At 34.1% G+C, this 143,224-nt stretch overlaps 13 protein-coding genes, 1 long non-coding RNA gene, 1 other non-coding gene and 1 pseudogene across 24 annotated transcripts; 8 read left to right on the top strand and 8 right to left on the bottom strand.

Annotated features, from left to right (window-relative positions):
* Positions 1 to 11,299: 11,299 nt before the first annotated feature.
* Positions 11,300 to 13,783, bottom strand: LOC110663947 (nucleoside diphosphate kinase B). Its single transcript, XM_021823451.2, has 4 exons — positions 13,519 to 13,783; positions 13,197 to 13,245; positions 12,195 to 12,426; positions 11,300 to 11,635 (listed from the first exon to the last, which is right to left on the bottom strand). The coding sequence occupies exons 1-4, from the start codon at positions 13,567 to 13,569 to the stop codon at positions 11,521 to 11,523; spliced, it is 447 nt and encodes a 148-aa protein (XP_021679143.1). The 5' UTR covers positions 13,570 to 13,783; the 3' UTR covers positions 11,300 to 11,520.
* Positions 13,784 to 19,970: 6,187 nt separating this feature from the next.
* LOC110663945 (probable WRKY transcription factor 12) lies at positions 19,971 to 23,437 on the top strand. Of its 2 annotated transcripts, none has more exons than XM_021823450.2 (4): positions 19,971 to 20,526; positions 20,671 to 20,744; positions 21,112 to 21,276; positions 23,169 to 23,437. In XM_021823450.2, exons 1-4 carry the CDS (start codon positions 20,311 to 20,313, stop codon positions 23,326 to 23,328), a joined length of 615 nt encoding a protein of 204 aa, XP_021679142.1. In that variant the 5' UTR covers positions 19,971 to 20,310; the 3' UTR covers positions 23,329 to 23,437. The 2 variants fall into 2 exon arrangements, with proteins under 2 accessions (XP_021679142.1, XP_021679141.1); XM_021823449.2 differs by having other exon boundaries at positions 23,166 to 23,437.
* A 3,411-nt stretch (positions 23,438 to 26,848) lies between these two features.
* Positions 26,849 to 31,644, top strand: LOC110663944 (pentatricopeptide repeat-containing protein At1g02150). 3 transcript variants are annotated; one of them, XR_009151051.1, is made up of 3 exons: positions 26,849 to 27,527; positions 28,045 to 29,358; positions 31,075 to 31,644. XR_009151051.1 is itself a non-coding variant. In XM_058152274.1 (2 exons), the coding sequence occupies exons 1-2, from the start codon at positions 27,165 to 27,167 to the stop codon at positions 29,269 to 29,271; spliced, it is 1,590 nt and encodes a 529-aa protein (XP_058008257.1). In that variant the 5' UTR covers positions 26,850 to 27,164; the 3' UTR covers positions 29,272 to 29,608. The 3 variants fall into 3 exon arrangements, 1 of the variants encoding a protein (XP_058008257.1); XR_009151050.1 differs by lacking the exon at positions 31,075 to 31,644 and adding an exon at positions 29,809 to 30,143; XM_058152274.1 differs by lacking the exon at positions 31,075 to 31,644 and having other exon boundaries at positions 26,850 to 27,527; positions 28,045 to 29,608.
* A 1,767-nt stretch (positions 31,645 to 33,411) lies between these two features.
* LOC110663943 (cyclin-U4-1) lies at positions 33,412 to 35,110 on the top strand. The gene is made up of 2 exons (XM_021823446.2): positions 33,412 to 34,013; positions 34,587 to 35,110. The coding sequence occupies exons 1-2, from the start codon at positions 33,679 to 33,681 to the stop codon at positions 34,855 to 34,857; spliced, it is 606 nt and encodes a 201-aa protein (XP_021679138.1). The 5' UTR covers positions 33,412 to 33,678; the 3' UTR covers positions 34,858 to 35,110.
* Positions 35,111 to 36,577: 1,467 nt separating this feature from the next.
* Positions 36,578 to 38,498, top strand: LOC110663941 (protein FIP2). The gene has a single exon (XM_021823444.2). The coding sequence runs from the start codon at positions 37,203 to 37,205 to the stop codon at positions 38,271 to 38,273; it is 1,071 nt and encodes a 356-aa protein (XP_021679136.1). The 5' UTR covers positions 36,578 to 37,202; the 3' UTR covers positions 38,274 to 38,498.
* Positions 38,499 to 40,574: 2,076 nt separating this feature from the next.
* On the top strand, positions 40,575 to 42,698 carry LOC131182897 (uncharacterized). The gene is made up of 2 exons (XR_009151049.1): positions 40,575 to 41,580; positions 42,134 to 42,698. It is a non-coding gene; the product is annotated as an uncharacterized LOC131182897 (long non-coding RNA).
* A 288-nt stretch (positions 42,699 to 42,986) lies between these two features.
* On the bottom strand, positions 42,987 to 47,134 carry LOC110663942 (uncharacterized). Its single transcript, XM_021823445.2, has 5 exons — positions 46,547 to 47,134; positions 45,941 to 46,039; positions 44,972 to 45,016; positions 43,787 to 43,924; positions 42,987 to 43,534 (listed from the first exon to the last, which is right to left on the bottom strand). The coding sequence occupies exons 1-5, from the start codon at positions 46,919 to 46,921 to the stop codon at positions 43,175 to 43,177; spliced, it is 1,017 nt and encodes a 338-aa protein (XP_021679137.2). The 5' UTR covers positions 46,922 to 47,134; the 3' UTR covers positions 42,987 to 43,174.
* A 738-nt stretch (positions 47,135 to 47,872) lies between these two features.
* Positions 47,873 to 55,847, bottom strand: LOC110663939 (uncharacterized). Of its 6 annotated transcripts, none has more exons than XM_058152272.1 (12): positions 55,353 to 55,847; positions 54,247 to 54,821; positions 54,072 to 54,161; positions 53,730 to 53,969; positions 53,012 to 53,233; positions 52,643 to 52,907; positions 52,250 to 52,569; positions 52,050 to 52,159; positions 51,860 to 51,960; positions 51,694 to 51,770; positions 51,513 to 51,606; positions 47,873 to 48,050 (listed from the first exon to the last, which is right to left on the bottom strand). In XM_058152272.1, the coding sequence occupies exons 1-11, from the start codon at positions 55,615 to 55,617 to the stop codon at positions 51,514 to 51,516; spliced, it is 2,358 nt and encodes a 785-aa protein (XP_058008255.1). In that variant the 5' UTR covers positions 55,618 to 55,847; the 3' UTR covers positions 47,873 to 48,050; position 51,513. The 6 variants fall into 6 exon arrangements, with proteins under 6 accessions (XP_058008255.1, XP_058008254.1, XP_058008252.1 ...); XM_058152271.1 differs by lacking the exon at positions 47,873 to 48,050 and adding an exon at positions 49,116 to 49,293; XM_058152269.1 differs by lacking the exon at positions 47,873 to 48,050 and adding an exon at positions 50,878 to 51,406.
* A 10,362-nt stretch (positions 55,848 to 66,209) lies between these two features.
* Positions 66,210 to 68,543, bottom strand: LOC110663938 (uncharacterized protein At1g28695). Its single transcript, XM_021823435.2, has 3 exons — positions 68,126 to 68,543; positions 67,656 to 68,045; positions 66,210 to 66,862 (listed from the first exon to the last, which is right to left on the bottom strand). Exons 1-3 carry the CDS (start codon positions 68,291 to 68,293, stop codon positions 66,335 to 66,337), a joined length of 1,086 nt encoding a protein of 361 aa, XP_021679127.2. The 5' UTR covers positions 68,294 to 68,543; the 3' UTR covers positions 66,210 to 66,334.
* Positions 68,544 to 75,861: 7,318 nt separating this feature from the next.
* Positions 75,862 to 80,455, bottom strand: LOC110663886 (rac-like GTP-binding protein ARAC9; annotated as a pseudogene).
* A 4,513-nt stretch (positions 80,456 to 84,968) lies between these two features.
* LOC110663885 (cytochrome P450 714C2) lies at positions 84,969 to 87,315 on the bottom strand. Its single transcript, XM_021823361.2, has 5 exons — positions 86,963 to 87,315; positions 86,415 to 86,641; positions 86,060 to 86,301; positions 85,584 to 85,962; positions 84,969 to 85,508 (listed from the first exon to the last, which is right to left on the bottom strand). The coding sequence occupies exons 1-5, from the start codon at positions 87,234 to 87,236 to the stop codon at positions 85,095 to 85,097; spliced, it is 1,536 nt and encodes a 511-aa protein (XP_021679053.2). The 5' UTR covers positions 87,237 to 87,315; the 3' UTR covers positions 84,969 to 85,094.
* A 228-nt stretch (positions 87,316 to 87,543) lies between these two features.
* Positions 87,544 to 90,982, top strand: LOC110663937 (putative casein kinase II subunit beta-4). Of its 2 annotated transcripts, none has more exons than XM_058152266.1 (5): positions 87,544 to 88,156; positions 88,786 to 89,004; positions 89,859 to 89,968; positions 90,059 to 90,269; positions 90,548 to 90,648. In XM_058152266.1, exons 1-4 carry the CDS (start codon positions 87,922 to 87,924, stop codon positions 90,236 to 90,238), a joined length of 744 nt encoding a protein of 247 aa, XP_058008249.1. In that variant the 5' UTR covers positions 87,544 to 87,921; the 3' UTR covers positions 90,239 to 90,269; positions 90,548 to 90,648. The 2 variants fall into 2 exon arrangements, with proteins under 2 accessions (XP_058008249.1, XP_021679126.1); XM_021823434.2 differs by having other exon boundaries at positions 87,546 to 88,156; positions 90,059 to 90,224; positions 90,548 to 90,982.
* Positions 90,983 to 93,426: 2,444 nt separating this feature from the next.
* Positions 93,427 to 97,446, top strand: LOC110663934 (uncharacterized). Its single transcript, XM_021823431.2, has 3 exons — positions 93,427 to 94,682; positions 96,082 to 96,343; positions 96,732 to 97,446. Exons 1-3 carry the CDS (start codon positions 93,643 to 93,645, stop codon positions 96,909 to 96,911), a joined length of 1,482 nt encoding a protein of 493 aa, XP_021679123.2. The 5' UTR covers positions 93,427 to 93,642; the 3' UTR covers positions 96,912 to 97,446.
* Positions 97,447 to 97,635: 189 nt separating this feature from the next.
* LOC110663936 (60S ribosomal protein L37a) lies at positions 97,636 to 99,519 on the bottom strand. Its single transcript, XM_021823433.2, has 5 exons — positions 99,391 to 99,519; positions 98,921 to 98,960; positions 98,192 to 98,280; positions 97,973 to 98,055; positions 97,636 to 97,838 (listed from the first exon to the last, which is right to left on the bottom strand). Exons 1-5 carry the CDS (start codon positions 99,502 to 99,504, stop codon positions 97,775 to 97,777), a joined length of 390 nt encoding a protein of 129 aa, XP_021679125.1. The 5' UTR covers positions 99,505 to 99,519; the 3' UTR covers positions 97,636 to 97,774.
* A 133-nt stretch (positions 99,520 to 99,652) lies between these two features.
* On the top strand, positions 99,653 to 102,985 carry LOC110663935 (metacaspase-1). Its single transcript, XM_021823432.2, has 5 exons — positions 99,653 to 100,183; positions 101,228 to 101,558; positions 102,077 to 102,197; positions 102,322 to 102,528; positions 102,741 to 102,985. Exons 1-5 carry the CDS (start codon positions 99,817 to 99,819, stop codon positions 102,798 to 102,800), a joined length of 1,086 nt encoding a protein of 361 aa, XP_021679124.2. The 5' UTR covers positions 99,653 to 99,816; the 3' UTR covers positions 102,801 to 102,985.
* Positions 102,986 to 130,133: 27,148 nt separating this feature from the next.
* Positions 130,134 to 130,240, bottom strand: LOC131183660 (small nucleolar RNA R71). The gene has a single exon (XR_009151699.1). It is a non-coding gene; the product is annotated as a small nucleolar RNA R71 (small nucleolar RNA).
* Positions 130,241 to 143,224: the final 12,984 nt, after the last annotated feature.

Genomic DNA, 143,224 nt, shown 5'->3' with positions numbered 1-143,224 from the left:
TAATAACCAATTAGTTGTAGTTTAAAATGTATATGCTTGGTGTTCCTTATCCATCTTTCCATATTGCATGTGTGGGCGTATATATGCTCTTGATTGGGTGTCATATAAAGTGCAATAGTTAGTAAAACGATCAATAACTGTCGGACAAGGCTTAACTTAGTGGTCAAAATATCACTCACGAATAATATCTCGGGTTGGAATCCCCCAACAAAAATATACATCTAACAAAAAAAAAAAAAAGACGCTATCAATAACTTAAAGACACTGCTGTTTCGTGGACCTAGTACATCTGTCCAAATTGCTTGGAAGAGCATAAATGTGCAACTCATTAAAGGTGTTGCATAAAGTACAAGATGTTTCCTACTAAGCTTTTGGACACCTTGTGAATGGCTCTCATGGGCAGTTCACCTGCTGCTGACATGATGTCATGGAGTGTGAACATTATATTATGTATCTGTGTTTCTTGTGTATGCAACAGTGCTTGGTTCGATTAAGATGAATCTTTATATTTTATCATATTTGTGCCGGTGCTTGCCTGAGTATATGCGTAGTACAATTTTGAATTCATTTTCTAGTCACTATTTATCTCTGATCTATAATAATTATAACCCCGTACAAAAATTTCATTTTGAAGTCGAGGGTTAATTTTATTCATAGTCTCTCAATTAAAGTAGTTATATTAGTATCGTCTATTAATTTTAATTTGTATCATAAAAATCTTAAAATTTTAATTTGAATATCACTAAAATCTCTATAACTTGCTATTACATATTCTCAAATTAATATATAGCTAATTTTCACTCTTCATTCTTCAACTTAAATAGATTTATCATAATTATCTCTTAATTTCATAGTCAGTTTAAAATTTTAAATTTTCATTTATTTAAAATTGAATCATAATTTTTATAAATAATTTAATATTTTTATAAATATTTACAATTAATTAATTATGCAATTTACCATATAAAAATATTTTATAATATTATTTTTTAATTTGATTTTAGGTTAATATTTAAAAGATTTATGTTTACTTTATCTTAATTTCCTTTGGTTTTTTTTAATGTAAGAAAAAATTAATAACATATAATTATGTTACTTTATTTTGAAAATATTTAAACCCTAATTAAGTTGAATAATTTTATTTTATTTATACAAGTTGATATTGTATATAGTTTTTGTGTTTATGAAACATCCTCAATTTTTTAAATAATTATTTTATGCAGGAATTGACTGGTTTAACAAGCCCAATAGGGGTATTGTGTAGTTGTTGTGTTATGGGTCTGAGATCTTTTAGATTGAAAAGAGTTAGTTAAGTTATTTTACAACTTAGGTAGGTCCTAGATAAAGGAAAAATTTTGTCAGATTTTCGGCATAAACGTAGGGTGTCTTAGGTTCTTTAGTTTTTTATTTTGAGTTAATATTGATAAATTACTTGAATATGATTGTTTAGGTGATCTGAGTCAACCTTCTTCATCTTCTCAGCCGCCTCAGTGATATTTGGATAATCTGTAAGTAGATATTGATTTTATTTATAATTTCAATATTATTATTATATATTCAAGGCATGCTCATGCATTCACTTATAAATAAATAAATAAATAAATAAATAAATATATATATATAAATAAATAAATAAATAAATATATAAATATATATATATATATATATATATATATATATATATATATATATATATATATATATATGTAGTTAAATATTAGGCACGCCCTTATGTTGTATATTTTATTGGTAAAATTATTGTGGATGTCGCCTTAAGGTAATTTGAAGCTCTGTGTGTGTGTGGTGTGGATATAGATATGGGTAGGACGGGTAGTCGTAGCTTGAGCTTGACTCGCTTGGACCCGATCCTTATATGTAGATAAGTTCGGATAAGTACTGCTTTGAGTTGATATCGCTGACCCCCACACTTGGATTATTAAGAGAAAATCCGGCTTGAATTGACCTCACTCGCAGGTATTAGAATTAAGAGAGCTGTATAGGGGATCGAGTTCCATATGTATATATGTTAATGTAACACACGGATGTGTGAGTGTTTCAAATTATCTTTTGTGCGAATATTATTTGAATTGTTTGAAATTATGTGTGTATGTTGCATTTCATACATAGGAATGCATTAGGTTTAGATAGTTATAAAAATTATTTTTAAAGTCAATATCTTACTTTATAAGTCGAACGCTCATTCCTATTCAACTATTTTTCCTCGGGTGACAAGTGAACTTGTTGAAAAAAACCTGCTTTCTTTTCTCGCAGGTTAAACCAGAAAAGTTCAGTTTACTTTTATTATCTTTTGTCAAATTTTATAACTCCGCATATACCAGTAGATGTGTTATTTTTTATATGAGGTTGTAATAATTTAATTTTCTAGAGTTGTAAACTTAATTATGAGAGATTACTTGGGTGTATGTCATATTTATTTCTATGGATGGAGGGAGCTGCGCTCCCAAATGTTTATTTATCCTTTTTGAGGATTGTGAGGGTGAGCTAAGCTACCCATAATATTGATATTATGTGTTACAGGTTGGGCGAGTTAGTACTCCCCGTTGGATAGTCTAAATTATAGTCGAACTCTGTCCATTTATTTTTTTAAAATTGGACTATTTTTATGGGCTTTATGTTTGGGATTGAAATTATTAGGCTTACTACGGGCTTCAGGGGCCTTATACTGACTCAAGTCCTAGTGCCGATTAGGCCTAGAAATCGGATTGTGATAAAGTTGTTATCAAAGCTTAGGCTCTAAATTCATGGGAAAGTGTACATCTAGAATTTTTAAGAAAAAAAAAGTGAGTATATTTTTATTATCTTTTGTGAAATTTTATAACTCCGCATGTACCAGTAGTGTATTATCCTTATTTGATATTGTATTAACTAAACTTTTGGAGTTGTAACATTATTTATGTGGAAATATTTAGATGCATGAGATATTCATTCCTTTGTATGAGGGAGCTAAGCTCCCATTTGATTATTTATCTGCTTTGAGGATTGTGAGAGTGAGCTGAGCTCCCCATATTGTTGTTTTATTGGTTTACAGGTCGGGTGAGTTAAGACTTCCCATTAGACAGTCCAATTTATGGTTGAATTTTGTCTATTTGATTTCTTGAAATTAGACTATATTTATGGGCTTTATGATTAGACTAGAAATATTTAGACTTACTACAGGCTTCAGGGGCCTTATGCTGACCAAAGTCTTAGTGTCGGTCTGGCTTAAAAAATGGGCTGTGACAAAGTTAGTATTAGATCTTAGGCTTTAGATTCAAAGGAAAGTGTACATCTAGGATTTAAAAAAAAAAAGGAGTCTTTTTAGGAAGTCACATGGGAAGTATAGGGTTCATATTCGTCCTTATTTTGTTATTCTTGCATCTAGTTTCTACCTTGTGTGCTTATGTGTGTTTATGATTGTACAGTTATTTGTAGTTTGTTATTTTGCTTTGTAGGCTAATATAATTAGATTTCAGGAAATATGCATAGAGGAAGGAGAACTGCCACGGCATAAGAGCCAAAAGTGCCGAATGACGTATCAGCACAGAATGAGGTGTTGACTCATAGAAAGCGTGGCAAAAGACCCAGACCTACTCAGGTGGAAGAGCAGCCACTGCTAGACAAGCAGCCATATATGGCCCAAGGTCTTGCCGATCTAATGGCAGCTACCCTTGCAGGACTGCAGAGGACCATAAATATGATGACCCAATATATGACACACCCTCCACAGCAGCCTCCAGTATAAAGGGTCGAGCCATGCAAATAGATAATAAATTTTAAGAAGTTAGTGCTCGGGGTATATGACAACACAGGGGATGCATACAAGTTTTTGGATTCTTGCAAATAGGCTGAGGTGGAGTTATAGTTGACAAAAAGAAGATTGATTGAATGTGTACAACATATTTTAGGGCTTGTGCTAAGACAATGGATGATTGAGTATGTGTTCCCTCGAATTGAAGGGCTATCTTGGGCACAGTTTTTAGAGCTGCTTATAAATAGATTTGTGCTAGAGAGCTTCAGGGATCAGAAACAGTGGGCTTTTAAAGCTTTAAAACAAAATAGGGGATCAGTAGATGAGTATGCAACCGAGTTTCTTGAACTTAGTAGATATGCTCCAACTGTTGTGGCCATAGAGAATATGAAGGTGAAGAGATTTCTGAAGGGGCTGGATAGAAGGCATGCAAACTTAACTATGCTGCCAGACCAGCCTTTTGATGTAATAGTAGAGAGGGCCCGACAAATAGAAATCAGTGACACAGGTGATGATGGAGATAGACCAAAGAAGAATAAAGCTGAAGGGTCATCTGGTACACCTTATATGAGTACAATGGGTGGAGGCAGCCAAAGTAACTACGATGGCAGAACCAGAGGCAATAAGAAAGGGGGCCTTAAACACAAATCTAGGAGGTTCAGAGCAGGGTATGGCTCTAGCAGTTGGCAAAGCTCGGGTCTGGTTCGGGATCCTTTTTTTACATCATGTACTCAATGTGGACGAGTACATTCAGGATCCTGCTAGGTGAGTATAGGAGAATGCTTCAGGTGTGGTCAGTCGGGTCACTTTGCTAGGAAATGCCCTATGTTCAAGGAGCATTAAATGGGGTCCTAGGGTTCTGTAGCCAATGTATCCCGCCAATTATTCCTTGGTAATTCTAGCATGGCGAGTAGCCAGTTTGGTGGCCAATAGGGTCGTGGACATGGGGGATGTAGTTTTGGAGGCAGATTTGGTGGAAGAAGCCAATTTTAGGATTCTGCATCATAGGGTAGAGGACAGGCTCGAGTTTTTACTTTGACACATTAGGATGCTCAAACTTCAAATGCAGTAGTAGCAGGTATTCTCATAGTCTGTTTTTTGAGGCACGTGTTTTAATAGACCCAGGTGCTACGCATTCGTTTGTTTTCCCTGTGTTTGTCTTGAGATTGGGTAGGAATCTTATGGCTTTAGAGCATCCTCTGTCTGTAGCCACTCCTCTTAGTGATGCTATAGATGTGGCTATGGTTTTTCCTGACAGTCCAGTGTTAGCAAAAAGAAAGATCCTCCCGGCAGATTTAGTTCCGTTACCGGTAATGGACTTTGATGTGATTTTGGGCATGGATTGATTGAATTCTACGTTGCCAACGGATAGAGGATTGAATTCTACATAAATATTGTGTCGGGTACAATCCCCATTTCTATGCCACCCTGCAGGATGGCACCAGCGGAGCTAAAAACATTGAAAGAATAGCTGCAAGAGCTTTTGGATAACGGTTTTATCTGGCCTAGTACATCACTTTGGGGTGCTTCTGTTTTATTTATAAGGAAGAAAGATGGGTCATTGAGGTTATGCATTGACTATAGACAACTGAACAAGGTAACAATTAAAAATAAATATTTGTTCTCTCGGATTGATGACCTATTTGATCAATTACAAAGAGCAAGATACTTCTCTAAAATAGATCTATGGTCAGGCTATCATTAGTTGAGGATAAGGAGTGAGGATGTGCCAAAAACAGTATTCAAAACTAGTTATGGTCATTATGAGTTCTTGGTGATGTCATTTAAACTCACTAATACACCAGCAGCCTTTATGGATCTAATGAATAGGGTGTTTAGACTATTCCTGGATCACTTTGTTATTGTTTTTATAGATGACATTTTGGTATATTCTCGGACTGAAGAAGAACATGTTTGGCATTTAAGGATGGTGTTACAGACCTTAAGGGAGCATCAGCTGTATGCTAAGTTTTCGAAGTGTGAGTTCTGATTGGAAAGCATTCCATTCTTGGGACATGTAGTCTCTAATAAAGGTATTCAAGTGGATCCCAAGAAGATTGAAGCAGTAATTGATTGGCTTAGGCCTACTACAGTCACCGAGGTGTGAAGTTTTCTAAGCTTAGCAGGTTATTACAAACGCTTTGTACAAAACTTCTCCAGAATAGCAGGTCCTTAGACAAGATTGACATGAAAGAATATCACATTTTTCTGGTCAGATGAGTGTGAGGAAAGCTTCCAGAAGCTTAAGGACTGTTTAACTACAATTCTTGTGTTGACTTTGCCTGTGAGTGGAGAAGGATATACGGTGTACTGCGATGGTTCTAGAGTTGGGTTGGGGTGTGTCTTAATATAACATGGTAAAGTGGTGACTTATGCTTCAAGGCAGTTAAAGGAGCACGAACAGAACTACCCCACTCATGATTTGAAAATGACGGCTGTAATCTTTGCATTAAAAATTTGGAGGCAATATCTATATTGTAAAATGTGTAAGATATACACTGACCATAAAAACTTAAAGTATATCTTTCAACAGAGGGGTTTAAATTTGAGGCAGAGGAGATGGATGGAGTTTCTAAAAGACTATGACTGCACTATTTAGTTTCACCCTAGTAAAGCAAATGTTGTGGCATATGCTTTGAGTAGGAAGTCTTCTGGTAGCTTGGCACATATAACAACAAAGAGAGACCATTGATATAGGAGTTGCATGAGCTAATGGATCAGGATTTGATTTTGGATATAACTACTTCGAGTGCACTTTTGTCATATTTCAGAGTACGGCTGGATTTGCGGGACAGAATTAGAGTTTTTCAGCATAGGGACCCATAATTAATACAGATTATGGAAACGGTACTGCAAGAAGAATTTTGAATTTGGGTTTAATAGAGACGATACCCTTATGCAAGGCTTCAGGGTATGTGTGCTAGATATGGACAACCTAATAAATAAAATTATGCAAGAGGCACACTATACACCTTACAGTGTTCACCCAAGATGTACAAAGATATACCATGATGTGAAGGATAGGTACTGGAGGAATGGTATGAAGGAAGACATAGCAGACTTTGTGTCTAAGTGCCTAACTTGTTAGAAAGTAAAGTTTGATCATCATAGGCCGTCAAAGAAGTTGTAGGGCATCCTCATCCCTGAGTGAAAGTGGGAAATGATCACCATAGACTTTTTGACTAAGTTGCCTCATACTACCCAAGGGTCTGATTCTATATGAGTGATTGTGCACTGTTTGACCAAGTCAGCTCACTTTTTGCCTGTACGGACAGTGTGCAAGGTTGTACATCCATGAGATTGTCAAATTGTATGGGATTTCTGCTTTAATAATATATGACAGAGCGCCCCCATTCACTTCTCAGTTCTGGAGGAAACTTTAGGAAGCACTTAGCACACAACTGAATTTTAGTACGACTTTCCACCCACAGATAGACGGACAATCTGAAAGGACAATTCAGATATTAAAGGATATACTTCGCATATATGTCATAGATTTTAGAGGTCAATGGGATGATCAACTACTATTAGTGGAGTTTACTTATAATAACAGCTATCATTCCAGTATTGGAATGACACCCTATGAGGCATTATATGACAGAAAGTGTAGGTCCCCTCTGTGTTGGACAGAAGTTGGAAAAGCGAGCGTACATGATTTAAATCTGATACAGTACACTTCAGAGATGGTTCCTTTGATCGATAAATGTTTAAAGACAACTTTCAGTAAGCAGAAGAGTTACACAGATCCAAGGAGGAAAGATGTAAAATTTACAGTGGGTGATTATGTATTCTTAAAGGTCTCTCCTATGAAAGGGGTTATGATATTTGGAAAGAAAGGTAAGTTGGCACCGCGTTACATAGTACCTTTTAAGATTACAGACAGAGTGGGAGCAGCTGCTTATTGGTTGGAGTTGCCATCAAACCTTTCTCACGTCCACCAAGTGTTCCATATTTCCATGCTTAGAAAATATGTTTTTGACCCTTCTCAAGTGCTGTAACCAAACACAGTGGAGTTAAATGAGAACTTGACTTTTGAGGAATAACCAGTGGCCAAAGTGGATTATCAGATGAGGCAACTTCAGTCAAAATAGATCTCTATGGTTAAAGCCCTGTGGAGAAGTCAATCTGTAAAGGAATGCGCCTAGAAGTCAGAGTCGGATATGCGCAACAAGTATCCATACTTGTTTAGTGCATAACTCAGTGTATTTGTTCTACCTTGTATAAAAATTCAAGGATGAATTTTCTTTACAGAGAGAAGAATGTAACATCCTGAATTTGTTAAATAATTATTTTATGCAGGAATCGACGAGTTTGGCAAGCCCAGGAGAGGCATTGTGTAGTTGTTGTATTGTGAACCTGAGACCTTTTGGATTGAGAAGTGTTAGTTGAGTTATTTTGCTGGTTGAATAGGTCCTACATAGAGGAAAAACTCTGCCAGATTTTTGGCATAAACGTAGGGTGTCTTAGGCTCTTTAGTTCTTTGTTTTGAGTTAATATTGATAAATTTCTTGAATCTGATTATTTAGGTGATCTGAGTCAACCTTCCTCATTTTCTCTACCGCCTCAGTGACATTTGAATAATTTGTGAGTAGATATTGATTTTATTTATAATTTTAATATTATTATTATATATGCGAGGCATGTTCATGCATTCACTTATAAATATATATATGTAGTTAAATGCAAGGCACACCCTTATGTTGCATATTTTATTGGTAAAATTGTTATGAATGTTGCCTTAATGTAATTTGGAGCTCTGTGTGTGTGTTGGCATGCTTGTGGTGTGGATATGGATATGGGTAGGATGGGTAGTTGCGATTGGACCTTGATTCGCTGGGACTCAATCCTTATATGTGGATTAGTCGGGGTGAGTACGACTTTGAGTTGATCTCGCTGACCCCTGCACTTAGATTATTAAGAAAAAGTCTGACTTGAGTTGACCTCGCTAACAAGTATTGAAATCAAGAGAGTTGTATAGGGGATCAGTTCCCATATGCATATATGTTTATGTGACACAGAGATGTGTAAGTGCTCCAAATTATCTTTTGTGCGAATATTATTGAATTGTTTGAAATTATGAGTGTATATTGCATTTCTTACACAAGAATGCATTAGGTTTAGATAGTTATAGAAATTATATTTAAAGTCAATATATTACTCAATTAGTCGAACGCTCACTTCTGTTCAACTATTTTTCCTCAGGTGATTGGTGGACTTGTTGAAAATAACCTATTTTCTTTTTCTCACAGGTTAAAAAAAAAAAAGTTCAATTTGCTTTTATTATCTTTTGTTAAATTTTATAACTCTGCATGTACCAGTAGTTTATTATCCTTATCTGGAGTTGTATTAACTAAACTTTTGGAGTTGTAACCTTATTTATGTGGAAATGTTTAGATGCATGAGATATTCATTCCTTTTGATGAGGGAGCTGAGCTCCCATTTGATTATTTATCTGCTTTGAGAATTGCGAGGGTGAGCTGAGCTCCCCATATTGTTGTTTTATTATTTACAGGTCGAGTGAGTTAAGACTCGCCGTTGGATAGTCCAATTTATTGTTGGACTCTGTTTGTTTGACTTCTTGAAATTGGACTATATTTATAGGTTTTATGGTTGGGCTAAAAATAGTTAGTTTTACTACGGATTTCGGGGGCCTTATGCTGATCCAAGTCCTAGTATTAGTCTAGTCCAGAAAATGGATCGTGACAGTTTATTTCTTAAATTGCTAAAATAATATATCTAATCTTAATTATTAATAAGTACATTATGTATTAAAATTATTTATATATTAAATTAAAGTTTAAATATTTTTTGAGATTAATTAAAATTGAGGGATATGTGTGGTATATATATAAAAGTTGAGAGACAAAATATTTAGACATAAGTTAATATGGAAATACGTAATAGGAAAAAGGGGATAAAATAACTATAATGGATGCGTCAGAGGGACATCAAGTGATTGATATTATACATCTAAGATAAAAAATTCTTGTTTCAGAAGGCAAATTTATCAAACTTAATCAACCATTAATGAGTAACGTTAATGTGGGTGGGTTTGGCTCAAACTTCCTTCTTGTATGTGTGCTCCTCTAGAAGCACGCACTAAAATAAGAGATAAAAATTTATTAATAGTATACTCGATCAAACGAGTGATTTTCTCACCTACTATGGATTTCATACTGCCTCCTATAAACTGAAAATCTATAACCTCAATTGTTTTAGGAATGCCGTTTAGTTGACGTATACCTGTTTGAACAGCTTCAATTAATTCTATCTTTCTTTAATAAGAATCAAATGGAAAAAGCTTTTATTAATATAGGAATTTTTGAACTCAAGAATTAAGAATAATAAGTTCTTCATTATTTAGAATAGAATAGAATAACTCCTTAGAATAACAAAACAGATTATATTTATCAAAAAGTGTAAAATTGCACTTCATTGTACATCTTGCTCAATTATAGATTTTCAATACGAAAATTTGTAAATGGTTATAAGAATTTTAATAATATTTAAATTATAATTCAATGATAATTCTGATATATTGAATGATCTTATTAATACAATTAACTAAATTGAGGGACCTGAGTGATATTGACCCTCAGTTTGCTTGACCTTTCAACGCAGAAGTCCTTCCAGGATGAAGGTGATCGGTCAGTTTGGGAATGCCCATTCGCTGGAGCTGGTGTCAACATCACGTTCATGCTCGTTCAGATGCTTGATCTCGAAACAGGTTATTTCTTGAAACACAGAAGCTCATTTATTTTACTCATATCCACAACTCTATTTGGGTTTACAAATGTCTATTCAAAATTTCTGTTCCTTCTGTTGCTGAATCTGTTCCATTGTAATTAATTATTCTTTTTCAAATTCTATCTTTGACTCTAATGATTGCGTTTGGATCCTTTAGAAGAGGGAAAACATGTGTTTTATTTACAAGGTCAAGACTGCAGTAACCTCACAAGATCTTGTAGATCATGCTGCAGGTAGGTTGGATTGTTTGCATATTGCCTATCGTAAGGCCCAGCTTTCCCGTTGCATGCCTTCTCTTTTTCCGGTCCGTTGTGCTGGATTATCTTAATTTTATGGCAACTGTGTTATTAGTTTGGCTTCACCAGTAGACATGGAATGGTATTTCTCATTGCTGATGTGTACCATGCCAAATCGAAATTTAGCTCAGGTATAACACAAATTTTGGCTAGACTAAATCGTTTCGGATTAATTAACCAATACTGAATTTCGGTGGAAAACAATTCCAGGGAAAAGTACATTGCAATTCAACTCTCCAATTTGGGGGAAATAGTTGAAAGACCATACTTCTTTAGATCCTCAAATTTCAAATAAACGATCAAAATTCTATTAAAGCATAAAATTTTCAGCAATCGCACGCTCCTCTTAATCCTAAAGCTCAAAAGGTTAATAATGATAAACCTCTTGTCTTCCAACTTCAATGCATGGCATGAATTATGAATATGCCCTGCTTTTCATTACCAATTATTTCAAATCATCAGTCAACCAACACATTCAACACTTAACACTGCTTCGAAAAAAAAAAAAAAAAAAAAGGAGAATAAGTTGGTTCAATTGACACCAAAAGTTGCTACTCTGAAAGACAAGCATAAATGCATAGAGATAATAAGTGTTTCTCAGATGATGCTCTAGCTTAGTTCTAAACACAGTACAAGTCAGAACTCAGCAAGTTCACAAATGACGAGCAAACATAAAAAATTAGACAGCTGAAATAACTAGGAGCAAACAAGAGCTCCAATGCTGAAGGTCTACTCGTAGATCCACGGGTGAAGGCTGCTTGACCAGCTAACAGGGCCTTCAGGGAACCAAAGTGCAATTTCCTTCCTTGCACTCTCAACCGAGTCACTTCCATGAATAACGTTTCTGCAGCGGATAATTAATTTCCCAAATCAGGTACACGTGCCAGTTCAAGAGAATAGAAGCAGCCGAAGGGAAAAATGTGAGTCTTTTAAAGGCCAAAAAGAAAGAATTTAAAGTCAAAAGACCTGCCACCTCAGCCATTACCTTTGAAATGGATTTCTAATAGATCAAACTGCCAGCATTTTGACAACGGCAAATTTCGTATTTGGAAAAGTAAAACATGCATTTAGCAAGTTTTACAATTGACTAAACAGAAAACAGTAAATTTATGGCATCCATACAAGGGTATCACAATTCACAAATTCCAAACGAGTAAAAACTGTAGACACCATCAAGACTTAGGACAACCTAACAGGATTCAACAATTAATGACAGACCAACCCTTGAAATCACCCCAAATAGATAACCTAACAACATAAAGTTGTTTGATTTATCCACAAATGTCCTAACCATAATTATCCATGAGTGACAACCACATGCCTTAAAAAAAAAAAAGTAACAAAGAAATCCACGAATCAGTTGGGTAGCAAATCAATTAACAGCAGACAAGAAAACAACTTGCCTTCCAATGTCAATTGCATAGTCACCACGGATGGTTCCAGGTGCAGAGTCAGCAGGGTTGGTAGCTCCAATAATCTTGCGGCCAGTGGTTACTACATTCTTACCCTCCCAAACCATAGCAACAACAGGGCCAGAGATAATGTACTCAACAAGTCCGTTGAAGAAAGGCTTTGCTGACAGGTCTGCATAGTGCCTCTCAGCAAACAAGCGCTCCACAGTGATTAGCTTCAAACCTAAATCGAACAGAAATAAAAAAAGGTTTTAGCTATTCCCAGTAGAAAGGGACAGGAGCAATGATTATACGGCATGATTTTTATTCTTAACATGTTTGAAAAGATGGTATGGTACAAAATGTTTTAATAACATTCTCTTTGGGTAGATAGTATTGTATGGCAAAATAAATATAAAGATTATTAAAATACTCTTTATATGGCTTTAAATGGTTTTAAAATATTTATTTAAATAAAATATTAATTTATAAATAATGTTGTTATTATAATAATAATAATTAAAGACACATTATTTTTTTAATTAATCACAAAATATGCCTTATAAATATATAACATTAAAGCTATATAATTAGAATTTTATATATTTTACATGGATAAAATGTGAAAACAAAAATTCTAAACCATATTTGGAAAACTATGGTAAAACACCCCAAACTAACATTTGTTAGGACCAATCTTCCTAAAAATGTAGAGCAACCATAACATATAACATGAAACCATCCCAAATCATATTCCAAACATAGTGTCAAAGTAAATTAAGGTTGACAAATTTTGCTTAAGTCAATAAATTGGATGGCCCCGCTAAAGGCAAAAGATGAACGCCAGGCCAGGAGGATTGCAAAGGAAAAATAGATGAGAATCTAGCATAACCAATTTAAAAATTTTAACAAAAAAACAATAATCAGAACAATAGCAACATTAGAGGAATATCACAGAACCAAAATCAGAGCTCTGAAGACAAATGAAACTAAATATAACAAAAAGTTAGTTACCCTTGAGAGAGAAACCCTTCTTCTCAAATCTGCCGATGATCTCACCAACCTGAAATGAACGCATGAAGATAAATCTTTCAGTATATTGACCTTCATGGTTCCAACCAGTATATTTTTGGCCTTGTATAATCCGACTAACCCATGTTTGATCTAGATATAAGATATATGAAGATTTCATTTATGAAATTGAAAACCCACTAAACCAAATTCAGCTTCAGTGAGTATGTATAAAGAAAATAAACATTAAAAATGGAAAGGCCACGAACTGAATCATAAGGAAATGAAAACGTAATCAGAAATAAAGAGAGGTGTAGAAACTTACAAGACCTCTCTGGACCCCATCAGGCTTGATCATTATGAAGGTTTGCTCCATTTCTTTTCTGGTACTTTTGGTTTTGACCGACACTCGAGAATGCGCACAGGTGAGCAACGAAGGAGAGAACGCAAGGCGTGAGAGAGAGAGAGAGAGTTTTATATGTACGAAGGAACCCTAATTGCAATAAGAATATTCGATTAGGTGTCGACGTTTTATTTGCTAATATTCTTTTTCTTTTTCATCCTTTGATTGCGTTATTCTGAGGCAGCCCTTTTCAAGACTCACCCAATAAAAAGCTCGTTTAAATTGGGCTCTACTTATTAACCATTGAATTGGGTTTGGGTGTTTGATGGATGGGTTTATGTTTTTCCAACTAAATAAATAAACTTCATTATGAATGGGCCTAGTGCTCCATGTCCATTGTCAATTACATCCAAATCCAATAGACAAGGAAGTGAAATTAGAAACGTAAAAACAAAAGAGAATGATTTGTTCAAGTCCCATTTTTAATTCTGTAATTGCAATTTACATGCCAACTCGATCAAATCTGATGGAATCACATTTACTATTTTAACAAAAATTAGGAACAATTATACATCGTATTCCTATCATATTACATTAACTAAAAAAGCCATAATCTTTTTGAATTGTGATTCCATATAGAATATTTTACGTGAAATAACGTTTCACTATTGATAATAGATTAATAAGTCAGCCTTTGAATAAACGACACGTGTAAGCATATAAAGTATTCGTACATATATAATTAGGAAAATTAGTAAATGTAATGCAAGAGAGCATACGACTAGGAAAGAAGTCGGAGGTCTCTTAGGAATCGACATACGAGCCCTCGAAACCACAATGGACCTACCCTAGGAGAATTTGGACTCTCTTTATGTCGAAGAAATATAAACCTACACAGCAATTCCTTAATTCTAGTTCACGTGTCACTAGTCATTTTGAACTTAAGACAGGTGTCAACCAACTCTCATTACAAAGCAGCCTTATAGTTCTATAACCATGGATGATCAAAAGTCCCGCCACGACAACCTCAACTCATATTACAGGAATTTATCAATGAATTGCATAATCAACGTGTCGATGAGATATGTGGACTTGGGACTTGATATCTTCCATCTTACCTACTTCACCATGAACCATTCGAGAAGGCAAGAATCAAAGGTTCAAAACTATATAATCCTGGATTCATGTTAATTTTTGACTTGTTTCAGCCCTAGAACTTTTTGTTGGAAGGTTGGTGCGCACACCTTCTCAGGGCATACCAGTCGGGTATGGAGTCTACTATGCCTATTTGACCGATTAATATATTTCCCTATTGGACTCCAAGTACCAAAACTATTATTTTAGTGGTTAAAATAATTCACTTGCTGAGACTTTACACGTGTCAGGCAACCCTTGGCTCCTAAAGCTATAAATACGGGTCATCTTCCAATGGATGGATTAAATTTTACCTAGTCCTCATTATATTCCAATAGAATCCTCCCTAAACAAAGCTACTCCAAAATAAGGAAATAGTAAAGTGATCATATTAAGTTAAAGTTTGCTTATTCATTTCCATTGACCCAAATCTTTAAGGCACTTGTCAACACCTCATATATCTATCATTTCTTGAGTTATCAACTATATAATTACTCCTCTACTATCATCTTTTTGGGAAACTCAATCATGAGAATATATATAGATTTTCATTTTTTTATTTTACTATATTAAAAAAATACATATATAAAAATGTTAAAAGTATATATTGCTCATTTATTTATATTTTCCCCAGCTGCTAAATCAAACTTTAATAAAAGTTTAATGAACTAAAAAGAACAAAAATTTTGACCTGAATTGCGAGACAAATGAACACAGGCAGTCCGCTAGAACTTGAAAGCTGAAAGAAGATATGCGTATATATATAATGTTTGGGAAATTAAGTTGGTGAGGATTGTGAAGTCTCAACTGTAGAAAACAATCCCCTTGAGCATCCAAATTGACAAAAGTATATAAGTAGAATTGGAGGTCTTATTGAGAAATAGTGGGATCCACCAAATATCTGATGCCTCACTCTACCATCATGAAATTTGGAAGATTATAGAAGTTGATTGGGAGGTCATGATTATTGCATGGAATTCAGCACATATACTGCCTTTTTCTCTCTTATTGCTTTAAATTATAATCTTTTTGGAGGAGAGATTATTCATTACACTTTTGAACTTCATTTTTAGAAATGATGAACATGTCGGGTCCGTGGCTAAGCTTTCTTTCTTTTTTTTTTTTTTTTTTCCTCTCTTGTTTGCCCAGTACTCGATGCATCTATGGTATGGTATGGGTCCTATACATTATCTCCTCACTTTCAAATCCTCGTTACTTCACTTCATGCATATGCATATACCTAAACACTTAATAATACACGAGTTAATTAATTCTTGATAACCCATTACGTCTTTACCCCAAGAACAAAAGAAACTAAACAGTGACTCTTGTGTCATCATGCCCCAAGGGGACACGCCCACTGACAGCTGAAGAATAAGGCCTTTCTCGTTCAGCCCTTCAAATTTCAGATCTTAATAGAATGCAAGAGAGGACAATTAGTCTCTTCTTTTTTTTTTCCCCTTAATGTCAGGGGAGCTTGTGCACAACTAGAAGACTGAACCTTAACGATGGAGGAATAGGGATTAAATAAAAAAAAAAAAAGAAAAGTAAAGAGAAATTATAGTAGTAGATAGCTATATGTTATAGGGAGGCACACAGCACGTGCCAACTCTTTGTATGTATGGGTATATATGTAGACCAGTCATATATATCTGATTGTTGAGCTGACATGTTTTGCAATTATTATTAGGTACATAAGCAGTCACTTAAATTTGTCACCCATATGCATTTCTTTAGTTTTGTACAATATATGCAAGATAATGATGTTCATTAGATAAGAATCACTAACTGATGAGGATTAATTAAGATGCTAATCCAATTATTTGCTGATGTTGAAGCCTCATCAAACCACATTATGGTAATGAATTCTGATAATCTTGAAATATTTAAGATGTCTTACTCTTAAGTTCTTGGAATTTACTTTATAGCCGGATTTGGGTTTGTTTGGAAACACCTGAAAAGAAAAAGAAGAATAACAACACTCTGATACCAATGTGAGAAAGTCCAAACATGAGCAGCACTCTGCTATACATGATTGTGTTGATTAGACTATAAATAGGAGTACAGATAGAGTTTGTTGTAGTGATTATCTACATATGCGATATGGTACTACAATAGTTATCCTTATCAAAGAGGACATCGAGGGATTGGAATTTTAATTAAGCTTGTGGGATTCAGTATTGTTGTGAAAATTCAGCCATTTCTTTTAGGTTGCATGTATGTACTAGTAGTACCACATTATCTTCACTTGAAAATTAGTGATAAAGCTCTCCAAAGGTCATTATGTAGAAGCGCTATTTGTGCTAATATTCTCGTAAATTTATCTTCATGTATGAGATCCTCACTTTTACATGATGATTCATATTTTTATTTTATTTTTCATTTCTTTTGATTGTTCAAAGAAATAGTTGAAATCTCAAACCTACTTATTATAATTATCTTTTGATTAACCTCAAGTGCACAACCTGGCCCGATTTATGTGAAGAGTGTTGTTGAAGTCCAATTAGTTCCCACTCCTTGGAAAAATTATCCATGGATGATCATATTTGGTTAGTTAAAATTCTTGTAAGCATATGTCCCCCCTTAAACAGACTTATAATGTACATATTTCACATTTTTATGCGCACTGAATACTATCCCTTTTCAGTTCATCTTATTAGTTTTCATTCATTTATCTTTTTTCAATCTTTTCATAAATACATCATGACTGGGTTAAAGTTCATGTAATATATATATATATATATATATATATATATATATATATATATATATTCTCTTTTGTCAGCTCAAAAGGTTCACAGGTATATAGCTAGCTTTCCTGAGATCTTCAGTTACTAATTTGCTAGTTATACTATATGGGAGATTGATCGAATTCAAAATTTTCGGCGGAAGTCTGTTGAGCTGAATGAGAAATCTTTTTGAAATTAGATGTCTTGTTTCATTTTTCAAATTAGCAGCCTATAAAGATTTGGTTCAACCGACCAAATAAAAGAAATCTTATCCCACAAATCAGAAAATGATGTCTTGAGAGGAAATTTAGTTTGTTAATTATGAAGTGTTATATCTCGTTTCTTCAAGAACAATGAGTTAAATTATAGTTTATCTCGTAGGGTCCTCTTCGCTGTGTATAAGTGAGCCAGATGTAGCACATTACGTAGAAGAAGGAGCTTCAAACTTTTTCATGAAGATTAGAATTAAGGATTATTCCTTTAGATATGGTAAGTAATTAATGTTAGAATAAAAGCATATCTTGTTGGGGGGTGTTTGTTGATGTTGCTGTTACTTGTTGGTATTGTGGGGGCAGTTGGGGGGGTATTTTCACAGAGAGAGACTGGGATGAAGTAACAGGTGAGAGTGAGTGGAGGAGGAGGGATGCTTGCTTATGATAGTTTTCAATACATCTCTCTTCTTTTGCAGGAAAGGGCATATATGAATGTATGGAATTCCATTTGGCAGGGTTTGAAAGGTCCTTTCTTTCTATCTTTCAACTTGTGTTGACATTTTGACATACAGATGGAAGTTTTAATGTACCCCACCACTTTTACTTGTTCATTTCCATTTCCTTCACATTTTACTAACTTCTTCTTTAGATTTATTTCAACAAATACCACCCCCATTATCACAACAACAACAAACATGATCAGTGAACCTTTTTACCCATTTTTAGTTTCTATATTTCAAATTATGGAATTGAAAATAACTCAATTTGATAAATTTAAAAAAAAAAAAAACCCTATTTTGGAAGATAATTAAAGATTATGCTATCTTCAATATCATACAATTATGACAATTAACGCCAGAGATTAATTTCCAACACATTGGAATCTCCACTGCACAAAGAACCAGGCCATGCCCACATAAAACCCTAATTCATTAAGGCTGCTATATATACTATTGCTATAAATATAAAGAGTTGATCTAGAATTTAATCAAGTTAAACTAGAGTTTTCTAATCTTCCAAGATGGACAAAACAGACGGTTAAACTGAAAGTTAAAAATTTCAAAAGTTAGTTTTGTTTCATGGAGTAGTGATCACAAATAATTGCAACTACTGCGAAACAAACGTCATGCTTATAATACACATGTGTTTAAGATTTGAAGAGATAAAAAAGAATAGTTTCTTAATTAATGATCCTAATCCAGGTATCGTAGACGTACAAGAAAAGTAGTCGATGAGAATGGATGGGTGTGTGTGTGTGTGCGTGTGTGTGTGTGTGGGGTTGGTCATCAATTTCGGTTAGACAACGAAGGAAAGCAATTTAAGCACATCACCAGCCATGCGTCTACTCTCCATATCCCAACGTCATGCTTCATTGGAATTTCATGTTTTGCGTGTTAAGGTGGCATTATAAAATTAATTAATGCTCCATGAAAAAAACATTTTGACGTTGGAAACTTAATTGACCAAATTAACCGCTGTAATAATTAATGCTAAATATTTTACAACACAATTATTCATTTTAATTTTTAATTTTTTATGCATAAAATAAATTATTAATTTCATAATTTTGGGCTTAAAAATATACTATTATATTCTATTTATAAATATATATATATATATAAATCCATCTTTAAGTCTTAATAATCCAACGTTTTTAATCCACTCTCTCTCATTAATTAAAGTTTCAATTAAATAAAGAGTCAACGTACACTTTTCCCACCAATATGCAAGAAAATGTGAAGGGGAAAAAAGTGAATTGTAGACCTAAATGTGTGCAAAACATGTTAGACCAATCAACAAAGAATAATGCCTTATTGCAATTTTTTTTTCTAGTAAGTTTTTTTTTTTTTTTCAATTCCGGAAGAACTCAAAAATTATTCTATGACGTGAGGTAAGTTTATCGAAGTCTTGATGGTATGTTAATGAGTTTTAAGTCAGTAATATTAAAATCACATTTATAAATATAAAATTTTGAATTTAAAGCATAATTAAAAATATAAATTTAATACTTGTGTCTTAAAAAAACTTGCGGATGGAAAAGGTAAATAATCCTTAGTAAATAGCATATAACATTGCCCTAAACGTCTCCCATGAAATTAAGGTAAGTTTTTTTCCAATTTTATGAACATGATCTATTATAATTTTTTAGTTAATTTTAATGAGTACATAATTAAAAAAGAAACTTTTTTCTAAAAGAAGTTAAAGAATGAATTAACAATTAAAATTGAATAGTTCATAAATCATGGGTAGACGAAATATATATAGAAGTTCAGAGGTAAGTTTTACTATTTATGCATTCAAGTCCTTTATCTTTAGCTTATATATATATATATATATATTAAAAAAGTCCTTTATTTCTAGTAGAGAACAAAATATTCCCTTAATTATTTGGGGCTACTTTGCACTAGTATGTATGTTAGCGTGTGGGAGAGAAAGAGAGAGAGAGAGAGCAGAGGAGTGGCTGTGGAAGTCTTATTTTCTTGAGGAAATACTGAGAAGATGAGAAGGAATAATTTTCTCGAAACATTCCATTCGACATTTACTTGTTGACCGGACTAGAGTCTGCAGCGTGTGCAACACAAGCGCAGTTCTTTCTACAGCGGCAGGACCAATTGCTTTGCTGCTGACGCATGCACCGAAGCCATTAAGAAGGAGAAGAAGGAGGAGCAGCAGCTGAAGAAGATCGAGCACTTGAAAGAATGGAAGGAGGAGAAAGAGAAGTTCCAAATTACGAGCTACAGGTCTCCTTCTCCACACCACAAGCAATCCATGAGATGGGTTTTGTACAATTTGAAGAAAACCATGTTTTGAGCTTTTTGGCTCCCTCGCATTCACACCACTCTTCTCATATTTCTCAACCTCTCACTACCACAACCACCAATACCCACATGGGATTTAGTAGTCACAACGACCAGGTTAGTTTAGATTCTTCAAAAAATTCTAATAAAACACAAATTAGGGTAGTTTTGTACACTAAGATTCTGTTACTTTTCCTGGTATTTGTTTATGGACTCCCTGGTCAATCTTTTGTATTTTATTCTTGTTATGGAAAAATTTAGGTGGGAACATTGGATCCAAAGGCTACTATTGAAGAGAACTACACTGTTAGTGCTAACGATGGCAACAATTCTTGGTATTCTTCTTCTCCTTTCTCTCTCTCTCTTTTTGTGGGGCTTCTCTCTCTCCCAGCTCCTCTTTCTCTCTCAAAACATGCACGGACACAGCAATATCCGAGAAAATATTCTTCAGGTATAAGTTCAACAGAGTTTAAGGAGATCTACCCACATGTGGAAGAGTGGCTTCTGCTCATACCCCGTGAATCCTTTCTCTTTCTGTTGCTGTGAGAGGAAGAAAGTGCTTCACTCATAAAAGTCTTGATATACATTGATACTCAGATCCACCAGTCCATCAACAGATCTATCTTTTTTATGTATCCAATCTCTGTTCACTTTTCAATTTTCCCTAATCTCCAAAGCCTGAGGATTTGAAATTTTTGATAGGTGGAGGAGCTCATCATCTTCAGAAAAAAGCAAGGTTAAAGTTAGGAGAAAACTTAGAGAACCAAGATTCTGTTTTCAAACTAGAAGTGATGTGGATGTGCTTGATGATGGTTACAAGTGGAGAAAATATGGCCAGAAAGTAGTCAAGAATAGTCTTCATCCAAGGTAAACATTTCATTTCGTTCCAGATATAAATAGTTATCGTTTCTGTGGGATGTAGTTTTGATCAGATTTCATGCCGTATTTTGATAATTTAGCCCTAATGATCTTCTTCGTTTAATAAAAAAAGTGGTTTCATATCAAAGTACGAGCTTACTGCAGCTCAACTCTATAATGACAATAAAATAATGACATTGATACTTCATAACAAAATCACAAACTCTTCGAAGCAATGATGCATAATAATGTCATTCAAAACTATCAGCAAGTGGAAGAGAATATTAAAGTACAGTGTGTCAGCCATTTTCAGGTTTATATATATAACTGTCACAAGGAACAGTTATATATATATATATATATATATATATATATATATCCCTTTAAAAAATAAGCAAGTTTGAAGTTTCTCTTAGAAAATTAATTTTCTTTTGCACTTATGCACCCATGCTCACTTTTGTTCTTAAACCCTCTATAATTTCATAGAATTAATTTAATTACATGACATATTCACACACAAATTATCATTCAACTATCTGGAACTACTAGCCATTTCCATAACTTAGATTTCTTAAAAGAACTGAAAATCTACGTTTAGGAAACTTATTCTAAAATATCTCGGAACACTTTTCTTAAGTTATGTTCATGTTTTAATTAATTATAAGAGGCTCTAGCTCTAGAAGTATAATACCCTTATTCCATACGGAAGATAAAGATTCATGCATTCTATATGTACTACAATTTGAGTGGTCTACAACTCCTACTTTGGAGTAGTCCACATGTACCATACAAATCATATTTGTTTTTATTTTTTATAAGGAAAATTTTTATTAATTAGGAAATTTAGGAAAAACTTAGTATGGGAACATCCGACTAATCCAAGCCAATAGGCCAACTTTAGTATACCAAAACTAGGACATATCATGTTAAGTGAAAAAACTTGAAAAAGACAAAACAAATAATCCAAGAGCAAAATTAAGAACAAGCCAAAAGGGTCTAAAAAAATTGATGCAAATAGATCACAAACCTGAATAAAGCTAAATGAAATACAACTGAACATAGTTGACCTACAACCTGAACAAAATGAAATGAAAACAGCTGCATAAATACTTAAAAATCTCATGAAAGATAGGACCATTATCAGCAAGACAGATGCGCATCAAATACTAAAGAGGGATAGATGCACATCAAATACAAAAGAAGGGGATACAAATCATATTTATTTAAATGTTGCTTCTGCATCTCAATTGCTGTATTGAATGTTGTTAATTAGCTAATTTAATTAAGCTATACTAGACTACATATATGGTAGCTTACAAGAGGAGTTAAAGGTCTGCTGATATAAAGAGAGAATTTGAAGTTAATTTGAATAATTTTTCATTGGTTTTATAAATAAATCAGGGCTGCTAGAGTCAAAGAGGCAAAATGTTAAATATATAATTGTGTATGTTCACAGAGAAAGCTTCGAGCAATTAATTTTGCACTTGAGTACAACTGCTTTCAGGGTGAATCATATAATGAATACTGAAAGAAAGTTTGATAGTGTATATACCTTGATATTAATTATGGATCCAAAGATTGATAAGAGTTTTGATAAGGTCTATCATGTTAGTTTGTTGTTGTAGTAACCTATCCTGATCTCTTGTAACCACGTGATATAAGTATAGTCCTACTGTAATGCAACACCAATGTTCAGGTTGGCTTGATCACGTACTTGCATACTGCATATTGAGCAGTTTTAGAAAGACTTAGATTTAGCTATTAATTCTCTGTAGGCAGAATACATCATATTGTTCAGCTATCATTCTAGACACCCTTTTTCTTTTTCATTACGAATATTCATAAATTTCCTAGAAAATAACATTGAAAAGCTCATTTTTTGGAGTGATGATTGGCAGAAGTTACTATCGGTGTACCCACAATAACTGTCGAGTGAAAAAGAGAGTGGAACGATTATCTGAGGATTGTCGAATGGTGATAACAACCTATGAAGGTAGACACAACCACTCTCCATGTGATGACTCAAATTCATCTGAACATGAATGCTTTACCTCTTTCTAGCTAATAGTTGAATTATTAGACTAGAAAAAACAATGTTGTAATTAGCATAATTAATGTATCAGCTTGGGACAATATTTGTCTTAATGAGTTTAGTAGCTTCTTTTTTTTCTTCTCTTTTTTTTTTTTTCCTCTTCATCTTAATTTAGGGAAAAATCAGTTGGGAAAAGCCAAAATGCTAAGTATCATAATATATACATATATTTAAATTAAGTTATAAAAAAAAAATCTGTTTCTTGTTTGTTTGTGACAAAAAAATGAATTCATCATCTTACAAATCATGCATGAGAAATTTGTGTTCTCTAATTTTAATGTCAAATGGAACCTAAAATATTGTTTGATTCAATTTTATAATAAAATTCATTTCATTTGTAAATAAATTTTATAATAAAATTTATTTATAATTGAATTTCTTTATTTAATATATTTTATATTAAATATAAAATTTATTTCAAATGAAATGAATTTTATGTTTAAAATAAATAAAATAAAATAAAATGATATATATAGTAAAAAGATAATTTTATCACTTAAAATATATATAAATTTAAATTTAAAATTTAATTATAAATTTTATTAATTTCGATAAAATTTAATTTAATTATAATAAATTTTATAAAATTAATTATTAAAAATTTAAAATAAATTTTTATTTAAATTAAATATTAAAATTTTAAACTTATAAATAAATCTCACAAAATTTTATAAAATTTATTTATACTTAATATTATCTTAATAAATATTCATATTAAAAAAAATCACACACATAACAGTATTAGGGACAAGTGCAGCCATAGATTTTATTTTTTCTCGTTTAATTAGGCTCAGATCTGAATGACGGCAGCAAGTACCTGTCCTTTTGGCCTCCTCACTTACCATCGCTGGATAAGAGGAATAGGTAATGACAGGAATAAGAGAGAAAACCGATTATGGTTTCTGGTTTTTGTTGTTTTGGGAATTTTGGAGGCGTTGTACTCTTTCATACATTGCCAGTTTTTTCCACGAATGAATAATTAATAAGATAGATAAAGCGGTCATACCAATACTATATCAAAATATTACATGAAATAATAAAATAATAAAAATAAATAAATATAAAATTAAAAAAAATAATTAGCAGAATAAATTAAATTACATGCGAGACCAAGTGCGAATAATTAGTCATGCTGAAGAGCCAAGGCTATATGTATATTCTAAATTATATATCAAACAAAATCAGAAAAGAGAGGATTCTACAATTTCTAAAAATAAAAATATGAAAAGCCTATTTAGAGTAAAGAAATTCTATAAAATTTTATGAAATTCATTTTTAAATTTAAAATTTTGTGTTTAAAAGTATATATATATATATATAAATATATATCAATTTTCTGGTTTGAATTTTACAGAATTAAATATAATTATCACAACTTCTATCAAAATGGGTGAAATTTTTAAATAAATTCTACAAAATTTACTACAAAAATTTTATGACAAAACTACCCACCCATACTTTCATCTTTTATGTATCTTCCTTCACAAAACTCATTTTTTTCACTCTCTGTAAGGAAGAGAGTTAGCAATGGCCCAAAATAAAATGAAGCAGTATGCAGATGCTAATAGGACTGAGAGGCAATTTGATATTGGGGATTTGGTGTACTTAAAACTCCAGCCTTATCTATAAGGCTTGGAGGCATGTGAAATTTTTTGGGCCTTTCAAATTGTTAAAAAAGATTGGTTCAGTAGCTTATCAGCTTCGGTTACCTGCTGATTCCTAGTTTCCATGTTACCCTTGTCTCCAGATTTTATTATTGAGGACAAGAGTGTGCTTGCATAATAAGGCTGAGCAATCGATTCAAATCGAACTGAATGAATCGAATTATTATATTTTAAAAATCAAATCAAATCAAAATGAATGAAAAATCAAATTGAATTAAATTTTGATTAATTTTTTAATTTATACTTGATTTTTAAGTTATTTAATATGATTTTGATCTTAATTTGAACCTAATAATTATTAATCAATAAAATTAAATAATTTATATATATATAATTACATATAATTCATAAATTTCTTATAAAAATAAATTAATTTAAAAATCAATAAAAGTAATTTGGTTCGATTCAATTCAACTAATTTTTTTTCTTCAAAATTAAATAGAATTAAAATAATCGAAATTTTTAAAATATAAAATTAAATCAAATCAAATTATCTTAAAAATGAAATAAAATTATTAAATCAATGTGATTTGATTCTATTTATTTAATTCAAATTAAATAGTGCTCACTTCTAAAGCGTAATGTTAGGAAGGGAGTTAAGTGAGTAAGTGTGCTGTGCAGATGCTAAGTTGACAATAACCGGCAGGAACAGTTAATAAATCGCCAATCAATGTAAATCTTGTACTGAGAAAGTAGAGTCATGTATTGAGGGGGTAAATACTTTGTATAGCTGAAGAATATATTTTATGCAATTAATAAAATAAATATCATCTTCTTCTTAATTCTTTCTCTCTTTTTTCTCTCTGTCTCGAATCTTCTCTGCTATTCTTCTCTCTTCCTCTTCTCTTCACTATTCTATTCTCCTCCTCCTCTTCTGTTCAAATTCTTCTTTCATATTGTGAGTCAGGTCTTATGTATGTCAGAAGGCCGACACTCTTATTTTCATATCATCGTTCTTTGCGCTCACAAAACTCTTTTTTTTTTTTTTTTAAAAAAAAAAACTCTCATTTTCATATCATTGTTCTCTCCCCTCACAAACCCATTTTTTCACCATCATCTATCATTTTCATATTATTTTCATATCACCATTCATATTTTGTCGTTCTAAATTACTTAATTTATATAGTGATAGTTATTATTTTAAGGGTAATAATAATATATAAAATATTGGCATATTATGTATTTTAATAAAAAAAAATTACAAATACAAAATTATTATGTCGAGTAAAATAAATATGATTATAAATTTATTATTTGTTTTATAAAATTAATATGCTAATGATATTTTAGAAAATAAATATAAATGAATATTAAATTCTGCATACATTTCAAACATGATCTTATAAAATGTAATTCAAATATATGTTTTAAATTTAAGCATATATATATACCAATCATAAAAAATTAATTTACAATTATTTACAAGTGAGTTCTATATTATATCTGCAAATGAATTCTACAACTTAAAATTTCAACATGCAAGTAGAATATGCTGCATATTGAAGCGTTGCTAGTAATAATGGTAAGCAAAAAGTTCAGTACCCTCCGGGATGGACAGAAGAAATCTAAATGACAAATTTGAAGGCGGCCTCGGTATCATTTTATAATCCTCACAGGCCTTGGCCCAAATATTTTCTCCAGCACAAATTCATTCGTACACTTGTTTAAAGCATGTATATCATTTTATACAATTAATTTTTTTAAGATTTTTTTTAATTATTTTTATTTATTAGAGTTGGGCTCATTTAGCCACTTATATAAACCAATAAATAAAATAAAAATTACAAATATGTTGCAAACATGAGTTTTATGTAACTCTCTGGTTTGTGAATTTTGAGCCCGGAGTGTTCCTAACTCTGTTTTTTTACCAATGATATCTGCTTTTTCGGTTTTTTAAAAAAAAAAAAAAAAAAAAAAAAGAAGAGTTTCATGTCATCTGCAACACAACAGCCTGTCGCTGTTCATAAGTTTCAAACATAAATACTTCGCAACCAGCCGTTCACCGTAGCCTGGTAAGATGTGTAATAAGGGCTCAGAACCATGTATCTTGTTGTAATTTAAAGGGCTTTATCTTCAAAACCCAAAAGAAGTCTTCGAATCAAAAACACTGTTGCTCTCTCTCCCGAAACCCTAAGGCAACCATGCTTCTCCAACCATCTCTACACCTCCAAAACGCGTCAATTTCGTCAACTATCTCCTACTCGCGACCCATCCCATGGAAAAATCCCCATTGTGACCTTCGCCAAACTCTAAATTACCTCAAATTCCCAATCACATGCTCAATATCGCAAGTCCACAGCTACGGAACTTTGGATTATGAGAGAAGACCCATGATCAAATGGAACTCTATCTACAGGAGAATCTCTTTGATGGAAAAACCTGAATTGGGCGCTGGGACCCTTTTGAATCAGATGGAAAAAGACGGCAAGAAGCTCACTAAATGGGAACTTTGTAGGGTTGTCAAGGAATTGAGGAAGTTCAAGCGGCACAAACAAGCACTGGAGGTAAAATAGAAAATTTCTAGTTTGGGTGTTCATTTTGAGGCATAATCTAGTTGGCGAAAAAAGCTAGTTCGATTTCTTGTTAGGATACTAAATTAAAGCTGGTTTATTTTATCCGTGGGTCTGCAACTATCTTTATTCGTTATTTCAAGTCAGCTATTGCACGACAATTTGGATTCGGTTTTATTTCCTCTTACTGAATTGCCAGTTGCTTGCGTGCCTAGTTGGGTATGGTAATTTTTTCTCTGGAGGCAAAACAAGATATTGTCCAGTGTTTTTTCTTTTTTTGACCATTTTCTAGTGCATGAATTTTTTTTTATTGTTGCTTTGCTCTAACGAAATTTTTATGCATTCTACTTAATTTAGGACAATGTTGATTTCAAAACTAAAAGTGATTTGGGTTTTAATGTGTGTGCTTTGCTTCACGGTTAAATGCTCTGGTTCTTCATTCTTCTTTTTAATTTTGTTGGAGTTAGGTTTTAATTAATATCCAATGCCAAAAAAAATTCACTTCTTGTAGGTTTATGATTGGATGAACAATAGAGAAGAGAGGTTTAGGTTATCTGCCAGTGATGCTGCAATTCAATTAGACCTTATTGCCAAAGTGCGTGGAGTTTCTGCTGCTGAAGATTTCTTTTTGAGAGTTCCAGAAACTGTAAAGGACAGGAGGATATATGGGGCTTTGCTGAATGCCTATGTGAGAGCTAGAATGAGGGAAAAGGCAGAATCCATGATTGACAACATAAGAAATAAAAGTTTTGCCACACATGCACTTCCATTCAATGTGATGATGACTCTATACATGAACCTCAAGGAATATGATAAAGTTGACATGATGATTTCAGAAATGATGGAGAAAAACATTAGACTTGATATATATTCCTATAATATCTGGTTATCATCACGTGGATCCCAAGGATCTGTTGAAAGGATGGAACAGGTATTTGAGCAAATGAAACTGGATAAAACCATTAATCCCAACTGGACAACATTTAGCACAATGGCCACAATGTACATAAAGATGGGGCAGTTAGAAAAAGCTGAAGATTGCCTAAGGAGGGTTGAGAGCAGAATCACAGGTCGGGATCGGATACCTTATCACTATCTCTTAAGCCTGTATGGTAATGTTGGCAATAAAGAAGAGCTTTATCGTGTGTGGAACATTTACAAATCAAATTTTCCCAATATTCCGAATTTGGGATATCATGCTATTATCTCATCTTTGGTTAGAATGGGTGACATTGAAGGTGCAGAAAAGATTTACGAGGAATGGCTACCAACTAGGACATCCTATGACCCTAGAATAGGAAATCTCCTCATGGGTTGGTATGTTAAAGAGGGAAATTTGGACAAGGCTGAAAGTATCTTTGACCATATGGCAGAAGCGGGAGGAAAGCCAAATTCTAGTACATGGGAGATTCTTGCAGATGGGCATGTAAGAGAGAAGAGAATTTCTGAGGTTTTGTCTTGCTTTAAGGAAGCTTTTCTTGCTGAAGGATCAAAGAGATGGAAGCCGAAGCCTGTAATTGTATCTTCCTTCTTTAAGCTGTGTGAGGAAGAAGCTGACATGTCAAGCAAAGGAGTGTTGGAGGGTTGGTTGAGGCAGTCAGGATATCTTGAAGATGAAAATTATGCATCACTTGTTGGACTGTCTAGTGAACTGTCGAATGAGAAAGATAGCACAGGCAATATAAATGACAATGAGGAGAATGAAATACTTCTCAACCAGTTTCAGGGCAGTCTCTGATATATTTATCACTTGCTTTTGTGTATGGGAGATTGTTGTTTGGACCTCATTTGCTGGGCAGAGTGTATCTGAGCTCAAATTTTCAAGGTAACTTTACTATCTTTTCATGGCAATCGTCAACTGGTCAAATTTTATGCTCATGCTAATGGCAACCAGGAATTTGGAGTCTTTGGTGTAGCCATGCTGCATAGAAGCATGTCGATATGCCCTCAGAGAAATTTATCCCAGCAATTTAAGTGACTGCAACTCATAAACTTCTCTTATAAATTTTGTATCATTCTTTTCCTTTTTTCAACATACATTTCTAGCTTTAAATTGAATTATTGAGTTCTCTCTCTCTGATTATAAGCACAAACTTCATATTAGAGAGGCAAAGTTGGATGCAGCTGATCCTTCTAATATATGCTAGTTGTTGCTTGATGACTATGCCTCCCTGTGTTATTTTCACTACTCAGACAAGAATATGGAGAATTTAAACCCCAACTGTCCAAGACTAATTTTCCATCTTCAAAACTAACATCCAAATATTTCTTTCAGGCAGGCATGTACATATGGTGAAAAATGGGTAGTATAAAAAGGATAACTGAGGGCGGAGGTCATGATCTTCATACTTGCAGTTTCTTTCCTAGTGGGCTGAGGTGAATAAATCCATTTTCATGGGCACTTAATGCCTAATACGGCGAAAAGAGAAACTCGAAACTTCTGTCATATAATATAATAATATAATTCTGTTTTCTTGCCTAATTAGCTATTTGCGGTAAAAGGGCCAGAAATTATCCTAATCTCTGTTTAGTCCTGTTTGATTTAACAGTTGTATAAAATATTAGTTGATTGGTAAATAATAATTAATTTATATTATTTATTTGATAAAATTATATTTAGTTATGAAATGGTTAATAAGAATATTTATTAAATAATTTATTTTATATTTAAAATAAATATAAAATTATAAATTTATTATATTATATTATTTATTTTATTATTAAATTAAATATTTAATTATTAAATTAATATATTATATTATTTATTTTATTATTAAAATAAAAAAATAATTAAATTTTTTTTAAAAATAATTAAATAATTTAAAAAATATAAATAAAATATTAAAATAATTATTATTATTGATAAAAAAATTTTATAATTAATTTTAAATTTTTAGATATAAATAAATATTTTATATTATTAATAAAAAATATTTTAATAAAATTAAAATACATTAATTAAAATATTAAAATTATAAATTAAAAATATAAAAATATTAATAATATTAATTTTTAAATTAAATAAAAAAAATAATATTATTAAAATAAAAAATAAAATAAAATCAATTATTAACCGATGAAAAATAATTTTATAATTAAAATTGATATAAATTTCAATTGATGGTATCATATTAGCTACTTATGAGTATTTATCAACTATCAAACTACCAACTACATTAAACAATGAACCAAAAACTCTCTTAATTGGCTAGATAATGGAAGAGGGACAAGAATATAATAATAATAATAATAATAATAATAATAATCAATATGCTAATTTGTTAGTTAAACTGATGAGCAACTTAGTTGCTCTTCAATAGGAAGATTACAGTAACTTATCTCTCTAGCCTTTTAGAGAGAGAAATTTCTCTCTTTGTTTTCTGTTGCTTGAGGCTTTTGGCTTTTTAGATTTGCCGAGTTCACGGCTTTCTTCTGCCTCATCTAGGAAGGGGACGGTCTCCTTACTAGCCCGGAGTGTGTGTTTTCCCTCACTACCTTCGGATTGGGTGTAAATATTGGTTTTGTGACTTGTTGTGTGCAGAACTTGGAGAGTGCATGCGAGGGATATTGATGGTGATCCAGGTTGTGGGCGACTGAAAGGTGAAATCGATGGTTGGGATGGGTAAATGTTGGCTCAGAGGGAGGTTGTTGAACGAAACTGGTGATAAACATCTTGAGGGTCCTAATCCTAGCTAGATATGCCGATGGCCGACTCTAAGGCTAAAGAAGATTGAGAAACCATTAAAACTTTGTCCATCACAGCCTTCTATTGGCCTCCTTGTTTTACTCGCTAGTTGTCGAGAGGTCTTGACAATGACTGCATGTGCATCAACGGTCCACACTACAGCCATGAAGGGTGGAAGATAGTGGCGTGCAGATACAGGAGGCGGCACTCCTTCCTGCACCCCTTTTGGGGTTTCTGTTGGTGGGGGCTCATCTTTTGGGGCTATGAGGCTTGGGCTTTTCCGTTGGGTTGGAGAGTTGTAGTTTGGGCTGGGTTTGCTCTTGTTGCTAGACTTCTTGTTGTTCTCTTCTGTTTAGGAGGCCTAAGCCTTTACTTTAGGTTGTGGCTTAAGAGGCCCATATTATAATAGTTTTACACCTTAATGAATTATCAATCTACGTTTCGATAAAAAAAAAATAATAAAAAAAAAAAGTCCTTTGAGAACTTGACAAATTAAACAGTCAGTCTGAGAAATTTTTAAATAGGTTGGGTGTAATATGTTATTTTTTATATTAAGTTAATAAAATTATTTTATAATAAATTAATTATAAATAAACATGTGACTTAATTTTTATATAATTATAAATAACAATTTGGTACATAGTAAACTGAATTTATTTAAGAGATTCTTTAAATTCTTTCTTTATCCATTTCAAGTATTCAGCAATTCAGCAGTCATGGTACAATTAATAGTTTACACTTTCCTATCCAATCCTTTTTCCTTTCCAAAAACTGTCCAGTTGGGCACTTGCCAATCGCCATGTATCCTATCCCATCTGCAACTATATCTGGCCTTGCCATAATCAACCTCACCTTACTCATCAAACCAACCAACAGACATGGTGATTTGGCAAGAATCCATTGGTAGGCATGCAAAAATCTTACATATTCCTTGTTTGGGAAGACTGCTTACACTTTAATACTTGAATTCTATACCATGAGAGGTCATAATCAATTGCTCATTTAATTTTGAAGAGGGACAGGTCTTAAGGTTATCCCTTTTTATTGCTAGGGTAAAGTAATATTAGAATTTTTGGTGGTAGCATTAGCAAATTATGTGGGTATCATTACCGTAGGCTGGTACTCACATGGAGAAGCACATGGGCGAGGGGAATGCAAAAGATAACGATTTAGAGATTTCCATCCCAAAATACAACTTGACAAACAAAGACTCATCACAAGACATGCTTTACTCTTGTTCCACTCCAACCAAAACATGGTTCCAGCTTTGTCCTTTTCGTTTTTCTTTCACAACCACTCCAGTCCTATTGAATTAAAACTGATAAAATCTTCAACATTTATTTTTGTTGATTATGTATAGAGTAGAAAATGTACAGACAAGGAGAAGCACTTGGAGGGTCCAACTGGAATCAAATGTCCGCTGGAAAGTTTCATCTTTATTTCTTTTCTTTTCTTTTCCTTGAGGACGTTTTCCAGAAATATGCAACCCTAGCACAAGTACGCAGCAGCCTTGACTTCCAAAACAAAGCAAGCACTTCAAGTGATGTTCATGAGTATCTGCCTCATCTTCTTTAAGCTTAAAGTTGCGCCATTGGAGAGATATTGGCTGTTCTAAGCTGGTTGAATTAAACATACATTAGGCTTAATCATTACAACAGAATCCTTTTTTTCATATAAATCATATTAACTTCAAATTTTTTGTTTCAAATGTGGGGGCAACTCTATATCCAAAATTCAATAATGTAATTGATAAGAACAAAGAAAATCTAACCAAAATTTTTGACATGTGTTCAATGATTTCTTACGAAATCCGATGCGAAGATTTTGTTTGCTCTAGAACTTGTAAACAAGTTGAGATGCTTTAAATCCTAATCAATATTGATCAAGCACATGACAACTTGAGATGGGCTAATATTGCAGAAAAAGATGGTAGTCAAAAATGGTTTAAAATATTTGTCAGCTGGGGGCAGAAGCACCATAAGCTAATCCTATGGACCAACAAAACAAATCCATGTTATGTTTTGTCACCTGAATGTGAAGAATCAAGACACATGCAATATCTCACAAAACATGGGACCCGAGAACTAGAATCACAAATTTTTCCACATGTAGTCACATGATGGGTGCGCAATACCCATCACCATTGCCACAGCAGATCACTAGAAAGACACCCAAAAAAAAAAACACTAACTCACATTGAAGTTCGAACCACCTTCTGTTCCCTCTTCCTCAGGTTAAGTTTGAAATTAAAGAATCATTAGCCGAACTCAAATCCAAAATCCCTTCTCCAAACCCTCTAATGAGGACATGCAGGTCATAATTTAAAATAGCTGAGGGTATTTTGTTCTATAAAAATACCTACCCATCAACGACCATCTTGCCTGTTTCTATAAACGCATGGTATAACCGAAATTTGCTCTAAAGTTAATTTTGCACAACAAAAAAGAAAAAAAGTCATCAATGGCAGAGCTAGAGAGCCCAAACGTGATGCCAAAGCTCATCACATTTCTCTCTTCTCTGCTTCAAAGGGTAGCTGAATCCAACGATCTCAACTGCCAATTTCAGCCCCAGAAATATTCAGTCTTTCATGGACTCACTAGACCTCCTATTTCGATTCAAAGTTATCTAGAGAGGATCTTCAAGTATGCGAATTGTAGCCCATCTTGCTTCGTCGTTGCATACGTTTATCTCGATAGGTTTGCTCAAAGGCAACCCTCTTTGCCTCTCAATTCTTTCAATGTTCATCGTTTGCTTATAACAAGCGTCATGGTTGCCGCCAAGTTCATGGATGACAAGTAAGTAGTTTAATGCCTAGTTTGTTCAGCGATTATGGGAATGAATTTCACAATCCTGCATCTTTTTATCTTGGGAATTTGAAATTCTTGAATTCGCGCTATATATATGTCTGTGCTAGGAAACTTGTGATTCTTTGAACCTGATATCCTGGATTTGCACATTTCTTTTGGTTTGTTCCACAAGGTCCGATTTTGCATTGGCTTATATTTACTCAATTGGAATAAAAAAATGACCTTCCTCTGTTTCTTATTACATGCATCTTCTGTGTCTTTGTACTATCTTCAATTGGGAGGAAAGAAATCTGAATCTCAGATTTGCACCAGATGAAAGACTTGTTCTTGTGAAGTTCTGCTAGAGGCACTTTTAATTCTATTAGAATTATATTAAAACTTGTACCCTCTTCAAGTAGCCATGTGAAACCTTTCCTTTTAAGCTAGCCAGTTGTAGATGGATGACATTTCAGTTTCACCAAATTTATGAAAAGGCCTCATAAGGATAAGGTTGGCTCGGTGGGGAATTAGCTAGTGGTGAGAGATTAGTAAATTCATCTTTGATAATGATTATTTTTTCAGGTATTACAACAATGCTTACTATGCAAAAGTTGGAGGAATCAGCACAATAGAGATGAACTATCTTGAAGTGGATTTTCTATTTGGATTGGGATTCCACCTAAATGTGACCCCTGACACCTTCCACACATTCTGTTCCTACCTCCAAAGGGAGATGATACTTCAACCTCCAAGCTTAGCTGAATCTTCGCTGAAGTTAGGGAGATCTCTAAAGCTCCACTTGTGTTTCAATGAGGATGAGACATCCCATCAAAAGCAGCAACTCGCTGCTTAACCCTTTTCATTGTAAACACTAAATGTAGTTAGTTATAGAGATGGCGACTCTCCTCAAGTCTCCTTTTTCATTTTCTTGTGTTGGGATAGGCAGGGGCTCTGAATTTTTTTTTTTTTTTTTCCTAATTCTCTTGTGTGGCTTTTGGATTATTCAAATGATTTGGTAATGTACAGATGACAGTCTGGCTACCAAAATGTCTCTCTCCTACTCCTATGTCATCAGCCTATAAATTTGGGTTGACACAGTTATTGCAGCTTTTGGGTTCTCTTCTTTTTTTTTGGTTGCCACTGAAATAAGGGACTTTGCAATGGCAAAATGTGGGGTAAGGGCAGTGGACAAAAGAATAATGTACAGAGAATTAGTACCCTTTTGTTTATGCCAAGAAATGACAATTTCTTCTAATTTGACAGTTGTAATGATTCTTTGAAAGAGGACATAGGACATGTGCAATCACAAATAGACAACTCTGTCAATGTGACCCTTTATATTAATAATTATATATTAACGTCATTATGGTAAATTTTATTTTTTCTAATTATATAAATGTGAAATTTATTTTTTATAATTTATAAAAAAAAATTTATATTCATATGAGTATGAGAAGAATTAAGATTTAATGCATTATATGTATCTAACTATTTTTCCATGGTTAATCCATATAAATAAATGTTTTATATATAAAATAAACAAATGATAATTTATTAAAAATATAGCACATATATTTATTAAAAAAATAATTATTCTAAAAAAAAAAAAAAACTGAAATGTTATAATTTTATAAATATTTTTTGTAAAATTATTTATATGAAATCACAACGTCAAAATATAATTGATCATTCTCTGAATTATTATATATTTTTGAACAATAAGTTGTGAGTTGCGGGCTGTTTTGTTACCTCACCTAAAGAAAAGGGCAAAGGCATCGCGCGGACCATTTTGTTTTTTTGTTCCTTCTTAGTTTACATTTTCATGATTTTGTTACCCAATTCTTCTAATTAGTTATTGATTATTTTCTTCTTTCTTTTTCTTAATTAATGATGAGAGTGGTGACTGATAAACTGTGTATGGCGTGCAATCGGTGAAAATTAATCTACAACAAGTAATTTTATTTGTTATTGATCTGAAATGCTGCTGGTTTTATTTTTCTTATCTTCTTTTTTTTTTTTTTTTTTTTTTTTTTTAAATTCTAATGCTATTCATTTGTTAATCAGTATTGATCACTGAAACAGACTACAGGGAGGGTGGAAAGAGGTTGCATAATTAACAAGCCAATACATATTAAAATTTACATCTCCACAAACAATTCAATCTTCAATCAGAATAGCTTTAAACTTGACATAGCCGTTTGCGTGTCTATTCAGAATAGCTTTAACAGCAGTCTGTTCCCATGCGTCTTATGTCTAAGTTAAAAATAAATAATAACTTGACTCCACCACCAGGAGGCCCAGCAGTTACCATCGTTAGGGTTAAACCTCACAAGTAATGCTCCAGTGAACTGGATGGGCCGAAAATGAACTAACATAGCACATATAAGACCATTTAGAGATTGGGAATTTCTAATCTTCCTGAAATTGAAACAACATAAATTCCTGCTCCCAACAACTGGGGCTGGCCCAACATATAAAAGCACAGAAAGGGTCCATTTTAATGTCTAAGCCCAAATGAAAAGTTTGGCCGCTTCACATATATAATCAAAACCCCTTAAAGTAACTCTCAATCGTAACGCAAACTTCTCCTGCTCCCGTTGCCTTCTCAGTCAAAAACTCCAAATACAACGACCAGTACCACCATACTCAAAAAAAAAAAAAAAAAAAAAAAAGGAATACGTGCCAAAGCAGGCAAGTGAAAGCAGAGCCACCCTATGCGTAGGCGGGGGTGGTGGCGTTGTCGGTGGCTTATCTAAAAGCTACACTACACACAATAGGATGGAATGGATGACATCATCATCTTATTACCCAATAGCCATTGATGGCTAAAGTCAGAAAGTGGACCGTTTTTGTCCCAAGGGCAGGGCAGGGTGAGGGTGTGCGCAGCCCATTCTGTGGCGCACGTTAGCCCTCCCCCACCCCACATCTAAGCGGTGGCCTCATCCTTCTAGATCTCAAAATCAGCCGCACGCCCCTCCCACCCCCCCACCCACCCCACCCTTTTACATCCCCAATCAAATTCAATATGTCACCAAACCCCACTTTCCCCACCACTTCCTCAGCCCTAACCCTTTCTTATCTTTTCTCCACCACCAATATCCCTCCTTCGCTAACGCTCTCCGCTTCTCTTTTTTCTCCACCCATATTTCCTTTCTATTTCAACTTTCACCATCGCTGCCCTTAACCTACGCCCTACCCATGTCCGCCCCTACAGCTGAATCTCCGTCCCCCCTAGATTCTACCCTTCCATCCAATCCACTACCAGCGCTCCCTGCGCCACCGCAGCCTTCCACCAATCCACGCCGTCTCCCACCGCCATGTTGGTCCCACGACGAGACGGTCGCCCTGATCGATGCCTACTGCGACAAGTGGTACACGCTCCGTCGTGGTAACCTCAAGGCCAATCACTGGCAAGAAGTCGCTGAAGCCGTTGCTCGCCGATGCCCAGCTGCGTCCCCGCCGAAGACCGCCGTGCAGTGCCGCCATAAGATGGAGAAGCTCCGCAAGCGTTATCGCACCGAGATCCAGAGGGCACGATCCATGCCCGTTTCGAGATTCTCTTCTTCTTGGGTACATTTTAAGCGTATGGATGCCATGGAAAAAGGCCCACAGGCTAAAGTGGATTATAACTCGGAGAGCGATGGGGATGATAATGAGGACGAAAACGAGGATGATGATGAAAATCAAGGTTTCTATATGGAGAATCACAGGAATGTTAGTACTATTATGAATACGAGGAGCATTCATAAGCTGTATCGTAATGGAATTGGAGGAAATACTGGCAGCAATGTGAGTGGGAGCGGTTCTGGCGCTAGTGTTGCTGGTGGTTTTAGAATTAGAATACCCACCGGAGTTAGTATAGCGCAACCAGGACCCAAGTTTTATCCTAAAGTTGATCACAAGTATGGCCTAAACCCTAATTTGAGTTCTAATTCTAGTCCTAAACCTAATTTTGGAGCTGGGTCCGTGTCTGCATCTGGGTTGGGGAGCAGTAAAGTTTTGAGGGGGTCCGATGAAACGGGAAAGAAGAGGGAGAGGGAACCAATGGAGGAGATGGTGACAGCGATCAAGGTGCTTGGAGATGGGTTTGTGAAGATGGAGCAGATGAAAATGGAGATGGCTAGAGAGATCGAGACCATGAGGATGGAAATGGAGATGAAGCGTACTGAGATGATTCTAGAGTCACAGCAGCGGATTGTTGAGGCCTTTGCCAAGGCCTTCTCAGAGAAGAAGAAGAAGCCCAAGAGAATACCTTCACCGGAGTCTTAGTATTTGGTTGATCCTGCAGACTTGGCTGCTGGTGCTGGAGTGATTCTTTTGGAAAGGCGGCCTGCATTAGCCACTTGTGATTAATGAGTAATTAGGAAGCTATGAAAATTGATTAGTTGTAGCCTAAATTTTGGAAGAATGTAGCTTTATTTTGTTACAAGCGTGTGTAAAGGGGTTAACTTTATGCTTTGTAATTTAAGGCAACATGATTGAAGTTGTTCTGAATCTCCTTCCTTGTGTCTTTGCTTGAGCAATGCTTGGATTTCAGCTACTGTGGTTGGTTCTTTATTGTTTGGATGCACTGGTACACTGCAATATAGGATTACAAAATACTTTTGAATGATTATAAGTTTGCTTTTTTAACATCAAATACTTGATTTGAGATCAGGCCGTGTATGATAAGGTTTTTACTAACATCGACTTTCTTGCTAGCTCAATGTGTGCTGATATACAAAACTGTTTTGGTAAGTGAGCTTGTTGCAAATACTGACTTACTATTCATTAATTTTATTTTGGTTGGTGAGCTTGTTGTAAATATGGATTTCTACCGTTCAGTGCTGTTTTATTATGAAAAAAAAAGTACTTTTGATTAGAATTTATGTTATCTTGATATGTTTCAACTTGCGAACTGAACATAACTGCGTTCTGATTTGCTGGATGGTATTTATGTACCGTATACATTTTATTCTTGGTAAAGTTGTTGTTAATTTATGTGCAACATGCCATTTCTTTAAGCATTTGGTTGTTTTCATACAGCATTGATCTTTCTAAATGGTCAAGAAGTACTAGGATAGCAAGGCTGTTCTATGGACTGAGCATGCCTTATAATAGGCAAAATTTTTAGTTTGTATAATTGGAGAAAAACTTTTCTTGGCATTCATTAATTTAATGACACATATTTGTATACCATGAGTTCTTTTCTGAGTGTCTGGAGTCTGGATTGAGGGCTTATTTTGCATCCTGTTGATTGGGTTAATTATGTTTATTTTAGCTTACTCATATTGCCCTTTATTATGCCTGGGTTGCACTGGCACATTTTGCCTGGGTTAGTTGTCATGCATTTTAATTTTTAGGCTTGTCTTGTACTATTATAATCTTTTTTTTTTTTTTTTATTCACTTCTCATTGCATTAATATGGTTCTGCAGAAAGATTGTTAGATCTTTAATTGATTTTCTCTAAAGGTCTTATAGGAAGCTTGCATTCCTTTGTTTGGAATTTTGAGGCACTTGTGCATGAGGATTGAGTGTGTGGCATGTCCTTATTGCTATGCTTCTACTTGTGTGTGGAATTATGAAAAATTAAGCCAATATTAAAATATATAAATTCTTTTTCTTGTTTCCATGTTAAATAACAGAGCATTTAGGAACTTTGTTTTCATGAGCAGAAGGGCTTATTTTGTTACAGCTGAGGCTGTGGCAGATCAGTGGCATGGCTTGGTCATGATCTCTCTTATGTGTGTGCTCAAAGAAGAGAGAGTTATGCTCGCCCATCGTTTCTTGTGACTCAGCCCCAATACTGTAGGACAGTGAATCTGACTTCGAGATTCTTTTTCCCTGGAACTGTTATTTCTATAACTTATAATTCCTCCTATATCTATAATATACTGGTGTATCGCTCTTTTTTCCTGGTTGGAATTTCTTGTCTCATTGGTGCCACACTAGAATTATTAAAGGTACACACTTCTATCTACCCTGGAATTATTAAAGGTACACCCTTCTATCAATAAATTATCCTTTGCCTGTATCATTTTTTCTGAAGTTGTGATTTGCAATTTGTGTCAATTTAATTATTGTTTCTATTTCTTATGTGGGTTGTTGGGAGGAAGGAATAATTGCAGATTCTTTCTTCTAAAGTTGTGATTTATAAATTATGTAAATTCAATTGTTGTTTCTATTTCTTCTGTGTATTATCAGGAAGTGTGCTTGCAGAAGTTACAAAGTCATATAGATGTTGCCTATGATAGTTCAATCCCTAAGCATCAGGTGCAATTTCTGCTGAAGTTCTGATTTAACTTTATGAATGTGGTGCCAAATAGTGTCCATACACTCAATAAATTGATTGTTTGCTAGATTTTAAACGTATATAAGTGACATAACTTGTACTTATAATTAGATCACATTTGTGACGTTGAAGGCTTTCTGTTCTTACTGTGATGTACTATTGCTGCACTTTCTCTAGGAAGCTTTGAGGTCTCTGTGGAATGCTGCCTTTCCTGAATAAGAACTTTTTGGTGTGATATCTGAGCAGTGGAAGGAAATGGGCTGGCAAGGAAAGGATCCATCAACAGATTTTAGGTAAATCAGTGAGACCTTTTTTAGTTCCATGGTTGCTTCTATTTTTTGCCTTCTATTACTGTTGTATTAGATTTATGATATTGGATTATCTTGCAGGGTTGGTGGTTTTATATCGTTAGAGAACTTGATCTTTGCTAGAAATTTTCCACAGTATACTGTTTTCACACGTTTCACTAGCTCACACTCTCTTAGTCCCACTCAGTCTTCTTCATGATATTTTAAATTTTAATCCATTCTTTTACTTCCTTTGGAAGAAGATGCTTAAGTGAATATGGCTTTAAATAATCTAATGATTTTTAGTTGAATTAGTAGCTAGTATAATAACCATCCAGTTGAAATAGGCTAGTTTAAAATGTATGTGCATTGTGTTCCTTGGCCATCTTTCCAAATTGCATGTGTGGGCATATATACTTTCTTGATTGAATGTCTTATAAAGTACAATTGTTAGTAAAACGATCAATAACTTAAAGACACTGTTGTTTTGTGCTCCTGGGACATCTGTCCAAAGTGCTTGTAAGAGCATAAATGTGCAACTCATTAAAGGTGTTGCATAAAGCACTAGATGTTTCCTACAAAGCTTTTGGTCATCATGTGAATGGCTCTAATGGGTAGTTCTGCTGCTGCTGACAAGATGGCTTGGAGTATGAACATTATATTGTGTATCTGTGTTTCTTATGCATGCAACATTGCTTGGTTCTGTTAGGGTACATCATTACATTTCATCACATTTGTATTTCTGCTTGTGCTTGTGCTTGTGCTTGCCTGAGTATACGCGTGATACAATTTTGCATTCATGTATGAGTCACTATTTCCCTCTGAACTGTAATAGTTATAATCCCATGCAAAAATTTCATTTTGAAGTCGAATAAATTTTCAGTTTACCTTTCAATGCAGAAGTCCTTCCAAGATCTTCAAAAGCAAGAAGGTGATCGGTCAGTATGGGAATACCTATTTGCTGTAGTTGGTGTCAACATCACATTCATGCTCAGTCAGATGCTTGATCTTAAAGCAGGTTATTTCTTGAAACAACAGAAGCTCATTTGTTTTATTTATACGCACAACACAACACTATCTGGAGGTCACAAATGTCTGTTCAAAATTACTGTTCCCTCTGTTGCTAAATCTGTTCCATTGTAATTAATTATTCTTTTTCAAATTCCATCTTTGACTCTAATGATTGCATTTTGGATCCTTTAGAAGAGGGAAAACTCTGAAAACATATGGATATTCTATGGAAATTGTTTGCATGTGTTTTTGATATCATATTCTGCTTTCTAGAGTTTCAAATGACGCCTTCTAATTTTCCCGGTGGGCTGATACTTTTTTTTTACTGGCTTGCTTAGTGTTTATGTGGCTTAAGTTTTGATGTGTTGTCATATTACATTTTTTTTCGGAAAATTAATTTTTCATGCTCAAAACTCGATTGCATTCTCATTAATTTATGTTGCTGCCATTGGGTAAGTAGCCTAGTAGTTGAGTGTCTACTTTGTAGTGCTATAATGCATGCTTATGGAATATTTAATTGTTGGATTTTCATTTTGGTTCCAAACTACTATATGATGAAGCCCGCAAACCCCCAAAAGGATCACCAGCAGATCTGTGAAGTTCCAAAGCATCATCGTAGAAAAAACCCACAGCTACCGCCTGTGCATAGGCTCAAGTGGGGGAAATTAAAAGGCTGAGGCAATGAAAGTTTCCCTTTGAACGAACTCAGGCTTGCTAACACTAGTTGGACTGGATCAAAGAATACTTTTAGAGAGCTTGCTGTTCAACTGGCATTTGGGTGTTATATATAATGGTTCACCTGCCATGACTGCTTGCCCCAACCCACATCAGTACATAAACTGAGATGTCCTGATTTGCCTCAACATTCAGGAGCATCACATCTTGGAGTTTCTGATAAATCAATTATTGTCAAGAATCCTATGTGTCTAATGCCTAGTAAAGCTGGTTAATTGAAGCAATAGATTTTCAATTTTTGTAGTTCCTTTATTACAGTAGTTGGGTTTTTTTTTCCATTGATAATTTCATGTACACATTCATATGTTTGACAGTAATTACAGAAATTTCTTACTGCGCTGTTTGCCGATTATGCAACACAAATGGGAGTCTCCCAAACTTAGTTTGCTATGTTGCTAGGCTACTTAAAAGCTTGAACATGGACAAGCGCCTATAAACATTCAGTTGTTGAAACATGAGGCAGCTTATGATCCTAGTAAAATGGGGAGGCAACACCAACGTAAGTCAGCAAACACAACTTATCAATGAGCACTCCATACCCATTACCTAAGCATCAAGACCTCTGAGTCACAGATGGAGTAAAAGCATCATCCTTCTAATTCTTGATTTAGCTCTAAAATGAATACAACAGGAAAAAATGAAGGGTTGCCTGTCAGTAGATGGATACACCTCAACAAGTGAACACAGATTCCATGCCCATTAAGATTGATTCTTTTTTTCTTTTGTCTGATTGTCTATCTACAAATTTTAAACGGTATTACATAGATCCCAAGTCCAGTCATCCCAAGTACATAAAATCTAATCCAAAAGAAAGGAAGTGAGGGTGTTGGGGAGAAGATATAGAGCATGACAATAAGCATCTTAAACTACGATTCACTGGAACTTCTGTCCAGGTTTCCAGGATTTCTAATTTTTCGGAAATGTATTTGAACAGGCTTTTCCAGGACAGCAACATTAATGTTACTCCACACCTCTGGTTTGGTTGGAAGATTTGCAATTTTCTCTACGATTTCCATATCCTCAGGAAGAACAAAGCCAAATACAGTGTATGCCTTTCGCCATTCGTTGTGGTTAGCCAAGCTGATAAAGAATTCTGGACCAGAACCAACCCATGCAATTGAGCCTCTTCTTATGATAGGGCATGCCTCTGTTGGAATATCCTTGAATATCGTCCCGTGGGCTTCAAGTGTTCCTTGAATAAGTGCAAATGGAGGGCCAAATGGGGCCTACACAGCTCATGAGATGCTCTTGAATCAGAACACCAAAGACCTCCAAAATCTCAAATGCATGCAGCTATTTATTAAATTGAAATATGTATGGCACAGCATTTAAAGCTATTTGCTTCAAGATATCTCATTTTCCAATTGTACAAATCCACAATAGAAGTATAATCAAAAGAATAGAAACTAAACATATAAATTTCATAACTTGGCAAGCAACTGTAGCCTACTCAATTCTTGATAATCTAAACAACTCACCTGTTTGATATGATTTCCTTCTAAATCCCAAAACCTTCCACGACTTTCAGCACGATAAAAATGGCAACCCGCACAATGATGTAATGTCAATAACTCAAGAATATACGAAACAGAATGTGGGGCACAATCTGGTAAAAGCTGCAGAAATTGAATATCACAAAAAGCTAGGTCAGAGCTAATCCTTTCAAAGGACAAAAGGAGGGATGAGGATGCCATTTGGCTAGGCTGTAAACCTTAAATAGCTTTTGAACCTATCCTTTTCTATAATTCTCCACTGGGTTACTGAGATGACAATAAAAATCAAAGAGCACTTGGAACAAAAATTATGATCAAGCGCTGGCATTCATTTTACTCTTTAGGCTAAAATGATAAGTAAATCTGAGCTTTTTAAGTTCAGCAATCAGTCTTTTGCTGGCTAGGAAATAGATAAGTTTATAGATCAACAACATTTCACATGTCATATCAATATACAATTAATATACTCCTTGTATCTTCCCCTCCCCTCAAACCCCCTCTTTCTCACCTTCCCTTTTCATTTAACAACCACACAAGACATACACAAGCAGCACAAGCAGGTGAATATAAAGGTATTTGCAATTCCTATGCCTTAGCATCACAGTGGTAAAGGAACTTGCAGCATTAATATGAAGTCTGATTAAACGTCAAAAGACATTAATACGCTTATCAATCTTACTGAAACAAGCACAAAGCCGAATATTATTTTCATAGCTGGTTCTACTGATAACAAAATATTAAATCCAAAGAGAGAATCTCAGTCAGCTACCTTTAATGCCGAACTCTTCTCTTCCAACTAACAGCAATATGATAGCACTGGACATATTTAGGAAGGACAAGAGGTTGCTAGGGTGGACTTACAATGATCATGACAATGACAAAGACAATTACATTATTATTATGATAAATACATACAAATGTTGTTCTTTTAGCCCATAACGACCTCTTTTAGTATGTTGTGTCCTTGTTGATTCAAGTTCAAAAATAATGATGAAAGCCATTTTGCAACATAAAAAAGCCAATACACAAGCCACGTTGGGGTCTGATCAGCTTATGAGCAACAAATAGCAAAAATGACCAGAGGGAGAAAAAAATGTCTGAACCATTCAAGTAGTATGGATGATTACCAAAGGAAAAGTTATGGCTCAACAATGTCACTTAACCACTTACTTTCAAATGAAGCATCCCATATTCTGTTTCCAGTCCAATGATACCCTAATACAAAAAGGGAGAAATGAGATAGGACTAACAAATAGCAACTTAAGGTAGTTGTCTATGTGCATGATCAACATGATAAATATATCATATTGCATTCTCATTTCTAGAAGCTTAAAACTAGCTTAAAAGATATCTCTATTTCCTTTGTATCTTTTTAATAAAGAAAGAACAAAATAGCTGATTCAGGACTTCCTAAAACTACGAGTCAAATAAGACAGATACCATTCCTTCAAATAATCAGTCAAACCACATGATGAATAGCTATTATAAAGATGAATGAATTTCAGATAAAATGAATCAAATATGGCCATAACTCAGAAAACTGCCAAGCATGATAATCAATTCTCTTAATAAAAAGAGAAGCAATTATTACATATTAGTTAAAACAAATAACACGATTAAGCATAAAAACAAAGATGACCAGGTGCTATGTCATAGTGACTTTTTAAACACTTTCCCATAGTCCACAGCCAGACTTCAGCAATCAGGCAAGTTCCAAATTGGTTTCAGAAAAAAAAAAGTTTATGGCCTTTTTTCAACAGCATTTCAGAAAGAAGAAAACTAAAATGTTCTTCATAAGTGCTCAAATTAGGCATAATTATGTTAATAATTTGCAGCATAAGACAGGTTGACACAGTATTCCAAATGCGTTCATTATGTGAAACATGCAAGTTCGTCAACATTATCAAAACCTTCAACGATCATAACTAACTTTAGAACACAATATTTTCAGAGGAAATGCCATTCAAGTTCAGCAGTCATGTCAGTGAATTTTCCATGCCTCTGGTTCCTATTTGTTCCTGAGAATGCCTATATGTTTTTGAAAACTGTGAAAATAAACATACATTACACTATGTGCCATCATATTCAATTAGAAGGGAGTGTTGAAACAGTCATTAGATGTTCATTGAAGATACACACCTCTCCTTTCCCAAAAACTAGTCCAGAAGTCCACATAACCTGGTCACCAGAGTCTCTCCGATCAGGCTCCAAGGAATCCTTCTGTTTCTTCAGCCAACACTTCAATTAAAAGGACGAAAACAGAGCATAGGATCAGGAAAAACTCACATGTTTTAAAAGCAAAATTCACTTAACAGTAAGAGTTGTTAATTCTGACCATAACTTTCTGCTGTTTGAAATATCTAAAAATTGCCTTCAAAACTTTTTCTTTTAAATGCTGACAAACAAAGATAAATGCCAACCAAACATAGCAGTATCTGATGCTATAGTTAACAAAACATAGTTTCATCATTTTTCTCAACCAACAATCGAATCATATAAATGAATTTTATCTTAATACCACGAGATTAAAGTACACCAAAATTTAAAGACAATCCAAGTCTGCAGCTCAATTTTCAATAAATCCAGTAGTTGGTGTCACAAGCTGACTTGGCTACTGATTGCATTAATCCAGCTAACTATTTCTCGCATCTAATTTATTAAAAAATGAAAAAGCAAAGACAAACCAAAAACCAAGATGAACAAAAATGTCAGATTTAATCAATGCTGAAGAAAGAGAGATCATACCTCGCCGAATTTAGACCCACAAGCCTTTTTATCCCCACAAAACACCCAAGAATCACACAAACAAGGTCCATCCTCACCACCACACATATTCTTACAAGCCATACAACAATGTTTCGAAGAATTCACCCTGAAATCAGAGCCCCACTTCACGGCATCACCCCACAACTCCAAATGCTCAATCCCTCTGCAACACTCGCCATCTTCTCGTTGTCCACTCTCCACAAATTTATTGGCTCCTAAATCCAGAGATGCTGTTCTGGGTCTGAAAACTATAGAGAAGCAGATATAGACCATGCAGCAGGAAATTGTACTCATCAAGAAGAGGATGACAAGTGCATAACGACCGAGTTCCGAATCGGTTTTTCTGCGGCCCATTGAAGTTATGCGAAGCCAGAAAAGTTTTTGCTTGATTCAGCGTCTCGTTGATTAATAGGGAATAGGAGAGAATCAAAATAGAGGTCTCTGTTTCCGTTTAGCTTGATGCAGGGTGCTACGGAGCATACTGGAGAGGGGCATGTTAATCTTACTTCAATTGTTTAGCGAAAAACCTATATAATTTTGGTCCGAAACAAAATTCTCTAATATCATTTTTTTTATTTATATCTTTAAAAAAAATTTCAAGAAAATCTTCTTAGAATGAAATTATAAAAATTATTAATTTATAAAATCTGGATAGATAATATTTTTTATAAAGATATATTATTTATCCATAATGTACGGCTTTTATGATTGTTAAATATATATTGTTAAATATATATGACAAACTAATTTTATATATATATATATATATATATATATATATATAAAATTAGTTTAACAATATATATATATATAACTAATTTTATATATATATATATATATATATATATATATATATATATATATATATAATTTATTTCATATATCAATATTTTTATAATTTAATAAAATTATTAAAATTTAAAAAATAAAAAAACTAATTTTTCTTATTTTTTGTAAATAATTTTTTTATTGAAAAATATATTTTTTTCTAAAAATATAAAAAATATTTCCCACCAACCAATAAAACCTAAATTTTATACAATTTAATATATTTTTTTAGAAAAACTAAAACTATATTTTCATAAAATCATTTTAGAAAATTTATTTGAAAAAAAATTTTCTTATATGTTATTGATTTTTTTTTTTTTAAGTTGATGTTTATTATTAGCTCAAATAGAACGAAAAGGGCATCTCCCAGGGACAATAAGAGAGAGAAACAAATATACACGACTGTTAGAAGCTAGTTCAGTTATACCACTCAGCCGAAGAACAAAAAGATCAAGGCCAATAGACCAAAATATCGAGTTATTCATAAAAATCATTTAGTTTTATTTTAATTTTTTATACAAAAGGATCATAATCCATGATGATGATGAACAGAAACAGAATCGGCAACACAAGCCATTAGCTTCCACACAACACAAACGACAAATTGGCTGTCGCCGCATGACACGAATGATACAATTTTGCGGGCCACTTGAAGCTGCGATTAATCATTCCAATAAACAGGTAAAAATCTGTTTGGTTTAACTGTTGAATATAATTGATAGCTGTTAGATAGCTGTTACTGTTAACTGATAGCTGTTTTATGTTAAGTGTTTGATAAAATTATATATAGTTGTTGCTGTTGATATGTAAAATAACTAATAAGAGTATATATCATATAATTTATTTTATTATTTAAATAAATATAAAATTATAAATTTATTACACTATATTAAATATATAATTATTAAATTAATATATTATATTATTTAAATAAATATATAATTATTAATTTTTTATATTATATCATTTATTTTATTATTAAAATAAAAAAATAATTATTTTTTAAGATAATTAAATAATTTTAAAAATATAAATAAAATAATAAAATAATTATTATTATTAATAAAAAAATTTATAATTAATTTTAAATTTTTAGATATAAATAAATATTTTATATTTTATGTTATTAATAAAAAATATTTTATCAAAATTAAAATACGTTAATTAAAATGTTAAAATTTAAAATGAAAAAATAAAAATATTAATAATATTAATTTTCTAATTAAATAAAAAAAAATAATATGATCAAAATAAATAATAAAACCAAATCATTATCGGTGATGAAAAACATTCTAAAAATAAAGTGCGTCTATTGCGGTGATGGGTATCATATCAGTTGCCCATCAGCTATCAGCTCTATTTTTTTGAGCTTGCCAAACACTATAGTTTACCTGTTTGGGTGTCTATCAGCTATCAGCTGCACCCAACAGGTAAACCAAACACTCTCTAAAAGAACCCACCTCAAGTCATCAGCAGCTAACATTCTGAAACATCTAATAGAACCAGAAAAATCTTCCCGCTTTGAATTTGGAACAAATATTAATTAGATAAAACAGTCGATACCAATTGTTCGAAAAGAAACTGTTCCGCCTGAAAAGAATACAATTCCAAAAACCCTGCTACAATTTATGCCACCAGTAATATATATATATATATATATATATATGGAGACATTGTCAACTTTTACATTTTTTTGCATTCGCATAAACCATCAAGTTACTTAACACAAGCAGAAAAACGATTTTACATTTATTCAAGACAAAATAAAATAAAATAAAAAAGACAACATTTACAACATGAACTGTACACCAATGCTATTTCTCATTACAAATTCTTAACAATGGCCAATCATTAGAATTTCCACAAATTTTCACCAAGAGAACGATTGATGAGGGTACCTGCTAAAGAAATTTTCCGAGTAAAAAGCCTAAAAGCATCTAGGATCCAAAGGGAATAATAATAATAATTGCAAAGGAAAAACTTGTAGGAGCTCAAACCCTGTGAATTGAGACCAAATGATAGCAGTGCCATCATTCCTTCTCAAAATACAAACATCTACAATTAATCACAGGTAGTCAGAAATCATATCACCAAGTGTAGCTGCAAAAAATAACACCCTATCTGAATAAGTGTTATTATGATATGAGTGAAAAGATACAAAAACCTTCATTAGGTGATTTTCTTAAAACCTGGTAGTGGCAGAGTTGAGAATGGCTACAGCATGACAGTAGCCATCACAACTGATTCCAAAGCCCTAAAACCATGTAATAACCCTCAAATTAAGAAATTCATAAAACCAGCAAAGAGAAAAAAAAAAAAAAAATCATATGGTAAATGGTTTACTACATTGAATAAAGTCCTTGCATAGCATCCTTAGCCCAACAGGAAATCAATTTTTCCTTCAGCCATTGAGACTATATCTTGCACTCAGTGCTGAACCACCAGCCATATGCAAGCAAGGAAACCACAACAGAAAGTTTGCAGTCAAATTCTTGTTAACAGAAATACTTATGCTTGAAGTTCTCAATAGTGGCAGCCTGTTATAAACAAGCCTTCCTTCTTGATATCACAAACTTATTAAATTCACTTAGCTCGAATGCAATCTCAAAGATGGTATGCACTCACGATTGTTCAGAATCTCCAGTCAGTCATAATGCAACTCAACCAGTTAGGTAACCAATATTCCCTAGCAGAATACTCCAACCTTTTTCGACCATGATTACACTGTCCAACATAGCAATCAGAATATCAACTGATACCAAAGAATATTACAACTATTGCAGTACCTTTTCCTAGCTTCTGTAAAAGATCCACATAAAAATGCTTGCGTCAAGCCTTCACTACCCCACAAAAAGCATCAAGCATTTGATGAATCAACCAACAAAAAAGCGGATTGTATATAGCAGTTCGTACAACATATGAATGTAATAACAGCCAAACTAAAGATAACTATGTCCACTAACAGCATTATCAAAATAAAAGGGACATGTCTTTTAGCTAAACAAGCACTATGGTTTTACAGCTAGTGAGAAATAAAGCTTTATCATTTAAACTCCATGTAACATATTCCAACTTACAGAAGGCAGAAGCTACAACTATATGCAAGAACACAAAAGTCAATATTTCCTATCGAAGTTATCAACCCATTCCACTTAAATGCAGCACGTCTAGTAAAAAAGAACATTATCAGCATTGTGTTCCCAAATGTATTATCACACAATGGTGCATTGAAATGACTGCACGCTTCACAATCCATGGACATCATTGGCTTCCAATATAAGCACACCCATAAGTTCCAGTAAGCTCTCCATAATGGATCCGCAAATCACAATTCAAATAAACTGCAGTGACATAATGCATGCATGATGTGGACAATAACTCCCTGTGAACTTCAATAGCTTGCTCAAAAACTCCTTTCACATCATAAAAGGTTGTGGCACTCAAAGAGTACATGCTCCAACCACAATTAAAAATACCCTCCAAGTCAGAAGCATATCTAGTGAATTTAGCACAATAAATATCCAAAAAATTCCTTACAATACACAAATGCCCAGTATGTCAATAAGCATGCTGTCCATCAAAACAGATGATGCAGCATGACTTCCCAAGTCCATAGTTGAAGAACTTAAAGATGGAGAACAAAAGATCAAAGTCATACATATACTAAGCAATTCTTATTTTCATCACTAAAGGAGTGAAATTTTCCTTCCATCATTAGAGCTTAGGACTAATAAATATCCAATCTGGAGATCTAAAAAAAGATTTGAACCAAAGGTGCCCTTTCTTTACTACAGAAGCTCAAACATTTTCCACAACATATAGAGGCTACTACCCTTGAGAACACGCTGCCTCCAAAAATCCAAGCATCACGATGCATTAGCTTCAAATAGCCCACATCCTAAAGCAGCCTTTTTGTCATGTCAAATCTGTTCCATAGACAAATTAATTTGTGACCACGGGTTCCTTTTTTGTCCAATCCCACCTCTTAGGAATCAAAAGAGATGCCAAAATCTTCAGAAAATCATTATCACCAATAAAATAGGCAAGACCCAAATGTTATGCATTTCCTTGAGCACATTATGAAAGGAAATGATATAAATTTAACAGTTTTACTTACATTAATAGTATGATCCTGAACCACCAGAACCCATGTAACTGCTGCCACCCAAGCCACGACTAGAGTACATTGATGAATATGACCTACCACCAACCTACCATTGAAGTCCAGAATCAGTAAATAAGATGCCAAAATATTAATTGCTAGCATTATCACTGCACAGAAATGGTAAAGAGCATACATCACTGCCACGCGACATATAATCACCATCATAGTTTGAGGGGTACATTCCACCACCGTCACTGCCACCAAAAGAACCTGCAAAACCACAACATTGAAGAAGAGTGGTTTACGACCACAACTTCTAAGGTTCATTTGCATCAATTTATCAGAAACTCACTACACACCTCCATAACCCATACCCTGACGACTGCTATATAGGCCATGTGAATCCTGACTGGAAATAGAATTTCTGCTGCCCCCATATCCTGCAATGGATCTACCAATTCTACCAACCACAACAAGAAAATACGAGTTGCGACAGCAATCAGGCAAATTTAACTTTGAAAATTACAATACAAAAAGATTATAACATACCTATCACCATATGCATCCCCATATTGAGAAGAACTAGGACCAAGTTCATAGTCCAATCTAGCCCTTGAATGGCGAGCACCAGTATCAGCATAACGTGGTGTAGCATCATCCTTAATTTGTAAACATCAATGCCAACAATAGTTTAGCCATTCCTCAGATTTGCTCAAATGCAATACACATCAACTAGCAACAGAACTGACCATTGATGAATAAGGACGTTTTGACCCAGAAATTGATTCATAATCACGGGCTCGTCCTTCATGGTAGTTTGGAGGGTGCCTCTCCAGCCTTTGACCATAGCTATCATCTACATATGCTCTCCTTGCCGAAGTACGAGATGTGCCCCTAGGAAGATCCGAATAGCCAGAGCCACGTGAGGAGTAGTCATCTCTATAGGAGGATGGCCGTCTCTCTAGCACAGCCCTAGAACCATAATCTACAGGAGCTCTGCTCCTTGGAGGAGGAAGTTCATCACGCCAACCATATTCCCTCTTTAAGCTACTTTTCGGGTAAGATGGAGCTGTCTTAAAAAGACATGATGAGTAAACATTCACATAGTCAACAAGTTTATAGAATGTGGGATTGATACAAACCAGGCGCTCTTCTATCGTAGGACCTGGGAGGAGGTGGCAAGGGCCTGCCTCTTGCTGGCATTGACATCACAGGTGGACGTCTGTCTCTCAATCCTACAGGCCTCTTTACACTGGCTGGTGCAGCACGACTTCCGATTCTTCTTGTTGGACGAACCCATGGACCTCTAGCAACTCTACCCCCATACCAAGCTCGGAAATCTGCACGACTTGCATGCTTTCCTTTTCCTCTCTGAAGTGGTCTTGATAACCGGGCCCTAACTTTAGCCTGAAGTGAAAAACCATCATTACAGAAAACAATTGCAACTGAGAACAAAAATAACTGCATAAGCAGCACAGACACACCCCATAAGCTGTAAATAGCACACCGACCTTGTTGTCTCCTTCACCCAACTCCGCATTATTAATGCTTTTAGCACAAGTCACTGCAGCATCATGAGAATTAAATGTGATAAAACCAAAGTCCTTTCTCTTGGCAGATGGCATATTCCGGGCAAGCTCAATCTTTTCAATCTCCCCATATTTCTTTAGAAGCTCTCTAACAAGATCCTCATCCCATGAAGCAGGCAGACCATCAATAAATACAGTCCTCACCTGAACTTATACAATAAAGTGAGTGAAATCATTCTAAAACATACACAAATTTATATACACTAGCAACTAGCAAATTTAAGAGTACGATAAAATTATAAAAACAAGCATACACAAAACCTTCGGATCTTCCTAGAGGAACATATAATGAAAGGAATACAATATATACAACAGGGAAAGAGAAAAGAAGAGGGAAAAAAACTTGAGAGCTAAATACAACAAAATGTTACATTAGGATGTATAGACAAAACCCAATTACATTTAAGAGAACTCTAATCCACCTTTATGAGACAGCATATGTAACATTAGGTATGAACCCAATTCACATTTTCTAATACTACCTTACTAAAGTATTAACCAATAGAAATCAGGCTTCCCACCCATGCTCTCGCTATCAGCTAGATGCTTAGTGCCATAAATGGTGAAATACAAAGTGATACACTAATCCAACCAGAGTTGAAATCTGAAGTTAATGCAGAATGGTTGATTAAATGATTACCTGTGCCATGATTTCATCACCAGGGTCAATGAATGAATCTGCAAACGAAATCTTTGCAGGCCTATCAACCCCAAATAAAACATCTCTCTTCTGAAGACGCTTAAAAGCATCCATGGCATCTGAACGAGATGAAAATTCCAAAAAGGCAAACCCACGATTCATTCCCTTGTTGTTACTATCCTCTACCAGTGTCAAATCCTCAACATCCTCAACTCCATAATGTTTTAACTTCTCTTTCAACTGGAACCACAGCAATGACCATAATATCAGGAATATTTCAGCTCCAATAATCAGCAGTGGAGAAAACTTTACACTTAACAGTTCATGATCCAATATACTTACAGCTTCTTTCGTCCATGTCTTGCAAATGTTACCCAAGAAAAGAGTGTCACTGTCTTGACTTGGTGTAACACCACATTTTTTCCCATTAATCTGGAATTGCAGTCATGAAAATAACATATTTAAGATGTGAAGTAAATTTACTTGATATTCCAAAAATGACATGATCGAAAATTACCACCGGATTTTTGAGCTCTGTAATGGCTCTTTTTGCTTGTTCCACAGTTGCAAAACGCAAGAATGCAAATCCCTTGTTTTTCTTGGTCTGGGGATTCATCATCAACCTGACTTCAGTAACCTCACCAACTCGGCTGAACACTTTCAGAAGATCATCCTCTTTAGCATCCTTGTCTAAACCTCCAACAAATACTTCGAACTCCTTACGCTTGCGTCTCTCCTTAAAAACCTCATGGTGATCCTCTTCCTCAGCATCAACCATCTCAGTATGATCTGCCTCTTCACCAGTATGCTCATCATCCTCTTCACCCTCCAGTTCTTCAGCAACGTCTTCCAATTCCTCCTCCACCAGATCACCCTCTTCTTCTTCACCTACACAACCCTCATGTTCTTCCTCCACTTCATCTCCAACCTCTACCTCCACCTCCACCTCCTGAATTTCCTCTTCTTCAATTTCTTTATCATCATAGTCCACCCCACCGTATTCTTCAGGTTCATATTCAGGTTCATTATCATCAAGCTCCAACCGCTCATCTTTTTCATACTCATCTACAGATTCCTTCACATCTTCCCCTTCTGCCATGAAAAAAGGGTAGGTGATCCAGACCAGTCAAGAAATACTTGAATTCTCCATTAGACTCTATAAAACTTGCAATGTGTTTCAGCCATTAGTTATATAGTCAGAAGTCCTGATCCTTCTAGGGATAAATATAATCAAAATAAATCAATATCTCCCTTATGTTTAGACCTTCTTTATGTAACCAAAACATCTTTACTTTGTGTCACGCATACCATTAAGTGTAATTTGAGCCCCATAGCTTGATTAAAACAGTATAGAGTTAAAATTTGAAGCAATTATCTAAATATTCATAAGACGAACCCCATCATACCATTACCTAAAAAGCTAATAGCTAAAAAAGTAGGAAATAGATGAACAAATACTATAACAAGGGTAGCAACATATCAATAATTGCGAAAGTTTTCTAGGAAATCAGCAATTGTGATGGATGATGCAATATCTCATTCATTTCAATGAACAGGGACACAAAGAAGTGTCAATCCCATAAGATCTGAATCAAATTCGACAATTTAAACATGAATACTTACTTTTCAAAGAAGCCGAGCCGTTGGCATCGAATTTGGCTCCAATTTCATCTTCGACACCTGACCTTTCTTCTATAATTGGCTTGTTCTCAACAAGATGCTTCTCCACATAAGGCTTTTCATCAACGGCCAGCCTTTCCTCCGTCTTTGGCGTCACTTCAGCAGCTTCCGGTTGCTGATTCTGTCCCTTGGCTACCCCTCTCGAGGCTCTCACAGCCCTCTTCGACCCCGCTTCCGCAGCACCTCTCTTCACCATCCGTGGAGGCATTGTTTCAGATAAATAGTAGATAAAATCGTGAAAACAGTACGAATTGCTTGTTAAAAACCCTAATTTATACCCTCAAATCGTATAAACAACCCTAATTAATAACCAGCAGAAACGGTGAGAGAAAGCATAATCTAAACCCTAAATTAACCTCACAACAGAAACCCTATATTCCGGAACGAAAACGCAAAGAATAAAAAACCCTGGGAAAATCTACCGGACGAAGACTCGAAGCCTTGTGTCTCTATTTATAGGTCGCTTAAGATTGCTTTGGTAAGATTGTCGTATGGGCCGCGAAGATTTTTTTTTTTAATTAATTGATAAATACAAAAATATTTATATTTAAAATATATTTAATTTTATTTGTAACAATATAAAATATTCCACCAACATTTTATAAAATCATTTAATCAATTTAATTGAATATAATTTTATTTTTTTGCTATATTACTCATTAGTTATGTATAAATACTTTAATTTAACATAAATTAATATTATTAATATAATATTTATTATTTATTTATTATAAAATATTGAATAAAATATAATTTGATAATAAAAAATATTTAATTTTGTATTATAATTATATAAGAAGATAATAATAATAATAATAATAATTATTATTATTATTATTATTATTATTATTATTGGTTAAAGGCCAAACATTATTCTTATTCTTATGTTAATAGATTTGATACATAAAAATAATATATATACACATTATTTTTAAACATTTTTTATTATTTAAAAATAAATAAAATATATCATAAATTAGTCATAACTTCAAAGCAAAGCAAACTTAATCATTTTTTATTTATAATTAAATTTACACATTAACAGACTAACTCTAAATAGATATCTAAATATATATTATGAAAAGAAATATATAAGTATTATATATATATATATATATATATATATATATATATATATTTCAAAGTAGTAATAATAATTATAATACAATATTAAAATTAAGAATAATAACATCGATTAAAATCTCACTATTCAAAGTAATAATTTTAGAAAAAAAATTAAAAAATATATTATTAAAATATATCCACAATTTATTATTATTATTATACTTTCATTGTAATAAACTTAAAGTTTGATATTACATTAATATAATATTATCTGTAAAATAACATTCACTTTTCCATTCATATGCCATGTACCATGGCTTACTCTCCATATTATTAGTGATTGTTCTTTGTCCTTTTGGGGATCCATTATCTGACGTAGGTTTCATTCAAAAATTATAATTTTTAATAATCTGACACATTAAAAATAAACTCCTAAGGTAATTGATAAAATTAAAGAGCTTTTAAATTTACTTTACTATCAAATTCTGATTATTCACTCAATTATAAAATAAAATATCTCAAAATTGATTTAATAAATATAATAATAATTATTGAGAATTTTATAATTAAAATCATTCAAAGCAAACTAAAATAATAATAATAATAAAATAATAAAAAATAATTAAATTAAATTCATATACAAATAATTAAGTGGTTTAAAATTAAAATAAATAAATATAATTTTGAATATTTCACAAATAAAATAAATCTTTAAATAAAAATTATTTGAAGGGGACTTTAGTGATCATTCTAATTTTTCTGTGGTTTAAAATTTTTCTGTGGTTTTAGATTCAAGATCTCTGTTTGCGCTGAGCTTCGTTGGCCATTCCCTGCCCTTGTGGGTGGGGGATGGCCCTGTTGAGGCAGTGGGTGTAGAATAGGCTTTGAGGCGTGATGAATCACTATCTTTAAGGTATTAATTGCCCCCACTAGATTGCTGCAAGGTTATGGCAATATACCTCCAGGATACAACAAAGCCTGAAATCTGTGACAAACTGAACTCAAGATTTCCCTTAAGAACTCTTTATATGAACTGAATTTAGAGAGACTAGAAGAAAAGAAGAAGAAGTAGAAGTAATATATTTCTGGATTGAAAAAACTCATCCATATTTATAATGAATAAAAAGTCATGGCACCTTTACTAGATATACACATCTGTCTATCTCCAATAGATACAACTGTTTATGTAATAGACATGTCTGTTTATTAAAAGATACCTATACAAATAGTTGTGACTATTTGTATAGAATAGACATGTCTGTTTATTAACAGATACCTATACAAACAGTTGTGACTGTTTGTATAGAATTGATATGTCTGTCTATTAACAGACACATCTATTTGTTAAGTGCCATAATAGAATAATATATATTGAATTATATATATATAATTCTATACATATTTCACTCTTGCCATTCCTTCACTTTCTTATATTTTAACAATATAGAAATTCTCTCTCTATACTATCTAACATACAAGCTATTTATAACAATCCCCCACTTAGCTTGTATTGTTAGATCCCATTGTTTCATGCATAATGAAAAGTATCTTTCGATTTAAACTTTTCCTTAGTGTAAGTATTTCAAAGTTCTAAAGAAATCATGGTGGCCTTAGCTTAAACCTAAATTCCTATTAAATAGAACCGGAAATACTACACACACGAATCAATTAGTTCAACTTAAAAAGTTCACCAAAATTTTAGCACGAATATGGCCTTGTGCTACCTCCTGTTTTCATGAACATTTACAAAAGTTATTCTCACTTTTGTTGAAGCAGCACCACTTCTTATGTTCATATATGTGAAGTTTCCTTTGTAATAATTTTAAACTTCATTAAGAGTATAAACACTCATCCTCATTCCATTAACTTAGTACATTAAGTACTTTAATTACACTATTTACTAATGACTTGTTGTTACCCTTATTGTTGAGGCAGTGGGTGTAGAATAGGCTTTGAGGCGTGATGAATCACTATCTTTAAGGTATTAATTGCCCCCACTAGATTGCTGCAAGGTTATGGCAATATACCTCCAGGATACAACAAAGCCTGAAATCTGCAGACAGCAACTCCTGAAGATTTCCCTTAAGAACTCTTTATATGAACTGAATTTAGAGAGACTAGAAGAAAAGAAGAAGAAGTAGAAGTAATATATTTCTGGATTGAAAAAACTCATCCATATTTATAATGAATAAAAAGTCATGGCACCTTTACTAGATATACACATCTGTCTATCTCCAATAGATACAACTGTTTATGTAATAGACATGTCTGTTTATTAAAAGATACCTATACAAATAGTTGTGACTATTTGTATAGAATAGACATGTCTGTTTATTAACAGATACCTATACAAACAGTTGTGAGTTTTTGTTTATAATTGATATTTCTGTCTATTAACAGACACATCTATTTGTTAAGTGCCATAATAGAATAATATATATTGAATTATATATATATAATTCTATACATATTTCACTCTTGCCATTCCTTCACTTTCTTATATTTTAACAATATAGAAATTCTTTCTCTCTATACTATCTAACATACAAGCTATTTATAACAATCCCCCACTTAGCTTGTATTGTTAGATCCCATTGTTTCATGCATAATGAAAAGTATCTTTCGATTTAAACTTTTCCTTAGTGTAAGTATTTCAAAGTTCTAAAGAAATCATGGTGGCCTTAGCTTAAACCTAAATTCCTATTAAATAGAACTGGAAATACTACACACACGAATCAATTAGTTCGACTTAAAAAGTTCACCAAAATTTTAGCACGAATATAGCCTTGTGCTACCTCACATTTCATGAACATTTACAAAAGTTATTCTCACTTTTGTTGAAGCGGCACCACTTCCTATGTTCATATAGGTGAAGTTTCCTTTGTAATAATTTTAAACTTCATTAAGAGTATAAACACTCATCCTCATTCCATTAACTTAGTACATTAAGTACTTTAATTACACTATTTACTAATGACTTGTTGTTACCCTTTAAACTTTATTTAGTAATAATACTATAAAGTAGGGTTCCCATCATTAGTAAATTTAATGGAATATTCTAAATCCTAATCAGCACATGTGCTTATGATCATAACTCTCGAGAGCCCTTTTATTAAAGGATTTGCTAGATTATTATAGGATTTAACATAACCATGGTAATAACACCATTAGAGACTAATTGTCTTACATTTTCATGTCTTAAGCTTATATATATATACTTTCAATTGTATATTTTACTATAAGCTTTAACCATCATGATTTGACTATCACAATATAAAGAAATAGATAGCACAGGTTGTGGCCACAGCTTAATATCCGATAACAAGTTTCTCAGCCATTCTACTTCTTTACCTACATTCGCCAAAGTTATAAATTCGGGTTCTACAGTAGAATAAGTTATACAAGTTTGTTTCTTTGATGCCCAAGAAACAAAACCTCCACCTAAAGTGGACACCCAACCAAAAGTTGACTTATTATCCTTAGTAATACATATCCAATTGGTATTTATAACACTTTAGGATCTCCAACCATATTTGTTTCACTAGTCAACCATATAATCACATGTTTATAACATGAACTGCATAAATAATTTACAGTCTAGGTTTGTACCTTATTTGCAGAAATAAATTGCTCCATAACTTGTTTAAAATGAGAGTATCCAACAATAAAGAACCAAGCTAAACTTGCACACACACACAAATGCATACTCATTTGTTCTTTTGTCACTTCTTACAAATGACTTGTAAGGCTCTTATTTTTACTACTCAAAATGTACCAACCTTTTGGCCAATTAGTTCATCTCTTCATGCATGTAACTATTTAGAAGAATTGCATCTTTTCATTTAGTTACATCTTTTGGCCAAGGGACATAACTCTTTGCATAGATACAATTCTTTATATGGTTTTTATACAATTGAAAACTTATCCCTGAATAATCTATATTTTATAATTCTTTTTAAATATCCAAAAACCCTTGAAATTTCTTTTCAATATTCCACACTAGGATTATTAGTATATCTTGACAATTTCTACATTGCAAAAGCAATATCAGGAGTAGTGCAATGCATAACATACATTAAGCTACCAATAGCACTAGCACACTCAATTTGAATAATTATTCTACCAAAATTTCCAGTCAATTTGTAATAAACATCATATGGAGTATTTACTTCCCTCAATATAATGAAATTGAAAAATAGTAAAACACACACTATGTTATATTTGGGTAGTTTTAGGCAGATCCCTCAAGGATAATAACCAAAATATAAATCTAGACAGCAATTTTAAAATTCTCCCAAGAATAAATTAAAGAATAATAATGTTAATTGTTGGTAAAATGAAGAGAAGAGACAAAAAAGAAAAGTTAATAGATTTTTGTTCCAAACTACTATTTATAAAGCATTTGCATCTCTTCAAACATATACAATAGTTCACTTTGTATCTATTAGAATAATTGCATCTGTTCACTTACACCTTTTAGAATAAAATATAATCGTTTGCTTTGTATCTCTTAGAACAATTACATCTGTTCACTTATACCTTTTATAATGGATACAACCGTTCACTTTGTATCTCTTAGAACAATTACATATGTTCACTTATGCCTTTTTGAACATATACAACCGTTCATTTATACCTCTTAGAATAGATACAACTATTTATTTATACCTCTTAGAACAGATACAACCATTCACTTTGTATCTCTTAGCATAATTATATTTATTCACTTATACCTCTTAGAACATATACAACTGTTCACTTATACCTCTTAGAACAGATACAACTGTTCACTTATACATCTTAGAATAGATACAACTATTCACCTATACCTCTTAGAACAGATACAACCATTCATTTATACCTCTTAGAACAGATACAACCATTCACTTTGTATCTCTTAGAACAATTATATTTGTTCATTTACACCTTTTAAAATAGATATAGCTATCGGTAATGAATAGTTCATTTTGATGCCTTTTAATGAACATACATAACTCTTTCAAAACGAGATAAATTTTATTATCACTAATATTTTTAACAATATCCCTACCTAGTTAGTGATAAACACAATTAATATGAATTAGGATTTATGCATATAAAAGTGTTTTTCGACTTATGCACATAAATCTTATTACCTTTTTTTTGTATTATATTCGAATTCTAACGAATTCCATATTTCCTTTGGAGATTTGACAGAGGTAAACAAATCTTATAACCTATCTGATGAGTTATTGAGAATATGACCTCTGCATGGCAATTCATCTTCTTTTCCTGATCTGCTTTCACCTTCTCAGTGAACATAATTTGCTCCTTAAAATGATCAAGTTTCACGAACCCTTGATTCATCACGGAAACAGCCTTAAATTCCATTGCAATTAATACCTTAAAATTGTTGAGGCAGTGGGTGTAGAATAGGCTTTGAGGCGTGATGAATCACTATCTTTAAGGTATTAATTGCCCCCACTAGATTGCTGCAAGGTTATGGCAATATACCTCCAGGATACAACAAAGCCTGAAATCTGCAGACAGCAACTCCTGAAGATTTCCCTTAAGAACTCTTTATATGAACTGAATTTAGAGAGACTAGAAGAAAAGAAGAAGAAGTAGAAGTAATATATTTCATAATGAGAAATTTATCCGTACCTTTTTTTTCTGAGTTGTATTTGAACTCTAGTGATTTCCAGATTTCCATTGGAGACTTGACAGAAGTAAATAGATCATGACACACAAATGCATACTCATTTGTTCTTTTGTCACTTCTTACAAATGACTTGTAAGGCTCTTATTTTTACTACTCAAAATGTACCAACCTTTTGGCCAATTAGTTCATCTCTTCATGCATGTAACTATTTAGAAGAATTGCATCTTTTCATTTAGTTACATCTTTTGGCCAAGGGACATAACTCTTTGCATAGATACAATTCTTTATATGGTTTTTATACAATTGAAAACTTATCACAGAATAATCTATAGTTTATAATTCTTTTTTTAAATATCCAAAAACCCTTGAAATTTCTTTTCAATATTCCACACTAGGATTATTAGTATATCTTGACAATTTCTACATTGCAAAAGCAATATCAGGAGTAGTGCAATGCATAACATACATTAAGCTACCAATAGCACTAGCACACTCAATTTGAATAATTATTCTACCAAAATTTCCAGTCAATTTGTAATAAACATCATATGGAGTATTTACTTCCCTCAATATAATGAAATTGAAAAAGAGTAAAACCCCCACTATGTTATAGCTGGGTAGTTTTAGGCAGATCCCTCAAGGATAATAACCAAAATATAAATCTAGACAGCAATTTTAAAATTCTCCCAAGAATAAATTAAAGAATAATAATGTTAATTGTTGGTAAAATGAAGAGAAGAGACAAAAAAGAAAAGTTAATAGATTTTTGTTCCAAACTACTATTTATAAAGCATTTGCATCTCTTCAAACATATACAATAGTTCACTTTGTATCTATTAGAATAATTGCATCTGTTCACTTACACCTTTTAGAATAAAATATAATCGTTTGCTTTGTATCTCTTAGAACAATTACATCTGTTCACTTATACCTTTTATAACAGATACAACCGTTCACTTTGTATCTCTTAGAACAATTACATATGTTCACTTATGCCTTTTTGAACATATACAACCGTTCATTTATACCTCTTAGAATAGATACAACTATTTATTTATACCTCTTAGAACAGATACAACCATTCACTTTGTATCTCTTAGCATAATTATATTTATTCACTTATACCTCTTAGAACATATACAACTGTTCACTTATACCTCTTAGAACAGATACAACTGTTCACTTATACATCTTAGAATAGATACAACTATTCACCTATACCTCTTAGAACAGATACAACCATTCATTTATACCTCTTAGAACAGATACAACCATTCACTTTGTATCTCTTAGAATAATTATATTTGTTCATTTACACCTTTTAAAATAGATATAGCTATCGGTAATGAATAGTTCATTTTGATGCCTTTTAATGAACATACATAACTCTTTCAAAACGAGATAAATTTTATTATCACTAATATTTTTAACAATATCCCTACCTAGTTAGTGATAAACACAATTAATATGAATTAGGATTTATGCATATAAAAGTGTTTTTCGACTTATGCACATAAATCTTATTACCTTCTTTAACACATTCACCATGATCTTTTAGCATCATAATATAACCTTATATTTCTTCTAATTATAAGTATGTCATTAACATAAAGACAAATTATTACATAAAAAACTTTTCATATGTAAGTGATTTAGGAACTATCACTTTCAAATCCTTAAACTTTGAAATAAAGATATGCAACTCATGGACTTATCCATAACAGGCATATTATCAAGTATTTAGAATTCAAAATATTTCATAATGAGAAATTTATCCGTACCTTTTTTTTGTATTATATTCGAATTCTAACGAATTCCATATTTCCTTTGGAGATTTGACAGAGGTAAACAAATCTTATAACCTATCTGATGAGTTATTGAGAATATGACCTCTGCATGGCAATTCATCTTCTTTTCCTGATCTGCTTTCACCTTCTCAGTGAACATAATTTGCTCCTTAAAATGATCAAGTTTCACGAACCCTTGATTCATCACGGAAACAGCCTTAAATTCCATTGCAATTAATACCTTAAAATTGTTGAGGCAGTGGGTGTAGAATAGGCTTTGAGGCGTGATGAATCACTATCTTTAAGGTATTAATTGCCCCCACTAGATTGCTGCAAGGTTATGGCAATATACCTCCAAGATACAACAAAGCCTGAAATCTGCAGACAGCAACTCCTGAAGATTTCCCTTAAGAACTCTTTATATGAACTGAATTTAGAGAGACTAGAAGAAAAGAAGAAGAAGTAGAAGTAATATATTTCTGGATTGAAAAAACTCATCCATATTTATAATGAATAAAAAGTCATGGCACCTTTACTAGATATACACATCTGTCTATCTCCAATAGATACAACTGTTTATGTAATAGACATGTCTGTTTATTAAAAGATACCTATACAAATAGTTGTGACTATTTGTATAGAATAGACATGTCTGTTTATTAACAGATACCTATACAAACAGTTGTGACTGTTTGTATAGAATTGATATGTCTGTCTATTAACAGACACATCTATTTGTTAAGTGCCATAATAGAATAATATATATTGAATTATATATATATAATTCTATACATATTTCACTCTTGCCATTCCTTCACTTTCTTATATTTTAACAATATAGAAATTCTTTCTCTCTATACTATCTAACATACAAGCTATTTATAACAGGCCCCCCTTTCCTTGCCCAGACGTGAGTTATCCCCCTCTCTATCTCTGGGCGGATTTTGTGGATAAATAAAATATTGGTTTTTATTAGTAGATTGAGGGCTTTCATGTGAGGGATATATTGTTGATATGCCTTTTCATATATATGGTTGCATGCAGGTTTATAGTGCTGTGATTGAGGTACGACTGGATGAGTTTTCTGCTAGAACCTCTTCAGGCCTCATCATTGTTTCTTGTCCACCAAATGGTAGAGCTCGTCCTTGTGCATCCCTTTGTCCTTCATTCTTTCTCAGCGTCGCTGCATCAAGGTTTAGGATCCATGTCCAACTTCCTTTGAGTGACCCGATTCCCTTAGGTATCTTTCTTATGGGTTGTGGACTGTATTATTTTATTTTATTTTTTTTTTTAAATCTTTGCCTAGTTATATATGGGCTTACCATTTATGGGTCTAAAATTGTTCAACTTTTTTTAAATCAATGAATTATATCTTCCGATAAAGAAAATTAACTAATCATGATGATATCTCTCAGTCAAAGCATGTCTATAAACGTAAAAAATTAAAATTAATTAATAAAAAAAATTACTTAATTCAATATATTAAATTTTAAATCATCTGAGATAAAAAAAAAGTCATAAATAATTGTGATTATAATCAAATAAGTTAATTTCTATTTTCTTTTATTATTTTTTATTTCTTACCAAAACTATTGATAATTTATTTTCTTGGTAACAATTGATAAATTTAATTATAAAAAAAATAATTTAGTGTAATTATGTGTCTCTATGTATTATGTGTTTATAATTTATAACACTGTCTAATTTAATTTTTATTTCTTATTTCTTTTTTAATTAGGTAATTAATATTCATTGGATACAAAAGATAATAATAAGAAAATATTAAATTATTATAATAAATTTACTTTAAGAAAATTAGAAATTATAAAATTTATAATTTTTATAAGCATGAAACTTTTTCATTAACTAAAACGATTTTTGATTTTATTTTATTTTATTTTATTTTAAATAAAATAATTATATAAATATCATTACTTTCAATGGATTTTTAATTAATCTATAAATCTATATGATATTCGTTTTTCTATGATTGACTAGTGGTAGAACGAGCCGGCCCGTTAAATTTTCACTTATGGATCATAGTTAAATAACTCTCTTTATACTTATTATGCAATGAAGATTACTGAATCAATAATTAAATAAAAAAATTATTTTTAATAATTTCACTTGACTAGCCAATATTTTCCCTAGTAATATATACTATTTAATTTAGCAAATTATATATATATATATATATATATATATATATATATATATATATATATATATGTAATCAGGATGTAAATATTCACACCTCTTACATTCGAATCCATGTAGAAAACTATACCATGTACCATACCCTTCTAATTATTATGAACAAAACGGATCTATTTTGCCTCTTTTATTTGTTATTTTTTCTATGATAATAAGCACCAAAAAAATTAAATCGTATTTTAAAATGAATAAGATGTACATATATTATGTATATTGAACTACGCTGAAGTCTTGTTCCAGGAATTCCAACATCCAAAGTGCCCTGACCACCGGAAAGGCACGGTGGTTCCATTGGTGTGGGCACGACGAGCATTGGCTGCCTTGAAACTGATCCAATCACGAAGCACAGACCTTAGATCAAGCAGCTTGGCACTTATACTCCTGCAACAATTGGCATGGACAGTGGTGACTGCCCTAATATCTTTGCTATCCGTGCAAAACCCACTAAAGTGGTCAGTGTCTAAGAACCTTGGATTAAGGTCCAACCGCCTAAAGGTACCCTCCAGCATTAGGTCCAAGAGAACATCTTGCTCTTTTTTCCCTGTGGAATTGTCTTTCCTGGAATACCAGGCCTCAAATAGTGATATGGTCTTGTTGTTTGATCTCACATAGTAGAATCCTGTGTTAATTGAATTCTTTTCGGATAGTGCGTCACCATTGAACCAATCAGTACTAATTTGGAGATCTAGACTTTCATTCTCGCTTAGCCTTGGAAATGGGTTCCTCAGCCACATCACATCAGCATCCTGTCAGAAAATTGACATCAGCTGAGAGCAGAATATTCAACTGATATGATTGCGGCATTGTTCATCTTAATTAGCAAGCTATCGCTATGAGGCTATGACAAGTATTCATGTGTATGATCAAGTTTTGAATATTGGCGGCATGACTTTGAACGTTGCCCAATTAGGACAAGGAATTACTTGAATCTGCTTATGATGATTTTCTAACCAAGACTTGTATACATGGAATTTTATTTACCAAAATTTAATTTGGTTGAAGCAAAAGATTGACTAAACAAACGTGCTAAAACCAACGAGAGTACAGATCGGGGCGGATCAAAAGAAAAAAAATGCATCAAATTATTGACCCAATAGTACGCAACTGAAACAATTATACACGTTATTGGAAAAATGAAATACGGTATCATTTCCTATTCCATATCGGAGGCGTGCTGGTGTCGGCTACATCTACAAGTGATACGAATGAATAAAAAAAAGAAAAAAAAAGAAAAAAAAAAACCAAGCAGTGGCGGTGGAGTAGTTGGTTGGTATTCCAGCTACCAGCAAGCGCCAAGCAGTGGCGGTGGAGCGGTGGATTACCAATATTCTTGGGTCATTGATATGGTTCAGAACCCGTGAACTTTTCTTGCATTTGACAATTACGGAACCTCACTTTGTAAAGATTGGCGCCCCAAATTTCTATTTACATGCCGACATTAAAATGTGACCCTATGGTTTTCAGTTGATAGTTGCGAAGCTAGTCAAGTAATAAACTAGCAAATCAATGGCCTAAAAGTAATTAACAAAATAAATGTACCGTGAAAATGAAGCTGTAGCCATGCTTGAGAACGTCTAAGAGTAGGTGGGTCCTTCTCCACATCATCTTGATGAAATCTTGAGACATGAAAAGCTTTTCTCCGGCGAAATCGACCCCCTCCGTTTCCATCTTGTAACATTTTAGGCGTTTGAAGATGCACCGATCATATGCGGTTTGATCAACGGCCACAAGAAGAAGATGGTCAAGCAGTGGCCTGGTGTCCTCTCCTAACCAAAAGCTATCGAGAAAAAGGTCCAGCATTGTGGTTTCAAATTTGACGTTTGGTTCTACATAGGCCTTGTTGAGAACAACGATAATGAGGGTTTTGTTGGGCATCGAAGCTTTGTGCAAGGCCAATTCCAGTTCATCTAGGGGGAATTTCATTACATGCTGTGACAAAAGGCGTGTATAATACATCAAAGAACATATCTATATACAAAGGTGAAGAAATAAATGGTAAATATACTTACAGATTGTGATGAATGAGCGGCACCATGGCAGGAGTTATGATGATAAGCGAGGAGCAGAGGATTATTTGATGAAGAGGAAGACCACACGAAGAGATAGAGAAGGCCAGCGAAGAGGAGGGAGAAGAGTGCAAGATTTGGGAGAGAGTTCTTGAGGGAATCCAAGTGCATGGTGGGATTTTTGGGAATGTGTTTTTAGGATCAGGAATTATAAAAATGAGTTTTGGACTTTTTTGGTCTAATTTTATGGCGGGGGATTGAGAGAGAGAGATGGGGGAGAAAGTCTGGGGGGTTAGGTTGGGAGATTGGTTGTGCAGAGCACCTGAGTTATGGGGTTTTCATTGAATGCCTTGGTGTTAAGTACATCCCATAATATACAGAATTAATGGTCTTTTACTTTCTGCCGGCTATGTTTGGAAACTTTACTGAGAGCAAAGAAAATAAAGGGGGAAAAGTACTCAATCCAACTCAACTAAATCTCTATCTCAAAAGTTTGGGGTTGGCTATAGATTCACTTTTTTCACTCTAAATGATTTTAGGTTAAATCCTCAGAAATGTATAATGCTTCTAGGTCATATTGTACTACACTCATCTAAGTTAATTTAAGTCTACCCCTTTTTTTTTTCTATCATCTAACCTAATGTGTTATACTTGTCTAACTGGAGTCTCCGTATATCTACGTTTCACATGACCAAACCACCTCAATCTCACTTCTCTCAACTTATCTTCAATTGGCACCACTCCTATCTTTTCTCTAATACTTTCATTACGAACTTTATCTAGTCTAGTATAGCCACTCATCCACCTTAACATTCTCATATCTGCAACTCTTATCTTAGACGCATACGACTCTTTCAGTGTCCAACACTCACTACCATATAACATAGCCGGTTGTATGGTTGTACGATAAAATTTTCCTTTCAACTTATTGGGAATCTTGTGATCACACAAAATTCCGGTGGCACGCCTCCACTTTAACCATCCGGCTTTAATCCTATGGCTAACATCCTCCTCACAAAAATATCATCTACTTGAAGGACTGAGCCTAGATATTTAAAGTGATTACTTTGGGACAGTACCACTCCATTCAAACTAACTTCTTCCCTATCACCAGTTTGGCCTTCACTGAACTTGCAATGCATATATATTTTGTCTTCGTTCTACTTAACTTAAAACCATTTGACTCTAGAATACTTCTCCAAAGCTCTAGCTTTTTATTGACTCATTCTCGTGTCTCATCTATCAGAACAATATCATCCGCAAACATCATGCACCAAGGAATACTCTCTTATATATGTTTCGTCGATTCATCTAAAACTAATGTAAAAGGGTAAGGGCTTATGGCTGATCCTTGGTGTAATCTAATTAAGATCGAAAAATCTCTTGTGTGCCCTCGCACTGTGCGCACAATAGTAGTTGCTCCTTCATACATATCTTTCAACACTTGTATGTATCTAATAGATATCCTCTTTTGTTCTAACACATTCCATAAGACATCTCTTTGAACACTATTATAAGCATTCTCCAAATCAATAAAAATCATGTGTAGATCTTTCTTCACATCTCTTTATTTCTCCATCAAGCTTCTAATGAGAAAGATCGCTTCCATAATTGAATGACCGGGCATGAAACCAAATTCATTGAGGGAGATAGAATTATCATGACGTAGTCGATACCTTACAACTCTCTCCTACAACTTCATAGTATGGCTCATGAGTTTAATTCCCATATAGTTTGAACAACTCTGTATGTCTCTCTTATTTTTAAAAATAGGTACTAAAATACTCATCCTCCATTCATTAGGCATTTTCTTTGAGTTTAGAATCTTATTAAATAATTTAGTTAACCATGTTACTCCCATATCTCTCAAATACTTCTACACTTCAATTGGTATTTCATCGGGTCCACAGGCTTTACCCACTTTCATTCTCTTAAATGCTTCATTTACTTCTAAAGATCTAATCTTTTTAGTATAATTTACATTCTTTTCTATTGTTCTATAGTCTATATTCACGCTATTACTATTTTGACTATTATTAAATAGATCATTAAAATAATTTCTCTATCTTTCTTTAATGTCTTCATCTTTCACCAACACTTTTCCTTCTTTATCCTTAATGCACCTAACTTGATTGAGATCTTGACATTTTCTTTCTCTCCTCCTTGCTAATCTATAAATATCTTTCTCCCCTTCTTTAGTTCCAAGTTTCTCGTATAACTTTTCAAAGGCATGTGCTCTTGCTTGACTAACTGCCTTCTTTGCCTCTTTCTTTGCTATTTTGTACTGTTCGTATGCCTCATTATTATCATATTTCGGTAATTTCTTGTACCATTCTCTGTTTCTCTTCACTGCCTTTTGTACTTCCTCATTTCACCACCATCCCTCTTTTGAGGGTGGTCCATGTCCTTTAGACTCTCCAAGTACTTTTCTAGCTACTTCTCTAATCTTTGATGCCATTTGTATCCACATATCATTGGCCTCCATATCCAGCTTCCATACTTCGGACTCGAGAAGCTCATTTTTGAACTTCACTTGCTTTACTCCTTTGAACTCCCACCACTTTGTTTGAGCTACACTATTTCTTCTGACCTTACTTGAATTGTTCCTAAACTTGACATCCAAGACCACCAACCGATGTTGACTTGTTAAAGCGTCCTAGAATGACCTTGCAATCCTTGCATAGAGCTCTATTTGTCTTCCTGATTAAGAGGAAGTCGATTTGGCTTCTATGTTGCCCACTTTTGAAAGTCACTAAATGTGACTCTTTTTTTATAAAGTAGGTATTTGCTAGTATTAGGTCATATGCTATAGCAAAATTCATGATGCTTTTTCCCTCCTCATTTCAACTGCCAAAACCAAAACCTCCATGGACATTCTCATAGCCTTGTATATCACTTCCTACATGTCCATTCAAATATTCACCTATGAAAACATTATCTTTATTCAGTATGCTTTGTATTAAATTATCCATATCTTCTCAAAACTTTTGTTTACTCTCACTATCTAGTCCTATTGTTGGTGCATAAGCACTAACTACATTTATTGTTTTTCCTTCTAGTACTAGCTTTACTAGTATAATTCTATCTCATACTCTTTTCACAGCTATTACTGCATCTTTCAATGTCCTCTTTATGATTATGCCCACTCCGTTCTTGTTTCTCTTCTTTCCGGTAAATCACAGTTTGTACCCTAAATTACCCACTTCCTTACTTTTTTCTCCTACCCATTTAGTCTCCTAAATGCAAGCAATATTCACCATTCTCCTTTCCAAGGTATCCACAAAGCTCCATTAATTTTCTTATAAATGATCCAACATTCCAAGTATCAACCCTGATCCTCCTCCTATCATGTTTCTTCCTAATTAGTCTCCTTCTATGATATCTTTATTGTTTTCTATGTCTATATTGTGTTCTGTTTCACTATTTGTTATACTTTCTGTCCTATGGACTAACTTCTTTATCCACACCCGTCCATGATATGGGAACCCTTGCTCACTTAACACCACACCTGGGCGCCGGCATGGCGCATCGCATTCGGTGAACGCCCTACACCCTTGCATATTTCTCACTACACCCGGGCTCTGATGTAGCGCGTTGTAAGTTGAGGACGCCCCAACGTTTATATCATTTAAATCCATATCATAAGGTGTGACGAAATTTTTACGCTGGTTGCCACCTACCACAACCCTTCTCCTTTATCCGGGTTTGGGACCGGCTAAACGCAAACTACTTAGGGGGGAAAATAAAGAAATAAAATAAAAATAATGTGAAAGTTATTTTTCTCTCCTTATTTGGATATTAGAGAGGAGAATAAGGAGGGAAAATAACTTTTTAAATAGTAAAATATTCATTTTATTCTTTTTTATTTGAAATTAAAATAAATAATTATGGAGATAAAAAGATAATTTTATTTATTTTCTTCCCACTTTTTCTATAAAATGTAGAGAAAATAAATAGTAACACTCATTTATTATTTTTCACCCTTATTTTCCATTTTTCTCAATTTTCCTTCATTTCCAAACAAAATAAAAGGAAAAATATTTTTATCTTTCTTCATAATTTTCATTCCTCCCTTATTTTCCTCAAATCCAAACATAGATTTAAAGTCAAGTTTAGCTATAAGACTAAGTTATTAATAATTTTAATATATAAACAATTTTAATTTATATTTTTTAATTTTAAAATATTAAAATTACATAATATCTTATTTTTATATTAAATATTTTATTTTTTATTAATTAAATATTATTTCATACTTTTTATTAATTTTTTTCTCTCAAAATTTTTAATGAGTATTTCATAATAAAAATGATAAAAATATAGTAATATAATAGGAACATTGTTTAAAGATATAATTATTTTTTATATTTTTTATTTTATTAGTTAAATATTATTTCATATTTTTATTAATTTTTTATCTCTTAAATTTGTAATGAAGATTTCATAATAAAAATTATAAAAATATAATAATATAATAAAAAATATTACTTAAAAATATAAAATTATTTGAAATTTGTTTAATCATGTGATTATCTTTATCATTTTAAATATTAAAATTTTGTTATATAATTAAAAGAAAGATAAAAATAAAATTAAATAAATAAATACCACGTAACATTACTATAAACAATGTCACGTGGCAATGCCATGAAAATATTTTCGTACTTTATATATATATACACACACACACTTAGCACTCATAGAAACTGAATTTATACAAAATAAGAGACTGCACTGAATAATGAGAGATTATTGAGTATACCCGCTATATCTATACTCTCATTATGAAAACATGGGTCTCACCTCCCTATAATTAAGTAAAAATTATTTCATTATGTTTAAGGAAACACTATTTTTTAGTACTTTGGATGTATCTAATAATTAGCTCTAAATAATTTGCATGTGTTATGTTATTCTTAATATAATTATCTTTAATTTATTAATTATTAACTCATTTGGGCGACAACCATGCATTCTAATAAAGATTTATTTTCATCAAATTCATAAGTTCATTGGCATTGAAATTACCTTTAAACCCCTGTGGTTTTAAAATAAAATTTTAGAGTATGAATCAAATTAATAAAAGAATTATTGTCACGTGAGATATACATTCATGAAAATATTATCTATTTTTTTCACCTTTTAAAGACTATGATTATATGCTTCACCTTGATGAGTTTTTAAGTAATTAATTTCGACTAAAATTTAAATTTGAAAACTCATAACTCTATATACGATTAAATATTAATATGTCTTATCTTTTAATATGGCCATTTAAATTACCAAATCAACATCTTATTATCTCCCAACAGGCCAAAATTAAATGAGAAAGAAAATGACAATAAAAAAAAAAAGGTACTTCACCAAAAAAGCTAAAGAAACTAAAAAATTATTAGCTCCAAGGCTCTAATTAATTAATTTTAATGATAATAAAATTAACCTAACAAGTTTATAAAATAGATTTCAAATTTCAAGTGATGAGAAAATGATTAAGAATAATAGAAAAACCAAAAAAAAAAAAGTTTAATACATATTCTTGAAAAAAATTTCCGAATTGTTCTTTATTGGTATATATAACTTCTCTATATATCTTCTTTAATATATATTTGTGATTGTAATTATGAGTTGAAAGATACCCAAAACCGTCAAACCACTTATAACAAAGCTTGTGAGCTGGGCGCTTTGTGAAAGTGAATATTTGAGGAGTTATGGCGCTTAATATTTTCTTCCTTTAATTTTCAAGTCTTAGCACTTTATTTTAATTAAATTAGATTTGATTTATAAAATAAAAATCTAAAGTAATTCAATTCACCCTTTCTTTTACTCTTTAATAATAATAATAATAATAATAATATAAAATATAATTTTTAATATTTAAGTTGGCTGTGATTAATATAATTAGTGAAAAAATAAAATAAAATAAAATAAAACAATGGGAAGAAAAAATGTGCTAAACTAACCCGTTGTTTAATAAAACAATAGTTATATGTCTCAATCAAATGTCACAATCTAGCCATAAATATGTCAAGACCACCAACCGTGAAGACTTTGCGCAACATGAGGATCGGTTAGGCCATCCACCCAGTTGGCATATCCAATTAGAAAAAAAAAAAAGTTTAAATTCATCCTATAAATTTAATTATTAATTTTTTTATAAAAATTAAAATTAACTTAATTATTTATATGACTTGAATTTAGCTATTTTTCCCCTTTTTCTAATATAAAAAATAGATTAGATTATCTCAATTTTATCATATTAAATTTTAATTTAGATATTGAGTTTAAAAAATATATGTATTTTTATAGGATAAATTACTATTTAGACTATTGATTATATTAAAATTAATTATTTAATTCTTATACTTAAAAAAATACATAATTTAATCATTCATGTTTAATTTTATTAGTTATTTGATTCATCTATCAATTTTGTTAATTTAATCATTAATCGAAGGATAAAAAGTTAATTAATAAGGGATAAAAGTGTTAATAATATAAAAGTTTAGAGATAAAAATATTTATGATGGTAAAAACTCATTGACTGAAGTATTTATTACTGACAATAAAAATTAAAAAGAAAAGAGATGAATAGATAAAAGTATGTGATAGGTAATGATTAATATATTTTTAAAATATAAAAAAAATAAATTATTAATTTTATTATAATACATAATAATTTATATATATATATATATATATATATATATATATATATATATATATATATTGACACAAAAAGAATATTTTAGATCCGCAAATGTATCCACCCTACATTCTACCCGGATTGGATCTTTTTCTTAGAGATTTTGTATGCCAGCTTACCGTGTGCTTTCTACCTCTTATCTTTTTTGTAGAAACTTGGCTTGCCATGTGCTCCATTTATCTCCTTCATTTTTTATATGCTGATAATACTCTCAGGCCAACAATCTGTAACAAGTATCCTTGTGCATGACCAAGTTTTGAATATTCGTGGCATGACTTTAAATAAAGGGGTTGCGTTTTTACTAATAGTTTAAATTTTTAGCATGATTATAAACACTCAATCCTCTAATTAATATCAGAATCAAGATCATAGATTCGAGTACAAAGAGTTGGAGTTGTATTTTTACTAACAGCTTAAATTTTTAATATATGGTAATAAATGTTCAATCCTACAAACTTATTTTTGTTTATAATACTTAATTTTTAAAAAAATTATTATGTGTATTCAGAGTATTAAGTTTTAATATTTTTTATATTCATATAAATATAATTTTTTTTTTATAAGTCATGGAAAATAAACTTTTTTTTTTTTCTGCAAGTGAGAGAGCACATACTTAGATATAGTAGATTTTACCTTAATTTTCTAATTATATAATTTTATTTAGCAATATTTAATTTGGTTCAATCTCTACCCAGCCACAAATTGACCAACCATAGGGTAGCACAACTTCCGTATATATTTTTAATTTTTGAATTTAACCCTCAATCTTTATATTTCTTTGTATTATAATAATGAACTCATTTGATATACAAAATTGCCAACAGCTTATCAGGATAAAAATTTTTATTTCATCGATCTTTATATTCCATCATCCAAAGCAGGAAGCAGGACAGGACAGGACATAGAAAGAACTCTGTTCCAGTATTACAACACCATCACATTAACAATCTCCCACCAGTTATGTGTATATATTTAATTATTTATATATGAACGAAATGGATGAAGCTTCTTAACTGTGTTTAGGTAAATACTTCAATCTTTCCTTTTTCATTTCTTACGATTCCAAAGATACAGTACAGAGAAACAACACATGCTCCCATTAAATAGGATGTAAGACTTGTATCAGTCTATTAACGGATAATGCAACAAAATGTAAATAAAAAGGCAGCACATACACCACCAAAAGAAGAAAAGAAATTTGTAGCAGCATTTGAAGGAAACTAGTTAAAGAATACGGCAAACCCTCTGTTTTCTCTTTTGTTTCTTGGTCTTTGTAGGCAGGAGAACTACCTTTATAGCAGCATCAAAGACAGCCTTCACATTCTGCATTTTCAGTTGAAAAGTTCTTCAACTAGGCGGCATATGTTGAACCAAACACAAATTATATGATGCAACTCTAGTCTATGTGAGAAGCATATTCCAGCTAAAACTTCTGACATTGTAGAGCACTCCCACACATCTAATGGAAAATAAGATTGCGAACAGTGTCTATTTGTTATGGGTTCATAGGTCACGCTTATGTAGTGTGGGATATTGGGCAAAGATGAGATGGATTGCATATAAACTGTTATAACAAACATGCAAATCTAAGGCATACACACAAATCGCACAAATACAGTAGTATTGAAAAGAGAAGAAGAATAACACAACAGTATAACGTGGATTCCGTAAGGTCTACGTATACAAGCAAAACAAGAGAAAAAAGTTTCACTGTAATGAAAAGAGCAAGATATAATCAATCAGAACTCTCAAGAATATCTCACAACTCTACCGCAAAATTAGAATATTGGGCTTCGAGTCCGGGCTTATTGGCCCGTGCCTTCAGCTACCACGATCTCACTTTTTATACTAATCGGGTCGCAGCGCGAAACTTTTGGGTCGGGTCACAATTCGCGTCCATGAAAAACATATCTCAAATTTCAAAGCCACAAAAATAACATAAACCTATCAAGATGAGACCAGTTGGGAGAGACTGAACATGAGGGCAACTTAGGGAGGTGGACTAAATGGCATTGGAGGCTCAATGATTTAGTGTCTTTGAAATTCTATTAATGTGAGGAAAACTAAGTGTCAAGGTGAATGGCATATGAGCCATAGGACAGTAGTAAGAGTTTTGAGTACTAATGGAATTATCTCAAATTGCATGCTGAGTTGTTTGCCAACATAGGCATTAGTTGACAATTCTTTGAGCTTCAGGTTCTTTTAGATGGACTATCATATAACTAAAGGATATTGAATCAAGATGCATGGGGGCCATAAACAGATCCACTACTGACAAGGTCCAAGCATATGGTATGTTTGACAACAACTTTTAGAGAGTAACTTCCAATTTAAGTTTCTCATGAAGACTTCAGATTTAAGTTTCTCATGAAGACTACAGCTCAGGATTTCAAGGTTTTCACTTGAGTTCATTCTTGAGAAAAATTTTCATCATATGGCATGACAGGTATTTTACTAGAAAAGTGTTTTCACATTAGACACAGAAGGCAAGTTACAAGAGAGCTACATATTTATTGAGAAAAGCCAGTATATGGCTAGAGAGGCGCATATGACGTGCACCCTCAGCACATGACTTTATGAAAATATATACAGATGTGAAACAAACCTGGTGGGTCTTAGAGCTGCATTCTACATGTGCCAGTGCTCCTATTTGTTTCTTTAATTCTGTACCCTGGTAAAGAAAGAATTTAATGTTTCAAGAGTCCATGAATAAAACAAGCAATCATATAATTTTTTTATTAGTTGTTTTTTATAGACAGAGAAATTCCCACTAGCTGTTTTGCTAAACAATTTATACAACGCTCTGCATGCCTGCCAAAAGGAGAACATTGATAGTACGAAAGCCTACATGCTCTGTAGAAATGGTGCATGCCCCAGGATAATCTAAGTGAAATTGTTGATCTTCCCTCAGATCTGCCATTTAAAGAAATATATATACTCGCTATGGTAAAAATGACAGCTATGATAACCAGACCAAACTCGTCATTCTATAAGCAATTATGTTTACACCACAGCAAATGTGCATACACTTGAGAGCAATAAATGCACAGAAAATGACCAAATGGTATGCAACCCATTAAGAAAAGATGCACATGCAGCATTCCTTGCACTATGGAATTCCAAGAAATAAAAGGATGTGAAGCATTGAAGACAAAAAATGTAAAGAGGAAGAAGGAGAAGAAGTCCGCAAGGGGCATGAACAGATTCTTATCATACATTTCCCATGCTTGTGTCCTTAGAAGCACATTCATATGAATGAATTCTGCAAGTACACACAATGGAATCGAATGAAAGATGTGCATAAAATATATATATATATTGGCCTTTTAGATCCCCTTATAAAGCTATAAAAACTAGAAAAGCAATAAAGTTTCATTCTTTGCCATGCCATAAAAAAAAAATCCCCAAATAAATGCCAAGTAAAGTGGGTTCCTGGAAATATGGGTTCCTGGAAATATTCATTCATAGAAGCAACAAATAAACAGGGGAAAGAATGCATCACCTAGTTTAGTTCCCACAAGAATAATGGGGACTGATGGGGCATAATTTCTGAGCTCTGGGACCCACTTCTCCAACAAAAAAGGGGCCAAAATGAAAAGAAGCACAGTGAAGAGAAGAATCAGAATAGAATGGTATAAACACACTGTTTAACACTATAAATGAAAGAGGAACTTGTAATGGGAATGTAAGCAGAGCAAAAAAAAAAAAAAGGAAACAGAAAAGAAGAAGAGAAAATTGAATATGGAAGAAGCTTACTTTTTTGGATACATTCTCATAGTAAGGCCTACTCATGAGAGAAAAGGCAAGAATGAAAACATCTATAACTCAGAGGCCTTGGCCTATTGTAATCCTCCTGACCTGCATCAATAATGCTAAAACTTATGCTATTTAATTGAATTACTTAAATGAGACACTTTCAAGCCATCACAAACAATTACTCAACATTAAATTGAAAGGTCACCATTGATTGCACGTGTTAATGTCCTTTTCTTACAATTAATCTTCAAGAGAATAAGAAAAAGTTCAACAGGGTGTGTTGAACAGTCAGATAAAAACTAAGGCATCAAGGTAATCATCAATACATATAAAACCAAGTTAACATGTTTCGTGGCTATAAGTAAAAGTAATTGTTAGTTACATGTGAATCATTAAGGATTTCAAGCTAGCGATAATCTCTCTTTTGATCTGGAAAATGCATATACACCATCATATGCTTCAGAAATAACATTGGGTCTTCCCATTTTAAATTGGGGAAAACAGGGCAAATTATAAAATACACCCATGGCCAATGCATATGCACCCTTACCCATATAAAAACAGTTTTTCCTTGAATTATAGAGAATTGAACCTACATCATTGTGAGTAAGGATGCACATACTAGGTGCACTTAATAATTTCCCAAAAAACAGAGTGCAAAGGGAATGTACAAATAGTCAAATATATAGTTAGTATCAAGTTAATTCTCTGCGAGAGCTTCTCAAGGAACTGGGGTTCCAAAGGGAATTGTATCAAAGGATAGACATTTCCTGTGTTAAAAAAATAAAGAAGACAGAACATTTTCCAAAGGCTAAAGATATTTCACCATATTTTGCGCTAAACAGACAAAACATTAGGAAACAAAAGCAGTCAAAAAGTGAAACTTTTGCTCCCAATTGGACGCATGAAACAAAATTGGTAAATACATTGTCAGATCAATCACATCAGTGAAAGAAGATTTGTGTTATATCTCAACTAATTTGATAGCCATGGAAATTAACAATTTTATAGAAAAATTTAGAGCACCAACAAACTATGAGAAAGAGAGAAAGTACCAGCAGTATCCTACCCAGATTCACATTTTTCCCATCAACCATAACATTGGTACTAAAGTTATCAAAAACAGTGGGAACATTATCTTGGAAAGAGAAGAAGAATATCCCAGAAGGCAAAGACGGATTAGAAACCAAAATGCAGATAAAAGAAGAGAAAAGCAATGAGAACAGGAAAAGGGTAAATGAAGGCTAAATTTCAATAACTATGATTGTAACACTATAATTTTTAAACTTTAAAACGTAATATAAAACTTTCTAAATTTTTAAATTTGACATAGTAAACTCCCTCTTACTTTTAATTACTGATTTTTCAGTTGAAAACTAATGTGAATAACTTACAGATGGCTCTTAGTCACTATTTTTCTCTCTTTTCTTATTCAAATTATAAAATTATTCTCTCTGCACCTAAAAAATCATTTTATTTACAGTGAAAAAAAAATTCAATTTACACATAACTTAAGAGAGAAAAGAGAAATATTAATTAAGCTCTACGCTAGAACTGTTCAGGTCAGCGTCTAATTGAAAAACCGACAATTAGAGGTTAGAGGTATTTTACTGTGCAAAATTTGAAAGTTGAAGTAGTTTTATATTACATTTTTAAGTTGAGGGACTATAATGTTATACTATATAAGTTTAGGGACGATTATCAAAATTTATCCGGTAAATGAATAACAAGCGAAAAGAAAGAAAAATCAGAGTTACTGTAGGAAAGGTGTTACTAGTGTAAGAGATAAGAAGGCAAGTCTTTCCAACAGCTCCATCTCCAATCGTCACACATTTGATAAACTTGGTTGCTGTAGCTGCTGCTGTAGCAATCATTGCTAAGAGATTTTTTTTTTTTTTATCCTTTTCTGTCCCTCTTATAATATAGTAGCTACATTACAACAAAAGGTAAGGGAGAGAGAGATGGAGGAGGCTTAAGAAAAAAAGCAGCAAAATTTTCTATGACCCTTTTTGTGGGGAGGAGAAAATGATTTTGGAATCACTTTAATTTGCGTTGTTGGAGAGGCAAAAAGGAAAGAAAATAAAAAGGCAAGCTGACCCATGGGAATTAGAATTGACTTTCAAATGTTAAAACTTTTTCTACAACGCGCTAGAAGGACAGCACTGGAGCTGCTTAAAGGCCTTAGTTTTAACTCGGAGTGGACGGTGTGCAGCACGTGCGTTGGAAACAACAGAACCGTAATAATGCGATATATTTCCTTTGCCAAAAGTGAATCACCTTAAAACACTCGCTTGAGAAGCCAAAATTCACTTTATCGCAAGTATTTAACTCAAATATTTGATATTCACTAAATTTATCTATATATCTTTGTGATTCTGTAATCATTTTTGAAGGGATTCAGAGTCTGTAAAATATTAGCTAACTTTTGGGTAAAATATTGTAGATGCTTATTTTGTGATTTATTATGAGTATATACATTGAGGCTGTGAGAAACCCGATGATGAAAATATTATATGACTGTAAGATATAATTGGATGCATGGAACAGAATTATTAATTCCGTGGCATGATTTTGAAAAAAAAATAATATGTTTTTTTTAGGAAATTAATTTAATTTAAATAAAATTTTGTTTTGTTTAAATTTAATATGGATAGTTCTTAAATGGACTTAATTGAGTTTAATTAGGCCTCATGGGTTTAAGAAAGTCTAGTTAGTAATTTTAAATAGAACCTATTTAATTTATTTTTTGAAAATTAAAATAAGAAAATATCTTTTTCTCTATCCCTCTCTCTCTCCCCTTTTGGCCCTACTCTCTTACTCACTCTCTATTGGCGCCACCCCCTTTTCCTCCCTTTCTATTGGTTGGAACACTTCACCCATATCGCAGTCTCACCTAAATTCTTCAATCCCAGTTGTTTAAGTTATCTGAACCTTATCATACTAGGACTTCAAACCCTACCATACCTCTTCCTTACTTTCTATTGGTGCCTTCCCCTTCCCCTTTCTTCCTATTGGTTGAAATACTTCATCCATATCTCAGTCTCACCCAAATTTTACAATTCTAATTGTTTAAGTTATCTAAACTTTGTCACCCTAGGACTCCAAACCCTATCACACCTCTCTCCCAAAATCCTATAAATACCCCACTGACAAAAAAAAAAAAGAAAAAAAAAGTGGAGGAGAAGACAAAAAAAAAATAAAAAAAGGAAAAAAAAACTAAAGAGAGAAATAGCCAAAATTATTTTAGTTATTCTTTCTTTCTAGCGATATTTCTTAAATGTTAGTTCTTTTATTTTCTTTTTAAGATCTAAGCCATGTAATATTTAATTCTATGTTCCTTAATTTTAAATTATTTTATATGTTCATATAGATCATGTAATCATATTTAATTTGATGGGATTTACAACTCTGCACATGTTCAGTTTTTTGTCTCTCATATTTTTATTATTTTTCGTTATTTTCTGAATCTGTAAAAAATTTGTAAAAATTATATTCATATTCTAAATGAAATTCTATAAATTTTAGGCATAAAAATCACTAAAAAAGTTTTAATATTTTACAAGTTATGACTGTTTGAAGTTAGCATTCCTGTAAAATTTGATTTGCAGGATACCCAACTTGTGGAGCTCATATCTCCCTTGTTTCTTAATATTTTTGTGTAAATATGGTGTCTAAAATTAAGTTTGGAACCTTGTGAATATTTTCCAATTAGTTTTGCATTCATATCTGTTATGGTTGGTGAGTTATGAATTTTACAAAAAAGTAGTGTGATTCTGTTACTGGAAAAAGTTACGATTTGTGTAGACCATTCAGCTAGGGTTTTATTTGATTTATAAATTTTATGATGTTGTATGATGTTTTGGCTATCTTCTATAATTTTTTCATGATTTTTAGGCTTGTCTAATTATTTTTCAAAAATCAAATTTCTTGCTACTGTCAATTTGCCAGAATTTAGAAATTGTATATTTATACATATTTTTGTATTTTCTTGGGTTTTAATTGATATTTGATCTGTTTTTCTGTGTTCATTTAATTCAAGAAGTGTTATGAAGTGTTTGGATCATGTTAGAAGACTTAGACCATTAGGTAGTTGTAACTAATTAGGAATCTTAACCTTTTAGGAGACTAGAGTTAGAATCCAATGTAAATTGTTATTAATATTTTCTTTATTTCTTTTATTTTCTTTAGTTTCTTTATTTTTTATTACAAATAAAATTGGTAAGTGGTCCTAAGGTAAGTACCAAAGAAGGCATTTTCGTGGAGCTTATGTTGTGCTAAACGGGAGTAAGCCAGAGATATCATTGTCATACTAGAAGAGAATACCCTTTTTTAAAGGTAGCTTGCCTCAATGGCAGCTGCATTTACCAACAAGTAAGTAGTCCTAAACTCCTCGAATAACCATTGACATGAAATTATAGTAATAATAGAATTTGTATTTGATAAATTAAAATTAATTTTGTTTTTAATTTAACTGATTTTTATATGTAATTAATTTAAATAAATACTTTGTAAATTAAAATTAATCTTGTTTATAAATTAAACTAATATTGGCATGTAAAATAAATTTAATTTAATACTTAGTAATTATAAAATAAATTTGAATGTTATAAATCTTTATTAGGCTGTGATTGTTTGGGCCTTATGTGATATTAGAATAAATTACACATGTACATAATTAATTTAGTTCAATTATCCTTAAGGTAACTTGGTGAAAATTAATTAATTAGGTTAAATAGAATTGTAGGGTTATTTAAAATTGAATTTGTTTGTAAATTATATTATCAATAATAAATTAATTTTAGTCATCTGGTAAATATCATTTAAATAATTAGCAACCCCATAGATAGGAATTACTTGTGCATAAAAATTGTGTGTAAACAATAACCCTTTTGTGAATTACTTGCGTGTGTAGGATTAGAATTGCATTTTTTAGGATAAAGTTTAATAAAGGAATAATAAACAAGACTTTTAGAAACATTAGTAGAAGACTGACACTCGAATTAATGAGGTTAGACCAGGCGTAAGGGGTGCCTAACACCTTTCCCTTACGTGCCCACTATCCCGAACCTAGACATTGGGCTATAATAATGACGGTTGTGGAAACTCTGTAAGGAGTAAGTTGCCATCCATGACCCTCGCAAGAAATACTTAATATGTCCTGGTTATTACCCGGGTGGCGACTCCTGTCTATCTATGCCTTCGTGACATAAATCTTTAGTACCGTGGTAGTGTTATGGGAAGACAGTACTTAATGTTATCTAAGTAGGTAGTACTTAAGTGAGATCATTGTGACTCCACCATCTTTCCTGGGGCATTAACCGGTGTATTTTATATAATTCTAATGAATGATATTTCGCCTCACGCCCCCCTCCTACACGTATAGAGTTAATATGATTGTGATTTTTTGCTTGCTATACAATATTAGCTTGTTTTTATTCAACTCACGTACCCTCCCAAAGCCATTGAAGGCACCTCCTTCATTTGCTCGACCTGCAACTGTAACTGCACATCTGCAAAAAATTATTCTGGTCATGTCTCTTCTTACTCGATCGTGTGATGTTGATTTTGCCAGTTGCCAATTCCCATTACCCAAAAACTCTGGTATATTTAACAAAGTACACCGTTTCAACTTTCAACGCATAATTTACATGAAAATATAAACGCCCCGTTGCTTAACAGTTTGTGTTTGCCTGATTAGTTCGACTGTTGGAAAGGAGTACATCTTTTTGGTATTTCGTAATTTATCTTGTGATGAAGCATTCTACGTTTTATATACTGAATGCAGTTTGTCTGCTAAATATGTTGCTGGCAGGTTATTTTTGCTGAAAATTTAGTAAAAGATAATGCCTCATAAAATTATTCCCAAGTTTGTACATTTAAGCCTTGGTAACTTGAGCAAGTTCTTTTTTTCCTTCTAAAATGTTATTGAGCTTCACATTGTTTTCAAGGAAGTGAGTGGTAACTGAATTCTATCTGTTTTCTCGCATCAATTCCACCTCTTATAGCTACAGTGGAAGCCTGCCTGTGATTTACTAGTGAAATTTAAGTCCTGTATTGAGAATTAGAATGAATTATAAAATCTCAGAAAACATTGGCTAGGAACATCCTATTGTCTTTCCCTCTCACAGTGAGTACCACTCCATAACTCATGTCCCAGCTAAGCCCCTAGTGGAGGACCATATGACAATCCCATCTAATAATTTTATAATTGAGCATAAGTTATAAAAGATGAATGGCGCACGTGGGTGATTCATACAACAACTTGTGAATTTCGTGGACATCTTTTAGCCATCCCTGCCCCCTTTTGACATTTGCCTAAATCTGTCTACATAAGTGGGTCATTCCCTATTTGTCGAAGAAACGAGGTCCTTTCACCAAGTACGAGTCTTTTGTCAAGAAGCACTTATTGCTTCGAATTCAATATACTTTCACGGCCAAATTTAGCAGAAACCATTTTAATAGGGAAAAAAAGTCTAGTTATGTTTATTAAACTTTATGACATTAACCGCTAGCTCATGAAATTCTCCTAACATAGAGATTAACTCCATTTTCAGGTTGCACCACCAACCTAAATGCTGGGGAGTGAATGTATGCTGGTGAGAGAGAGAGGCCAAACTTTGATAGGATGAGCGACAAAATCACCTTCAGCTCAGCTTTGGCGAAGTGTTGGCCTGCACAGGTTCGAGCACCAATTCCGAATGGCATGTAAGCCTGTGCATTCTTGCTAGTTGCAAATCTTTCAGGATTGAACTGGTCAGCATCAGGCCCCCATATATCAGGATTCCGATGTAAAATTGCAACAGGTATTTGAATGTCCATTCCTTTTGGAACCATGATGTTCTTCAACTTGATATCTTCTAATGCCTCTCTTATCACAAACATGGAAGGTGGGTATAGGCGCAATGTCTCTTGGATCACCATTGTAAGCTGCCAATTTAATTCACATTTGTCAGGATTGGAAGTCTAAATCAGACTTGCACATTATTTTCTTGCAATACTTACTATTTTCATGCTTCGAAGCATTTGAGCATCTGGAATCTTATCTTTACAAATTTCCAGCACTTCTGCACGAGCACGAGCCTGCCAATCTGGATGAGCAGCCAACAACATTAAAGTCCATGAGGCTGTAATGGCAGTGGTTTCATGACCAGCAAAATATATAGCCTTGCAATTATCCACTATGAACTTGTCAACTGACACATTAGGTGGAAGGCCCCCCGCAGGCTCATGATCACCATAACTTTTTGCACCTTCAAGTATCATTTGCAGAAGGTCCTTCTCATGGTTGGCAGTAGCCCTTTCCATCACAACTCTCAGTATCATTGAGTTGATTTCTTTCTCCAATTTCCATATATCTCTATTACTTTTGGTGGGCAAGTATCTATTTTTAATAGCCAGAAATTAGTGACTCTCTCCCATCATTGCTTAATTGTTGGTTGCTGCATTAAAATAGATATATATGATGGATAAAATCATACCTGGACCCAGGAATCCCAACAGATCCCTTGGACATGACATTTTGAAGAGTTCTAAGATTCAAGAATATTTCTTCCCCTTTAGCATAATTGCTTCCAAAACAAGCTCTTGAGATTATATCTGCCGATAATTTTCTCATATCAGGGTCAACATCTATCTCTGCAATGCCTCCATCACTCTCAATCCTACTCTCCCAAGATCTTAGAATTGACGTTGTGGAGTCTACCATTAGGCCCAGCATGCTCTACAAGACAATAATTTTGATTTAAATGGCTGTAATTTCAATTTAATACATTTAAGTGGAATATGATTATCTGTAAGATTTGAATTATTATATGAACTCCATATAACATATACCTTAACCCTGTCAATGTAGAATTCGGGAGCAATTATTTTCCTCTGATGAGCCCATAATGGTCCACTGCTTGACATAATGCTTTGACCCAGTAAAGGTCCACGATCTTTAGCCAAATAAGAAGGCTTCCCCAGGTTAAAAGATGTATAGAGGCTTATTTCCTTCACCATATCTGTATCTACTGTGCACAATAGCTGTATGTTTCCAGTTGAATACATGAACGTTGGTCCTGCACAAATTAAAAACTTTGGAGGCTCCAAAATAGCAGCGGGAATAGCACTGTAGCATTACTCCAGAGGGTACAAAAAAATGTTTTATTGATTATTGATAAATATTTTATTGCATTTTCAATGATCTACCATTTTACAGTCGATTATAAATGTTTTTTCAAACAAAATCCAATAATAAAATACCAACTAAACCAAATCCAATTAATTGTCAGAACTATCAGTGCACAGAAATTATCAGAGGAAGAAAAACCCTTTCTTCCCCCTTTCTCCTAAACATATATAAACTAAATAAGAAACACAGAGAGAGAGAGAGAGAGTACCATATTGGTGTATCCATTGCTGCAAGTGTGGGGTGATAGTGGAAGGCCAGTCATGAGAAATGAAATGATCGATTTTCTTTGAACTAGTTTGGAGTTGGATCCTTTTGATTTGTGTAATGTTTCCCATTAGAAAAGAAGGAGAAGGCCCTCTGATCCCTTGCTTTTCAAGCATTGATTTAAGCCTTCGAGGTCTCGCATACAAAACTCCATACATGTACACAAATAACCCCACAATCAGTAATACAATCATTTGAACCATTCCACCGCCTTCCATTTTCTCTACCTTTCTTCTTCTTCTTCTTCTTCTCTGAGCTTTTGACTTTAGGAGATGGAGTGTCGACTGATATTTTTAAGTTTTGCAGTTTGGACATAAATCTCGTTTCCTTTCTTATAATAATGTTATAATGATAAGATAAAAATATTATTTTCTTAATTAGTTTTGGATTTGTCCACTTTTTCCATGATACCATTAATATTCTGTTAGAGAAACGATTCGGCCTAGTGCCTTATTTAAGTATGGGCTGGGGCCCTGTATGAATGAAGCCCAACTAAAAACGTACAAATTATTTCCTGAGAAAAAAAAAAAAAAGAAGAAGATGAAAAGAGGAAGAGGATGACAAGAAAATAAGAGAGAAAGGGAGAACATTGAGGAGCTCATGCGTGTGAATCTCTCCTTTCTACCGCGAAGAAAACCCTAGTTTTCACCGTCTCCCTCCTTAAACCCTTCCCTTTCATTCAATCCACTTTCTTTATCATATTCATCTTCTGCACCGCATCTGAGTTTTCTCTCTCTCGATCTCTCTTCATTCTTCCACTCCACCCAATACCCTAATTTCCTCATACCTAGGGTTTTCTTTGCATTTCTTATTTTATAATTATCTGTGTCACCATGTTGGCTCTCAAAGAGTGAAAAATTTTCCAAAAAAATTGGTGTTTTCAAATTGAGAGGGAACGGAATTATGTATAAAGAACGAGGAGGTGTTGGTGGTGTTTCATCGAAATCGGAGATCGATCGAAAGCGCATAAACGACGCGCTGGACAAACACCTAGAAAAGTCATCCCCTTCCACTTCGCGTGCCTTGAACAGCAAGGACAAAGAGAGATTGTCCGTACCATCCATTTCCACCGGTAAATCTCAGCTCGATCATCGGGATTCTCGCCCCGCTTCTCTCCCCAAGAGCAAGTGTTCTGATGGTTAGTTTTACTCTATTTGGTTCTGGTTTTCTTGAGTGATTGTTGAATCTTCTGTTTGTGTTTGAGTTTATAGGATTTTTTTTATTTGTTTTGTTTTTTTGGGAAATGATGAATTTTTTTTTATTGTTCTCTTCTCTAAATTGACAATATTACTTTTGGGCATTTTAGAATTTCGTTTTTGAAACTTGCGTTTGTTGGCTTTATCTGCATTTTTGTGGAGGTAAATACTACTCAACTGAGCCTTTATCCCATTTATCCCAAAAGTCTGGGGTCGGCTATATGGATATGGATTCGCATTTTTGTGGAGTTAAATATGTCATTGGTTTTAAATGTATTTAATTTGGTTAATTTATGTCGACCGTGCTCTAAGACCAACCATGTTTGGTAATTTGTACACGTTTACTCTTTATGTATACTTTTACTTCTTGATGAATTTGCAGTGTTTGATTAAGATGATGTACAATGACTAAGTTACTTGTGTGAGTTGATATTTCTTACTTATCATGCGTGGTCCTTGTCCCAACTTCAAATTGGAAATGGCTTTCAGTAAGAATGATTAATGGTTTTGTGGTTTTTGAAGTTCATATACATTTAGCTGATCACTTTGCCTTTATTTGAATGAACTGTAGAGGAATCAGAGACTGACAGTGAAGAATCAGATGTTAGTGGTTCTGATGGAGATGACACATCTTGGATCTCGTGGTTCTGCAATTTGCGAGGAAATGAATTTTTTTGTGAAGTTGATGATGAGTACATCCAGGATGATTTTAATCTTTGTGGTTTAAGCAGTCAAGTTCCATATTATGATTATGCACTTGATCTGATTTTGGATGTCGAATCCTCTCATGGTAATAATTACTTTTTGTAATAACTGGGACATTTATTTTAAAACTTATGGTTGGATCATTGTTTCTTCCATTATTCAATCTGTTAAGTGTGCATTTAGAATTAAATTGTTTGACTAATGTGCTCTACTGCACGATAAGCTTTTAAAATTATTTGTTAGTTTTTTTAGACCTAGAACATATGTTAGCATGTACTGACACAGTGCGTGCCTCAATAATCTACTACCTTGAAATACAAATGCTGAGCTGGTCCTTTTTCCATTCTCGGTGAAAACTCATTTTGCTCACTACTTCTCTATTAACACAGAAAATATTTTCTATCTTGGCTTTACTGATAAAGGCAATGCGGTGAAGTTGAAAATATCACATATTATATGGATGATTTTTTGTTTTTCTGCCTACCAGCTGACATATATTATGTTAGAAATTTGTTCTTTTTTGCATGGGTTGGTTTGTTTAATCATTGAAATAAGCAATGGAAATATTAAGCATTCTTAATGCTTAGAGTTAATGTTACAGACATTACTTAATCAAAGTTGAGTTTCTGTTTCTTCATTCCTTCTCTGCTTTTGCTATTTTCTGTCTCTGGTAAGTTATATGTGTGGTGCATGTATTTGTGAATATTTCATGGAATTTGTATTTGAAATTTTATTAGTGTCCTTTATTTTATTTTTTCCTAAAATGAAAAGGTTAAAAAAGTCAGGGTGTTAAACCTGAAATTTTGGGCCTATATTTATTTTCTGGATCTTATTTGCATTCATAAAATTATCTGATTGAACAAGATGTGTTGGAGTTTTCAAATTCTTCATACAATTTTTCTGTGTGTTAAGTTTCTTCATGGGTTTACCAATTTTTAGGCGATATGTTTACTGAAGAGCAGAATGAGTTGGTGGAATCTGCAGCGGAGATGCTGTATGGTCTAATTCATGTGCGATATATACTTACTAGCAAGGGAATGTCAGCAATGGTAAAATAATATATTAGGTTATTTCTCTCTATTCTTTTTCTTTTTTTTTCATTGTTGTTTTATTTTAATTATTTGCCAAAATTTATACAGTTAGAGAAGTATAAAAATTATGATTTTGGGAGATGCCCAAGAGTTTATTGCTGTGGACAGCCATGCCTTCCAGTTGGCCAGTCAGACATTCCTCGTTCAAGCACAGTTAAAATCTACTGTCCTAAATGTGAAGATATATATTACCCTCGATCCAAGTACCAAGGCAGTATCCTTGTATAATGCGCTATGAGGTTTTAGCAGCATGAGTATAGTATCTGCTTATTGCATTCTCCTTTCATAGATTTTACTTAATCTGAGCATTCTTTTATCTTACTGATGTCAAGTTCACATTTTTTAATCATATCGAAGTTTGACAGTGGAGTTGTCATTTTTGTGAGCTGCATGTCATTTCATTTTTATGGAGATGCATTCATTGGTTATTTTACATCGGTCACTGTGAAATTAAATCATGTCTTTGCCATTTAGACAACTTTGTGTCTTTCCTGTTGCCTGTAACTTCCATATCAAAATTTCTTTGACATTACATAGACATTGACGGAGCTTATTTCGGAACCACATTTCCTCATCTATTCCTGATGACCTATGGGCACCTGAAGCCACAAAAGGCAACACAGAGCTATGTACCCAGAGTTTTTGGCTTCAAGATGCACAAACCTTGAGATGGAGTTTGAGCTGCACATAATTCAGTCAAGGTGTCCCCATTGGTGCTGGTCCACGGTCCTTGTTGTTTTTTTTTTTTTTGGTCCAAGTATTATCAACTTAACAAACAAGGTACAGGTGCAGCAATTCTGAAGAGATTAGAAATGATTTGATTTGATGGAAATGTTTAAAATGCGATATGGGTCAGTAGTTGACCCATCTTACATTTTATTTGTGAATTTAACAGAGCGTTTGTAAGCTTATATATTGTTTTTCTGGGTTGAGAATTGTTACTAGGTAATTTTCACTGTAGTTGTTGCGTTATCTTCCTCCCCTTTCATGTGATGGATGCAGGTGATGTGGTGAGACAATAGCTCTTTATCTCCATCCTTTTGACTCACCGTGCAAGGGTGGCTTGAATGAAGGTTAAATCATACTGGTGGTACCTTAAACTTTAATTTATAGAAATTTATAGTACCAAACTTCTTGATTTTTAAGTAATATAAAATCTTTTGTAACCTTTAAGTGGTCATACATTATTTATATTAATGTGTCATTTATTTAATTTAAAAAGTTATATTTTTATGGTTTAGTAGTTTTGAATAAATAGGTTCTAAAATGTGAATGTATGTAATTTGGATTATAAAATAATTAAAATTTTTTTTTTAATGTGGTATTCTCACCTAGAGATTATGAGGATAAAAATGTGATTTGAGTGTGGAGTCCGAAACATTTATGGTTTGGAGCTATGCAGCTGACTGCTGAGGGGTGAGAAGATGGTGCTAACTCCTTTTTACTCTTGAAAGGCTTTCTTTGGGCCGGACTGTCTGGAACATTCCTATCCTTTTAGCTAGCGCCATTACCCATCGTTGTTTTGGGTCTTGATGATATATAATTGAAATTTCAAACTGGACAAAATAAAATTTGTTCATGAAAACGTGATAAAAACTGAGCTAAGCTCTATCAGACGTTGGGGCTGTACTTGACTGTATTCATCCCTTTATTTGTTTTGACAAAAAAGCAACGCGATGATTTTTTTTTTTTTTTTAATTTTCATTAAATTTCAAATTTAATGTTTTCTAATTTTAAAATAAATTTATTATCATTAAATTAAATTTATTAATGATATCTTAATTCTAGATTATATATATTTCATTCAATTTTTTTTTTGCCTATTTTTATTTAAAATTTTTATTCTAAAAAGTAAAGGAATTTGCATTTTGTCAATGCAACACGCAATCTGGATTTTGTGAATTTAATTACTCAATATCAGAGACTTTTGGAAACGTTTTGTGGCAAGTAGTGACGAACCATTGTCATAGAGAGGTGAACTGAGTTTCTGATAGACTCGCAAATGTAGCAGTAGCTCCTGATTTGGTGAAGCATTTTCTTCATTATCATCAGATGTAGGGTGTGGCTTGGCCTTGAAAAAAAAAAAAAAAAGTTTGAAGGAATCGCATGGGGTATGGGGTTGGGACTCAATAATGCTACATTGCAAAACACATAAAAGGTATTTAAATCAGATAGCCATTGAAATGTCACTTGAACCTTGAATTGTAGGAAAACTGGAGTGGCGCTAATTTGTTCTCTATTTATTAACCAGTTTAAATTGTCAAAGCATGTGATGCCACGTGTGCTTGAAGAGATACATCTACGTGGAGAAATGGTCTGTTTTTACTACGACTCCTTCTTTCGACGGATTCCTTTGTCGTCTCGTCGTTGTCCTTGCCGCCGATGGAAATCAAAGAAATAGAGGATGGATGTGCCCTTGCTCTTTAAATCATAACTACAATGTTTATTACGTGATTTAGTGATTCTCATTCATTTCTATGATGATATTCAGAAAATTTCAATGCAAACTAAATATCCATTGCTTATAAGTCGGAACCAACCACATAATTAATTCTCATAATAATCAATTCTGCTTTTATTGAATTAATATTTTATGCTAAAAATTTAATATTTTTTTTTATTTAAAAAATAACAGAAAATTACTATTTAATAATTAGATTGTCTGGAAATAGACTTTTTAACAGACAACTCTCTGTCTAATTGGAACTTGTCTTAACCTATATTTATATCATTCTAAATTCTTCCCATGAAATGCCAGCCTTGAAAATCATATCATTTATAAATAATTGCTAATATTATTAATTTAGATTATAGTTTATTTTATATAATTTATAAAAACATAGTATTAATTTAAATGAGAAATATGAAAATTTAAAATAATAAAAAATAATATTTATATTGTTTTTATAAAATATTTCTTTGGTGCATAATGTATTAAGTTTTAACTTGTCAACTAAGTTTGTAATAATTATAATCTAATCAAAGAAGAGAATATTTCTATGATTTTATTATTATTATTATTATTATTATTTTCTCTCATAAATATATATATAAATTTTTTTTTCTATATTTACTAGAATGATATTTTATTGAATATTCAATCATGGAACAAATCTAGTAGTTTTTTGAGGAAATTATTATTATTATTATTATTCATGTGGCTGGTCTTTTTAGACTTTATTGTAAGTATTATTTTTTTTAATTTAATTTTACTAAAAATTTTATTTTTTTTTGGTAAAAAAAAATCCATTAAAGAATGGCATTGGAGAAAATTGAAGACAAATCGGAGGGCATTTGGAGAAAATGAAAGTAATTATTTAATTTTAATTTTATTTTAGCAAGAAAAAAAAATATTATTTGCCAAAAAAAAAAAAAAAAGGGTTTTGTTTCTGCTGTGAGAGTCAGAGGTTTGAAATAAATCGATGCTCCTAAAAACCATAAACTCCACAAAAACACCGCTCTTTAAAAGGGCAGGGAGGCAGAGGCAGAGCCAGCCCTTGCAAATCGCTCTCTACAACTACGTAACATAACACAAAATCTCATTTCCCATTCTTCCCCAAAACACAACATTAAACAGAAAAAGCAAGATTTGGGATTATTGAAATTTGAATTCTGAAATTCCCCCATATGTAATGCATCAGAAGAAATCAGAAGTCCAAATCGGAAAAGAAAGCACCGGCGTCTCTTCCGATTTCAACCCAACCCCTCCTCTTCTCTTACCTTCTTCATCTGATCACAACAATACCCTCACAACCATCGCCCCTCAATTTCTAATTCAATCTCCAGCCATTCAATTCAATAATGACCCTATTACCCCTTCTGCTTCTTCTTCCTCAACCCCTTATAAGAGGCCCCTTCTGACTCATCACCATCCTCATCGCTCTTCTTCTATATCTAAATCCCCTACAATCTACCATTTCTCCGCCACCCAACAAAGTCACCCTCTTTTTTCTATTTCCGTTGCCGCTAAATCCGCTGCCTTTCGATTACTCCGCCGTTTCAACCACCTTCGCCGTCTCCGCGTCCATCTTCGCTTAATTCTCCTCTTATCTCTCCCATTTTTCTACTTCTTGGTCTCCCATCCCAGTCACTCTTTCCTCCTTGACTTCCTATCCGCCTTCGCTTTCTCCGCTGCTTTATTATTCTCTCTAAATCTCGCTCTCCCTCGCCTCCCTTCAATTCGATTGTTTTTGGCGCGTTCCTTCCCAATCAAGCTCAAATCCGCTTCTAACATATCTAGACCGCCTTTACCTGTGTTTTGGTCAATTGGGTCGAGGCCTAATTCGGAGAAAAGAGTGAATTCGGGGTGTTGGGTCCAGGTTTATAGCAACGGAGACGTATACGAGGGCGAGTTTCATAAGGGTAAGTGTTCCGGGAGTGGGGTCTATTATTATTACATGAGTGGGAGATACGAGGGGGATTGGGTTGATGGAAAATATGATGGTTATGGAGTGGAGACTTGGGCTAGAGGGAGCCGGTATAGAGGGCAGTATAGGCAGGGACTTAGGCATGGTTTTGGGGTGTATAGATTTTACACAGGGGATGTTTATGCAGGGGAATGGTCTAATGGCCAGAGCCATGGGTGCGGAGTCCATACTTGTGAAGACGGAAGTCGATATGTTGGGGAATTCAAGTGGGGTGTCAAGCATGGGCTTGGCCACTACCATTTCAGGTAATTTGGCAATTTGATTCTTGTATATATGTTATTTGTTTATTTTGAGGAGTTACATATTCCTGATTTTGTTGGTCTGATATTTTCCTTTCGGTAATTGAAACTAAATTTATCTTGTGGATGTTGTTTTTTAACTTGTGATATCATTCCATTCCGTAGTTTCCAAGTTACGGATTTTGTGCAACTTATCAGCTGTTAGTTTGCGTGGAGATGTTAGGGCATTGAAGTCTCTAAGAAATGTTTCATGAAAACTTATGTTAGCTGAGGTTTTACCCTAGGATGATTTATATCCAAATGGAGCAAGAGCAAGCTAGTTAATAATTAGTTAGCAAGTTATAAGCAGCCTTAAATAATTCCTTGTAATTCAGAAACTAAAAATTTATTGGATTTGAAACAGGGAGAGGGAAATGTTGCGAAATGCTTGATAAAGCTAATCATCTTTAAGCATGTCTTCATAATGCAAAATGTTTGATAAAGCCCAAATACAAATTATTGTTTTCAGGCTATTTTAAGAATTTTTATGTGCTTTTGTGTGGAATGTCTTTCATTCAGTTAGGCTTCAGAGTGAGTGTAGCAAGACTTTCACAGAATGGTTCCTTATTCCTTCTGGCGATAAGTAGATAAAAGAAACACCTTGAATGGTCTAATTATATGTACTCATCTATTTTTTCTCTGATGAATGATCCAAATCTATTTTCGGAATGGGACTTGTGTACCAGTGTATATTTAAGCTCAGGTTTGAACTTGCTCAACCGTAAAATTGGTACTAAAATGTTTTATTTGCTATTCTAACATTTTCTAGTCATTAAGTTCCTCTAGTTGAAAGTAATTGCTAGTTTGGTTCTTAGAAGTGAGAGTACAAAGCTTATCTAACTTTTAAGCCTGGTTGGTAGATATTTCCTGATTTCACAGTTTACCATTTAGTCTACTATCATATATTATAGTTGTCTTGCAGCTTGTGTTCTGCTTACCACATCTTATCCACTTAATACCATGGAGTCTGTTGCAGGTTTAACAAACTTTGTCAGACTCAACTTTAGTTGCTTCCTTGCATTTGTATTAGAGGGTTGTTAGGGGCTTGTTGTGTTTATATCACTTTTGGGTTTCATCAGTCTATTGCATGGGGGAATCTTTCATTGAAGAAACTATGTCTCAATGCCTTGAGTTGAAATCCTAGAAAATTAGGTCTGAACATTTTATGCTATAGTTTTTGATACGTTGGATTATATTCCAAGGATTTTTAAACTAAATTTCCCTTTTTAATTGCAATAATTTTTCTTGGCAATTACTTGGTAGCTCATTTTGTCAACTAGTTGCAGCTTTGGATATCTATATATTTCCTACAATGATTATTATTTTTTTTTTTATTTACTTGCTTATCTAACTGAATACTATTTAGAAATGGCGACACATATGCTGGAGAATATTTTGCGGATAAGATGCATGGCTTTGGTGTCTATCGTTTTGCAAATGGGCATCGGTATGAGGGAGCCTGGCACGAAGGTAGAAGGCAGGGCCTTGGAATGTACACATTCAGAAATGAAGAGACTCAATCTGGTCACTGGCGAAATGGAATTCTTGATGTCCCAAGTACACAAAACACCACCTATCCTGTATCTCCCGTTGCTGTTTATCATTCTAAAGTACTCAATGCAGTGCAGGTAGTTGGATTTTCTTACTTACTGTGTAACACCTCTTCTATGTTTCGTTTTTATTTGATGCCTCCTTCAGTCTGTTCTATACTGCTTAACAATCATTGCAATAGATAGTATTTTTTTTCTCCTTTCCTCCCATCTCCATGGAAATTCAAATTCAATGTGGCAAGACAGTCTTCTGCCTCGCATTTCTCATATTTTGGATAAATAAGCGAATATTTTTATTTGGGAGATCTTTATTTGTTATGTGACCTAAAGAACTTGACAAGCATTTGTTTGTTGAAGGCGAGAAATTGACAAAACTGAACAGTGTGTGTGTGTGTGTGTGGGGGTGTTATTGTTCTTGAATGTTTGAAGAATAAGAAACATCTGATTTTTCTTGTCTTGTTATCAGGAAGCACGACGAGCTGTGGAAAGGGCTTATGATGTGGCTAAGGTCGATGAAAGGGTGAATAAGGCTGCAGCAGCAGCTAACAGGGCAGCCAATGCAGCTAGAGTGGCAGCAGTTAAGGCTGTGCAGAAACAAATGCATCACAATAATAACAATGACAACATTCCAATCCCAGTTGGGTGACATGCATTGCAGATACTTGATACAGAGAAAATGATGGCATTTAAGAGTACAATGGCTTTTGTGATTTTCCTTTTCAATAGCTTCGTACTTTGCACAGCATCTTCTCTTCAGCCTATTTCTCATAACTGAAAAATGCCAACATGGAATCCATGCTAGTGCGGAAGAAGAAGCTTTGGAGTAGATAGGTTAGTTTAGTCCGCTATGATGTCATGTATACATGGATAATGCTGCCAGCCAAGAGTAAGAAGCGAATATGGGAGAACAATGTCTATTTAAGATTTCTCCTTTTTCCCGCTCATTTTTATTATTATTTTTTTAACTTGTAGGCTTTTGTAAGATGGGGTAAGAGGTAATGTTAATATATGCTGGTCCTAGGGTTAAACCTTAGCCCAGCAGGGTGGTTGGATGTGAACTGATCAACATCCTTAATGAGATATAATCATGTTCCATGTGGGACAAATTGGCCTGTGATACAGTTGTAACATGTGATCAAAGCAATGCGCTTATATGAATTTCATGCCTGTTACTGTTGGGATAGTCCTGAGCTCTCTTTAATAACTAGCGATTGATGATACCTACATGAATTTGTAACCGAAGCAGTGAAACTTTTTGATAATCTATAACCATTGGATACATAAAACATTTACATCGGTCGTATTGATGCTGGCCCAAAGAAACATCTGATAATTGATAACCCATGACAACAATCGTAATAATTGGAGGATCCATAATAATTAATTCGATACAAGATGTCCATAACAGGTAAACAAAAAATAAAATTGATAAATCCATTTAGGCCATTTTCAACCAAAATTACATTAACATCCATATCCCAAAACAATCATAAGATAACGTTGACATAATCAACTCTCAGTCTGCTCTCTAAGACGGCGGATGGTGCTTCTAACAGTCACGGCACTTGCAGTACTGTTACAGCCCGGCCAGTAATTAGAACCAAAAAAAAAAAAAAACCACACAAGGACATATAGACTAAATCAAAGTTCATATTTATGAAGAAGGTGAAGGCAAGGCAAAAAAAAAACCACACAAGGACATCTTACTTCAAGGTGTAAGCACCTCCAGCTTTCACTTTGCCACAGTCTTTGCATCCCCAGATACCCACAGCCTTTCTCTTCACTGCATACTGTGTCAGAAAATATCTTATCAGATTAAAGACATGCTCAAAAAGTCAAGAAGTTGTATACACATATTTGAAAACAGCACATGGTCTATGAGTCAATAACAAGATTAAGGATATGCAGCATAGCTGGACTTATTACCTTCCCACAGAATTCACAGAAAAATTTGCTGTGCTGACTGACCTCCATCTTCTTAATCTGCTTCCGCAGACTAGCACCATAACGGGTGCCTGCAATGTAAACATGTTGTTGTAAGTGCCACCTTTCTAAGTTCCAACCACAAAGGTCTGATGCCAACACATGCAAACATTATACATGAACTCAAAAGACATGCACAGGATCCAAAAATGCTAAGATACAAAACCATGGGGCACAGAAAACAGTAATCCATCATAAGTGAAACCAAAAGGCTATAAATAATCCATGACAACCAAATGATCTGAGGATGAGGGTATCATAATCAACTGAGAATATTTTAGTTAACATTCTTTACTCCGTTAGAGCCAAATGTGTGGCCCCATAAAATCTTTCACGTACAAGAGTCGATGCCAATGAGCAAGTTATAAGACTGTTATACAAGTAAATAGTCAGACTAAAATCTAATATGCCAAGGATATTAATCCACACATAACAGTTCCTCTGTTACTCCAATCTTTGCAGCCAGGTGGTTTTGCAAACCCAGGGAATAATACAAGTGAGACTTTAGCATGCCATGTAATTGTAGTCAGGCATGGGCATACAAGAGTTCCAGCATTGAGTCATGGGCAAAAACACAATTGTTTGTCTTTTAATGTGTGGGTTTTCATCTCTTTAACTGCTTAACAAAGAATAAACGGTTAAAAAAAAAAAAAAAGAAAGCCTAGGACATACCATACTTCCCAACAATACCAGCCTTCTTGGTCCTTTTGGTCTAAAAAAACAATAGAAACAAAAATGGAAGTTATATGTAGAAGTACAGGAAAAATTGCAAGACTAGAGTCAACGTGCAAATCAGAGCCAATGATCACCTATTGTGCTTGGAAAACCCATGAATGATAGAATTCAATTCAAATAAATTACTTTTTGGCCAATTCTCAATTTTAGTGATATAATTCAAACGAAGTCAGGCATATTTAATTCTTGCATATGACATATCCCAAACAAATTATTTTCGAATCTATACAATTTGCCAGGGTTTATAAAGCAATGAACTAGGAGCTTAAAACCCAGTTATATAAAACAGTTATATAAAGGAGGACATGTCTGAAGACGATAAAACAAGTAGAGATATATAAATTATAAGAGAGAAGACATGGATATACACAACAATCATGTAGATGAAGATGGAGGATAGAAAGTACCATTTTGGGTGGGTATGAAGATTGAAGAGCAGAAACCCCTTCCTTCTTGTGCGGCCAGCTTAAGTCTAAATCAATACCTTCACTGGCCTTTTTATATGAAGAGTGGAGATCCATGGATACGCAAACACTTGGTCTTCCGTATCGAAAGGAAATGTTGCCCTAGGCCTTGGCCCGTAACTACTGGGAACCATTGGGCCATTTGGTATGAACTGGGCCTTGAATATTTGAGTTCATCTAAATTAGCTGCGATAGATTTCAAATTCCACCCGAATGAGTCTTACTATCTACATAATAAATTACTGAATGGAAAATCCGCTAACATTTGGAATTGATTTTCCAGTCCTGATCCTGAATCTCAAACTTTCATCGCGCTAATCTCATTTAATTCCACATATACCCTTACTGTTTTCTTAAATTTACCAAACCATGTTCATGCTCGTCGACTGCTCCAATTGCCGGACTCCGCTACAACTTCCTCCCGGCGCCCGATCTATACGCTGTGCTATTTGCCAGGCTGTCACACACATCGCCGATACCCGCTCTGCTCCTCATTCCTCTTACGCGGGCCCTACCCCGCCACCTACATACGCCCCACCTCCGCCGTCTCCCTACAATCACGCTCCTCCGGGGCCTCCTCCGAATGCGCACGGTAGGAAGAAGGCGTTGATATGCGGGATATCGTATAGGTACTCGAGACATGAGCTCAAAGGATGCATAAACGACGCCAAGTGTATGCGCCATCTTCTAATCAACAAGTTTCAGTTCCCCGAAGATTCTATTCTCATGTTGACTGGTATTTATTCTGTTTTTATAAGTTTGGATCGCTAGCTTTTTCTGAATATTCTTGTGTTTTTTCCTATTTCCTTCAATGAAAATATCTAAACAAACAAAAAGCATCTCACACCTGCAAGTTGTTATCTAACAAAATGAAAAAGATATAAGACATCAGAACCATTCTCCAAAATTGTTGTCTAACAAAAAAAGAGAATTACATTCTGTGGCTTCCGCATCAAAGCAACATATTTGGTACTTTTAACTTACTGATATTGTAACTCGGATTTTAGAGAATCTACAAAATCGACATAGGGTGCTGAGTTATGCATATTCCTAAACCAAAAATTTTACAAGAACGGAGAAAGGCCTATGGGGAGAGCAATCTTGTATTACCATCTTCTACTTTATGCCATATATAAGGGCTTCTTTTGCCATTAATTGACACTTTTTAATGGAAGGTTAGTTCCAATTTTAATGGGTTGAGTGAGAATTATGTTGAAGCCCCTGCTGGGTGAGTTCCAGGTTAGCTTCATTGTGGGAGAATCTATTTTATAGCAGTTAAAAAATACTCTAATTGCCATTAGTAGTTTCTCTTACTGCTACATCTCATTGCCATCCAGAAAATATGAGGCTTGAAGCTGGTAGAATTAGTTAAAAACTGTTTTACTAATTCCTTTTCTTCCATGTTCTAAGATTTTCTCTGTCTGTACTGCCTAGTTGACAAAGGAAGAGATAGGAAAAAAGAAATTAAATTTGGAACTTGACAACATTCTCAAGTCTGAATGAGATTGCCATATATGTCTCTCTTCTCTTTCTTGTCTAGTGGTGCTAAAAGAAAGTGATGGAAATATGTTGCTATCTAAGTACTGGTGGAAATTAATGGTGTCCACTAATGTCATTTGTCTTTTAGTTATGGTTGCTTTTTTACTCATGAGCTATATATGAAGTTTCCCATGTCTTATTACTTAATCTTCCTTAAGTCATTACTTTTAGTCATTCTTCTCATTTAAGTTCTGTTGTACACTTGTTGAGCATCGATTCTCATCTGAAATTTGAATTGCAGAAGAGGAAACTGATCCCTACAGAATTCCCACTAAACAGAACATGAGAATGGCATTATACTGGCTTGTACAAGGTTGTCAATCTGGAGATTCCCTGCTTTTTCATTATTCAGGGCATGGTTCACGGCAAAGAAACTATAATGGTGATGAAGTTGATGGATATGATGAAACTCTATGCCCACTAGACTTTGAAACTCAAGGTATGATTGTTGATGATGAAATCAATGCAACAATTGTCAGACCTCTTCCTCATGGTGTTAAGCTTCATGCGATAATTGATGCTTGCCATAGTGGTACAGTATTGGATTTACCCTTCCTTTGCAGAATGAACAGGTTAGTTTTTATGAGAAATATTATTAAATTTTGATTTAAATTCATTGCTCACATTGTAGTTTGGGGTGAACTTTACATGGAGAGACTAAAGGAACATTTCAGCACTTTTGAACCTATAATGAAATGGTGTCATTTATATTTAACAAATTTGTTGCAACCATGCTTTTGCATTGGGAAAACTTCTAGTTTCTGAAGCAATGTACTGTATCTTATGGAACTCAATAAATACCTAAGTTTATGTATTTTTGTGGATTCTGTCCCTATGTGATATTTGACAAATTCATCCTATATATCTATTTGATTCCTGATTAATTCAGCCTATATCTTTAATTAGAAGTTTCGTATAAATGTAACCATGTATAAGTTGATTTTTAAATTTCCAGTATGGATAGATTGTCTTAATAAACAGCCTGTTGTCTCATTTCTTCTTTTATTATATTGTCTATGTATTTCTTGTTTGAAATAATTTTGGAATGCTAAATTCCTTGTTCTGATCATATCTTGCTTTCTTGCTATAGGAGTGGACAATATAAATGGGAGGACCATCGTCCGCGATCTGGCATGTGGAAAGGAACAAGTGGTGGAGAAGTCATTTCCTTCAGCGGTTGTGATGACGATCAAACCTCTGCTGATACATCTGTAAGTTTCAAGAGGAATTCCTTTCTCTCTCTGGGTTTGATACAACATCAATGAAAAATTTATATTTCCCATGGGTTTTGGCTCTCAAGTCAAATTAAAATTTTCATCTTTTCTTATGGAATAGGCTCTATCAAAGATAACATCTACAGGTGCAATGACTTATTGCTTCATCCAAGCCATTGAGCGTGGACAAGGGACTACATATGGGAGCATTCTCAATTCAATGCGTGCTGCCATCCGAAATACTGGTAATGACCTTGGCGGTGGGGCTGTGACATCTCTTCTCACCATGCTTTTGACAGGAGGCAGTATTGGTGGGGGACTGAGACAGGTATGCACTTTCGTTGCTTTTATGTTGATCATCAGTTGATGATAAAAGATTTTGGGTTAATCCATATGAATATATAATATATAGAGGAAAATGTCATTTGCAAACAAATCCTAAGCATGAGTTTGCATGAAATATGTCCAAGTCCTATAATTAATCAAGTTTCATTGATATGGGGGGTCTCTGATCTTATATTACACATTCTTTGTTGACAGGAGCCACAATTGACTGCCTGCCAGCCATTTGATGTATATACCAGACCTTTTTCTTTCTGAAGTTTGAATAAAAGTAGACATTGATTATAACTGGATATAAAGGAAGTGGTTTTCATCTTAATTTGTTTGCAACTGACTGGCTGTTTTGTAGAACAAGATTCGTCGCGATCCTCATTGTGTCACATCTTTTACTTTGTTTGGCACATTCCTCCTCTTCATAAATGTGATGTGCAAGTTCTTAATAATCCTTCCCCTCTCTCTCTCTCTCTCTCACACACACACACACACACACACACACACACACACACATCTCTGCCATGATGGTGTCTTTGTCCAATGTACAAAACATGTTGAAGGGAAATGGGAAAACACCACCAAGTTGCCAACCACTCGAGTTGTAGCGTGGAGAGAACTGAAAAGCTAAATTGTAAAAATTTCCCTGAGTTTCCAATCCTTATATATTATCTAATGGTAAAGCCTAATTTGCGCCTAAAAAATAATTAATTATGTGAGCACAGTGCACAGATAAGTTCATTTGAGGAAGAAATGGTGGCGACTAGAGAGTGAAGTACGTATCAGTTGGGATCAGCAGAGAAAGCAGCCATTTTATTTATTTTTTCTATTTTTCTTACTAGGACAACTTGAAACCTAGTCGGCTTACTTGGATTTAGGATAAATACTACTAGGACACTTGGCCATCGCTAATATGATACTTAACTAAGAGACTATTGGTTAAAAAAAGTTAAATCTTTGCATGTTTTATGGGTTTATTCAATCTTTTAAAACTCAGCAACGATGACTAGAAATTTAAATTTTGTAAAAGTTGTAGTTACTTTTACATTATTTGGCCTCCTGATTTATATGAAAAATGGCTATAACTTTTACAAAATTTAAATTTTTGATATTTTTACTAAGTTTTAAAAGATTTAATAAATTTATTAAATATGCAAAGATTTGACTTTTTTTTACCAATAGTCCCTTGAGGGAGCCATAGTTTTATAATGAAAACATTGAAAATTATACCTATAAACGAATTAGAAAAAAAAAAAAAACAAAGATAATTACAATAAAGCGACAGGTCCTTACAAAAGGGAAATGAAGAATAAGGTCACATAAACATTGCTTGTGTATATATAGTACACAGACAACATCCGAATCTCTGATTTGAGTGCAGCAATCCCTACGCTGCCCTACATACCCTGCTGTGAGCAACCTGTATCCAGCTTATGCTCTGCCGTAGGGGCCGCCTGACTCTGCAGAAGAGTAAACTGACTCCTCCAGAATTCCGACTGCAGATAACATGATGATGACCACCTGGAATTTTCTCCACTTCTCAGGTCATGGTTACCTGGACGGTAGTGAAGTGGATGGAAATGATAACTCTATGTCCTTTAGACTTTTTTAAGCGAAGGAATGATTGTGGATGATGAATCAAGCAAACAATTGTTGAGAGTGAGACCAGTCCCTTATGGTGTTGAGCTCTAGTGCAATAATTGACTGTTGCCATAGTGGAGCTGTTACCCTTCCTTTGCAGGATGAGCAGGTAATCCATATCCACACACACACACACACGCACACACACACACACACACGCACATAAAAGAAAGAGACACACACATATATATAAAGCAAAGAGGTATTCTCATTGAAAGTGACTAGTTAACTACTGTGGAGTGACTGGAATAGTTAGTCACTAGCATGGTGAGTTTCTGTCCCGCTACTCCTTGTAAGTTCCTCCCGTCTGCAAGTGATATAAGGACAGTCGATCCAATTGTGTTGATTGTGATAAATGAATAAGAGAAGTAATCAATTCTTAATATATTTGTGCCTCATTCTTTATTATGCTTAAGATGCTTATTCATATAAGATGCTTATGATATTTTTCCCCGATTGGCTTGCCAACCCATGCTAATATACTCATCTTATTGGATAGATTATCATGAGACTCTCTTGGCTAACTTATCTTAAAAGAGTTAAAGCCAAGTGCAACACGGTTCCAAGTGAGTGCTAAAACTTGGGCCCGTGACAGATGGTATCAAAGCTATATATATATATATATATATAAAGTAAAGATGTATTCTCATGGAAATGACATCATGACACTTTCTTTAAAAAGTTTACCATGTGTTATATTATATAAATACTCTCTTTTATTCTAATTATTATTTAGTTTTTTTATTTCTCTTTTAATTATCATTATTATTTACAATACTATTTTAACATTTATGATTTAAATTATTATTTTCTTTAAAAATTAGTTTTTAAAAATTAAGAAATTTTTGTAATTAAATGCAATATTTAAAAATTATTTATATTATTTTATAAATACTAATTATTATTTAATTTTTCATTTTCCTTTTAATTATTATTATTATTATTTATAATATTACATTAATATTTATAATTTAAATTATTACTTTCTTTAAAATTTGATTTTTAAAAAATTAAGACCTTTCATGATTAAATGTAATATTTAAAAATTATTTATATTATTTTTTATAAATTTATTTATGAAAAAATATTATTTTTCACATATTATCCTTAATAATAATAATAATAATAATAATAATAATTGATTATTAGTTTAAAAAAAAAATTGACCTGATTGATATCATAATCAATCATAAATATTATCTTTTATTACTAATTATTAAATTTTTTATTTCACTCTTAATTATTATTGTTATTTACAATACCACCTTAATACTTATGATTTAAATTATTATTTTCTTTAAAATTTAAATTTTAAAAAGTAAGACATTTTGGAATTAAATATAATTTTTAAAAATTAATTATATTAATTTTTTATAAATTTATTTATATAAAAATATTATTTACCACATGTTACCCTTAATAATAATAATAATAATAATAATAGTTTAAAATAAAAAATAATTTAAAAGATAATAATAATAATAATAATAATAATAGTTTAAAATAAAAAATAATTTAAAAGATAATAATAATAATAATAGTTTAAAATAAAAAATAATTTAAAAGATAATAATAATAATAATAATAATAATAATAATAATAATAATAATAATAATAATAAAATGTCATTAATGACTATTATTTTAAAAAAAAATTAACCATTAATTTATAATCTCATAATCAATTATCATATAATTTATTCAACTTTAAATTATTTTATATCTTTAATAAATATTTTTATTACGTTGTTATATTTTCTATTATTTTTATTATGAAATATTTATTAAAAAATTTGAGAGATAAAAAGTGTAGTTTATATAAAAAGTTATAATAATAAAATATAGAGATTTGACTTATTTATAAATAATATGTATTATTTTTTATGTTAATAATTTAATACTTTTTTTTATTTCACTTTCTTAAGATTTATTATTATTATTATTATTATTATTATTATTATTATTATTATTATTATAGCCAATTTATGATGATTTAATTGAAATGGCCAAGTAAGTAAGAAATATTTTACTGTTATAAAAATTGTGTTATAAAAATTGAATTTGAATGTTTATTATCATTTTTCAATTAAATAATATTTAATTATAAATTAATTTTTTATTTAAATGATTTTAATTTGTTTAACTATATATGCTATATCATATGAGATATTTAATACACATCAAACACTCTCTTCTCACAAAGTATTTTCATTTCACATAAATACTCTTAATTTTTTTTTATTTGCACTATTTTTTTTATTATTTCTTTCAAAAATTATTAGTTATCATTATCACAATTTATTTATTTAAATATATTTAATTAATATTTATTTAATTATTAATTTTTTTTATAAATTTCTCATTTAATATTTCTTAAACTTTTAAATGTTTTATTTCATTATAATTATATATCGAATGCAATGATAACTAATGTAATAATCTGAATTTTAAAAATATAAATTTTATATTTTTATATGATATTTAAATATTATTTTAATAGTATCTAACTAATTTAGAATTTTTGTAAAACTTTCATTTATATATTTTAATGTTATTTCTAAACATATTTTATAAATTATTTAATAATCCATTTTTAATTGAAATGATTAATTTTAAATATTAATATTAAATCAATTAACAAGATATATTATTACATTATTATTAACCTTGGTTCTAAGATTTAATTTAATTATTGTTAATGTGATTATTATTATTATTATTATTATTATTATTTTCTTTATTATTTAATTGTACATACATTTGTATTTTGGAAACCCCTTTGAATATATCCAATATGTTTAGGGACTGAAAGTGTAATTTAAAGATGAAAAAAAAAAATAAAAATTTCAAAATTGCACAAACCCCCTCCCCCCTTTTCTCTCTCTCCCCAACTTCACTCTCTCCCTCACTTTCTCTCTCTCATTTTCCCTCTGGCCGGTGAACCAGCATCCTCCAGAGGCCACCCAAGAGGAACATGAAACTTTAGACAAGTGGAAGGAGCATGATATGAGAGCTAAGTGTTACATGCTTGCTTCTATGAGTAATGAGTTACAGAAGCAGCATGAAAACATGCAGAGTGCGAGTGAGATCCTCCTTCACCTATAAGAGTTGTATTGTCACACCTTACTCCTCGTAAGATGTAACATGCTCCTGTAGTACACCTAATGAATTACCGTACTCCGCCTACCGGTAACCCATTAAATATACTACAAGGGATTTTAAAACAATTTTGGTTCATTTTTAAATTAGTGGGTGAAATTTTTTTTTTTTTTCAGATTTTAAAAACCTTTATTTAAAGTCCAAACATAAACTAAATTTTTAGATATTTAAAATCTCCGCAATTTTTACAAAAAATTCGGCAGAGTGCCGTTTGTATTTTGAGAAAACAGTTCTTCAAAACCTGAAAATAAAGACACTCCCATTATATTTTTCTCAATCACAACTCCATTATTCAATCTCATTTCACAAATCAACACAAGCAACTCAATGCACAGTTTAAATTAAATCAAACATTGAAACCTCTCATTAAGGTAACAAAATTAATATTTACATTCATGAGATCATAAAAAATTTAGTAGTGCAAAACTTTATAAATACATAAAATCTCAAGATAACTTTATAATAATTTGTATTTAATTACAATCCAAAAATATATTACAAAAGAGTTGGTACAACTGCTCAAAAGAAATTTCATACATATAATTATAGAATTACATCAAAATCTAAAGTACAAGGGTATACCTATGATATACCAGAATATAGTCTCACTATGTCTTTCAGAAATCTTGCTCAGCTGCTTTATTATTCATTTCACCTGCGACAGCATACAAAGCTATCGCTGAGTGGTGAACTCAGTGGTGCACAAACTAATAATTTAAAACTTAATACAAGTTATACTTGACAATTCATAACAAATAAAAATTTAAAATTTCTAAATTCTTTAAAATTCATAACATTCAGAAATCAATATTTTCATTCATGTAAATTATTCATTTGAATAACATTTGGATCAAATAGTAACTATTTATCTACATTTCTTTTAAATCCGGAAACAATACAAAAATATTTTGAATCACTGACAAATTATTTATTTTAACCACAATTTATCAAACTATGCATAATTTAAAGGGCATTGCCAACAATTCACACAGTTGAACCCATGACCCAAAATTCAAATAGATGCCATGTTGCACACCACGACATTTCACACTCTCCCAATAATCGAGGCTAAAAGGGAGGAACAAAGACTAGCTAGTATATATGAGTACTCATTCAAACTCTTCCCCAACTGGCAAGCCAGAGAGGAAGGAACTCGCCCCATCTAGTGGAGGAGATATCTCACTAGACAAGCTAATGAGAATTCACAACATATTTTGCCATGTCAACTGTGATTTCAAATCATATTCAAAACAATTTCTATTTACAAAGTGTTTACAAATCATCAATATATTTGATTATCATAAATTCATGCTCAAGGTTGGTAACACATCAAACTTAAAATTTACAATCCTCAAAACCATGCAATAAATCCTTAAATGCATAAGAAAATTTATATTTAATTTATACAATTTCATTCAACAAATTAAAATCCTCAACACAACAAAATTATAAATCATAAAATAAACTTGTTCAAATCAATTTAGAAGTGAAAAGTAACAAAATAGTTAGTTGTGCACAAACCTTATACGAGTCGCCTCTTGGCATTGACTCAATGTCTCGGGTTCTTTCCCGGTATTCTTTTCCACTGAAACACACAGTTTCACAGTGTTTCAGTATCACCATTTATCATAACTCCAAAAATAAATTCAAATCTACTTATACCTAGATTTAATATGCTAAACTTGACGTTCTTTAAAATTTGTATTTCGGGGTTACTATTTATGGTACTATTCAAGTCAATTTATTAACTTTCTAATGCTTAATAGGTATGGGAATTCTAATTTCACCCACATACCACATTTTGGTTACCTAATTTGTTGGCTTTGGTTGTTTTCTCAAATTTTAAGTCTTTTAGACAAAATTATAAATTTTTAGTTTTGGTGTCTTATGTTGTACCATTCCATTGGTCATTTTTCTGTTAGAATTTGGCAAAACCTTCTCCATAGAAAATGTTCCTTATTGTTTTAACTTTATTCTCCTTTTTGAATCACTCCATTTGGAGTTTGTAGCTCAAGTTATAACCATTTGAATCATAGCTGCCAGATTGGACATAACCCAGATTTCTGGGCACCAAACTGGTTCTAGCAGTTTTAGGTCACCAACTTTGGGGGGCCAAATGACTTGGTTAAGGGCATAATTTGGATTTGTGTTCTTCATAAAAGTTTTAGTTCTATATCTCAGCTGTCCACTGGTAAAATTTCAGGTCATTTAGACCTGCCTAGCCCAAGTTATGGCCAAATGAACCAACATTGTTCATTTGGTCATTTTTATACAGGTCAGATTGCCTAATCCGGATTTGGTCAATTTGTTCACTAGGTTTTGGTCACTTTTTGTGCAGGATTCCTAAATAAAAAATGTTCCATTTTGTGTCTATTTTCATTCCCAATGGCCTCACACCAATTGAACTTGTAAATTTTCAGTTTTGGTCCCTCAAAGGGACCTTGGTCCTGCTGCCTGCAGCATGACCCTAAGCAATCCGAATTTGCATTTAGTTCCAATACTTCTAACATACTCTAATTGGTCACAAATGACCATTTTTCACCTTAAACCAAGTCCAACACACTATTTAACACATTCTCATATTTTTGTCTTCTAAACCCTAGGTGCCAAACCCTAATTCACCAATATGTTACATTTAACTACTACAATGCATCCAAACATCACTTCCATACTCATACGCACTTACCTACACTTTGAATTCAATTAAATTCATGCACATACACATTAAAACCCTAGCTGGCCAAATTTTCCTCTTGTCCTCCAACAATTATTTTCTTTTAATTTTAAGTTAAAATCTAAGCTACTTGAACCAAAAACATAAAAATTAAACTAAGAAATGGAAGTTTGCTTACTAACGTTACTTTGAATTTTCACCTCTTCAAAACCTTTTCCTTTCTTCTTCTTTTTGTTGTCAAGTTCTCTATCAAAGCTTGAAATCAAGATTTAATGATGGAAGTTTAATTTTTATGGTGGGATTTAAGGTTTGATCAAGCTCAAAATGAGCTTCCATGGAGTTTTGGTGAGGGAGAGGTGAGAGAGAGATTGTTCACGTTTTTGAAAAAGATGAAGTCTTTTTTTTTTCTTTTCTTTTTCTTTTATGAATTTATCCTTTAGGAAGACCATAAATTAAATTAATTAAATTTAATTATAATATTTATTGCATCATGCATGAGGTCATGCATGATGTCATCACTTTTTACTTTTTCTTTTTTTATTTATTTATTTTTCTATTAATTCTTTAATTTAATTCTTGATCCCAAAATTTTCTTTTCTCTGATTTTATTAGACAGTTAAGTCAGGAGTCAGCTCTAGGGGTGAATTGACTAAATTGCCGCTTGCTGGTTCAATCCGGTTTACAAGTTATTTGATATTTCTTCCGGATCCCTGACCTAATTATTTGACTAGCTTAACAATTCTTTTTCGTGATTTTCTCTTTTCCAATGTGTTCGTAATAGTCCTAAGGACAGTAGCGTCACATTTTACGGTTCAAAATTTGAGTTTAAATCGACTTCGTAGTCCTTCCCGAGAAGGTCACCCATCGCTGTGACTCTCGGCTCATTTAATCTTTTATGTTCTGTTTTTCTCATTTTTACTTTTCTATCTGGTAATCACTATTTATTTTCAATCAGGGCTTTTCTAGGTGTCTTAAACACAGTTCTAATCCTCTTAATTTTCCGGACCGATACCAATCACCGGAACAGTAACATATACCAGGCTATGCAAATAAGGGTGTTACATGTATGGTGAGCACAGTAGGAATGCTATGTATAAGATATCTAGACAGCTATTCTGCATGAGGATTTTTGAGAGACAGAATGTTGGGGATCATGTCCACAAGATGATTCGGCTGATTGAGCAGCTAGAACATCTTGACTTCAACATGGATTTCCAACTACAGACGAATTTGATCCTTCAGTCCCTTCCTGAGTCTTTTGGGAGTTTTGTGACAAATTTCCATATGACTAAACAAGAATGCACCTTAGCTGGTTTACTCAACATGTTGGTTATTGCCCAAAAGAATATGCCGGACAATAAAGGAAAAGAGGTTGCTTTGATTGTATCTTCTTCTGCTGGAAAGTCCAACAAGAAGAAGGGCAATAAGAAAAAGAAACCTCAGATTCCTGGTCCTTCTAAGAAAATAGCTAAAAACAAAAAGGGAATACTAAAGCTGATGGAGGCAAAGGAAAGTATTTCCACTGCCAGAAGGATGGGCACTGGAAAAGGAACTGCCCAAAGTATAGTAATATAAAAGAATGCAATGCTATGATGAAAACCAACTCAAGTTCAAAATATATTTGGCACTTAAGGTTATGTCATGTTGTAGAAGATAGGATTGCAAAATTGGAGAAAATGGGAATTATATCCTCATTGGGCTTTGAGCCTACTCCAACTTGTGAATCTTGCCTTCAGGGCAAAATGACTAGATCACCCTTTGTTGGACAAAGGCTAAGGGCTGAAAATGTTTTGGAGCTAATACATAGTGATGTATGTGGTCCATTTAAGGAAATGGCTAAAGGCGGTTTTCATTACTTTATTACCTTTACTGATGATAAATCAAGGTTTAGGTATTTGTATTTGATGAAATACAAACATGAATCCTTTGAAAAGTTCAAAGAATTCAAATTTGAAGTAGAAAATCAAACAGGAAAGAGTACTAAAGCTCTTCAATCAGATCGTGGAGGTGAATATTTAAGTACTGAATTTGATGAATACTTGAGAGAGCACGACATTGTTTCCCAGCTGACTCCTCCAGGAACGCCACAGCTGAATGGTGTATCTGAAAGGAGAAATCGTACCCTATTGGATATGATACGTAGTATGATGAGCTATACTGATATGCCAATCTCCTTTTGGAGATTTGCATTACAATCAGCTTTGTATATTCTGAATAGGATTCCATCAAAATTAGTTTCTTCCACACCTTATGAGATATGGCATGGAAGAAAACCAAGTCTTAAGCATGTTAAGATTTGGGGTTGTCCAGCTTATATCAAAAAGCTGAACACTGATAAATTGAAAACCAGATCAGAAAAAGGTCGATTTGTTGGATATCCAAAAGATAGTTTTGGATATTATTTTTATTTGCCTACATCATAAAAGGTTGTGGTGAGTAGAGATGCCATATTTCTTGAACAACAGTTTGTTCAAGAAGGAGGCAAAGGAAGGCAAATAGAGTTCGAATTGGAGAATTCTGACCAACCAATAGATCAGATGGATATAGATCCATCTGGTTAACCTACACCCATTGATGAAACATCTACAGCTATTCCTCGTAGAACAACCAGGGTATCTCACCCTCCAGTGAGATATGGTTTCCTTCATGAAGAAGAACAAGAGTTGTTTACTCATGAAGAAGTAGATCATGGAGATGATCCACTTAACTATGAAGAAGCTATATCAGATATTGACTCTTCAAAATGGATTGATGCTATGAAATCTGAAATTGATTCCATGTATAAGAATCAAGTTTGAGATCTTGTTGACCCACCTGAAGGTATTGTACCTATAGAGAAAAAATGGGTTTTCAAGAAGAAAATTGGTTCTGACGGAAAGGTAGAGACCTATAAGGCAAGGCTAGTAGCGAAAGGGTTTCGCCAAAGGCAAGGAATCGACTATGAGGAGACTTTCTCGCCTGTTGCCATGCTTAAATCAATTAGGTTTCTATTAGCAATAGCTGCATACTATGATTATAAGATTTGGCAGATGGATGTCAAAATAGCTTTTCTCAATGGATACATTGAAGAAAACATTTTCATGGAACAACCTAGGGGTTTTGAATCCCAAGATGGTTCCAAGGTATGCAAGCTAAAGCGATCCATTTATGGGTTGAAGCAAGCTTCAAGGAGTTGGAACATCCATTTTGATGAAGCCATTAAATCATTTGGTTTTATCAAAAATGAGGATAAGCCATGTGTATATAAGAAGGTTAGTGATAATGCTATCACTTTCCTTGTCTTATATGTGGATGATATATTGTTGATGGGTAGTGACATAGGTATGTTAACAATTTTAAAGGTATGGTTGTCAAATACATTCTCCATGAAAGACTTAGGGGAGGCAACCTATATTCTTGGGATTCGCATCTGTAGAGATAGAGCGAAAAGAATAATTGGTTTGTCCCAAAGTCTATACTAGGAAAAGGTGTTAAAGAGGTTTAACATGCTCGATTCCAAGAGAGGATTGTTACCAGTGAGACATGGTATCCATCTTTCTAAAGAGATGTCTCCAAAGACACCTGAAGAAAGAGATAAGATGGCCAGGATTCCATATGCTTTGGCTATTGGAAGTTTAATGTATGCAATGTTGTGTACTAGGTCGGATATCGCATATGCTGTTAGTTTGACTAGTAGGTATCAATCCAATCCAGGTTTGGAACACTGGATAGCTTTCAAGAATATCCTTAAGTACTTGACAAGAACTAAGGATTTATTATTGATCTATGGAGGTGGAGACTTGCAATTGGATGGTTATACTGATTCTGATTTCCAATCAGATATCGATGATAGAAAGTCTACCTCTGGGTATGTGTTCATTTGTAATGGAGGTGCAGTCAGTTGGAAGAGTTCCAAACAGAGCGCGACTACAGATTCCACTACTGAGGCTGAGTATGTTGCTGCATCACATGCTGCAAAGGAAGCTGTTTGGATAAAGAAGTTCGTAACATAACTTACAGTAGTTCCTTCCATTGAGTCAGCAGTTCCACTACACTGTGACAACAATGGAGCAGTCATACAGGCTAAGGAACCCAAGTCTCACCAAAAATCCAAACACATAGAAAGGCGCTACCACATTATCAGAGAAATAGTTGGGCGAGGCAATGTAGCCATGCAGAAAATAGCATCAGCTGAAAATTCAGCTGATCCATTCACCAAGCCTATGCCACAGACTCAGCTAGACCGACATCTTGAGAAGATGGGTCTAAGATATTATAATGAATGGCTCTAGTGCTAGCGGGAGATTGTTAGTAGTATGCCCTAGAGCATATCATTTAGTATGTATCTTGTACATATTTTATTAATAAAAGGCGTTTCCACTTTTCCATTTACATAATATATTTATGTGTAATAGAAAAGGTCCATTGATATTTTGCTAGAAATTCTATTCTTTAAGTTATTAAGAATATGAGTGACAGTATTTTTAGCACAAAGTATCATAAATAGGTTCACAATCGAGGATACTTCATAATAAGGACATGACTTATCCAGAAAGATTGTATTCATATTTGTTCCCAAGTTATTTATATGAGATATAAAAAAGATGGAATGGTAAGTCTCATGCCATATGACAAACATGATAGGCACTTATAAATGATAAGTAGGCCAAACCAGTGACACTTATGACAAGCACATAGAGTTTACTCTTGTTAATGTTTTGTCATAAATCATATTAGTGTATATAATCTTTAGACCTAAGATAGCACAGTTATCTTGTATATAGGTGGTTTGAGTTTGATACTGCTTTCATACTTGTACTGTGTATGGGTATATGGGCATGTGTTGGCTCCTACTAGTTATATATGGAGGTAGGTGTTAATCAAGATGGAATCTATTCCTCTAAGTAAATAGAGATAAAATCCTATGTTCATTTAATTGTTCTTGATATTTCAAGTTCCTGGCCAGGATAGATAGATTTAATCAGAAAAAAGTTTCTGATGAGAAAATCTTTTAATCAAGAACTGGAATTAAAAGAGAACATAATATTCATAGCAAATGGAGTTTGACATAAACCATGACTCCAGCTTGAGTTGGGATTTTGTAACAGAGAGATTCTAGTGCATGGTAACATATGATTATAGGTTCATTTAAGGTAAACCTTATTACTAATTGGGTGACCATGGCATGCTATGCTAAGTATTAACCATGGTCTATGAGGTGCATAAAATAATTTAGAGAAATCATTTATGGTAAGAAAGAGTTCTGATGATATTAAGAGTTGATATCATATCTCATTGCCAATTAGTGATGAGCCTAGTAAGTCACACACATACACAAGTTATCACCTAATTAAATATGATTTAATTAATCAATTAATTAAAGAGTTTAATTGATTAATTAAATAGGTTTGGTTTGCAATTAGATTGCAAAGTCCCTAGCATGACTTGAAATCAAATCTAGATTATTGGATATACAGTATAAGTTAAATTTATATTTAAAGTATTTAAATATGAATTAATTAATGAGAAATTAATTAATAAAGATTAATTAATTAATTTATATTTGATATAAATTAATTAGAAGAAGAGAAATAATTATTTTGGGTTGAGAACTCAAAATTAAGACATAGGAGCATTTTGGTCTTTTCACAGGGTGACATGTGGCACCATGAGATGGTGACACATGGCATTATACATAAGCTTGCCAAATGTCTTTTAATCATGTAAGATGATTAAAATTAAGATTAAATATAGGTTTGACACTTGGCACAATATGATTGGGTCAATTAAACCTAGAACCAATCAGAGGGTGACATGTAGCAAGGGTTTAATGTGTTGACCTAGCTATATAAGTGTTGTTATAAAGAAAAAAAAAATATAACCAGTAGCCTCTTTCTTTGGTGCCGCCACCCAAGAAGGTCTCCCTTCTCTTCTTCTTCATCTCTCACCAATTCCAAGAGATTAGCAAACAATCTCTTGAATTAAAAATACTAGAAATCGTTTCTAGTGTCCTGTTTACATCTTTAATCTCTTAAAAGGCAGAACTTGATTTTCTAATTAATAGAAAAGCTTTAGAAGCTGTTCAAGGGCTGCCATAAGTGTTCTTGGTGTGGACAAACTAGAGGGATAACATCTGGTGTCACGACCCAACCTATGGGCCGGACCGGCACTAGGACCTGGGCCAGCCTAAAGCCCCCGAGGCCCGTAGTAAGCCTAACTGTTCATTAACCCAACTCTAAGGCCCATTTGGGCCCAATATCAAGAAAACAAACGGACAGAGTCCGGCCATAAAATGGACTTACCAACGGGGAGTTTTCGACTCACCCGACCTGTAAACACAATATATAGTCAATTGGGGAGCTCAGCTCACCCTCCACATACTCATCAACATAATAATAAATGGGAGCTCAGCTCCCTCATCCAATCCATCAAACATGCATAGCATATTAAGTTTACAGGTCCCAAAATAATAATTTAGTTTATAGACCCAAATCAAATAACATTTCTAACACATGCAGAAATTTTAAGATTTAACAAGTTTATACAAACGGTAATAATTGACCTGCGAGGGAGAAAAGCAGGTTAACCAAAATAAAATCCTCCTCAGAGTTTGAAAAAATATTGAACAGAGTGAGCGTTTCGTCAGAGAGTAAAATATCAATTTTAACCATAATCTCTATAACTATCTAGAACTAATGCACTGTAGAGAGTGAAATGCAACATCAACAACATTTTCACATCATAACATCAAAAAGGTAATTTGGAGCACTCACACACCCTGTAGTATCAATCATAACATATGGGAGCTGATCCCCTATACAGCTCTCTTAAATCCAACCTGGTGCCAGCGAATTACTCAAGCTCGGACTTCCACTTAATAACCAAATCGAGGGTCCCAGCGAATTACTCAAGCCGTGACTACCCCTCGAAGGATCGGGTCCCAGCGAATTACTCAAGCCGTGACTGCCCCGTCCTATCCATAGTCCACACCACATCACACGCACGCCAACGCACGCACACTGCTCCAAATTACCACAACAACATTCATGGCACATTAACAGTTATGAATGCAACATAATTCGTGCCTAGAGTTTAACTACATAAATATATGCATATAAGTGATGCATGGGCATGCTGAACATATAATAATATCGAAATTACAATTAAAATTAATATTTTACTCACAAACTTGACGACAAATTACTGTGGCGGCTGGGCGGAGGAAGAAGGCTGTCCCGGCTCACCTGACAATTACATTACATCTATTTAATAAATTTGACTCAATACAAACAAAGAAAAAGATCAAGTACGTCCTAAGTCGTGCCGAAAATCCGGCAGAGTCTCCCCTATACCTAGGACCTACCCAACCTGCAAAAGGGCAAAAAAACGCACTTCTATATTCACAATCCATATATCAACAGTTCAATCATATCACACAGCCCCTCCTGGGCCCATCAAATCAATCATCCATCACAATACGCAAAATTTCAATTTAGTCCTTATTATTGATCATTTTTGCAAAAACTGCCCAAACAAGCTCTAAAAATTATAAAACTTTGCCCCGCGGTCCTTAGCAATATTACTAAGCTATTGCAAAAAGAATCGTAATTTTCTAAGCTACCACGAATATTTTATGGATTTTTAATCCTATTTAAGCACTAGAAAATTACGAAAAAAAAAAGGTTCGGGTTTACCTTTGCCGATTCCGACTTCGGGAACGCGCTCGGGACGTCTGAAAATGGGGGGGGCTAGCCAAAACCTCGGTCCAATTCGGAGACTTTTCCAGAATCTGTCCGTTCGCCCAAATTTGCGCATCTTGGCCAATCGCCGAATTTCCGCGAATCGAGGATACCTACATGAAGCCCATAACACGGGGGTTAGTACATAAATTTTTCAGAATTTTCTAAGCTCATTAAATGCTCAGAAAAATACTGCGAAGTTCCGTGGGACCCATCGAAAAACGGTGTCGGAAAAATTCGAAATTTATGTCGTTGCGAAGCTCTCGATGAATGGAGCGTGCTGGTGGCCTCGGTTTTCTCGTGGGATTCATGGTTTTCGAGAAATCTAGCCCAAAAGTCGAAATGGGCTAAAATCTTCCCGAGCAAAAATCGGACAATCCGCTCGATTAATTTTGGCGTTCTTGGTGTCTATGGAAAGCTCGCCGAGTAGATGATTTTGGACACAAGACCGGTCCAATTGGTGGCGGATCGGCCGGATTTGGCCGGAAGCCGAAACGCCACGAGAAAGGGAGATCGCGCGCTTTCCGGCTCAAGGCTACACTGGCCGGGATACCGGGAGTACACGGCGAGGGGAGGACGCAGGGGAGGCGGCTGGCCGGCGGCAGGGGAGGGGAGGAGAGAGAAACGAGAGAGAAAAGGGAGAGGGACGATGCGCGCGGGGAAGAAAAAGGGAAGAAGGAAAAAGGCCGGTCCGATTCGACTGGTCCGATCCGGTCCGGTTCGATTCAGAATACAAAATTTTAAATTTTTACTCTGCCTCGGGACCGAAAATGAGGTCCAAAAATTCTGAAAAAATTCCAGAAAACTCAGAAAAATACATAGACTCCAAATATATTTTTAGTTTTGCCACCTGGTCTTTAAATTAATTTTTAAAAATCACTAAAGTTTATTTTTTCGGAAAATCGAACCCGATTTTTAAAATCCGAAAAATCTCAAAAAACAAATTCCTAAAATTTAAATAAAATTAAAATACCAAAAATGCTCATAAAATTTAAAATTTTGGGGTATTACATCTGGTGTCCTGAAGACGCATCCGAAAGGCACAAATACACTGCAGTGCATCAAGAAGTTAGCGTATTTGTTCTTGATTTAATCTAGGGTTCTAAAATTAATCTGATTAATTTAAAAATCTTAAATGGAAAATACAGATCCAAAAACATATTAAAAGTGTTTTAATATATTGTTTATCATTGAAATCAAATAGATAAAAATAAATCTTGCATGATGCATGTGACCCTAGGTGAAAATTTTTGAATTCAATGGTATAAACTTGTATTTTTCGCGCTTCCGCTCCTTCAGTTCTAAGTATACCAAGTTTACTTTATTGATTTTGCATGGGGAAGAAGGGTTTTTTTATAGTACCAAGCATACTGTCATGATATTTATTTTTGGGACCCTTTTTTTTTATGTCCCTTTTGTTCTCTCCCCCAAACTCATTGCTTTTGTTGGGTTAGAAAGAAAAATTTTTCCTTGATTTTAATTGCACACTTACACTCTTCTTGGTATTCTCATCTTCTCCTCATGTTTTCTTTTACACTTGATATACCTATCCTTCATACATTAGACTTCCTCAAAAGGGTGAGGTGAGTGTTTAGGCTAGGGGCTAGGTAAATATGTGTGAGTAAACAAGGAAAATTATACAGGTGAAAATATAGGCTCAAGTTGGCTGTAAGGGGTATCTTATAACTAAGGGTGGCTTAAGGCTTAATTGGGCTAAATGAAAGAATGCCTAAATCATCTCTTTTTCAAACATATGCTAGGATTTTGCCTCGATAGGTCCCAGAGACATGTTCTAAAGCTGGTGAGGCATTTTTAGGTTTGTTTGTATTTTAAAAATTTTCTTCTAATTTTGCAAGTTCAATGTGACAAATTAATAGTTATGAAGGGGTTTAACTAGTCTAGCTCCACTAAGGTGGTTAAGTTTTTCACAGATAATAAATTAAAGCCTTTTTGCTTATCCAGTTACATTCAATCCCATGAAGTCCAATTATTAATTTATTAATATTTGTGGTTACAATTCTAAGTTTAAAAACATTTCAAAAGTTCAAAATTTACAAAAATTTTTGGATTTTTGATACACAAGTATAATACGGATATCATTAAGCAATGCAATGAAATGCAATGAATGTATTACATGAAATGCATCTGTACCTCCAAACTCAAATCTGACATTGTCCTCAATGTCAACACAATATGCAAAATTAAGATATAGCATATAAAATTATGAGAAAGCATATTATGTATAAAGAATTGAAAGTTTGGACAAAAAGCAAGTAATAGAGACCTATAAGCAATGATTAGGACTAAGGCATATAAGGTTTTACATGAAAGAGCCTATTTTATAGTCCTAATTCTAAAAAGCCTCTGATGGGGATGATGGTCCTTCTCCATCAAGTCTCTCCATTATCATGTCAAGCTTGTTGTGGGCCTCCTGGAGACTGTCGTCGGGCGCTTGCATCCTTTTGTTTATGGTGGTCTCCATACACTGAAGGTATGCCAGGACGGGGTCTATCGGTGGTGGCGTGTAGGGAGGCACTCGAGCAGGGGATTCATGGTGGAGTAGCTCTTGGGCTTCCTCTTGTGTTTGTGATGGTTCACCTGGCTCTTCCCGTACTTCGTCTCCCCTGGGGATGACATTCCCTTCGGCATCGATTAGGAAGCAGGTGTTCCCAACCTTCTTACATATTCCCATGGATATGCAGATGGCTTGATCAATTCTAGCGATGCTAGGGATTAAGCGTAGCCTGTGATGCCCTGGGACAAATCCCAAATGGAGTGTTATGGCGGTCATGAGCTCGCTGAGCACTATGTGGCCTGTCAACTGGTGAGATATACGGCGAAGGTGGTTGCACAGGAAGAAACCCATCCGTTATGGTGTGGGCGGCTAGCTGGTGCATGTACCGTAAAAGCAGGGCCAGTGATTTTGGAGGATTTGGACTTGCTGGAGTTATAAACATCGATGTTCAAAGCAATGGAGAGCCAAAAATCCATGCTCTTGTAGATCATCCTATTTTACGAGATCTCCTAGAATTTAGCACTGTTAAAGTCGAACACCGCATTTAACTCTTCAATGTTCATCACTTGATCAACGCCAAGTAGTCAAAATTTGATCCTCCCCCTATCCTCTCGATTTATGGGCCATAAGGTGGCCTTGAAACTGCTAAGGAACTCCAGAGTGGTGTCCTGGTAGGCGAAAAATTGGAGTTGGATGAATCTAGTCCACCCAATGCTGTCAAGCAGCCCATCAACCTCCTTGCATACACCGAGTTGTTCTAACAACCCAAAATCTATATATTTGGCAGAGATAATTCTCCTGTTGTTTAGCCATGCACATAAATCTCTGTGGGCATTATCGCGGAATGGCCAGAAAATGGAGAACTCAAGTTGTGCTAGTTGTGGAGGTTGTGGTTGTCAGGTGGGGTTGGCCTTATTCTTGGGCGCTGGGGCGATAGCTAAGGAGGTGAGGGTGAGGAGTCTCCTCCTTGCCTGGAGGAAGAGCCCATTCTTCTTACTGGTCTCTTAGCAGGTGCCGTTGGTGACATTGGGAGGAGGAAAGGCTAGGATTTTATGTGGGGAGAGGAGGTTTGAGAGAGTTTTAAGGAGTAAGAGGCTTGGAGAGGAAGAGTTTTTGAGTAGGAGGGAGTTTAAGGGGTGTTAGGAGAATTTAAAGGGTCATTGTGACCCTTCATTTCTCGTCCTAGGTATCGCGTCTACAACATGATACATGGGGTGTGTATCACTACACGGGTCACAGTCCTCGGACCCGTGTAACCTTCTGTCTAGAATTTCCCTTTTTTGCTAAGTTACATAGCCCGTGTAAATTCATTTAGGGACCTGTGTAACTTTCTGTCTCTCTCAAACTTAAAATTTCTCTCTTCATTATCGAAGCACGCCCCGCGTAACATTACACAGGGTCAACCCGCGTAAGTTTCTGAAGCTTGTGTAGGTGTGTAACACCCCTATATTCGGTAGTGCGTTCTACTGTTCCAGTGATCAGTGTCTGTCCGGACAGCTAGGATGCTTAGAATTATACTTAAATGTTAGTGAGGAGATATAAAATAATGAAATATAATAGAGAAAAATACAAGAAAAACAAAGAAAAAAATAAGAGCAATGAAATGTGATTAAGTTAAATGAGCCAAAAACCGTAGCGATGGGTGACCGAACCGGAAAGTTGCGGCAAGGACCGTTGACTAGCCCTGAACCACGGGGAACCCTAAAAAATATTTTTGGGACCTAATTAAACATCTATTGAGGTATAAATGACATTAGAAATGTCAAAGAAAAATTAATAAATTAATACAAAGAAAAATGAAAAATTAAGAAACAAACAAAAATCGGTGTTTCCAAAAAATAGGGAATACAAATCGAATAGGGGCATTTTGATCAATTGACACCTAGAGTTGCCTTTTGACCTCAATGTCCATTAAAAATGAGTGATAGCACACTTTGAAAATGTCATGAAAATTAAAAATATGGTACATAAAATAAATGATGGAAGTTTGGGGCATAATTACAATTAAGGGAAAATTTAGATTATTAAACATTTAATCCACCTTAGTGGAGCACTATGGATTTGTATATTGATTAAGTGGACAACATATCCCACTTCAGCCACTTCTTCTTCTTCATTTCATCTTCAAGTAGAATCCAATCCTCCCAAAAACTCCATGGATGGCCAAAGCTTCAAGCTCTCATCTACCAAGATCAAACCATGAAATCTTCAAGGTTCTTTCATTAAACTTTATCCTCATACCTTGGGTAGCATATTGGGAGCAAAAAGAAGGAGTTTTGTTAAGGTTTGACCAAGCTTCAAAAAGAGGTAAGAGTCCAATTCACTTCCTTTCTTAAGTAAAGTTTATGTTTAGCTTGAGATGAGTTGATTGGTGATGAAAATTGATGGAATTGTTGAGTTATTGGACTGCCAATTTTAGGCAGCCATAGAAGCCTATATTATTTAAGTATTCTGCCCAATTTACTTTGCTGGAATTGCATTGAATAAATATAGAAGTGCCAAGAATGAATATTGAAGTATTGGGAGGAGGAGGATTGCCAAATTGGGAGTGTAAATTCTCTTATGCAGGTTGTGATTGTTGGCAGTGTATAAATTAGGTTATAAGTGTAAAGTTGTGACTCCAATTGGTATAAAGCCAATTGGAGATGAAACTAGAATAAAAAGAAGTGTTGTCCAAATTCTGCCTAGAAGTGACCTAAAAGAATGACCAAATCCGGAATTGCATGACATGAAAACCCAGAATTTTGATCATATGAACAGTAGTTAGTATTTTGGCCATAACTCGCTCAAAATAGGTCCAAATGACCTAAAATTTATACCATGGAAAGCTTAGACATAGAGCTACAACTCTTATGAAGACACCAAAGCCCAGAAATGACTAGAACCGAGTCAAAATGCTTGCAAAAATTGGGTTACAAAAATTGGCCGAATTGACTTTGACCTAAACTTTGCAATATAAGTGCAATTTGACCAGCAATTGTAAAATGATCATAACTTAGTCCATATAACTCCAAATGCCCTGAAATCAGTGCCAAATTTTCACTAAGACATAGGCCTACAATAATGTTATTTTGACCAAAACCTAAAAACTTAGGGAACTAGGTCAATTAACTTAATTAATTTGGCATACCAAATCTGAAAATGGTTCAAATGACCATTAACTCCAGCAAAGTGTTTTAAGTATAACTCCCACTAGAAGTCTTCAAACAAAATGAGTCATACCATTCTAGAAAGCTAAGAAATAGACCTTCAACATTGTTTTAGACCTATCCCTCACCTTATGAATGTAAGAGGCTCAAATATTGGGTCAAATCTACTGCCCTAGTTGAACATCCTGTCACTACAAGACCATCGAGTCCAGTCTAATAACTTGACCATAAGTAACTCTACAAGACTTGAAAAATTACAATATAAAATTTTTAGTGACCATAAGACATAGGGTAACATATCCTATAAAGATTAATAGACCTAAATATGACAGCAACCTACTCAAATAAAATTGGAAAAATGTGATACTAAAACTGCCTAGTAAGGGAACCAAAATTCAGAATTGACCTAGTTATGGTCAATTGACCATAACTTGAGTTATACAAATCCAAATGATATGATTCAAAAAGGAAATTAAAGAAGACACAATGAGAAACAATTTAATGAAGAGAAATCTATTAAATTTACATTGTAGCTTAGTCCAATAGACAGTAAACGTTGGCCATGAAATCTGAATAATTACAATAAAATGCAATAAGCTTTAAAATAAAATTGGTAACATATACCAACACTTAGAGACTATAAAATGTGACAAATTGGGAACATTAAAATTGAATTACTTAGAGTGCATCAAAGGTCAACATTACAGGTTGACTAATGAAATGAATTGAAGGGAATAGTACCAAGAAAATTTAGATATTGGATTTTATTATCAAAAACGATTTAACTGAGTACTAAAATACTTTAAATTGTGTGTTTCAGTTGAAAAGGATATTGAAAAGCATAAGGAACATTGAGTCAAGGCCAAGAGTTGACTCATCAGAGGTTTATGCACAACTAGTTTTGAATTGATTTTATTCTGAATATTTCATATGATTAAATGACGTTATTTTCCTTATGTATTATGTTTATCAAGTATTGGATTTAATTCAATGATTATTGAAATTGTTATAGTATGTATGAATTTAGCTTTGTGAAATGGTATTTCAACAAGTATTTAGCATTGTTGTGGATTGAATAAATTATGTTTTGGAAAATTGTGATATAATATGTTTTAAATTGTGATGGGCACTTTGTATGGAAAAATACAAATTTATGTTTTGAATTGTGATGAGTATAAAAAATTATTGGATATTGAAATTGACTTTGAATCGAATTGTGTTGTGATTTATACTCACAAAAGGGACAAAGAGATTGATGATATTGTTTTGTATCTCACTATAGATGCTTGACTAGGTTATTACCCGTCTCTCTCATTTGTTGAGGAGACAATGGAGTTAGCTTTGTTTTGATTACCGTACGTGCACAGGCTTAGATTCTCCTCTTATTAGAGGTTAGATCTAAGTTCTTATGTTATTGCCCTTTCAGAAGTTTCATTATTGTGATGTGTACTGTGCACGATGATTCGACCTCCCCGACTATAGGGAGTTAGAATCCGATTCGACTTCCCCGACCATAGGGAGTTAGAATCACTCCGAAGATGGCCCTTGCGGATTAGTTTTGCATAGTTAGTGAGATAAAGAATGGTTTTTAAATAGTAAAGAATTTCGATTTCAAATGGGATTTATGCATAATTGATTTTGTTGTAATTAATCTTTATTTCCATGATTGTTGAAATTACTTTAAATGTCCAGTTGTGATTTGATAAATTGAATTTCTTGCTCAAAGTCTTTTTAACTAATGATTTATATTATTGGCAACGAAGATTTTGACTTTTGAAATTTTATTGAATTTTGAGACTTTCAAATTAATTGTTATAATTTTGTCAATGTATATTATACTATGTTTTAAATTATAGTTGTGCACCACTGAGTTCACCACTCAGCGATAGCTTTGTATGCTATCGCAGGTGAAAAGAGCATAGAGCAGTTGAGTAAGCTTCTTTGAAGACACATTCAGATCAGCTCCAGGTATATCATAGGTATACCCATGTACATAGATTTTGATGTATGCATGTAATAATATGTATGTAAATTACTTGAGCAGTTGTATAAAAACTCTTGTAAAATATTTTAGTATGTAATTAAATATAAATTATTGTAAATGTAAATTTGAGATTTCATTTACCTGAATAATTTTGTAATATTAATTTTTAAGTCTTGTAATCAATGAAATGTTTCTTTTATGATGAGGCTGGTTTGAAAATGAAATGATTTGATTATTGAGATTGAATTGTGAGATGAAATGAAGTTTATTGGAGTTGTATTTGAGAAAACACATTGGGAGTGTTTTCTTTTTCAGGTTTGAAGAATTGTTTTCTCAAAATACAGCTGGTACTCTGTCGAAATTTTGAAAAATTTTTATAACACCAGATTTTAATCGATGATTTAAATTTCATGAAAATTGATTTAAAATCCTTTGTAGTATATTTAATGGGTTATCGGTAGGTAAAGTACGGTAATTCATTAGGTGTACTACAGGATCATGTTACATCTTACGGAGGAGTAGGGTGTGACAAGGTGTGGTTCCGGGGTTCTAGAAGGTTACACAGGGTGTATAGAACTATATACACGACTCGTGTAAAGTTCTGGCTCTCCAATTCTCTCTGTATGAAAATTTTATGCTAAAGTGTTCCTACCACTATGAATGAAATGAATATAAAAATTAGCAACAGAGTTACTTCCCTGGTTTTGTATAGTCTCCTCTTGTGTGATTTTGACTTGACATCTCCTCTCCTCCCTTGCCTTCTGTTCCTTGCTTTTGCAGAATTATGATTTGGGGTATCTTACGAAACAAAACATGAATAAACATAAAATAAAAATAAAATAAGAATGAAAATAAAGGAAGTTTAGAAATTTTGGGTTACCTCCCAAGGAGCGCTTTTTTACAATCTTTAGCTTGACTTTTCTTTCATTGTTCATGGTCTGTCTGGAGGATTGTCGAAGGTGCAGTTGGCTCCCTTCTCTATGGGTTCTCCTTGAAAGTATGGCTTCAGCCTTTACCCGTTCACTTTGAATGCACCTAAGGTTTTGCTCCAAATCTTTACAGCTCCATTCAAGAAGAGTTACATAACCTTAAAGGGCCCGGACTATCTTGACCTCAGCTTCCCTGGAAAAAGTTTTAACCTTGAGTTAAAGAGCAGGACAAGGTCTCCTTCTTTTGTTTCTTTTTTTACTATGCGTTTGTCATGCCATCTTTTAGTTTTGTCCTTGAAGATCATGGCATTCTCATATGCATCCTGCCTGATTTTGTCCAACTCATTGAGCTGTAGGAGCCTTTTTTCACTAGCAGTTTTGATGTCAAAATCCAGGGTCTGAATTACCCAGTAGGCTTTGTGTTCAAGTTCGACAGGGAGGTGGCATGATTTCCCATAAACTAGCCGAAAGGGTGTTATTCCAATTGGAGTTTTTTATGCAGTGCAGTATGCCCACAGTGCATTATCTAACTTCACAAACCAATCCTTCCTTGAGTGGTTTACTGTTTTCTCTAGGATACATTTCAGCTCCCTATTTGAAATTTCTACTTGACTACTAGTTTGAGGATGATAAGGTGTGGCCACCTTGTGAGTCACCCCATACTTTTTTAATAGTATTTCAAATTGTTAGTTGCAGAAGTGACTTCCTTCATCGCTGATTATTGCTCGTGGTGTGCCAAATCTCATGAAGATGTTCTTCTTAAGGAATTTTGTGATCACTCTGTCATCATTGGTTGGTGTGGCTATTGGTTCTACCCATTTTGGCACATAATCAACACCAACCAGAATATATTTGTTTTCAAAAGAAAATGGGAATGGACCCATAAAGTCTATCCCCCACACATCAAATAGCTCTACTTCAAGTATACCATACAGTGGCATTTCATTCCTTCTTGAGATGTTACATGTTCTTTGGCATTGATCACAAGCTAGCATGAAGGATCTCACATCCTTGAACAGAGTAGGCCAATAGAATCCCACTTGTAAAATCTTGACTGTTGTTTTTGTGGTGCCAAAATGTCCTCCATATGGTGATGAATGGCAATGCTAAAGAATGCTCTCTATATCTTCCTCCGATATGCATCGTCTTACCAGCCCATCATTACATGATACACTTGAATTGTATAAATGTTTTTAAGCACATTTGTATACTATCTCATGGCATTTAGGTAGGTATTCTCATGCATAGTAGTTGATTTCATTAGTTTTTGTAATTTCTATTGTCAAGCTCTTAATTCCATATTTTTAGCATCATTTCAGGTGTTTGAATGAAGTGCCAGAGCATAGAAGTGCAAAGGGAATCTTGGAGAGGTCAAAAGACTGAGAATTATTGCTGATTCAAAGTACACGGGTTGTGTAAGCAAAGCCACAGACCCATGTAACTTTTTGCCAGACGAAAGCCAGAAAGCCAATGGAGGAACAAAAGTATATGGGTCATGTAATTGGACCCATGTAATCTGTAGAGACTCGTGTAAGTCTCTGCCGAGCATAAGCTTGAAGAATTTTCTGAGAATAAAAGTACACGGCCCATGTAACCAGGCCCGTGTAGCCAACACAGACCCATGTAAGTCTCTAAGCCAATGCAAGACTTCGTAATTCTGCTCCAGTAAGTTACACGGCCCGAGGCTGTGTACCATGCGGTAGCCAGTTTTCTAACCCGAATTCCTGCTCTTGTTTACACATTCAAATCAGACTCCTAGGGATTTTTAGACTAAAAAATGTCCTAACCCTAGAACAGCTAATATAAATAGAAGTAGAAAACATCAAGAAGGGGGATTAATCCTTTTACAACACTTTTTAGGAGTTTAAAAGAGACTCGCTTCTGCACGCTCTCCAGCCATCTTGAGGGGAAGAATATCAGTATCAAGAGGAGTTTTCCAGCCGAAGTTCCACAAGATCAAAGCTGCAAACCCTCTTCGGTTCTTTCATTCCATCTCCTTAAATGGATTTTTTTTTATTGTTTTATTTCTTCTAGATGATCTCTTTTTATTATCTTTACCTTTTTATCATGATGTTTGCTGAACTCACCATGAGTGAGTAGTTTTCATATTCTGGAATTGGGAGAGTAATGCTTGTAATTATTGTTATGGATAAACATTAAGTTTTATTTATTGGATTTGAGATTTGTTCCTTGATTTAATTTCTTGTGATCTTAATGCATGCTATGTGCTGGTACCCACTTAGTATTGATTGTAGATATTAATTGAAGGACTGAAAGGTGAAAATTAATATTAGAAAATTAAGATTTTGAACCTAGGAATTTTGACCTAGACATAGGCTGATACCTTTGTGAAATTTCAAAATTAGTCAAAGACCTTAAAGGGTTTTAATTAATTTAATCGCCACGAAATTCGGGTTTAAGTTAATTAAAATATACCCTAGGTGCCTTGAGAGAGGACTTAGGATACCTTAGAATTAATTTCCATCAAGGTAAACGATTCTCAATCCAGTAAATAAACAAGATAATATCTATAGTAAAATTCAAGTGTCAAATCTTAATTCCGGAATTATTTCAAATTAGATTATTCTGTTTTAAGTTTATCATTCTAGTGTTTAAAATAAACAACCTTTATTCCGTCAGTATTCGATAGCCTAAACAGTCAAAATTACTATGTAGATTGGTACTTACTAATCAAATTTCTCATGAGAACGATACTTTACTCATCACTTTATTACTTATTAGCGATCCGTGCACTTGCGGGGTTGTAAAACTAGCAAACAAGTTTTTGACGCCATTGTAACACCCTAGGCAAATCCCACACCGGCAAAACATGGGAGAGATGCTGGGTTTATAAGTTGGTGGTTCGTAACCCCTAGTGACGCGTTTTAAAACCGTGAGGGCTTCGGCCCAGAGCAGACAATATCACTAGTGGGCTGGGCCGTTACATTTGTGATATCAGAGCCACTCCGCGTGCAACCTTGAGCGATGGTGGGGCAAACCTCAACGAGGACGTTGAGTCCCATAAGGGGGGTGGATTATAACACCCTAGGCAAATCCCACATCAGCAAAACACGGGAGAGATGCTGGGTTTATAAGTTGGTGATTTGTAACCCCTAGTGACGCGTTTTAAAACCATGAGGACTTCAGCCCAGAGCGGACAATATCACTAGTGGGCCGGGCCATTACAGCCATTGCCGGGAAATCTTTGGCTTTAGTAATATCTGGCGATAAGCAATTTAGCTGATTTGGGTAATTACATTTATTATCTAATTTTATTTGATTTGTTTTATTTTTTTTTTCTCAGGTGCTTGACTTGGTATATGACCAGAACAAGGCCAGAAGAAGAAATCTTAGACTGTGATCCAAAGATAGATAAAACTCTGAGAACCATCAAGAGGGAAAGGAAACATCAAGAGCACGATCAAGAAGATCCTAAAATTCCAACCATGGTCGATAATAATGACAGGCCAAGACTCTTGAGAGACTACGGAGCTCCATCTGTCCAAGGATTTTAGCCCAGTGTCACAAGACCCACAGTGGAAGCCAACAACTTTGAGTTAAAACTAGCATGGCTCCAAATGATTCAACAAACCCAGTTTGGAGGTTCACCAACAGAAGATCCACACTATCACCTCTAGTGCTTTCTTGCCCTTTGTGACATATTCAAGATGAATGGAGTTTCTAATCAAGCCATAAGACTCAGAGCATTCCCATTCTCCCTTCGAGGCAGAGCAAGGAAGTGGTTACTTTCTCAATTAGCTAGAACGTTCACCACCTGCAAAGACTCTCACAAGCTTTTCTAGCAAGATATTTCCCACCTGCAAAGACTGTAAGACTGAGGCCTGAGCTCAACACCTTCAGACAAAAGGAAGGTGAATCACTCTATGATGCATGGGAAAGATATAAGGACCTGCAGAGGGAATGTCCACACCATGGCAAAGAGGATTGGCTACTAGTGCAGAATTTTTATAATGGGTTAATGCCCTCTACAAGGAGCACAGTAGATTCGGCTGCAGAAGGTGGCCTAATGGAGAAAACAGTGACACAAGCACTTAAACTTCTAGAGAGGGTTGCATATCATAATTATGAGTGGTCAAATGAAAAAGGAAATGCAAGGAGAACAGCAGGAGTCCTAGAAGTGGATGCCCTAAGCATGATAAATGCTCAATTTGATCAGCTCACAAAGAGACTCGATAGAATGCAAGCCAACGTAGTTGGTACAAACAGTCAACATGAGGATAGCTATGGAGGAGGATACAGGAGTTCATAATATAACAGCTTCAATGAATCTCCCATAGAACAGATGAACTATGTCAATAACGGGGGAAACTTCAACCAAAGGTAGCCCAATAATCCATATTCAAACACTTACAATCCTGGATGGAGGAACCACCCAAATTTCTCGTGGTCCAATTAGTAGAATTAGCCAATAAACAAATAGCAGGGGTATAAACCACTATCACCCCCTGGATTTCAGAACAGAGGCTAAAACTTTGCACAGCCACCTTCGCCCCCTCAACCTCAGCAACCTGAACCAAAGATGACCATGGAATCCATAATGGAAGGTTTCCTAGCAGCCCAATAACAATAGAATGAATTGATTAAACAGCTGACTTCCAAAATGGACCAACTTGCTACCCATAACAAGATGCTAGAGAATCAAATTACTCAGCAAGCAAGTTCTTTAAGTAAGGCTGCTGGCAAACTGCCCGGTCAACCAGAGATGAACCCAAGGGAGCATTGTAAGGCAGTTACATTAAGAAGCGGGAGAACTCTAGTACAACTAGAGGAAGAACTGACAGAGGAAACCTCAGAAAAATCTGAAAGCCAAGTAGAGAAAAAGGAGGAAGAAGCCAAGAAAGATCAGGAAGAGGAAGTAGGGAAGAAAAAGAAGTTACCAGAACCATACCAGCCTCCTCTACCTTTTTGAGATTTCAGAAAGCCAAATTGGACAAGTAGTTTGGGAGGTTTTTAGAAGTTTTACAGAAACTTTATATCAACATTCCCTTCATGGAAGCACTCTTTCAGATGCCATTCTATGCCAAATTTCTTAAGGAAATTCTGTCAAAGAAAAGAAAGCTGGAAGACTATGAGACAGTAGCTCTAACAGAGGAATGTAGTGCCATATTGCAAAACAAATTACCTCGAAAGTTGAAAGATCTAGGAAGCTTCTCCATACCATGCCTCATTGGCAACAAGAAAGTAAATAAGGCCCTCTGCGATGTTGGGGCAAGTGTGAGTTTAATGCCTGGAGATCGAAGAACTAAAGCCCACGACAATTTCACTGCAATTGGTTGATCGATCTGTTAAATATCCCGTGGGCATACTTGAGAACATCCTCATTAAAGTGGGAAAATTCTTCATTCCAGTAGACTTTGTTGTCCTTAAGATGGAAGAAGATGTTTAGATCCCTATCATATTGGGAAGACCATTCTTGGCAACTGCTGAAGCAATTATAGACATAAAAAATGGGCGACTAACCCTCAAGGTAGGAGAACAATAAGTAGAATTCAACTTGTTCAACACAATGAAACACAAATTCGAACCTGATGAATGCTTTAAGGTTGACATAATTGACAAATAAGTTAAAGAGGAATTTCATAAGATACATCCTAAAAATCCTCTTGAAGCATGCATTGTGCACAGCCACACAGTAAATAATGAAAACACAGAAATAGCAGCCTGTGCACAACAGTTGGCAGCTCATCCACCCCTACCTTTAGCTCAAGCTTCCGAGATGGAGAAGTTAAAGGAGGAATAACCCAAAGACAAGCTCCAGGAAAACACCAAATAGGTGGAACTGAAACCTCTCCCCTCCTCACTAAGGTACGCATTTCTGGACTCAAACTCTAAATATCCTGTTATAATCAATGCTAGCCTGTCTAAGATAGAAGAGGAAAAATTGCTAAGAGAACTTAGGACCAATAACAAGGCCATAGGGTATAAAATAGAAGACCTGAAAGGGATTAACCCCTCAATTTGCATGCATAGGATACCTATAGAAGAAAATAGTAAACCCACTATCGATCATCAAAGAAGACTTAACCCAAACATGAAAGAAGTAGTCAATAAAGAAAATTTGAAACTATTAGATGCATGTATCATATACCCAATTTCTGATAGTAAATGGGTTAGCCCACTACATGTAGTTCCTAAGAAGGGTGGGACAACTGTTATCCAAAATGCAAACAATGAACTGATCCCTACTAGGGTAGTCACTGGTTGCGAATGTGCATAGATTATAGGAAATTGAACAGTGCCACCAGAAAAGACCATTTTCATCTCCCTTTCATTGACCAAATGTTAGAGAGGTTAATGAAACACTCTTACTTCTGTTATCTAAATGGGTACTTGGGGTTCTTTCAAATTCCTATTCATCTAGAAGACTAAGAAAAGACCACATTCACTTGCCCTTATGGAACATTTGCATATAGGAGAATGCCTTTTGATCTTTTAATGCCCCTGCTACCTTTCAAAGATGCATGATGGCTATTTTTTCTGATTATATTGAAAATATCATGGAAGTTTTTATGGATAATTTTTCTATCTATGGAACTACTTTTGATGATTGCCTAGATAATTTATCTAAGGTGTTGCAAAGATGTGAAGAATCAAACCTGATCTTAAATTAGAAAAAATGCCACTTCATGGTAAGGGAAGGTATAGTTCTTGGACATTTGAATCAGAAAGAGGAATCGAGGTTGATAAGGCAAAAATTGAGATCATTGAAAACATGCCACCACCAACATCAGTCAAGGGAGTGCGAAGCTTTTTGGGATATGCAGGGTTCTACAGAAGATTCATTAAAGATTTTTCCAAAATAGCTAAGCCACTTACCAACCTGTTAAGTCAAGATGTTCCCTTTAATTTTGATGAAAATTGCCTTGTCTCTTTTAACAGGATCAAAGAAGCCCTGATCTCAGCACCAATAATGCAACCACTAGATTGGGAGCTACCATTCGAGATGATGTGCGATGCGAGTGACTTTGCAGTTAGAGCGGTGCTCGGGCAAAGAAAAGATAAAAAGCTCTATGCCATTTATTATGCCAACAAGACACTCCATGATGCATAAATAAATCATGCTACCACAAAGAAAGAATTCCTAGTAGTGATGTTTGCAATGGACAAATTCAGAACTTACCTAATTGAGTCAAAGTCATTGTATTCACTGATCATGCTGCCATCCGATACCTCTTGAACAAGAAAGAGGCAAAACCAAGGCTGATTCAACAGATTTTACTCTTGCAAGAATTTGACCTTGAAATCAAGGACAAAAAGGGATTCGAAAATGTAGTAGATGACCATCTTTCTAAGCTGAAATTGGAGTACACAGGAGACTTTGAGGATTTGCCAATTGATGATTCATTTCCTGATGAGCAATTACTAGCATTCTCCCAAGCTCCATGGTGTGCTGACTTTGTTAATTTTCTTGTATGCAGGGTATTGCCTCCAAACATGACTTATCAGCAATAGAAGAAATTTCTGCATGATGTGTGGTTCTATATATGGGAGGCACCTCTGCTATACAAGAGATGTAACGATGGGCTGATAAGAAGGTGCTTATCGGAAGAGGAAATAGAGAGCATCCTGCAACACTGCCACTCATCATTGTACAGGGGGCACTTTGGCACCTAAAAAATAGTAGCCAAGATCTTGCAAGCAGGGTTTTACTAGCCACATTCGTTTAACGATGTGAGATCCTTTGCGCTAGCTTGTGACCAATGCCAAAGAACAGGTAACACTTCAAGAAGGAATGAAATCCACTGCATGGTATACTTGAGATAGAATTATTTGATGTATGGGAGATAGACTTCATGGGCCCATTCCCCTCTTCCCATGGAAATAAGTATATTCTGGTTGGTGTTGATTATGTATCAAAATGGGTAGAAGCAATAGCCACACCAACCAATAATGCTAAAGTGGTCATAAGGTTCCTTAAGAAGAATATCTTCACAAGATTTAGCACACCACGAGCAATAATCAGCGATGGAGGAAGTCACTTCTGCAACCAACAATTTGAAACACTATTGAAAAGTATGGAGTGACTCACAAGGTGGCCACACCTTATCATCCTCAAACCAGCGGCCAAGTAAAAATCTCAAACAGGGAACTGAAACGGATTCTAGAGAAAACTGTAAACCAATTTGGAAGGACTGGTGCATGAAGTTAGATGATGCACTGTGGGTATACCGCACTGCATATAAAACCCTAATTGGTACAACACCCTTCCAACTGGTTTATGGAAAATCATGCCATCTCCCTGTCGAACCTAAACACAAAGCTTACTGGGTAATTCAGATTCCAAACTTTGACCTCAAAGCTACTAGTGAAAAAAGACTCCTACAACTGAATGAGTTGGAAGAAATTCGACAGAATGCATATGAAAATGCCAAAATCTTCAAAGATAAAATCAAAAGATGGCATGACAAGTGCATAGCAAGGAAAGAAATAAAAGAAGGAGGCATTGTCCTGTTGTTTAACTCCAAATTGAAACTCTTTCTAGGGAAGCTAAAATCGAGATGGTCAGGACCTTTTAAGGTAACCCAAATCTTCCCACATGGAGCAGTAGAAGTGTGGAGCGAAACCTTTGGAGCATTTAAAGTCAATGGGCAGAGGCTGAAGCCTTACTTTCAAGGAGAACCCATAGAGAAGGGAGTCAATTGCACCTTCAAAAACCCTCCTGACAGACTATAAAAGATGAAAGAAAAGTCCAGCTACAGACTATAAACAAGCGCTTTTTGGGAGGTAATCCAAAAATTTCTAATTTTTCTTTCTTTCTTTCTTATTTTAATTTTATTAATATTTGTTCACATTTTCTTTTGTAGGAATCCCAAAAGATCTCAAATCCGGAAAAGCAAGGGGGAGTAAAGAACAAGAGAGGAGAAGAATCATCAAATCAAAACCACATAAGAGAGAATTGAACAAAACCGGAGAAGTAGCTCTGTTGCTAACCTTTACATCCATTTCATGCATTGTGGTGATAAAAATTTTCATAAAGGAAAATTTTGGAGAATCAGAAAATTACACAGGTCGTATACTGGTTTCACACGCCCCATGTAACTCTCTGGAAAACCGTAAAACTCTTGAAAATTTTAACTCTGAGGAAGATAGAAAGTTACACGGGTCCCCTTTGTAATTTTACACGAGCCGTGCAATGTCGCTAACAGAATAACTTGAGGACAAAAAGTTACAGGGGTCCCCTTTCTAATTGACACGGGTTGTGTACCATGTTCAGCAAAGCAACTCGAGAGGCAGTAAGTTACATAGGTCCCAGAGCTCATTTACACGGGTCGTGTACTATGACAGAATTTGAAATTTTCGAGAAGAAATCTACACGGCCCTACATGTCGGGACCCGTGTAGTGACATATGACTCGTGTATCTCGTCGCAAACGCGACTCTTAGGGTGAAAAATGCGCGAAACGAAGAGTCCTAATGGCTCTTTAAATGCACCCCTCGCCTTAAACCCATTCATAAAGACAAAACCCTTCATCTCTACCCCTCCTAGTCTATAAAAACCCCTCAAATCTATTCTCTCTTCACCAAACCCTAGTCCTTTCCTTCCCAAAGCTAATCAATAGCTCCTGTAAAGTGATCTATGCGAAGAATGGGCTCTTCCTCGAGGTAAGGAGGAGAATCCTCACCTTCTCCCCCTCAGCCGATACCCCCATGCCCAAGAACAAGGGCAGCCTCTCCTCAACCAGCCCCTCCTTAATCAGAAGCCACTCCATAACCTGAAATCTCCATTCCTTGGGGATTCCGTGATGATGGCCACAAGGCAATGTGCACCGGGCTTAACACTCGAAAAATTAGCTCCACAAAATACATGGATTTCATGCTACTGGAGCAAATTGGGCTGCAGGATGAGATCAACAGACTACTCGATAGCATCAGGTGGATAAGGCTCACCCAACTCTAATTTCTAGCATACCGAGACACCACACTGGAGTTTTTGGGCAGTTTCAAGGCCACCTTATGGCCTACCGATAGGGAAGATAGAGCCAGAATTGAATTTCACCTCCTTGGTGTCGACTGGGTGATGAATATGGATGAGTTCAATGCCATCTTCGACTTCGACAGTACCGGCCACCAAGAGATCCCTTGGAACCACATGCTCTACAACAACATCAACTTCTGGAGTTCCATTACCCCGAACACGGAGCCATATAACTCCAGCAAGTACAAATCCTCGGGTATCACAAGTCCAGCCTTGCGCTACATGCACCGCTTAGCCGCCCACACCATCATGGGCCGTGGTGATAGCTCTGGCATGGTAAACGCTAGTGAGCTCTTTTTCCTGTGGTGTATGGTCATCGGGTAGCGCTGTAGCACCAGTTTCTTTTTGTGCAACCACCTCTGTCGCCTCTATCATCAGCCTACCGGGCATATCGTGCTTGGTGGCCTTGTCACAACCATCACCCTCCACTTCGGATTTATCCCAGGACATCACAGGCTGTGCTCCATCAGCGAAACATCAAGAATTGATCAAACCATCTTCATATCCATGGGGATATGTAAGAAGGTGGGCAACATCTGCTACCTGCTTGATACCAAAGGGAATGCCATCCCTCGGAGAGACAAAGCACAAGAAGGATCTAGCGAGACCTCGCAGCCATAGGCGGAAGCCCAAGAGCCACTGTTTCATGGGTCCCCCACTCGAGTGCCTCTATACACACCACCACCCACAGACTCGGTCCTCGCACACCTACAGCGCATGGAGACCACCATCAACAACAGGATGCGAGCAATCGAGGACAACCTCCAAGAAACCCATAACAAGCTGGACATGCTAATGGAGAGGCTCGATGAAGAGGAGCCAGCGTCGCCATCATCACCATCAGAGACCTTTTAGAGCTAGGACTATAGGATAGGTTCTTTATTATAAAATCTTGCATACCTTAGTCCTAAACTGCAAACATAGGTCTCTTTTAATTGCTTTTTGTCCAAACTTTTCTATGTTTAATAAATAATATACTTTCTTATTATTTTTATACGTTTTCTATAATTTTGCATATTATGCTGACATCAAGGACGATGTCCGATTTGAGTTTGGGGGGGGGGGTGTACAAGTGAATTTCATGTCTTTCATATCATTACATTGCTTAATTTCAGCTATATTATCCTTGTGTATCAAAATTCTAAAAAAATATTGAAAATTTTGAACTTTGAATTGTGAAACTTAGCACTATAACTAATTTCTAGTAAGTTAATAATTGGACTCCACGGGATAGAGGAATGAACATAACTGGATAGGCAAAAAGGGATTTTAATATGTTGTCTGTGAAAAACCTAATCTCTTTAGTAGAACTAGACTAGTTAAACCCCTTTATAACTATTAATTTGTCACATCAAACTTGTGAAGTTAGGAGAAATTTCTTGAAATATAAACAAACCTGAAAATGCCTCACCAGCTCTAGAACATATCTCTTATACCCATCAAGGTGAAATCCTACCATATGCTTGATGAAGAAATGATTAAGGCATTCTTTAATATAGCCTAATTAAGCCTTAGTCACCCTTAGTCACAATATGTCCTTTGCTCCCAATTTGAGCCTATATTTTTACCTATATGATTTTTCTTGTCTACCTATAATTATTGACCTAGCCCCTAGCCTAAACACATACCTACCCTTTTGAGGAAGCTAAATACATAAGTAAAAAGTATATTAAGTGCAAAAAGAAAAATGGAGGGAGGATGAAGAACTCGAGAAAGACTGCAAGTGTGAAATTTAAACCAAAGAAAAATCTGCCTTCCTAACCTAGCAAAAGCAATGAGTTTGGGGGAGAAGACAAAAGGGACATAAATAAAATAAAATAAAATAAAATAAAATAAAAAAAGAAGGAAGTCCCAAGAATCATGGCAGCATACTTGGCACTATAAAAACTAAAAGCCCCTCCTCTCTATACAAAATCAATAGAATAAACTTAGTATAATTGGTATTTTATGCATAAATGCTATCCTCATATTTGCATTCCCTAAAAACCTTTCATTGGCAACCAATTCATTATCCCTTAGCCCCATTACAACCCTTTTAAAGACCTTTTGATCTTTTGAAAAGTGTATGCTACATTAGTGGAGATAGAAAATTGATATATGCCTATGGAGTTGGAATTGAGTTACTTCATCACAATTATCGACAATAAAGGCAAATTTGGGGGAGTAAGTGTTTCTCAAATCTATCCTGATGAAACAGGTTATTTGTGACTTATTAATGGCCTTGTATAGAGGAATAATTAGTTGAAACACCATGAACGGAGTAAAGTTCCAAACAGGCAGCTATTAGAACCCTTATGCCTTGAAAGAGGGTAAATGGTATGAAGGATTGGAGGAGTTCAATTATGTGCTTATTGAATTATTAGTTACATTCCTAAGTTGTCCCCTGAAATGCATTTTAAAACAGAGTTTTATTTTGCTTGAGGAGAAGCAAAAGTTTGAGTTTGAGGGTATTTGATACACTTAAATTGTATAGATGTTTTTAAGCATATTTGTATACTATCTCATGGCATTTAGGTAGGTAATCTCATGCATAGTAGTTGATTTCATTAGTTTTTGTAATTTCTATTGTCAAGCTCTTAATTCCATATTTTCTGCATCATTTCAGGTGTTTGAGTGAAGCCCCAGAGTATAGGAGTGCAAAGGGAAGCTTGGAGAGGTCAAAAGACTGAGAATTGCTGCTGATTCAAAGTACATGGGTCGTGTAAGCAAAGCCACAGACCCGTGTAACTTTCTGCCAGACGAAAGCTAGAGAGCCAATGGAGGAACAAAAGTACATGGGTCATGTAATTAGACCCGTGTAATCTGTAGAGACCCGTATAAGTCTCTGCTGGGCACAAGCGTGAAGAATTTTCTGAGAACAAAAGTACACGACCCGTGTAGCCAATACAAACCCATGTAAGTCTCTGAGCCAATGCAAGACTCCACAATTCTGCTCCAGTAAGTTACACGGCCCGAGGCCGTGTAGTGACACACGGGCCGTATACCATGCAGCAATTAGTTTTTTAACCCGAATTCCCGCTCTTGTTTACACATTCAAATCAGACTCCTATGGCTTTTTGGACTAAAAAATGACCTAACCCTAGAACAGCTAATATAAATAGAAGCAGAAAACATCAAAAAGGAGGATTAATCCTTTTACAGCACTTTTTAGGAGTTTAAAAGAGACTCGCTTTTGCACTCTCTCCAGCCGTCTTGAGGGGAAGAATATCAGTATCAAGACGAGTTTTTCAGCCGAAGTTCCACAAGATCAAAGTTGCAAACCCACTTCGGTTCTTTTATTCCATCTAATTAAATGGATTTTTTTTTATTGTTTTATTTCTTCTAGATGATTTCTTTTTACTGTCTTTGCCTTTTTATCATGATGTTTGCTGAACTCACCATAAGTAAGTAGTTTTCATATTCTGGAATTGGGAGAATAATGCTTGTAATCATTGTTATGGATAAACATTAAATTTTATTTATTGGATTTGAGATTTATTCCTTGATTTAATTTCTTGTAATCTTAATGCATGCTATGTGCTGGTACCCACTTAGTATTGATTGTAGATATTAATTGAAGGACTGAAAGGTGAAGATTAATATTAGAAAATCAAGATTTTGAACCTAGGAATTCTGACCTAGACATAGGCTGATACCTTTATGGAATTTTAAAATTAGTCAAAGACCTTAAAGGGTTTTAATTAATTTAATCACCACGAAAGTCGGGTTTAAGTTAATTAAAATACACCCCAGGTGCCTTGAGAGAGGACTTAGGATACCTTAGACTTAATTTCCATCAAGGCAAACAATTCTCAATCCAGTAAATAAATAAGATAACATCCATAGTAAGATTTAAGTATGAAATCTTAATTCCGAAATTATTTCAAATTAGATTATTCTGTTTTAAGTTTATCATTCTAGTGTTTAAAATAAACAGCATTCATTCCTTCAGTATTCGATAGCCTAAACAGTCAGAATTATTGTGTAGATTGGTACTTACTAATCAAATTCCTCGTGGGAATGATACTTTACTCATCACTTTATTACTTGTTAGCGATCCGTGCACTTGCGGGGTTGTAAAACCAGCAAACATTACATCTCTTGTACAGTAAAAGTTCTTCCCATGTGTAGTATCACACATCATGCAGGAATTTCTTCTTTTGTTGGTAAGACATGTTGGGTGGCAAAACCTTACATACAGGAAAATTCACAAAATCAGCATACCATGGGGCTTGGGATAAGGCTAATAGGTATTCATCTGAGAATGAGTCATCTATTGGCCGCTCTTTAGCTTCTTCTAAGTCCTCTTGTCTCAACCTTGAAAGGTGATTAGCTACCACATTCTCAGTCCCCTCTTGTTCTTGATTTCAAGGTCAAATTTCTGTAGGAGTAAGATCCATCGAATCAACTTTGGCTTGGCTTCCTTCTTATTCAAAAGGTACCTGATAGCAGCATGGTCTGTGCATATAATGACTTTTGATCCAAGAAGATAGGATTTGAATTTGTCAATTGCAAACACTATTGCTAGGAATTCCTTTTCTGTGGTAGTGTAGTTGATTTGCGTATCATCAAGTATTCTACTGACGTAGTAAATTGCATGGAGCTTCTTATCTTTTCTTTGTCCGAGTACCGCTCCAACAGCATAGTCACTTACATTGCACATGATTTCAAATGGTAGCTCCCAATTAGGTGATTGCATAATAGTTGCTGAGATTAAGGCCTCTTTTATCCTGTTGAAAGAAGCAAGGCAATTTTCATCAAAGTCAAAGGAAGCATCTTGACTTAACAAATTAGTCAATGGCTTAGCTATTTTGGAAAAATCTTTGACGAATCTTCTGTAAAAGCCTGCATATCCTAAAAAGCTTTGCACTCCTTTGACTGATATTGGTGGTGGCATTTTTTCGATGATCTCAACTTTCGCCTTGTCAACTTCAATTCCTCTTTCTGATATCAGGTGGCCAAGAAGTATGCCCTCCCTTACCATGAAGTGACATTTTTCCCAATTCAGAACCAAGTTTGATTCTTCACATCTTTGCAACACTTTGGATAAATTAGCTAAGCAAACATCAAAAGTAGTTTCATACACAGAAAAATCATCCATAAAAACTTCCATGATATTTTCAATATAATCGAAAAAAAATGGCCATCATGCATCTTTGAAAAGTAACAGAGGCATTACAAAGACCAAAAGACATTATTTTATATGCAAAGGTTCCATAAAGGCATGTGAATATGGTCTTTTTCTAGTCTTCTGAGTGAATAGAAATTTAGAAAAATCTTAAATACCCATCTAGATAACAAAAGTAGGAATGTTTTACTAGCCTTTCTAGCATTTGGTCTATGAAAGGGAAAGGAAAATGGTCTTTTTTTGTGGCACTATTCAATTTCCTGTAATCTATGCATATGTGCCAACCAGTGACTATCCTAGTAGGGATCAGTTCATTATTTGTATTTTGAACGACAATTGTCCCACCTTTTATTTTATACCCTATAGCTTTACTATGGGTCTTAAGCACCTTTCACAATTTTTTCTCTTCTATTTCAGATAGGCTAGCATTGATAATAACAAAATATTTAGAGTTTGAGTCCAAGAATGCATACCTTAGTGAGGAGGGGAGAAGTTTAAGTTCTACCTGTTTAGTGTTGTCCTCTGGTTTGCTTTTGGGTTGCTCCTCCTTTAGCTCCTCCACCTTAAAAGCTTGAGCTAAGGGTATGGGTGGATTAGTTGCTAAAGATTGTGCACAAGCTGTAATTTCTGTGTTCTCATTATCTGCTGTGTGGCTGTGCACAATGCATGCTTTAAGAGGATCTTCAGGATGTGCTTTATGAAATTCCTTGTCAACTATATCAATCTTAAAGCATTCATCAGGTTCAAGTTTGTGCTTCTTCATGTTAAAAAGGTTGAATTCCACCTCTTTATCTCCTATTTTGAGAGTTAACTGCCAATTTTTAACATCTATGATAGCTCCGGCGATTGCCGAGAAATGTATTTCCAAGATGATAGGAATTTGGACATCCTTCTCCATTTCTAAGACAACAAAATCAATTGGGATGAAGAATTTTCCCACTTTAATAGGGATGTTTTCTAGAATGCCCATAGGGTATTTGACAGATCAATCAACCTGTTATAGCAAAATTATTATAAGTTTAAGCTCTCCTACCTCCAGCTTTTGACATACTGATAAGGGCATTAGACTTACACTCGCTCCGAGATCACAAAGGGCCTTATCTATATTCATATTGCCGATGAGACAAGGCATGGAGAAGCTTCCTAGATCCTTGAGTTTTGGTGGTAGCTTGTTTTGTAATATGGCACTGCATTCCTTTGTAAGAGCGACAATCTCATAATCTTTCAGCTTTCTTTTCTTTGACAAAATTTCCTTAAGGAACTTGGCATAGGATGGCATCTGAGAGAGTGCTTCTGTGAAAGGAATGTTAATATAGAGTTTCTGTAAAACTTCTAAAAGCTTTCCAAACTGCTTGTCCAATTTAGCTTTCTGGAATCTCTGAGGAAAAGATAGAGGAAGCTAATATGGCTCTGGTAATTTTTTCTTCTTATTTGCTTCCTCTTTCTGATCCTTTTTGGCTTCTTCCTCTTTCTCCTCTGTTTGGTTTTTAGATTTATTAGGGGTTTTCTCAATTGATTCTTCCTCTGATGGTTCTAAAACTCTTCCACTCCTCAATGTTCCCTTACAATGCTCCTTTGGGATCATCTCCAGTTGACTAGGCAGCTTACCAGTAGTCTTGCTTGAAGAACCTGCCTGCTGAGCAATTTGATTTTCAAGCATCTTAAGTTGGTCCATTTTGGAAGCTAGCTGCTTGATCATTTCATTCTGCTATTGTTGGGCTGCTAGGAAGCCCTCCATCATAGTTCCATAGTCAAGTTTGGTTCAGGCTGTTGAGGTTGAGGAGGTAGTGGTAGTGGTTGTGCAAAGTTTTGTCATCTGT

This window comes from Hevea brasiliensis, chromosome 9, assembly GCF_030052815.1.
Source record: "Hevea brasiliensis isolate MT/VB/25A 57/8 chromosome 9, ASM3005281v1, whole genome shotgun sequence".
Taxonomy (NCBI): domain Eukaryota; kingdom Viridiplantae; phylum Streptophyta; class Magnoliopsida; order Malpighiales; family Euphorbiaceae; genus Hevea; species Hevea brasiliensis.
This window is presented reverse-complemented; position numbering and strand designations above follow the sequence as displayed.

Coding starts and splice junctions, on each gene's coding strand:
- LOC110663936 (XM_021823433.2), bottom strand. CDS start 99,504: ATGGATCTCCACTCTTCATATAAAAAGGCCAGTGAAGGTATTGATTTA. Junction 98,281..98,920: donor TGGTATTGTTGGGAAGTATG/GTATGTCCTAGG, acceptor TTTACATTGCAG/GCACCCGTTATGGTGCTAGT. Junction 97,839..97,972: donor GGAGGTGCTTACACCTTGAA/GTAAGATGTCCT, acceptor GGGCTGTAACAG/TACTGCAAGTGCCGTGACTG.
- LOC110663942 (XM_021823445.2), bottom strand. CDS start 46,921: ATGGGCCGCAGAAAAACCGATTCGGAACTCGGTCGTTATGCACTTGTC. Junction 46,040..46,546: donor GTGGGTCTAAATTCGGCGAG/GTATGATCTCTC, acceptor TTTTAATTGAAG/TGTTGGCTGAAGAAACAGAA. Junction 43,925..44,971: donor ATGGGATGCTTCATTTGAAA/GTAAGTGGTTAA, acceptor CAATTTCTGCAG/CTTTTACCAGATTGTGCCCC.
- LOC110663937 (XM_021823434.2), top strand. CDS start 87,922: ATGTATAAAGAACGAGGAGGTGTTGGTGGTGTTTCATCGAAATCGGAG. Junction 88,157..88,785: donor CAAGAGCAAGTGTTCTGATG/GTTAGTTTTACT, acceptor AATGAACTGTAG/AGGAATCAGAGACTGACAGT. Junction 89,969..90,058: donor GCAAGGGAATGTCAGCAATG/GTAAAATAATAT, acceptor AAATTTATACAG/TTAGAGAAGTATAAAAATTA.
- LOC110663938 (XM_021823435.2), bottom strand. CDS start 68,293: ATGCACTTGGATTCCCTCAAGAACTCTCTCCCAAATCTTGCACTCTTC. Junction 68,046..68,125: donor CCGCTCATTCATCACAATCT/GTAAGTATATTT, acceptor CTTTTGTCACAG/CATGTAATGAAATTCCCCCT. Junction 66,863..67,655: donor GCTACAGCTTCATTTTCACG/GTACATTTATTT, acceptor ATTTTCTGACAG/GATGCTGATGTGATGTGGCT.
- LOC110663941 (XM_021823444.2), top strand. CDS start 37,203: ATGTCCGCCCCTACAGCTGAATCTCCGTCCCCCCTAGATTCTACCCTT.
- LOC110663947 (XM_021823451.2), bottom strand. CDS start 13,569: ATGGAGCAAACCTTCATAATGATCAAGCCTGATGGGGTCCAGAGAGGT. Junction 13,246..13,518: donor ATGGGGTCCAGAGAGGTCTT/GTAAGTTTCTAC, acceptor CGTTCATTTCAG/GTTGGTGAGATCATCGGCAG. Junction 11,636..12,194: donor TATGCAATTGACATTGGAAG/GCAAGTTGTTTT, acceptor TATCCGCTGCAG/AAACGTTATTCATGGAAGTG.
- LOC110663885 (XM_021823361.2), bottom strand. CDS start 87,236: ATGGAAGGCGGTGGAATGGTTCAAATGATTGTATTACTGATTGTGGGG. Junction 85,963..86,059: donor GTTGGGATTCCTGGGTCCAG/GTATGATTTTAT, acceptor TATTAAAAATAG/ATACTTGCCCACCAAAAGTA. Junction 85,509..85,583: donor TGCTTCGAAGCATGAAAATA/GTAAGTATTGCA, acceptor TTAAATTGGCAG/CTTACAATGGTGATCCAAGA.
- LOC110663934 (XM_021823431.2), top strand. CDS start 93,643: ATGCATCAGAAGAAATCAGAAGTCCAAATCGGAAAAGAAAGCACCGGC. Junction 94,683..96,081: donor CTTGGCCACTACCATTTCAG/GTAATTTGGCAA, acceptor AATACTATTTAG/AAATGGCGACACATATGCTG. Junction 96,344..96,731: donor AAGTACTCAATGCAGTGCAG/GTAGTTGGATTT, acceptor TCTTGTTATCAG/GAAGCACGACGAGCTGTGGA.
- LOC110663939 (XM_058152272.1), bottom strand. CDS start 55,617: ATGCCTCCACGGATGGTGAAGAGAGGTGCTGCGGAAGCGGGGTCGAAG. Junction 53,234..53,729: donor GTGATGAAATCATGGCACAG/GTAATCATTTAA, acceptor GTATAAGTTCAG/GTGAGGACTGTATTTATTGA. Junction 52,160..52,249: donor AACGTCCTTATTCATCAATG/GTCAGTTCTGTT, acceptor TTACAAATTAAG/GATGATGCTACACCACGTTA.
- LOC110663943 (XM_021823446.2), top strand. CDS start 33,679: ATGGCAGAGCTAGAGAGCCCAAACGTGATGCCAAAGCTCATCACATTT. Junction 34,014..34,586: donor GCCAAGTTCATGGATGACAA/GTAAGTAGTTTA, acceptor TTATTTTTTCAG/GTATTACAACAATGCTTACT.
- LOC110663944 (XM_058152274.1), top strand. CDS start 27,165: ATGCTTCTCCAACCATCTCTACACCTCCAAAACGCGTCAATTTCGTCA. Junction 27,528..28,044: donor GGCACAAACAAGCACTGGAG/GTAAAATAGAAA, acceptor CACTTCTTGTAG/GTTTATGATTGGATGAACAA.
- LOC110663945 (XM_021823449.2), top strand. CDS start 20,311: ATGGAAGGAGGAGAAAGAGAAGTTCCAAATTACGAGCTACAGGTCTCC. Junction 20,527..20,670: donor TTAGTAGTCACAACGACCAG/GTTAGTTTAGAT, acceptor GGAAAAATTTAG/GTGGGAACATTGGATCCAAA. Junction 20,745..21,111: donor AACGATGGCAACAATTCTTG/GTATTCTTCTTC, acceptor AATTTTTGATAG/GTGGAGGAGCTCATCATCTT.
- LOC110663935 (XM_021823432.2), top strand. CDS start 99,817: ATGTTCATGCTCGTCGACTGCTCCAATTGCCGGACTCCGCTACAACTT. Junction 100,184..101,227: donor TTCTATTCTCATGTTGACTG/GTATTTATTCTG, acceptor TTTGAATTGCAG/AAGAGGAAACTGATCCCTAC. Junction 102,198..102,321: donor AAACCTCTGCTGATACATCT/GTAAGTTTCAAG, acceptor CTTATGGAATAG/GCTCTATCAAAGATAACATC.